Source organism: Citrus clementina, unplaced genomic scaffold, assembly GCF_000493195.1.
Source record: "Citrus clementina cultivar Clemenules unplaced genomic scaffold, Citrus_clementina_v1.0 scaffold_5, whole genome shotgun sequence".
Classification (NCBI taxonomy): Eukaryota; Viridiplantae; Streptophyta; class Magnoliopsida; order Sapindales; family Rutaceae; genus Citrus; species Citrus x clementina.
Window position 1 is genome coordinate 40,111,741 of NW_006262201.1, and position 122,503 is coordinate 40,234,243.

The window sequence follows — 122,503 nt, forward strand, 5'->3', positions numbered from 1 at the left end:
ACATTAACGCAGTTGATCATTTGTTCTTTGAAAAATAACAAAAGAATTGTAGTTACAGTTCTGAAATAATAATCAAGTAATAATTACCTGCTTTTCAGACTGATAATTTAGAGAACCAGATGGATAGATAACATCTTAGAAAGCATGGCAGGTGAAGCAACCACTCAAGGAACCCATCTGGCGGGTTCTACGGAATGATACAGCCTTGTGTGAAGTCCTAGCAACTTGATGGTCTTGGTTGGCGGCAACCACCGAGCTTCTCATTTCTTGAGCTCTCTTTTGAGCTGATCTTAGCTTGTTCATAATCTTATCCATAGATGATGACCGCTTTTTTTCCAGCTTCATCTGAGATCATATGTTAGTCAACCACAGCAACAGCACAAAGGCCGATGTCATGCAAAACCCAGGTTTGTGGAACATAGGGCCAAAAATGCATGCCTTGTCATTTTTTTAAAAAATTTAAAGCACCAATCTGTAATCCAGATGTCACCATGAAATGTCTTCTATTTCTTAAAAAAAAAAAGGTAATTGCGGACATAAAAGATTAAGAATTCAGAGAACATCAAATAGATCAAGATCAGTGTAGATCATTCAAAGGAAGAAAATAAAGGAAACAAAAATTTTATATCGAAAATCCACATAATTTTAAACGTTTCCTTTCTTGTTAGTTTTTCTCTGTTTTTACTTGTTTTTCATAGAATTCTTCATAGACGCCCTCAATCATTTGGTACATCATTTTTCCAATATACAATATTAAGCACTGAAACTGCAGGATGGCAAGATTGGGATCAAGAGATCATCACAAATGCTCTGTCAAATCCAATTGCCTGCTATTTATCTGAAGGAGGACTATTCTTCCAAATATAAATTCCAAACAAAATCCTAAGAAGGCTATAAGATAACACCTTGTTTTAAGAATGTGTTTAACACAAATTTTTTAGCAAGTTTTATTAATAAACATTAAAAGAAACAGGATTCATGCTTAGCAGTAAATGTCAAGTGCATTCCAAGAGTAACAAACAAATAGAAGGCAGAAAAAAGAGTGAAGAACCTCCAGTTTTCGAATTGCTGCCTCAGCTTTTGCTTTCTGCAGGTTTTCCCATGCTGTGATTCTGAGTTCCTCTCTTTTGATCCTATCAAAAGCCGAAAAACATAATCTGACAGTGGTCTTCCTGGGGACTGGATTGAGTTTGAAAAAAATAATGCAGACATTTTTATTAATAATTCAGGAATTCTGTGTTTTCTGGCTTAAGTGCCGATAGTGCTTGACGAGGTGAGGATTCCGTCTTCCTTATCTACATGATTTCAATTACTGATTTTCTAGGTCTTTAATCACTTCCAGATCAGTCATCCTCATTAACTAACTTAAAAATGCAAAGGGACAATAAGTATTTCTTCGATTAAGAAAACATACTTTGAAATGGTCTTCGTCGATTCTGTAATATCCCAAGCTGAAGTTTGAGCATCCGCGGCTTTCTTTCTCCAGTCATCAACAATTTCTGAGCTCTTCCCAGAGGTTCGAGTTCGATGTTTCTTGGACCATCTAGTCACAGTAACCTTTTCATCTACCTGGACATCCCTCACATCTGATTTAGAGGAACGAACGCTCTGGATTTCCGCAATAGGTAAGGCAGACAGAGTGGAGGCAGAGAGCAACATCCTTTTGGGAGATGAGTAAGAGCCACTCTCAGGGCTCATCTGAGTCGCCATTTCCCTTCTTGAAATAGTATGAGAAACATCAGTGGCAGCATCCTTGAGCCCATTAATCTTTTCATCTGTGAGTTAGATTAAACACCGAGATTCCAATATCAGATATTTGAAACTCCAACAGGTATAAAACAGAAATGCCAATGATCAGTAAATTCTCCAACTTCCCAAGATAATATGTAAGAGCCCAGACAAGGTATTTTGTCCATATCAATATTAAGGACTAATGGTTCAGCTGTTGACAGAGTATATGGCTGGTTCCAAAATTCAATTTAACCAGTACAACCAACAAACATTGTAACGTGAAATACCAATTGTCTCTTGTCTGGACATAAAAAGGTTCTTCATGCAATTACCATACAGAAAGGCATGTTAATAGCAGTTCCTAAATTATTATGACAACCTAAATTGATAAAAAATCCAATAACTTTGTAACAATCACAATTACTCCATAAGTTACTGCTAATGGTGAAAAAATTAACCAATAGAACTCCATAATGTCAAATTAGAGGACGCTGAAGCTCAAATCATTAAGTCTAAGATCATATACCTTGTGGGGGCAATGATGGTGGATTCAGAGTCTCCGTGCAGCCGTGAACACTGGCCGAGCGCGCCATGCAAGGCTCCATACTCACAGGAAAATTTCCGGCATGAGCGCCAGGTTGAATTGCCAATCGATCAGCTGCTATTACACCAGCCGAGAATGGAGAACCCGCCATGAAGTTGACAAAATTGCCCCCATCAAACATCGGCATTGCAGGCGAATATAATGAATAATATGCAAGCCCAGGAGGACCAAGGGGGCCGCTCTTAGATTTTGGCCTCCTCTGAGGAGCTACATAAGATTGTCTTGCAACACCGTCACCAGCAACAGGGCTGAGTATCCACCTCTCAGCATCTTCCCATTTCGAAGGCAACGTCCTTCCGTTATTAAAAGGCAAGAGTGCAGCACCCACTTGCCTCCTATTCCCAGTTGTCTGCAAAGGTACTCTCTCCGAACTCCAACCCTTGTGCATCCCAACACTTGCGTTCCTGTAATTCGGTGTTCCTGGACTGGGAAATGTACCCGTCTTGCGCGACAAATTAGAGCTTTTCTTCATAGCCCCCAAGCGTGGAGAAGAAATGAAAGTAGCATTGTTCAGATCTAGAGAAGCAGGTCTTCTCCTCGAAAGAGCTTCGGCTCTCAATCTCCTCTCCTGGCACTCTACACAAACAAACAAGTAGATTATCATCTCATTAGCCATAAGTAAAAATGTCAATATTTTAATTTAAAATACAGAGGAATTCGTTTCGATCGGGGTTACCTTTGAGAGATTGAGAAAATGAATTTCTGGCTGAATCTAAGGTTCTATTATCGTCTTCTGCAGTAGCAACGCTGTCTTCTTTTTGAGCACGAGATGCTAGTTATAATTATAATTGAAGGAAAACAGTGAGACGAAAGGAGGCGGGCCTGGTGAGTCCTGACTTTCTTTTGTTTTTGTGTCATTAGCTTTAAATTTAAAATGAAAAAAAGAAAAGGATCCGAGTACCTGTACCTTTCACCTGTTCGGCTTTTTTAGAGAGACGACGAATGTGCTTATTGCGTTGTTGCGTTGTTGTGACTACTTTGTTCGGATCTGGATCTCGATCTGGACCACCACTTCCACTTAAACTCTCCTGCCGCTCACGTTCTCCCAAATGCTGCACTCATCCGAAGTAAAAGGTGCAGCAAAACCAAATTAACAACTGGAAAAGGTAGCGAGCTTCAAAGCCAGCCAGCAGCCAGCCGGGCCACATGCTATATAATGGTATGGCTTTATAACTACGAGAGACAGATCTCAGAGACAATGCAGAGTGATCTGTATGTATGTTACCACTTACCAGAGATATTTCAGAAGCGAGAGAGTCCTGATCGTGAGCATCGGAAGCAAAAGAGCAGCGATCAACACTCGCCGAAGCGGAAGAAAATAGACTGAAGTTGGATTCAAGGGTGAATATGACAGAGTCTGGGCTGGAGTCACGTGCTCTGTACGCCGACCTCTGCTCCTGAAATCCTAGCTCCGGCATTCTGAAACTCTAGTTCACATTCACCCCTAACCTGTAACCTCACTCCAGCCACCAGAAGAGTAGCGACTGAGATTCTCTTTTTAGCTTATAAAATCTATTTTTCTGAAGGAGTATGAAAATATGGCGGGTATATAAAAGAAGGAAACTCCTTACTCCCCCCGTGCCTCGCTCACTTTTTTTAATATATATTTAAGTAGTAATAATAATAATAAATAAATAAATAAATAAAAACGGAGAAAATGACAATATGATTCGGCTTTTGTTTTCTTTCGTTTAAAATAAAAAGTATTATCAAGGAATTTTCAAAGAAAAATTAAGGACAATGACCGGCGAGGTTTGTTTGTTTAATTGCTTCTGTTAACGGAGTGGAGCGAATGAGTGAGTGGTAAGTGGGGGTTGCTGCTTTTAATGTTTTGGTCGCTCCATCATTGCCTTGACTGTCATATGTAAACGAGTGTGGGACCCTTGGATTCTATTTCAGATTATTTCCTTTTTCAAATATTGAATCAATTTCAATTTGATTATGGATGGCCAGAAAAAATGCTCATCTTTTTGAAAGGGCGGGCGGTAATTGTGTCTCTGTTCTTTTTTTCTTTTTAAAAAAGGGGTAATAATTTGAACAATCAAAGACAAAAAGCGTCGTTTCTGGAAATGACGTGTATGTGATGTAATTTTACCGTTATCAGAATTTTTTTTTTAGAAATGGATTTGATATTTTGATCGCGCCGCTACATCCATCAAATCAAGCAATTTTTTGAGTCAAAATATTATTTTAAAACAATTATTCTGCCTGGGCTCAGAAAAATAAAATAATATTATGAGTTTATGAGAAAGCGTAACTATTTTGTGTACTCCCGTGTACTCGTAAAAAAATTATAAAAGAAAATAAGAGTTTATTTAATAATCATGAGTGTTTATTTAATTTTATAATTTTATTGTTGTTGTGAAACAGACCAAATTCGTAACCCAGCTGAAACAATTAACCAATTTTGCAAACAAGCAAGAACCCAGAAAACGAACCAGAGGATACAGTCAAGTAATCAAGAACAAGAAAGCAAACTTAAACAAGAGACACAAAACAGAGGTTAACGTGGTTCAGTACTATGAGTACTTACATCCACGATCAGGAACAGTAGAGCCAAAGCTTTATTAGGAGATATCACGATTACAATGGAATCCACTCAGAGCAAGAAACTAAACTCACACAGAGAATCTTTCTCAACTCACAAACTACCTCGCTAACTGATCAGCTCTCTCTCTCTCACTGAAGCTTATAAAGCTAGCAGTTTACAGCTGGTTATAATGACTAACTAAAACCACCTGGGGACCCACCCATGCTGACTCAGCTTTCCAGCTCAGCTAATATATAACCGAATGTAACTAACTTGATTCCACAAATCTCCACCTTAGTTAACTCGGTTATGGCTTTACTCATCACTGCTCCATCACCAGTTAACTTGTCTCACAAGTTAATAATCCCAATCAAGTCCAAAGAGTTCCTGAACTTAACTGTTGGCAAAGGTTTTGTTAGCATGTCTGCTGGATTTACTTCAGTAGGAATTTTAATGACATTGATCACACCATTTCGAATTTCTTCCCTGATAAAGTGCATCCTCACATCCACATGTTTTGTTCTTTCATGGTACTTGGGGTTTTTGCTCAACTGTATAGCACTTGAGCTATCACAATTAACAGTGACTGATTCTTGTTCCAAACCTAGTTCTGTAACTAACCCCTTTAACCATAATGCTTCTTTCACCGCCTCTGTTAAAGCAATATACTCAGCCTCTGTTGTTGAGAGAGCAACTACTGATTGTAATGTTGACTTCCAGCTCACAGCTCCACCACAGAGAGTAAATACAAGACCAGTAACTGACCTTCTCTTATCTAAATCTCCTGCAAAGTCAGAATCAACATATCCCACAACTTGGCTAGATGCACCACTGACTTGTCCAAACATTACTCCATACTCTTCAGTGCCTTTAAGATACCTCAGCAACCATTTAACAGCTTCCCAATGTTCCTTGCCTGGATTCCCCATGAACCTGCTGACAAGACCAATCCCATAGGCAACATCTGGTCTGGTGCAGACCATAGCATACATAATGCTGCCAACTGCACTGGAGTAGGGAATTCTCCTCATGTGATCAATGTCTGCTTCTTCTTCTGGTTCCTGCTGTTTTGAAAGCTTGAAATGTGCTGCTACTGGTGTAGTGACAAGCTTTGAGTTCACCATCCCAAATCTACTGACAACCCTTTTTAAATATCCAGATTGTGTGAGAAATAGAGTCTTGGCTTGTCTGTCCCTTTTAATTTGCATTCCCAGTATCTTAGCAGCAGGACCTAAATCCTTCATTTCAAACACTGCCATTAGCTCAGTCTTGAGCTTCTCAACTTCTGCTCTATGTTTACATGCTATAAGCATGTCATCAACATAGAGGAGTAGACTGATTTGATCACCTGAGTTCAGCTTCCTGAAGTAAACACAATTGTCATATTCACTTCTGCTGAAGTTGTGATTCAGCATAAACTCATCAAACTTTAAGTACCATTGCCGAGGAGACTGTTTCAACCCATACAAGCTTTTCTTGAGCAAGCAAACCATGTCTTCAGTTCCTTCCTCAATAAAGCCCTCTGGCTGAGCCATCAGAATTTCTTCTTCTAAGTTTCCATGTAAGAAAGCAGTCTTCACATCCATCTGGTCCAATTCTAAGTCAAAGTAGGCTGTGATGGCTAATAGAACCCTTATAGAGGAGTGTTTCACAACAGGTGAGAAGACTTCATTGAAGTCTATCCCTTCCTTTTGTGTGAACCCCTTTGCCACAAGCCTGGCTTTATACCTCACTGTTTTACTTCCAGTAACTCCCTCCTTGAGTTTAAAAATCCATTTGCAGCCCACCAATCTTCTTCCAGTAGGCCTCTGAACTAGAACCCAAGTGTTATTGTCTTTAAGTGATGCCATTTCTTCTTCCATAGCACTCAGCCATTTTAGCTTATCTCTACTATTCATAGCCTGCTTGTAGCTATCAGGTTCTTCTCCAGTCACCTCATCAGCAACCATCAGTGCATAGGATATCAAGTCAGCAATTCCATATCTTTTGGGCAGTTTAACTACCCTCCTTTCTCTATCCCTTGCAAGCTGATAGTTATCAAGTTCTGATGTTTTAGTACTTTCTTGATGGTGCTCAGTCATCTCTTTACTTATTTCCAAATTGTCTCTGGACTCCACCTTCAACTTAGATCTCTTTTGAGGTTCAAATATTTCAACTTCTGTTCCAACCTTCTGCTGCAACATAGCTTCTTCATTAAACACTACATCTCTACTGATCAAGGTTCTGGATGGCTTGCCATCAATGCACCAAATTTTGTACCCCTTTATGCCTTCTGGATACCCTATAAAGTATCCTTTCACAGCCCTTGGTTCTAGCTTGCCCTGACTTATATGGGCATAAGCTGGACAGCCAAACACCTTGAGGTTAATAAGGTTTGGTGGCTTCCCTGACCATACTTCTTGAGGTGTTTTAAAATCTAAAGCTGATGAGGGGCTCCTATTTATTAGATATGCTGCTGTATTAACTGCCTCAGCCCAAAAATGCTTTGACAGATTTGCATTAAACAGCATGCATCTGACCTTTTCAATTAAGGTTCTATTCATCCTTTCAGCCAAGCCATTTTGCTGGGGAGTGTGTCTCACTGTTCTATGTCTTGCAATGCCCTTTGATTTACAAAAATTTTCAAAGTCACTGCTGCAGAATTCCAGACCATTATCAGTCCTTAGCCTTTTAAGCTTCTTTTCTGTTTGGGTTTCCATAAGTGCAGTCCACTCTTTAAACCTTTCAAATGCTTCACTCTTATGCTTTAGCACATAGACCCACACTCTTCTAGAGAAATCGTCTATGAATGAGATGAAGTACCTAGCTCCACCATGAGAGGGAACTTGGGATGGACCCCAAAGGTCTGAGTGAACATAGTCTAAGGTCTGTTTTGTTTCTTGTCTACCAGAGTTGAACTTTTGCCTTGTGGCTTTACCAAATACACATTTTTCACAAAATTGTAGTGAAGTGATTTGATCATTTCCTAGCAGCCCTTGCTTACTTAATTCTCTCAACCCCCTTTCACTCATGTGTGCTAGCCTCATGTGCCAAAGTTTGGTTTTATCACTGCTTACACTAGCTGTGATTGCTGGCATAGTTGTTGAGCCAGCAAGTACATATAAACCATTCCTCCTTATGCCTTTCATTATAACCTGGCCTTTATCTTCAATTTGAAGATTTCCATTCTCTGCTTTTATACTACAGCCCAACTGATCCATTACTCCTAAAGATATTAGATTTCTTTTTAATTCTGGAACATATCTAACCTGCTTTAGATCCCTTTCAATGCCATCAAACATCCTAATGCTAATGGTGCCAATTCCAGCCACTTTACAAGCAAGATTGTTCCCAAGTAAGACTTTCCCACCATCAATGTTTTCAAAAGTCTTAAAGAAATCTATATTTGGACACATATGGAAGGAGCATCCTGAGTCAAGAATCCACTCACCTGAAGATTGCTTTTCTGCAGCAATGAGGACATCAGCATCATCTGACATTCTTTCATCTTCAGAGGCTACAGCAGCCTTTCCATCAGATTCCTTTTTCAATTTCTCAAGCTTCTTCTTCTCAAAACAGTCCTTGATGTAATGACCTTCTTTTTGGCAAAAGTAACATTTTCTCTTCTTTTTCTTCTTGTCTGATTTATCTTTCTGGTTGCTGTTCTTCTTGTCTTTATAGAATTTCTTATCTGGTTTTACTTTTGCAACTAAGCTTTCTGCAGGGTTTTGATCCTTTCCATCTATTCTTCTCTTCAAGTCCTTTGATTCCAGGGCATTCTTTACATCCTTTAATGTAAGTGTTTGTCTTCCATAAAGCAATGTGTCAACAAAATGCTCGTAAGAGTCTGGGAGTGAGCTTAATAGGATTAGGGCTCTATCTTCATCCTCAAGAACTATATTCACATTTTCAAGGTCTAAGATCAGCTTATTAAATTCATCCACATGATCTTTCAAAGCTGTTCCATCCTTCATTGAAAACGTGTATAGCTTTCTCTTCATGTACAACCTTTTGGCTAGGGATTTCTTTAAAAATAATTCTTCTAGTTTCTCCCATAGACCAGAAGCAGTCTTTTCTTTAGACACCTCTCTTAGCACTTCATCCGAGAGATGAAGGATGATAGTGCTATGAGCTTTGTTGTTGATAGTCTTCATGTCTCTGCCAGAGCTGGATGATCCTTCTTCTTTCCCTTTCTTGGTCTTTGAGTCTTCATCATCTTCAAGAGCAGCATCCAATCCTTGTTGAATCAAGATTGCCCTCATTTTGAGACTCCACAAATAGAAGTCATTGTCCCCATTAAACTTCTCCAGATCAAATCTTGTAGATGCCATTGGAGGATTTCAAAGAGCTTGATAGATGACCAAGCTCTGATACCAGTTTGTTGTGAAACAGACCAAATTCGTAACCCAGCTGAAACAATTAACCAATTTTGCAAACAAGCAAGAACCCAGAAAACGAACCAGAGGATACAGTCAAGTAATCAAGAACAAGAAAGCAAACTTAAACAAGAGACACAAAACAGAGGTTAACGTGGTTCAGTACTATGAGTACTTACATCCACGATCAGGAACAGTAGAGCCAAAGCTTTATTAGGAGATATCACGATTACAATGGAATCCACTCAGAGCAAGAAACTAAACTCACACAGAGAATCTTTCTCAACTCACAAACTACCTCGCTAACTGATCAGCTCTCTCTCTCTCACTGAAGCTTATAAAGCTAGCAGTTTACAGCTGGTTATAATGACTAACTAAAACCACCTGGGGACCCACCCATGCTGACTCAGCTTTCCAGCTCAGCTAATATATAACCGAATGTAACTAACTTGATTCCACAATTGTTGTTTGGTAATTTTTTAAAATAAAATTTTTGAAGATTGAATAAGTTAGTAAAAGCTCAAAATTTAAATTTTAAGAGTAAAAATTAAAAAATTTTAAAATATTAAATACCTAAATTATCATTTGACAACTTTATTTTAATTCTTTCATAACATAATATTTAAAAAATTATTTATTAAAATAATTTTATAATTTTTAATAAAATTTATCATTGACAATCAAATAATTTATATTTTTTAGTAAAAGCTCAATTTACAAAATTTTTATTAACAAAAATTTCATTTAAATAACATATATTTAAAAAGTTATACGAAATAGAGTATAAAATTTTGAATACAATTACCCATGAGAGTAAAAAAAAAAGAATTGATTTACAAATCAACTATTAAATAAACATCTAACAAAAACTTTATAAGCTGAATAGGTTAGCTCCATTTGTGTATTATCGGGGCTAATATAATAATGACCATAATTGAGGCAAACTCGCGTTGAAATTAAAATTTAAAGACAAAGCAGATTTTGTTGTTCCGTAAATCCACGTTAGTCATAATTAATCATCCCCTTCAAATTGCCAAGGGTTAATGAATATAACAGGAAATCGGTGGTGAAGTGGCCCGTGTTTCCTCTAGAAACAGCAGCAAAGCCAAAGAGTCGACGAGTGGTTTACCATATCCATCTGTCCCCATAAAGCGTGCCGCGGCGGGTGCTCAGACTCAAAAAGCCATCCAATCTACTTACTATTTTTCTGCCACGCCTACCATCGCCGTGCAAAGGCATAATTATTTTCTTTTCTTTTTTTTTTAATAAAAGACAGTCGTCAGTACAAAACATGTAGAGGAATCCTGAAAATTTGATCACGAAAAGGAAAGGAGATAGGTAATGGCAAATCTTTCTTTTTGTCATAGTTGTTGTTGTTGTCAATTGACAAATCACGTATGGTCAGTAATAGCCCTCGACAAAGATGCCGCCAGCTGGACAGGGGACAGCCTGCCCTCCCGCCGGTCAAACCGGGTGATGCCGTAATAAACAATTAATAAAAAAAACTAGTCATATAAATTAAATAATGAAAATTATTTATGCACTATCACTGTTTTATCTTTTAAAAATTATAAAATTTATAAATGTAGTTAAAAGATCATTATTCATCATAAAAGTTAAAAGTCTGTTCAACGAATTTTTTTGTCTGTCTATAATTGTGCTTCTTTTATAATTTTAAATTTCGTTACTTTTGAATATATGATTATTTTTGCTTAGATTTTTAACGGATTCTAATAGTATTAGTAATAAAATTGTTGATTAATATAAATTTAAAAACATAGGTGATGTATAAAATATATCAATTTTTTTATAATTAATATACATATGACAAAATAAAAATGGTAAAAATATAATTTTTCAATTAATAATAATGTTAGTGTACACCTTCAACTGTTTTATTGTTTATACGCCAAACACCACCTCTTATCATTTTATTTTTCGTCTACTGTCGGTGAAATTGGTGATGAAATAAAATTAGTAACTATGAAATTGGTAAATAAATTGACAGAAAGCATGAATGCTTTGGTAAATTGAGTTAAGGGCCTTAAATATGTTAGTCAGATGAGGAGACGAGTGTCTTTTACTCCGCCATCACATGTGACCTGACTGAAACACAGTCGTCGTGCAGTTAATTTCAGATCTAATGTTAGGTTGGTTGTGTTTTTCTAGAGTAGATTGAGGACCCAACCCAACCGTGGGTTTTTATTTTCTTTAAGAGTTCTGACACTCGACGCGTTCAACAGAAATCTTCAATTATTTTTTTGAACCAAATATGGACCAGTTTCTTGTAGGGGTGGGTAAAAAAATCGTAGTGTTAAAAAAATCGAATCGAACCGACGGTTTTTTTTAATTCGGTTCGGTTTTTATTTTTTAAAAAAACCAAATACCGTTTGTAAAAAAATTCGAAATGTCAGTTCGTTATTCGGTTCACTTAGCTGAATTGAAAAACCGAATTATTTTTTGATTTTATTCAAATCAAACATGTGTTATTTCTCTTTATAATATTATGATTATGTTTATATAGATGGAGTATTGGAGTTTGGCTATGTATTTTGAAATTTTAATATTTCATATTTTGAGAGTATCTTATTAATAGTTAGTAAGATATTAGTGATAAAATGTGTTTTGAATACTTTGTATTTATTGTTAATATTTGTAATAAAATTAGGATAAATTAATTATTGAAAAAAATTATTACATTCATGAGGCTCAATAGGCTAAAAATTTAAAAATTCAAAATAGGCCCAATAGACCCAGAACTGAAAAAATCGAACCGAACCGAACCGATCCGAAAAGAACTGTTTGAGTTCGGTTCTTTTTATAAAATAACCGATTTAAATCGGTTCTACTTAATTTCGAATCGAATCGAACCGTGCCCACCCCTAGTTTCTTGTAGGAATGGATTGTCGAAGGTGGAATGTGAAACTACATAATTAATCTACATAATTTTCTGTTTCATAATACTCATGTAATTTAATTTCAAATGAAAAAAAAAAATCAATGCAATGTTATTGTACGATTAACCCTACAAATTAAGGGGCGCACTCATTTTCTATTTTACAAGAACAAGAAAATATTTAAAAAAAAAAAAGTGTTTGGTAAGCCTCATAAACGATGACCTTTTTTATTTTTAAGAAAATAAATCATACCCCTTTTACAATATTGACAAAACCAGGTTAGAAAACGTAGAATTTTTGTTCACTTCATTTATGGAAGCCATCACCACTTTTATATATAATTACATGCCGATTGTGTGTCCTGCTCTGCCAGTACTGCCCTTTTCCTCTCTTGTTCATTTTGTTTCTTGTATTGACGTAGAAATATAATTGCTAGTGGATCTATTAAATTATGTATCTATATATATATTCACTATATTTTAATGTTCCTATATTTTTAGAGAAACAACCTTTCATTTTTTCAATTTTCAAATACTAATCATATCTATATTATTAAATAAATACAAAAATATCAATTTAAAAAATACATTACCAAACACACCCTTCAGTATTTAAATAAATCCAACTTCCAAATTAGACTTGGAAGATAAAAAGTATAATTTTTCCCTACAAATTTGATTCAATGGTTCTACAAGATGATAAATGAACGTCACAGATCATCATCCCAAGAATGTGAGAGACCCTTTTGGTCATAAGTTGTTGTCAATCATATTTCATATTTGAACTCCCTAGTTCCACATCTCCTAACAAACTCCACATTTGTTTTATTTTTATTTTATTTTATTTTTATCAACAGTCAATGCTCACAAGATCAAAGACGAACTCCCTGTCTGAATGCAATGTTCAAACGTAAGATCTCTCCATAACTTACTATTTGTTCACATGAAATTCGTATGTTTGGATTGTAATCGCTAAAGTTGTTGACGAGAGCAGATGAGGCAGAGCGCTCACAATTGCATAACGTTGTCAATTTTTTTTTAAAAAAAAAAAATTGAAAAAATTACAGAGAGAAAGATAGGGTAGTGGTTGTATGACTACGGACCCAATTCGAGGTAGCTGGACTGACAACACATCTGAGTCCCAACCGGTGTTCAATTCCAGTTAAAGAACCTCTTTCAGTAGACTTGACGCACCGTCACTTTGACAGACTCGCGCTGGCTACCGTGTGGAAGCCCTTGCTAATTTTGTATACACACCGAGTAACTTGTGTCTGTTTATGTGACATCTGGTAACAAGATAAGAAAATGTTCCAAATAGGGGGGTAAAAGGAAAAAAAAAAGAAAAAAAAAAGAAAAAAAGACAGTTTGATTATGGTCATTTCAGTTATCATCTATATTCTCTCTTGGTACGAACACTATAGCATTTGCTCACACTCTGATGATACAACCAGCCAATCAATCATAAGACATATGAAATAGTAGGCTAAACTGTACACTAGATAACTCCATCGACAACAGCAACGGTCAACATTCACAAAATACTGATACCAGTTCCTCCATATGCTCTCTCTCACCCCCACGTGAACCCAGCTGTTCATTGCTCTCTAACTGCCGTTCTATTGAAGTAAGCAGTTATTGCCTTCAGCCTACCATTCAAAAAGTTCTTCTCAACCTGGTAAGGACATAGGAATACAATATGATTACCGAACAACATCAATGATATTTTAAATTTTGACTAAAGCAATGCATACTTTAAACCGCTCATTCATAAGTACACAAAAGAGTCTAATCTGAGGAATTGGTAGATTACACTTCAAGAATTTCCAGGGGAGGAGTATGTATCTCCATACAATGATGTTTAAGAAGTAAAAACTGCTGTCACTACTGTACTCAAAAAGTATCATAGCCTAAATGATTAAAACTTAAATAAAGCCTTAACTACCATTTTAGATGGGGCAATGCAAAGGGGCTGACGCCGCCACCTCTTACTAATCCAAAATATGATCCAACACTATTGTCTCATGGATAACTAAGCATCAAATTTTAGGTCACCGCACACTCCCAGCCCATCAATTACCCATCTGTTGATGAGGAATAGGATAACTACAGTCTGACTAGCCCCGTAAAAAATCATTCATACCTCCTTATGTTTTATTCATTTTTTTTTTATGATAATAGACTTTTTATTTTGTTTTTAAGTATGTACCTAATTCAAAATTGTATATATATATAGACACACAACCCCCCCCCCCCCCCCAACAAATGTATGCATATATATATATATATATATATTCAATTGAAGTGAGTGACTCATTTTATAAAATGATTAAATTATATATTTATTGAATAAATTAAAATCATTAGGCGACTAAAATGTTATTACTGCTTTAACTTATTATAAAAAAGTTCTAATTAAAAGTAAAGTATATGAATATCCTACAACATTATCACCAATATTATAGTAAAACTTTTTTATAGAGATACTCTATATAAGAATAACATTCATGTAATTATAAAAAATTACAGTCTTCATTTGGGCCAATAATAAATAGGAATAAATTTCGCATTATAATAATTTTCTAGATTCCCTCTTAAGAAATTGCCCTTCACTTAGTAATAATTATTTGTATGTTGTAAAAAATATATATGATTTATTATATTAAAAGTGTAAGATGGAATAAATATTTCTTCAAAAGTTGTTTGGGACAATGATTTATTATTGAGTCGTTACCAAATCCTTAGACAATATTTATAGAATTTACATTGAGAGAAAAATAGGAAAGATAATGCAAACATTTAAACTTTTAAAATAGCTTCGCATATTCCCAACACTACATAAATACAAATATTAATTTCTTAAAATTATGTCTATTTCTTTTTTCATTATCTATACATTGAATTTCATATCCTCAATTATTAATATAGTGCATACTTTATCTTTGTATCACGAGAACTACACAAGTCAAAAAAATAATTTTATAACTACACCTCTAATAAGTTATAACCTCCTCATAACAATTAAATTAGTTTAGTCCCAATATTATGACTATAGAGATATTTTAATATAAAAAGTTAAAAAAATAACATATAGTAGCAATTAACATTTTCATATTTTCATGGTTTATTTCCTTCACAATCATAATCACTCATTTTCTTTCCATTATATCAAATTATTTAAAGATTTCACATTCTCAATAATTTAAATTAAAAGGGATTTCAAAAATAATTTTTTCACGGTGCAATTTTAATAATATATATTATAAGCTTATTTATTTCATTGTTGTCAATCTTTTATTAGATATATATATTGTGCGAAGAGTTTTAATGTCGCATTTTTTTATTTGTGATTTCTTATTTCTTTATATGCACCCGCGTTCACATAAATATTGACAATAATTTTGTAAATTTGCCTAGAATAATAAAAAATTCTGGGTTATATATAGAACTGCGTGATGAATGTAATACTACCTCTAATGACCATGAAGGAACGGCAGATAAAGCCAATTCTGCCAATTGATTTAGATTGACGTTTCTTGGGAGAAACATGACAACTCTTGAGGCAATGCCCTTTGCACAGTCAAAGAGAGAATACCTGCACAAGTACATATCAGTGCGTTATGGACACAAGCTTTGTGAAAGGGGGCTAAATACGGAAACAAATAAAATGCATTGACACAAAATGTTTAGATAAAAAGGATATACCCATCACGAGGCTTAAGCATTGTCTGAATGTCATATGTCTTCACTTTAGCATAATCAGGACCACCCCAAGGAGGAGACAAAAAGACTGTATCAGCCTGCATCATTGAAAATTTAGATTCTGAAGAAATTAGATAAAAGAAATATTTTAGTGACCCTCATTTTTGATACACTGGTATCAAGTAGACCGATCCTTTTCTCCGGCCAAAAATATCATAATCATTTATAACCTTCCCTTTTCTAAGAATGATTCTAGATATGCTACTGATACTATGGAATTATATGAAAATTTAAAGTGGATTCTCAATCTCCATGGCACCATAAACATTTCTAAAAAACACTTGAAATTTAAGTTCACAAAAAACTGAACCAAAAACAAGACAGCAGATTGCAGATGAAGGGGAAAAGGATAAAAATATTAGCTCAAGGATTTTGTGGCACTCGACATACAAGAATAACAAAAACCAAAGAACACGGATAACAACACCATAAAAACTGTCAATGGTGACAATCGACATACAAGAATAACAAAAACCAAAGAACACTGATAACAACACCATAAAAACTGTCAATGGTGTTGATAAAGCTTTGATACCTTCAATGTTGGAGCTAAGGTGAAAAAGTTCCCCAGAACGAAATCTATCTCGTCAAGGACTCCATAGATGGTTGCGTTATGACATGCATAATCAATTTTCTTCAGATCAATATCAATTGCAACAACATGTTTGCTCCTGAGATAGAAAATAAAGCAAACATCAAGAGCAGACATTTGGTCGATGCAGCAAAAGCACTATGTCCACAGTTAAACATCCTTGAAATGAAAATAAAACAGGTTTCCCTTTCACATATGAATAAGCTGAATATTCTTCATAAACTGCACCCTTACAAGTGACATTAAAATTGTTTCGACTGTTGCCAGGTTACTGCTAGACCATCAGACAAGTTCATATATGACTGATCAAGCAGTTGAAGTGAAAGAAACAGTCAGAATAGAGTATCCAACGAAATAAAGCATGGTAGATTTATGCAGTGAATATTCCTGGATGCAACATAAATTTTGGGGAGGGTGATAATAGGCATAAACATCCAGAAGACCAGATATGTTAAAAACTACTACAATCATACAGTCTTATTCAAGATACAGAGTGGTTTAAGTAACATTAGAGAGTGTAAGTAACATACCTCCGAGCAAATTGTATGGCATTCCCACCAACTCCAGTAAAACAATCGACTATGATTCCACAACCACAACGGACCGCATGATGCCGAGCTATGGGCTCGGGTGTGACAGAAAACCATCCTTCCTCGTCCATTCTTATACCATCATCAAATCTAGAAAATAATAAGTATCTCTGACACCAGTATTTGCTGATGTTGGAAGGAAACTCTTCAATCAACCCTTGAAGTTGAAGCTCTGCAAAAGCAGTACAAAGTCATGTTTAAATTTTCGGTTTGCAATATACCAGACAAGTAAGCAACTCACTGCTGCTTATATTTAGTACTTCATGTCTATATACAGATGAGAGCAGAGGAAAATTGAGGACACGAACCTTCATTTGCATTAGTCAATTTCCTTAGTGCACGTCTTCGTCTCGCTTTCTTTTTTCGTTTGGTTGTGGAAGGGTCAAGTTGGACATCCAATTTATCCATTACAGAATCCATTGATCCTAGCTGTATAGCGTCACCATCGGAAACTGCTTCAGTGAGTGCACTGGTCAAGCTGCAATAAGAATCGGATGTCAATAGCTAGAACAATGAAGCTTTATTTGGGTGGTCTAACTGAGAATCTGAAATGGGGAAGCCAAGATCATGCTTCTTTTTTCTACCTTTTATCATCTGATACCTGAAAGGTTGCATCATGACTGCATTGCATATGGCTACTGAGTTCATCAAGACCAAGCTTCACTTTGTTCTCCTGGCTGTGAAGAAATTAAAAAGAACTAAAAAATCATTTTGAGGAAAAGAGGAGAGAGAGAATGAAGTAAGCATAAGGAAGACAAGTTACCTGTGGCCATGCTCCTGAGCATCTGACAACAAGCATATGGGATCACTTGAGCTTTCAGTGACCACATGAATTCCATCAGGGTGATCTGAAGAGTGGCTTATCATTGGTACAGTTATGTTTGACATTAAGTCATTAGCTGCTTGTACACATTGCACTGGTGGCTTCTCTAGTGGTTGATCTACTAGTCCATCACCATTGAAGGATGCCTCAAAGGACTTCACATTATTATCTGAAACACATAAATCTGCTGATTCAGAGCAGACACAAGAAATGGAAGGCCTAACAATCATTGCAGTCACCTCACCTGTCATGTCACTAGAGTTATCTGGATTGTCAATAAATGCAAGATGTTCCGCACCTGGGGGTGGGTTCCAAGTAGATACAAGAGTTTTAGTGTTGTAGAAGTAGTTCCTCATGTAGAAAGAGTCCCAATACACATTCCAATCCCCAAAAGCATCAGTGCAATCATAACTGCCAACTTCATCATAGTTGGTCAATTCGTAGCTCGAGGAATCCAAAACTGAGTCAGCTACCAGTGGCTGCTCAGCACTGTTACTTTTGCACAAACCCTCACATTCTTTATCACAATCTGCCAGTAATGACACTTCTCGGCAGTCGCAGTCCATAAAATGTCCACCATTCTCTTTATCACCATTATAAGTATATACAGTTTCCAAATCGCATCCTGGAGCTACAGCTGTTAATGTAGTTGAACTCGCCATGTCTTTGGACATATCATCGCCATCGTGTACAATGTCGCAGTACCGATCATCATTTGACACAAGATCAGATATCCCATCACCAATTTTTTTCTTGAGAGTACTACCAGAAATCCAACCAGGACATTCCAAATCTTCTCCTTCACCTAAGGGGCGTTTGGATTCACTGACATCCACTGCAACATCATAGGGAGATAATTCATTTTGGCCCAGTATTGACATGCAACATAAAGAACTTCTTGTTCTATCATTGAAAACAGTAGGAAATACTGTCTCCACCTCGCTCACTTTGGACAATTCTTCCGCTTCATCCTTAGTTTCATTACAACAGAAAGAACTATTCATGTGTGTAGCCTTCCCATTTTTTCTGGTCATGCCATTCCTCTTCTGAAAAATTGTCAATGGGAGAGAAAAAAGGTCAAAGACTGGAATAATTGGACAATGACAAAATATTTCAACTCAATAAATAGAAGTCCTTTTTTACTTTTTTTTTTTCTCTTTTTTCTCTCATTGCCATCATCTAGAGATATATCCCTTATGCAGTTATACTCTTACATCACCAACTTCTATGTCTCTTCTATAAAGAGAAGAAAGAAAACAAGGGTAAGTGCACTCAAATGTCAACATTCTAATATCCTTAACCTCAAACTTTAAGCCCTACAAAGATGCTCTGATCTCGCACATAAAACAATAGCTCTCAGTTTGATGATAACTGTATTATCAGCAATCATAAATGGAACAATCTACTATTAGCTACATAGACAGCCCCCTTGTTCATGACCGAATTCACAACTATTTCATACACTACCTAGCAGACCATTTCACAGACACAGCCAATCATTTTTCCAAGAAGGAGAAGGGGAAAGAGAGAGAGAGAGAGAGAGAGAGAGAGGCTTCTACAAAATGAAACAAACATAGATGTGTCAATCACAACAGAGCAAGTGCAATCCATGAGAAAACCTCAAACCCAAACCCTTACAAATATGTTGCTTCAAGCAGAATAAAGAAAGTAAGATATCCGGTTACCTCCTTGTTAGTTTGGAAGGAAAGGGGAAGACCCAATTCATTCATCTGTACAAACAATTCTACATCCTCAGGTAAATAATTAGAATCTGCAAATATAAAGGGACAATGACTTTTAAGTTATTAAGACATGAGATCAAGGACAAAATGTAATGGAGGACTAGTGAAACACTCGCCAAAAGCAGTAGAAACAATGTTTGAGCTGGCATCATCAACATCTTCACAAAATTTCTGTGTACAAAACCAAAAATAGTTTCAAATTATTACCAAGTTAAAAGGGCTTTTAATCAGTTAAATGCATGCTACTTTATAGCAGGGATGCTTACGGTTACAGAGGGTTCTGGTTCTGGAGTCTTCGGCCAACCGTCGTCCCTTTGGAGCGAAGAAACAAATAAATGCACAATTGGTTAAAGAGCGTAATGAAATCGAAATACAGTCTTCATGAAGCTTGTTAAAGAGCAAAAGAGAAAGAGACACACCATAAATAAACTTCGGTGAGCTTGAAGAGAGAACCGAGAGTTTTAATAGCGGAAGCTTCAGTTTCGTGTTCTACACTGTCCATTTGGTGAAGCCGCGAAAGCCAAATCCTTCTTTGGGCAGACTCGGTAAAAACAACGGGACTTCTCCTCAATCCCGCTTTCGCACGCTTTTTCTCAGTTTTCTGCACCGCCAAACGACCCCGTTTTATTGATAAGTTTTTCCACCAAAAAAGGTGACAAAAATATCACCAAAAATAGCAGTTTTTTTTCTTAATATTGATGATATTGATACGTGTATTTTATTTTTTTTAAAAAAAGGTATTGATATTTTTTTCTTAATAAATTATTGTTAGCAAACCCAATTCAATCTTTGTCCAATTAGCAATTTTCTATTATTAGGTACGTAATTTATATAATTATTTATGAGTGCTGTGATATATGATTTTTATTTTTCTATAGATATTGTCACTGTAACGAATAATAATAATAATAATAATAATCGCTCAACAATTAAACAAAAAACTCAATGTTAAATAAAAATGCCGGTTACTAGCGGCAGGCAATTAGGCAAGGCTACTAAAAACCAGCAGTCAGGGTTCATGGAGCACTGACACTAACAGTAAGCCGGATTCGTTTGGAGGGAAAGTAAAAACTGAAGAGAATGGAAGACGGCGAGATAGAAGAGGAAGGAATGGTGGTAGATGTTGACGGAGGAGGAGACGCACCGTTAACAAACTCGCCGAGCAAGACACAGATATCGGCTTACGAAATGCTGAGAGACACCAAATCGTCGATTGAAGAAATCGTATCGGAGATGATAACAATCAAAAGCGAAAGCAAACCAAAATCTCAACTAAGAGAACTCGTCACTCAAATGTTTATCAATTTCGTCACTCTCCGCCAGGTCATCTACCCCTAGGGTTTTGCTCTTTCATTGACTAAAAAAGAAAATTAAGCTTAATTTATTTGATTTTATTCATGTTTTTTAGGTGAACCGTACGCTATTAGTAGAAGAAGACCGGGTGAAAGCCGAGACGGAACGGGCGAAGGCGCCGGTGGATTCCACGACTCTGCAGCTGCATAATTTGATGTATGAAAAGAGTCATTATGTTAAAGCAATTAAAGCGTGCAAGGACTTCAGGTCTAAATATCCTGACATTGATCTCGTGCCCGAAGAAGAATTTCATCGTGACGCACCAGAGAAGATTAAAGGCTCCAAATTGTCTAATGACATCTCACATGATCTCATGCTCAAGAGGCTCAATTATGAATTGCACCAGGTAACTCATAGCCCTAGAATTTGGCACCTTTAAAAAAAAATTAGAAGTACTTATCACTGATGTATTGTGCAATATCAGCGGAAAGAACTGTGCAAGCTTCATGAGAAGCTAGAACAACATAAGAAAAGTTTACAGGAGATGATTGCAAATCGGAAAAAGTTCTTGTCGAGTCTTCCTTCACATCTTAAGTCTCTGAAGAAAGCATCGTTGCCAATACAGAGCCAATTAGGGGTTTTGCACACGAAGAAAATAAAGCAACTCAACTCAGCTGAGTTACTTCCACCACCTCTCTATGTGATTTACTCACAGTTTACAGCACAGAAGGAAGCATTTGGTGATAATATAGATCTAGAGATAGTTGGAAGTTTGAAAGATGCTCAAGCTTTTGCCCGCCAACAAGCAATTAAGGACACTGGTAATCAATAGTTCTACTCTTCAGCTGTTAATAGCTGGAAAATTTCCTGGCAATTTTTTAATGAAATTAACCTATATTCCAAATTGTAGTTATAAAACCTTGAAATGATGCCATTTAATGCCTTAGTTTAAGCCTACAAAAAAAATAAATGCTGTATTAACTGTAGAAGTTTTGAAGAAACCCAACACGCAGTGGCTGGCTTGGAAAGCTTTTATCATCATAAAGTTTAATTCCTTTCTTGGCCTTTTTGATTTTTCTTTCAACCTTAGTGTCTGGGATAGTTTTACATTTCATACATGTTTTGACTGTGACTTCTCTATTCTTTTTCATTAGCAATAAAATTGAATAGCATTAGTTATAATGATCCAGGTATATCTACTAATGTTGAGAGCTCCAAGTTAGAAGATGATGCACCAGATGAGGAGGATGATGGCCAGAGAAGAAGAAAGCGGCCAAAGAGAGTTCCAAGCAAAGAGAGTCTTGACCAGGCAGGAGTACATCAAGTTCATCCACTTAGAATAATCCTTCATATATATGATGATGAGGCCTCCGATCCCAAATCTGCAAAACTCATCACCTTGAAGTTTGAGTACTTGTTCAAATTGAATGTTGTATGTGTTGGAATTGAAGCGTCACATGAAGAAACTGAGAAAGATATCTTGTGCAATTTATTTCCTGATGACACTGGTCTTGAGCTTCCTCACCAGGTATGAGGGTTTCTTTTGCTTGCCTTGGAAGTCTTGATCATTTATCGATGAGCTAACTTTCGACTCATGCTTCGTAACATTTTCCCTTAGTAAGATATTATTTTTTTCTGGATGATGATGCAGTCAGCCAAGCTCTCTGTTGGTAATACCCTGGTATTTGATGAAAAGAGAACTTCGCGTCCATACAAGTGGGCCCAGCATTTGGCAGGAATTGATTTCTTACCGGAAGTCTCACCATTGCTTGCTAGTCGTGAAACTTCTAATAGTGAGACTGTTAAAAGTGATGCAGTTGTATCTGGCCTAGCACTATATCGCCAACAGAATAGGGTACAGACAGTTGTGCAACGAATTCGCTCTCGGAAAAAAGCTGAGCTGGCTCTTGTGTGAGTCACTGTTCTGTAAAATTGGAGTTCTGTATCATGAAGGGAAGACCAGAAAATCAATAGGAAACAATTTAACATCTTGTGTTCAAATCTGAGCAGTAGCTCTCAAGTTTTGTTTACTTGGCTAGGACTGCTATTCGAATTTTTAAATAATGAAAAGTGTCTAGTACTTTAATTATATCATTTTTTGGAACACCTATCTTCTATGCCTGTTTATTGCATGTGTGCTTATTGTCGCTTGGAGAACCTTTTCCCTTTTTTTGGTAGCTCTCTTGTCTTGTTTGTTTTGTCCTTGTGGTAAGGTAAGCTTTATGTTGAAAATTTTGGTATTCTTTTATGGTTTACAGGGAACAGCTTGATTCACTTATGAAGCGTAAATGGCCTACTTTGAATTGTGAACGAGTTCCATGGGCTTTGCATACCCCACTATGCAATTTGTATAGCTGGTCTATTGTAGGCCCTCCACCTGAACAAACTTCCTCTTTGCCCACCATTGATACAGAGCCAGCTCAGGAATATCTAGACGTTAATATGGATGGAAGATCTGGTACTTCTAAAGAAGACCTAGAGAGTGCAAGGGAAGATGGGGAGCTTCCTTCTCTGTTTCAAGCTGCATCTGTTGGAAATGATGTTAAACTAACACATTCAAAAGGGTCTAATTTAGACCATTCCAGGCAGCTTGCTTTAATTTCTAAGAGCATTATTTCTCCTGCTGCTAAGGCAAGGTCTCAAAGTTTCAAAAAACATGATGATGATTCAGATCTCTTGCTTGACATTGATAGTGAACTGGATGAACCTGCACAAATTCAGACAGAAGTAGTCAATGCTGCTTCCATTCATCACTCTGAGACAAATGAAAAGTCATGGGTGGATTGTGGGGTTAAGGAATTCACTCTTGTTTTAAACCGAACAATGGATGCAAATAAGAAGAGTGTAAATTTAGAAGCTAAGGTTTGTAGATTCTCTTTTTTCTTGCATTTTGCTCATTCTTTTGGCATTTAAAAAAAATAATTAAAGATGCTTTTCTGCTAAATGGCAGATCAAGATCAGTACTGAGTATCCTCTTAGGCCTCCGCTTTTTGCTGTGAGTCTTGAGAACGCTGCTGGAGTACATGAGCATGGGGATGATTATTCTGAGTGGTTCAATGAGCTTCGTGCCATGGAAGGAGAGGTTAGTGATTGATTAGATGGGAAAAGCTGTCAACAGTAAATTTAAGACATGATAGGTTGTGGGAATTTTTTCATTGAATGGTATTAAAACTAATTGCAGTTAATCAACAGTAAATTTCAGACAAGTGATGAATCAGAGTATTAGACCATAATATTCTTGTTTTTAACCATTTAATTGAGGGTAGCTTTTGGTGAAAACACTTATATCCAGTAGTTTATGATGGGTTCTGTGATGTCTCTGTACTATAAGTTGGTTTACTCCGATGTCATAGCTTTTTGTCAATAATTTTTTCAACTGAGAAGATGATCCCTTTTCAATGGAATTCTATCATTGTTATCCGTTTCCTTGCTTGCACCTACTTATATTTATGTTCTTAAACAGCCCATGCAAAATTTTCTGCTATATTTTCACATTTTAATCTTGTATCATGTAGGTCAATCTTCACATGGTAAAGATGGTACCTCCTGATCAACAAAATTACATCTTAGCTCATCAAGTCCGTTGTCTTGCAATGTTGTTTGACTATTGCGTAGATGCGGCGTCCCCGTCTTCCCAAAAGAGGAAAAGTACTTATGTGCTTGATGTTGGTTTATGTAAGCCTGTTAGTGGTAGGCTTCTCGCCAGATCATTTAGAGGAAGGGACAGGAGGAAGATGATATCCTGGAAGGATATGGAGTGCACTCCTGGCTATCCGTACTAGTAGTTGAGTTTTGGAACCGAAGACGACAGTGCCTACGGTACTCCCACTAATGTTACATTAGGTTTAGAAGAACTTTCTAAGGTACTCTTGCCGTCGTTATGTTGAGCAATGACATTGTGCAACAGAATATTTGAGTCGTTCTCCTCCCCCCCCCCCCCCCCCCCCCCCCTCCCCGCTATTTTAGTAGTGAATCTACAACTTGACCTGTCCCACTTGATGTTATTTATCAAGACTAAAACCGTTGATTTGCTTGCATGTTGTTGAACTTTCAGGTCTGAATCAGATAAACTACATATTTAAGTGTTTGCCGAGGTCTCATCAGTCGTAAAGCATATGTATAATACTCATGGACATGCACAATTGGTACTTTGGCAACAAAAGGATGCTGTATCACTATATGGTTGAGAGGATATGGTTAACATCCCACGTAAGAAAGCAAAAGGTTTTCATATCATCCGAAATCTTGGAGAGATTGGTGGAGTTTTTCAATTTGTCAGCTTGAAGCAAATTATGTACCAGTATCATTAGTCAACCAATATTGCTAAGGATCTAACTTCTATTGCCTGTGATTTATGCTCCTCATCTATTCTTTCTTCGATAGTAAAGGCACAGGATTCTTGAGCAACTTTAATGGGTCTTGTGGATCTCTCATTCCTCCGTCGATCAAGTTAGAAATAACTAGTTCGAATCCCACCAAATTGCACTTTCCGATTAAGTCATGAAATTGTATAATCTGCTAGAACTGTAGCATGACCGAAGCCTACTTTGAATAAAATGCTCCAAGCCCACTTTACACTAGAATGTAGTGTTAATGCAAATTTGTACTCTTAATTAGAGCTGGTAAAAGGGGTCATCAGGTCGTGTTCGTGTCGTGTCAAATTTAGGTCGACTTAAATCCGACCTATTTAATAATCGTATCAAAATATTAAGACCCAAACCCGATACGGAAAAATAATCGGATTACCCAATAACCCGTTTAATATTTATATATTGAATAAAAGTTACATTAAATATTTACATATTATCATACATACGTATGTACATACATATATATATAATTTATCGATATTATAAAATATACATATCTACTAATATATTACACATTTATACTGTTGAAGTTTTAATTATATATATATAATATTATATATCAATATTATAAAATATACATGTCTATCAATTTTGACACATTTACACTATTGAAGCTCTAAATGTATTTAAAATTTTATAAATAAAACATTATTTATATTCACCCTTTTAAAGAATAAAAAAAAAATCATCTCTAATATTTGAGTTTTAATGATAAGAATATGTAAATTATTTTTAAATAGAAAATATAATCGGGTCATTAATCGATAAATGGGTCAAGAATTTTAACCCAAACCCGATACGAAAAAAAATCGTGTTAACACAAACCCGACCTATTTAATCATCGTGTTAAATTTAACGACCCATACCCATTTATTTATGTCGTATTCGTATTGGATAATCGGATCGTGTCAAATTTTACCAACTTTACTCTTAATAATGCGAGTAGAAAGGTCGCCCACCCCGACCACAACGGACGCCAAGTTTCCGGGTTAGACCTTCAATTTGAAAGAATTTCGGAAAAACAATAAAATAAGCAAACTTCTCCTGATGTACCGCTTCACATCCACCTGTCGGACAGCATATGTCGGTGAAAAGAAATCGCAAACATTCCTAGACACAGTAAACAAGAAGCTGCAATACAGAAAAATGTTTCGAGAAACGATAAGTTAACGATCTGGACAAGCTCTGAAATATATGTCAAACGACAGATAACTAAGGGCCAAATATTTTGCTTCTCTTCTCCTAGCCAATCATGATGCTCGGAAGAGAGGCTAATATTGGAAGATAAAAAAACTACAGCACACTACAATATTATTCTCTTTAATCTACAACTGAACCAAGTGTCTGCCTCAAAATATGTACAGCCAACCACTAGCATACATTATCTTCAAGCACAAAATCACAAGCCCGCCCTTTCCACTTTACCATGGACCAGTCTGTGTCCGTCTCAAGCACCGTCTCTTGCCTCCCTGTTGCATATTCATCATCTCCAAGACCTGCCATTGAATGAATACAGACTTTTAGAGTCACTCAACTTCAAATCCGTAAATTCATTAAAGAATACCAAGAAACTGCATTGTTGTCATATCTGAGAAAGAGAGAAACAAAGACAAAAGGTTTGTGTTTGTGTGTTTACAAGAGAGATTTTTCGGATAAATGGAAAAAGAACAAGGAAAATAACTTTTTTTACCTGATTTTTCTGCATTTCCATCATTTCATCCTGCAGTAATGAAAGTACAGTAAATGAGAATTAGCAGACAACTTACCACAGCCATTAATTCCAAGTGCACGCGTGTATGCACATTGTGTACACATGAAAATGAAACCTACCTGTTTCTTCCGTAATTCTTCGTTCTCTTCTTTTAACTTTGCAACTTCTGCTTCCAATTCCATAGTATAAGCCTAGCACAAAAACAAAAAAGAAAATAAGACAAGCATTCATCACACATCCTGAGACAACAAAAGAACACAAATAATTTCATCATTGAATAGAGTAATTTCTGTTGCCTCTCTATTTTGCTTTATCCAAAGGAGCAATCAGCTAAAATGTTAAAAAGTTAATCATCCTCTTAATTGATGTCGACACAATACAACTATTGCCGGATTTTATGTTCCTCAAACAATGTTCCATTACCTTGCAACAACCTGGATCCTTAAAACTTCTCATGACCTTGACTTCTCATAATCTTTCATCTCTGATCATGTCAGGTTGCTAGCACATTATCATTCTGCTGCATAATCTTTCATGAAGTTTAGGATGCAGCATGTCCATAGATGATAAAAGCAGAAGGTTAATGGCTAGCAAAATTTATGGAGCGGCAAGAAGAGGAAACTTGTCAATCACTTTTTATGCTCTTGGTGTCATTTATTTGTGTTTCTTTCGTTCTTCAATAATTATTTAATCCTGACCTCAAAGTAAATCTTTAAAGAAAGACAAGTTTCTCAACTGTTATAAACCTAAAGTTAATAAAGTTAGGCTGTTAGGCAGTACGAGTTTATCAAAAATGAATTTAAACAGACACCAACTATTTTTTCAGCAACAACTCCTAGTGCATATGATGGATATTTCAGCAATCGCATGACCATGAGAACATCAAGTAAGTCAAAACTCATGGGATTGTTCAAACAAACCGATAAGTAATCATTTCACATGTTCATTTAATTTAATCATGCATCATGGACTATCCAAATGCTCTATTAAGTTAACAGACAGCACTACCAGCATAAAAAGGTACAGCAGCAAACACCGAATCACTCAGATTTAAAGCCATAGGCATAAACAAATAGTAGATTATAAATATATCAAACAAAATTTTACCTGCTTACGAGCCCGAGACCTTGCAGCTGACTCTCTGTTCTTTATCATTCTCCTCTGCCTCCTCTCAACAACCTTCTCCACATTCCCATTGAATCTCCTCCCCCTTAAACTTCCATTGAACATGTAAGGAACCGGCGACACTGAAGAAGTATCCCCATTACTCTTCCCAATCCCATCTGATGACAACTGGTTTGCAGGAGACCCCGAAGAAACACCTACAGGAGGAGCTCCCAAACCAACCATTCCCATCCCTCCACCCTGAAGTGCACCACCATGAATCAAATTACCATTCATTGCCTGATCACCTACTCCCACAATTCCGCTCTTAATTCCTGGACTACTCTGTAAAGGCATCTGAGTAGCATACGCCATAGCAGGCTGCTTGGGAAATATTTGTGGCTGTTGTGGCTGTTGCTGTGTCTGCTGGTTATGCTGCTGCCGAGCCAGGGGATGTTGATTCATTCTAGCCCCATTAACATTCAAAGGCAAATTCGAAGACTGAATATTAATCTGATTACCAGTCTCCAAGTTACGATTTCCCATCAGACTTGCACCCTTACCCATCTGCTGAAACCCAATTCCCATTCCAGTATTATTAGCTGACCGTGATAAATCACCAAAAAGCCCACTATTACCATTAACCTTGCCACCAACACCACCACCAAACTGCAAATCCTCCCTAACAACGCCAGCTCTCACCAAAAACTCCTCCAACGTCATTTCCCCCAAAGTCTGCTGCCTCTGTGCCTGCGGCATATTATTCGGTCCTTGACCACCAACACCACTGCCACCAGCTATCCCATCCTTCAAACTATACTCCTTAGAAATATCTTTCCACACTTCATCCACAGTCTTCTGACTCAAAGTTCTTGGCAAGGTTAATGAACCTTGTCTTTGCAAACCATTAGTACAATCCGGTTGGTTTCCACTAGAAGAGGCTACCATATTCTGTGTTTCTTCAGCACTCCATATATTCTTTAACAACTCATCCATATTCATTGACCCAAAATCTTTACCCATCCCACCTACAGTATTTTGGAACTCCTCAAATGTTAACGAATACACCGATGATTGCCTTGTTAACGGAATATTCCCCGGCGGTTTACCGACGTCATTTGGTGGTTCGTTACTGAAGTTCTTGAAGTTGATGTTACTCCCCATTAGATGGGTATCTGAAGCAAACATTGATTAAAAGCTAAGAATCTTATACCCCAATGAAAATGAATCTGATGCACTTCACACTTCTAGTCCTCTTTTCAACTAAATTTCAGAATTCAAAAGCATAAACAATTAATATATCAAAACGCAGTTCAAAACCCTAACTGGATTACATAACAAATCGAGCAAAATTTGACAAAGAACGGATTATAGGAGATCAAACTATGCAGCATATTAAGAAGAGCAAACCTATAGCTGATTAATCAAACGAACTGCTTAATAACATTCTTATTTCAAAACTAAACAAGTAAACATACAATATAAAGAAGAGAGAGGAGTTCAATTACCTTCTGGATTTTTGCGCTTTTTTTCTCAGTGATTTTAATTTAATTAATGAAACTTTTTTGTCCCTTTTTTCCTCTCTTTTTATTTTTCGCAGGGGTAAATCCAGTGGCTTCTTTGGCTGCGTCTTGCTTCCTCCTTCTTCGCGTGTTAGGGCTTGCTCTAAGCGCCAAGTGTCGATTATCTCTACCTATTTTTTTGCTTTTAAGACATGCAGATTGGATTTTTAATCATTTTATATTTGCTTATGTTTATAATTACATTTGTAGTGGGCCAGCTGGCGTTTGCGACGTGGACCAATGAGGATGGGGTAGGAGGTACCGATTTGACGTTGCAGCCAATAATATTTTGCTACATGGGAGAATCTGAACGGCCCGCGTAGCGAGAAATGAGCAGTTGGATCCTGCGCTTTGCATGACTTTGTACTGTAGTGGTTGTTGGTTTGATAGTGCACTGACTGGAGCTGAGGAGCAAAATGCGCACTCGGGGTCAGAGGCGAGTCAGGGGCATTTTCGTCTGAATGGCGAACATTTTGTGAGCCCAATTAATCTATTACCTATCCGAATCGTGCGCGTGAAAACCGTGGAGACGACGCGACAAAAATCTTGAGATATTATCACTGGCGTCCGATTGGGCAAAAAGAATAAGAGCCATCGTTATTGGTCGAAAGTATCCCTATTTTTTAGGTCCATTTTATTGGATTTCACGTTTTTCCTCTTTTGGAACATTTACCGGCCGCCCTTACTATGTTCGCTAGTTTTACTGTTATTTAACACGAGGAACATCATATCTCCGGAAAAGTCTTCTGGCCTGCCTTTTTTAAAAGAATAATGATGACAACTTGAGTAATTAATAATAATTGTATTAATTTTATGAAGAAAACGCGAAAATGAAATATCCAAAAGAAAATATAAAGTTGAAAACAAAAACAATTTATGCAAACACTAACTCTTATCGTCAACTATGTTTATAATTGAAGTGACTTTCACATTTGTACATGATCCCTCAACGTTATATTTTTCATTGAGTTAATAGCAATTAAATTGGAAATCGGGTCTTTCAGTTCAATCATGGTACATGTCCACATGTAGGGGTAGGATTGTGTTGGGTTGGATTAGATTCATGAAACTTAACCCAACCCACTATTGATTAAGTTGAGAAAAAATCAACTTAACCCAATTAAAAAAATATATTCAACCCAAAACCAATCAAACTCTTAAATCATCAGATTGAGTTGGGTTGGGTTGAATTGATCAGGTTATTGAAATTAAAAATTAAAAAAATCAAAACATAGAAAAAGATTAAAAAAATTATTTGGTACTTAAAATTAATTCAAATAGTAAAAAAAAAGATAAAGTAATTCTCTATTATGATATTAAATGTTGTTCGTTGTACCTAAAAATTCACCAATAAACAAAGCGACAAAAATAAGGATTTTCTATTAACAAAAAAAAAACTATATGATATAATGTTTAAAAATTTGTCAACTTACTTTTAGTAAAAATTCAATTTGATTTCTACATTTTTGGATCAAGAGAATTCAATCAATGTCAAGTTTAACAAAGATAAATTAAAAATAGTCTTTTTTATAAAAGAATAAAAAGGGAGGTTGACAGTTGGCATTAATTTTACTATTATTTTCATTATTATTAGGTTGTGTTGGGTCATATGAGTTCATTAACAATTTAACATGAAATCAACTCAATCAAATTATTAATTAGCTTGAAAAAAATCAATGCAATCAACCCATCCAAATTTAGTTGCACGAGTTTGATTGGGTTGAATCTATTAGATGGGATTGGGTTTACCCACTCCTATCCACATGTGAGTTTTTAAATTTTGAGCAATTGATTTAAAAGTATAGATAGGGTGATTAGATAATTGAACACCAATGAATTGAAAAGATAATTTTCTTTAAACTTTAATAACGTTAGATATTTTAGCGCTTATTCTTATTTAGAGATTTTTCCGCTGATTGACATTAGTAAGTAAAGAAATTGTTATTGTTTATGTTTTGAAAGCCAAAATTTGGTGGTATTAAATTGATTTTGATCAAATTTTATGATGGTGGAACTTTGGAAGAAATCGATGGTGAATGTTGGTGGCGTGATGGTGAGAGCCGGGATACATATCAAGAGAAGCAGAAGGGTGGGGGGGGGGGGGGGGGAGGATGAAAAAAAGAATGCAAATAAAGAGAAACCGGTGATGTAATTATAATCTCAAATCTTTTTTTTTACACGTGGCCAACTATTTTTACCACCCATCCCATTACAGCCGTTGGATTTTTCTTCCATTCTATCTAACGGTAAAAACAAAATAGGGGTATGTTGCAACGGTTGCAACACGCCCCAAGTGAGTGTCCACAATTCCACGGACTAAAATTGCATAGTGCCCCAAAAAAACAATACCCACCAGTTATAACTATTTATCGTTAAATTAGGTGATTAGGATCCTTATCCATTTATATTGAAATGGTATAGACCCGTGAGAACATCAAACATCGATTATTGGATAATATCGTAGACAAAACATTACCTAAAATAGAACGGCTAAGGATTTTTAATTCTCCATTTTCTTCAGCTATCAACGACCACTGCACGCGATTGAAACAAAAATTTAAAAATAAAAAGAAGAGAAAAGTGTAAGCATAAATTTCCTACTTTGCCCATTAAACATTAGCGTTTCATTGATACCCCATAATGCCGGGACTCACGTGAAAAAAAATACAAAACTGTACTACAATTTGTAATAATTTTAAACACCAGGCAACCCAATGCTATTTATTACCCAGTGCCCCTTTCCTCATTGGGTACGGGAACAGTGGTTACGCGTTCTCAATAATAGATCTGCTTGCGGTCGTGGCGGTCACTTTCTGTAATTTTAATGAGGCCGTGTGGTACACGCAATTGAATAATGAGTGGGAGGAAGATGAGTGTTGGAATTTGCTTGATTGGACAGCATGCATGACTATGAGCGATGATGATGATGATGATGATGATGATGATCCAAAGTCCAAGACCAAGGCATATCTAATGTCTCACCTAATTTCCACCGACGAAGAGGATTAGATTTTCCGATGTCTAGTCAAAGCCCTTACAATATATTTTGTGACATTATTGTCCTTGATATTTAATTCATTCCGGCAAATGTGGGAATTCAGAAGCTGATCGTACATGCTATTTAACAAAGTCTAATTATTAATTATAAATTAATAAAAGACGGTGCAGTACGATGGACATGCGGTTGTAATTGTATGGCCTTCAGTTTTCGAGCGATTAAGTCAATATTACAAAATTGGAGTGATCGATAATTTATGTTAGAGAAAACGCAAAATATCCAATTAATTGAAGTTTGGTAATCTTTTTCACCCAAAGCCAACAGCCCAAAAAGACCAAAACGGGAAAAAAGTTGCTATTCTGGCCTTTATCACCTAATCCAAAATAGATTATTTAAAATGAAGGTAAAGATGTGGGGTTGGTTGTTTGAAGATTTAAGCCATCTTTTACACAAATACAAACTGTTTTATTATCACGCCCATTAAGTGAGTGCAGTAAACTTTTTAATTTCTTTTTTGAGAATTAAGACTGCAAATAATTGTAAATGAAATGAAGCAGTTAGATGCCTGGCGAGCTCTCATTGAATGTTGTGAGCCCACAACAAAATTCTGCCAACGAGATTGCTCACTAGGCGCACTGCACATAATTTACCATTACTAAATGAATGAAAGTCCTTGCCACCTAAAATGTCTGTGAAAGGTACGGTCAGATAATTCAAAAGAATTATATAAAATAACACCATGTAACAGCAAGATAAAAGCCTGAAGTAACATCCCCACTTACCCAAATTTGATTAATCATTTGTTCACATGGACGTCAAAATCGATTACATTTCGTCATATACGATCAAAATTTGTTCTAGAAAATTGGGAGCTTTAGCCCTTCGTTAATAGGTTAGTGGGTTGACGTCCAGGAAAATGTGAGGATCACGTGTCGAGTTATTATGCCATAGAAAGCAAATAAATGGACCTTGTGCGCTCCACATTAACTCAACAGCCGTCCAACCAATGCCTGCGTTGTCGCTTCCTACACGTGGTGCGTTTTTGGATCCTCAGCATCCTAAGCCGGTAACCGCAGCATCTGTTTTCACAAAGGGAGCCTCTCAATTTTCCAACGCGGAGAGCCAACAAGAATATGAAAGTTAGCCCACGTGTAAATGCTAGAACTGACAATAGATCGTATTTAAGTAGTTTCGTATTATATTTTTTATTATATTGTATTAAATTACACATATTTGAACCCGCCTATTAATTTATTAGGTCAAAAAAAAAAAATTCCAACCCAATTGATATTATTATCGTATTACTCAAATCAGCTCATTTAACTCCCTAATTTTAAATATTATATGTCTAGTTTAAAACAAAAATAGATATTTGTAAAACAAAGTTCTTTAAGAATATAATACTAAATAAAAGAAAATATTAATGTTCTTCATGTTTAACATCATCAAATAATATAAAAAATGTCAACTATTTAGTTCTAGGCATTGATGTGATTGATTAAAATCTTAAGAGAAAAAAATTATAGAAGGAGAATTACTTTACATGAAAGATGTAAATATACAACAGTGACTTCAAATTTTACAATAAACACATAGAAATTTGAAGGTTTGTTGTGACTTTACTTAAGTAGTCAATTTATTTATTGTTCGAAAATGTAAAATTATAAAATTTATTAAATATTATTTGAGCTTCAACTTAAATCCGACCCTTATCAAATAAGTTTTAATGGGCTGACCTATTCACAAACCGACTGACCTGGTGATCTGACAATTATTTTTACAGCGTGGATTCGCGCTTTGTCAATGAATCACATCAACTTTTACCCGGCCTAGCAATTGCTTTATTAAACATTAATTCATTGCTTCGTTTAACAACTCTAAACTGGCCCTATCAAAAAAACAACTCTAAACTGGCATACGTTTAACCTTAGCCAACAAGAATACGAAGCTTAGCCCACCTGCAAACAGTGGAATTCAAATACATAGCCCACCAGCAAATAGTGGAATTCAAATACATACTCTCTGCGCGCATAGGTGTTTTGGATTCCAGTCGAAACAAATCAAATCAACTGATCTAATTTGACTGACTTTCTGTCACTTGATAGTATTGAATTGAATCCTTTACATTAAAAGTCCTATCACACTGGATCGATTTGTAATTTGTGAATATCTTTTTCAATCCAATACCACTAATTTTCTAAAGGGCAAACAAATATGCTAACAATTACACTGACAAGTCACAATAATCCTCCTGAAAGAACCAAACCTATTTTGTTTTCTAACAGTTTACCTTTTTACCAGCTCTCAAATCCTTAATTTCATCAAAATTTTGTTAAACTTAATCAAAGGAAATTCTTTAAATTTAATTACCTCTGCTTGATGAAACCCAAACAGCTTTAAAAAAATGTCTTAGCAACACATGCACTCCTGGGAAGAGAAGCAGTGGCCAAAGAAGCCCAAAAGTAATAACCTCCCTTCTCTAGAGATCTGTAACAGCGTTTGCATTTTAACAACTCTGAATTTAAATCTAGCTAATTGCTAATAACTAGGGTTGGGTTAGTTGGAATCACAATTGCAAAGAAACCATGCTTATGGCTAGGTGTGGTACTAGGTAGGTTCATCAGTTGCAGACAAACTTAGGCAACTGAATTCTGCATGCAGAGGATTGCCAAGTGGACATAGTTTTCAAACTTCTTATATGAAGAATATTGTAGCGCATCTAAACATGTAGAATCATAAACTTATAGCCTTAGTTCAGTTTTTATTTTTTATTTTGATTTTTCCTTGCAGTTGACAATAGAACAATTCTTTTTGTAAATGTTAACTCTACGTCTCAAGGCCGGGCACTCTCTTTTGTAGGTATCTTAAGCATCATTATATCATACGCCAAAAAATAATAATTCAGTCCAGTTTGGCCAAATCTAAGAGAGAGAGAGGGAGTGCTCATTCCAAACAATTGAAAATCCAGAATATGAATTGTGCCCAGCACAATATACTATGGATTAAGAGCATATAAACATTTAGTGTGAAAGAAATAGACCAATTTCCAATCAAGTTATTCTGCAGTATTCACTTCCACCCTCTGGACATAGATACCTAAAAACTTCCTCCAGAAATACTATTTGAGCTCATAGACATTACATAATTCAAAAATAAGAAAAATTGATTGGAGGTGGTACAAGTTTAGACTAATACCGTCGCCCACCCTGCCTATGCCGCCATCTGAAATGTCTGAGAATAAAACTATCTGCATAAAGTGGGTAGTTCTTCCTGATCAAGCCCTTTATGCACTTCCAATACGAAAAATCAACCAATTCTCCATCTTTTCGAACTATGAACAAACATCTTGAGCTTTCAAAATCAGGATGATATCCAATCTGTCAACAGGAAATAGGAAACTTTAGAGATCCAACACAATTCCTTCAATTGCATTAAGTAGAAGAAGCTGACATTTTAACTCAGAATAAATTGTTACACATGAGAAAACAATTGCTGCAGCTGCAGAGGGCTCACAAGTTGTGATACCATGTTGTATGGATTGCGGGATCAAGTCTAAGCAAGACTGTTGCATCCCCAAACTCAATAAATAAGTTTCCTAGATACCATTTTTCAGGAAGCATGAGTGAATTCATTTTAACATTGAGAGAATAATTGCTTCCAGACTTTGTTAACTAACACTTCAATCTTCTCAAAACATTTGACAGCAAGCCAAAAACTTGGCCCAAATTTTCAACTACAGACACTTGACACTACCATTACCAACTTATCTGTATGTTGTTTCTGCACTAAAGAAAACTAACGAATGCTTTTACACAAGCAATACCGGAAATTTGAAGCCAAGGCATATAGTAACACACTTGATACCATACCATCATTGCCGATACTAGTAATACAAGGCATCCAGAAGACAATCATTCTGATGGGTAAGGCAGGATAAAGTAACGCAAGAAAAACAGCACTTTAGCCTATAAATAGAATGTGATCTTAGCAAGGAAACATACTGTAATGTAATCAATTCCACAGCCAATCTTTTTTTCGAACTCTGGATGATATGGAAGTAACCTCTCAAGTATTGTCCTTTCGTGCTCTGGACTCAATCTAACTCCACTTTCATATCTGCAACAAGAATATCCAAATTCAGCAACATAAACACAGATAATTAAACATTACTTCAAAAAATGGGAACCATTCAGTTTCAATTCAATAATGGCCATACTTATTAGTACTTACCTTCCAGAATGAAGAATCATCCTAACGAAGCCTACGAGTGGAACCGTGTCCTCCAAAATCTTATCCTCCCAGTCAATCCATCCCTCATCGTCTTCGCTCTCCCCTTCGTCTTTCTCCGAATTTCCATCCAAGTCCCTACTCGCTGGCGAAACTACCGGTTTCCTAAGCAAATTAAAGCCCTGCGATTCCTGGCTCCCAATTTTATCACCGTCCGATCTTAAGGCTGCAGAGACACGTAGGTGAAGAAACGAAGTCATCCGATAGAATGGAAAGGATAAGATAACGGGAGATAGAAAGAGCGAGGTCGAGGTAGGGTTTGAGTGGTTGTGGGAGCTACGGTGAACCAACGGCGTTGGTTTAACAAGGGAAGCCATGCTCATGCTAGTAACTTTATAGTATTTTGCAGCTCTGTCTGTTTCAATCGTTAGTTCTCACTCATTGTATCTAGGGTTTTGGTGAACCTTTTGGCAATGGAAGAAGAAGCAGTTAACGGTTACTCAAGTGAAGTGAATTAGTGCCATGGAAATGGACAAGGGAAAAGGAAAAACCAATCTGACAGGATAATTTTGCCTCTACGCTGCGTTTAGTGACTGAGCCACGGTTGTGATTGTGAGTTGTCCACCTCTTTGTTTTGCCGTTTGGGCCTTGGTCCATCCAATCCAGGCCCATTCGACCTTCACCCATCACTATTATTAACCGTGAATTTCGAATTTGCTTCTTTCTAACATCAATGAAATTTCTCAGCAAATGTTGTGTTGCAACTACTGGTTTGAAGTTTGAACTATTCTTCTTAGTCAGTTTGTCATTATTTTTAAATCTACGTAGTTATTACTTATTAACGGGTGAATATCTAAATAATACATTCCAGGTGCTATCTATTCTCGGGTGATTGCATCACAACTACCCAAAAAATATATATGTGTGTATGTTGTGTTGCGTTGAACTTAACTAACGAATTGAAAAATAATAATAATAACATTTTAATTGATCTATTTTTTAAATCTCAAATTATGTGTAATCCATCACTTAAATGGGTTATATATGTGATAAATTGTTGTGAACTTGTAACATCATTTACAATAAGAAAAAGAAAAAAACTAGAAATTATAAGGTTGCTTAATATGACAGTTGTTAGTTTGTTACTCTTAAAAGAATAAGCTAGAATTTTTGTTTGTGTTGTTTGATTTTTCAAAATTTACTTCATTTCACCTCTTTGAAGGTTAGAAGTGACTGGGAGGACTGTGCAACTTGCAACACATTTGCATAAGTTGAATAATATTTATTTCGATAGATCACAGAGTCAAGTCATTCAGGTGAATGTTTAATGGAGAGCAAAATGTTGTCTCATGTTCTTTCTTTCCTCTTGCTTCTGTTATTGTTCGTGGGATCCAAAGCCATGGCCAATGCCAGAGAGAATGAATGTCCAGTGACAATGACTCCAAAAATACTGGGGCATGCTCGATGGGGCAGGGGGCAGAAATCAGCCATGGAAATAGCTGTCCAAGATTTTCATCACTCAACCACCTGTTCTAAGCAGCTTGTTTTGCATTTCAAAGATTATGATTGGTAAAGTTTTATTCTTTCCTCAAACTGGCATATTATTCTAACCACGCTCATATGTTAGGGCCTTTTAACAGGTGATTCCTGAGCTTTATGACTGAAGAGGCTTATTAGTTAAAATATTGAAAATAAAGTCGATATAAGCATAAACTTGCGAATTTTGTTTTTCTTAATTTATTTAATTATTGACTCTATTACAAGACTTATGAATTCTATATAAATGGTTATAAACACGAGAGTTATGATCCTTTCTTCATTTATCTTCCTCCTTATCTTTCCTTACCTTCATAATTTAGTGAAAAAATTTACTTGATTGTCATCCAATACTGAATTTTAATCGTTCATCAAGTAAGGAGAGGATCCTTAGCCGTAAACACCATCTCATGTGCCAATTGTAGTAGTGGTAGATTATGGCCTTATGGGTGTGTGGTACATATTGTTAATTATTTCCAACAGATCTTAGAGACTTGAACTAGTTTTACAATTATCGATTCAGTAACAATGTAACCTGCATAAATAATTTACTGAATATACTTTCTGAAGATCATGCTATGTAATTTTGCCCTAAGCTTTTTTCACAATACAGGATGTTAATAAGGAGGCGAAAAGAGAGAGAGAGAGAGAAAAGAAAAGAAAAGAGGGTATGAAAAATCTTGCTCACATTTTGGATTTTTTCAGGCTAAGAGGGCATGACAGCAGTGTATGACAACAGTAATGATTTTTCAACTGATCCATGGTAGATATTAAGACACATCAGAGAAAAAATTACAGCAATGATGGCGAAAAGTTACGGCAAGTCTCACCTCAATGTTGACTGTCTCACGCCTCCAACCATCCACAGTAGATATTAAGACACTTCAGAGGAGAAATGCAGCCGTTGGATGCAATGGGAATTCGTTTATTATACGGTATTTGATAAATGTTTTAAACTTCAAGCCAGGGAGTAATAAGAAGATTAACGCAAAAAATGGGTACTCTGTGACTGTACACACACACACACACATATATATATATATATGTGTGTGTGTGTGTAGTCACTTACACCACACCACGTGTCCAACAAACATTATAAATATGAATTCCGAATTAGAAATTAGTAACTTATACAAATCGTCAAAAGATGATTAATGATCAAATCAGAAACTTAAAATTCAAGCTAGTGTATTAACTTCTTAAAATTCAAGCCAATGTATTAACTTAAGAGTACCTTGGATGTGTTAAAAAAAAATAATCACTTACACCACATCACGTGTCCAATAAATATTATAAATATATATATTGAATTAGAGATTAATAACTTGTACAAAAAGTCTGGAGATAATCAACGATCAAACTTGAAGATCTAAACAATAAGATGTTACACCAATAGTGTATCTATCTATATAAATAGAGCAAAAAGAATCAAGAAATGATTTTTCTGAATAGTTCTAATTTAAGTAAAGGGAAACTCAAAATCTAGATCCATAAATTCTCTAAACATAAATACAGACAAAAGCATCCAAGTACCTTTTGTAGGTACATGAAGATTCTCACGAATAAAGGATTGATATTCAAGCTAGTTGATTGAACAGGTATAATTCTATCACTTCATACCCAATGGCCTTTGAGAGTGGTGATATTGCTGCAGCTTTCTTGGTTCTTCCTAGTTAAGTTCTGCAAATGCTACATTGGAGCAGGGAGAACCCAAAAGCTTGGAGGATTTTGATTTGTAAGTTCTTGTTCTCTCCTCATTTGCATTTTCACTACATCTATGTCCATTTTTTGATCTAATTGAGGATCTTATTTGAGCATTAATTTTCGGTCTTAGGTGTTCCCAAGAGGTTCTCCTTTGGCACTTGACATTTCAGAAGCAATCCTTAAAGTAACCGAGAGCATTAATTTTCGGTCTTAGCTCTTCTCGTTTAAATGTTCCTCTTCAACCGACATGAGTGATTGGCCTGGCATTAGGAGGTTATCATTTTGCGTCTGGCAGAAAGGGATAGAGAAATGCAAATTCTTGACTTCCTAGACGGTGCATTGCTGCCTAAAAGTTGCATCTCAGTGTTTGATAGTTTAATTTTGACGCTACCTCATATGGCAAAAGTAAGACAACTGTTGAACTTTTCAAATCTGCCCACATTCAAATTCAAGCGTGGTAGTGGTTCTGCTGCATGACTAAGACTAATGCTTCCCTTGTCTACCATATTGTAAATACCTTCACTTGTATGTGTTAATTCAGATGCACCCTCTTGGATCGTTGAAGCATGTAGTAATATGTTTCCATACATGATAAAACAACCATAACAAAGGCATTATCTACTTATAATAATGGAACAGGTTGGATTAGCACTCTCTGGCGTCGTACAAGTTATAAAGTTGAAGTGGGTTAGGCTTCAACTGATAATTACACTTCGATGCAATTAAAATCATCATTAAATGTATTGGCAATAATTGCTTTTTCGAAGAGTACTGATGGTGTAGGAGTTCCCAAATCAAATTGAATCTTTGATAGCAGACATGAGATAAAAAAAGAAAAAGAAAAAGGGTTAATCTACGTCACCGTGATTGGAAGTAATCAAGCAATGGATCGTGTTCTAGATGAAATACCGTATCTCGCAATAGCTGTCCCATTTAAGACGATTATTGAATGTGTTTTACAGCTTAGCACATGGATCACATAATTACTCCATAGAATATGAAATCAATGGACCTTTTTCTAGAACCCACGTGGCATGCCCTTGCTGCCTCCAATCCAAGCCGGCGGCCTTGCTGAATGAAGTACCAACATCTTTCGCAGCGTGATTCACGAACCACTTACTACTCCACGATTTCAGTGTCCACTTCCTGATCCCTGGACCACGCAAAATTTCATGAGTCAATTAATCAAATCTTGCTTCGCAGAACACCTTTGACACTGACTAGACTGCTGGAAATGCCACGTGGAACCGTACTATGCTGCGCGCGTGATTCGATCGTGCGGAAAGCCAGCTCAGACTTATTTATAATTTTCTATAGATCTCCGCCGACACTGACCGAGAAACAAGCCACTCAGCCGATTGTAATTTCGTTTAAAAGTCAGAAATAAGTAAATGAATTTTTATTTTTTTTTAATTTTCAAATTGTGCTCCGGAGATTCCAGTTCATGCGAGAAAACGAAAGTCTGAAAATCGCTGGCGTTGATCGCACTCAATTCCCTATAAATTAAAAGAAAAGAAAAGAAATGACAAATTAAAATCTTAACAAAAAGGAAAACAGATAGCAGATAAGACAGCCCTGCGTGCCATATAAATTATCAACAAATGAAGTTACATGCCAGTTCATTTCTCTCTTTCTTTCAGTCATTTTCACAAACACAGACTGACACTGACTCCTAAGATCTCTCCTCGAAACTCTTCGCTTCCTCCTAAGCTTTGCAGCAGATGTATCTCTGATTTAGGATAATTGCAAAAACTGATCTGATTTCGGCGAAAATGGACGGTCGTGATGATACGGTTAGATTAGGTGCTCTAAACTTGAAGCCGGCTGCTCGTGAATTCGATTTGGATCCAGACGTGTCCGTTTCATCGCCGGTGACGAGACAGAAAGCCGCTGCCGCAAAGCAGTTCATTGAGAATCATTACAAGAACTACTTGCAAGGATTGCAAGATCGTAAAGAGAGGTTCAGTTCTTTAAACTTTTTTTTTTTGTTTCTATTGGAATTTGACGTGTGTCGTCTAGAATCATGTAAGGCCGGAGAACTAGAATTCAGTGCTTGCGGTTTTGTTACTTATTATGCTAATGTGAGCTGCATTTATTTTATAGATTGATTTCCCATATTGAGAGTAGAATGTAGATGCAGTTCTTCATATATTGATGTTAAATTCGTAACTGGTTTGATTGATCACTTGACACTTAATTAAGGCTAGAATGTTAATTAATTGTTTATCTAGTGATAATTTAAGAGTAGCGATGCGTATCTTTGCCTTCATATGAGATAGAGAAAAGGCAAATTGAATTTATTTGATCTAATTCTGAAATAAATAATAATAAAGCTTTATCAATCTGAGCATATTTTAGGCGTAGAGCCCTTCAAATGAGAGCACAACAAGCTGCGGTCTCAAATGAGGAACAAGAGGAGATGCTGAGGAATTTAGAGCGCAGAGAAACTGAATATATGAGGCTGCAGAGGCGTAAAATTGGGATTGATGACTTTGAGCAATTAACTTTAATTGGAAAAGGTGCATTTGGTGAGGTATGTTTTATTGAACATACCATTAGTAACCATGTGCATAGACAGAGCACGGTAATATCAAATTCTGTTAACATCACACTTGTCCAAAATTGTGTTTATCAACACAGGTCAGGTTATGTCGTGCTAAAACTACTGGAGAGATCTTTGCCATGAAGAAATTGAAGAAATCGGAGATGCTTAAACGGGGACAGGTGAAACCACCGGAGTAGAATTGCTATTTACATGCTATGATCATTACCCTCAATGGATATTAGGCTGATAAACTAGAATTAATCAGAAGACTTGGATAAAGTGTTGTAACTGTAAAGTTTGAAATCAATGAATTTCTTAACTTTTCAAATCAATGGATTTGCTGTTGAGAAATAATATTTATGTATAATTCATTTTGAAAATCAGATTAACTTTTATACTTTTTTTGTACCCCTTAATATTCATTAATTTTCTTCTTTATTCTGTTTCTGTATACCAGGTTGAGCATGTTCGATCAGAGAGGAACTTACTTGCAGAGGTTGATAGTCGGTGCATAGTACAGCTTTTCTACTCTTTTCAAGATTCTGATTTCTTATATCTCATCATGGAGTATTTACCTGGTGGTGACATTATGACATTACTAATGAGAGAAGATATTCTTTCCGAGGATGTTGCACGTTTTTACATAGCAGAAAGCGTTCTGGCTATTCATTCAATTCACCAACATAACTATGTTCATAGGTATGACAGTTATATGGTAGCTTAAATTATTGACAGTATAAAGATTTATGCATATGTTTTTGCTATAGAAAAATTGGTGGGTGGGAGGATGTCACTAATTTTTTTAAGGATTCAATAGACTTTTCATCCACTGAAAGTGAAAGAGGTGTTTGGATATTGTGGCAACTTTTAGCAAGCTTCTGTGATCTGCTTAGTCATCCTGCTGTATACCATGGTTGGTTCAAATTTCAGGCCCAAGTAGTGCTGTGTGAAAGTTCTTTCCTTTCCTTTCCTTTCCTTTCCCTTTTTCTTTTACTGAGTCTTGCTAGGCTGAAGTTCGTAGGCATAATTTATTTTTGTGGTGAAAACTCTTTGCCACAGCGCAAGTTCATTGCAGAGCCTGACTATTTGGTCAGGATAGACCAAAAAATATACAAGTTTTTCAAAATTTATTCTTGACCCAAGCAGCTGGATTAGAGATGTTGCTTAATTAAAAGGCTCTGACATTTTTTTCCCCCTACATTCTGCTTCCGACCATTAATTGAACAGCAATGAATGACATTCAGCTTTTCCGGATCTTTGGCCCTGAGGTTGTTCTGCTTTGCAGGGATATAAAACCAGATAACCTGATACTAGACAAAAATGGCCATTTGAAGCTTTCAGACTTTGGTTTGTGCAAGCCCCTAGAGGACAAATATTCATCAATTCTATTGGAAGATGAAGACATTATAAACCAGGAAACTGTAAGCGAAGCTGAAGGACAGTGGATGATGCCAAAAGAGCGTTTGCAGCAGTGGAAACGTAATCGCCGTGCATTGGTATTTTCATTAATCTCGTTTTCTAAACCTCATGTTATATATTAGGTGTAGTTTGACTTATCGTGCAATGGCTTTCTTTTGTACGGAAACTTGTTGCAGTTCCTATATCTTTCTCCTGTCATTCTTCTCTAGTGGTCATGTTTATCTGTTGAAAGTTATCAAGCATGTTGTATCTATGTTCTATAGGCTTATTCAACTGTTGGAACTCTTGATTATATGGCACCTGAAGTTTTGCTTAAGAAGGGATATGGAATGGAGTGTGATTGGTGGTCCCTGGGTGCAATCATGTATGAGATGCTGATAGGCTATCCTCCCTTCTGTTCTGATGATCCAAGGATCACATGCCGCAAGGTAATATCTAGTTCAGGATTGTAGTTACACCCTCAACATCCTTCAAATGTGCTAAATATTCTTTCTGTCTTGTTCAGATAGTCAATTGGAAAACATGCCTGAAATTCCCTGAAGAACCAAAAATATCAGATGAGGCTAGGGATCTGATTTGTCACTTGCTCTGTGATGTTGAGACAAGGCTTGGAACCAGAGGAGTTGAAGAATTGAAGGTAATCATCTTTACAATATGTAACAGTGTCCCCATTAAACTTTATTTATTGAACTTTGGAAACTTTTGCTTTTAGTTTACCTTGTTGATACTATGACACCATTCATCAGCTAATAGTAGATGTATATCTCTTTAATTCCAGTAATAAGAATATGTAGGCCAAATACTTATGCTTGGTGGATTGATTTGTGCTACTCATATTTGTGATTTTAAGTCATCAAATGTTTTTTAGGAACATCCATGGTTCAGAGGAATCCAATGGGACAAGTTGTATGAAATGGAAGCTGCATATAAGCCTACAGTCAATGGGGAGCTGGATACTCAGAATTTTGAGAAGTTTCCAGAAGTAAGTAGATTAGAACTTTTAGGTTTAATTGTTTAGAGTAATAAGAGAATGACATATTTGCAGTTTTGAAGCTCATTCTACTGTTGAAACATTTCTTGCAAGTCAAGAATCGTCAACACATATTCTAATCACTCAAATCTCCTTATGCAATGCCACATTTTTACATTTTTTTTTCTGTTTTATATCTTGTAAAATTAATTCTATTCTGAGCCTCCACATTTTCTACAGGTAGACGGCCCACCATCGGAGATACCAAGTGTGGGACCTTGGAGAAAGGTAACGACTCTCATTTCCTCTGATATTCTTCCTATGTTATTATGATCACAAAGAAGGCTAACTTAATTTGCGGGCATACATTCATAAAAGGAATTGCTAGCACAAAACATTTGAAGTTTCAGACTGTACGATGCAGTGGTTCTTTGATTAGAAGCATGCTTGTTACTTTGAAGCATGTTCATTGTTTCTTTCCCTGTCTTTTCTATAAGTTGTGATGGAATTAGGGTGGTGGTGTTTTGATCAATAATGAGTTCCATATTATTCTGATTATTAGCTTACGTGATGAAACAAGCTGAATAGCTTGTTAAATCTGGCTGCAGTTATGTTTCACACAGTTAAGTCGTAAGAAGTTCAAATATCCTTGAACATCTCTGACTGAAATCTTGAAATTGTATTAGTTAAAAACCTGGTGTACCAAATGCTTTCTCTTGGTTTAGTGCTTCCTGGTGTTAAACTGTGGGGATAATTTTTATTCTATAACCTGATAAGTGTTAAATTAACTAGCATGATTGTTTTACATTAGATACAATACTAAATTTCTAGTTCATTTTCCATTTGATTTGCAGATGCTGACATCAAAAGATACCAATTTTATCGGATATACATTTAAGAAATCTGACGTCCTTAAATCACTTGAAAATTCAGGTAGACCGCTTCTGCTGTTTAATAGCTTTTTGGAGACCATTTTCATGTCTTGTTCTAGTTTAGTAAACCATATTAGTAGACAAACCTAGTTTTGACTGAATGATGAACCATGTGGCTCCTCTCTCTTTTTTTCTCTCTTTTTTTTTCCATATTTTTTGGGGTGGTGGGGGAGGAAGTCACCTGCACAATATGAAATCATGCTGATGATGGTATATAATGTTTATGTTTTATCTTGCATTATTTAAGATACAGCACTATATTTATTAATTTAAATGTGGTTTTGCAGGTACGGACATGAGGTCGAATGGATCATCAAAAGTTCCCTCTTTGATTTCTTTGTTAGGTATGATATACTATATCTTTTACTATAACGCTTTTTGATATTGGGTACGGTTGTACTACTATCTTGGCTGTGACAGGAGATGCTGTACCTTTTTTTTCATGACAAATTATCTAGTAATCAGAGCAGAGGAATCTAGTTCCCTAGATTTACTATGTGTCCACAGCTGATTATGGAACTATTTATCATAATAGCATACATGCGTTGCACTTTGAGAGGAGAATCATGAAACCATTTTGTTTTTGTTTTTGTTTTTTTTTTTTTGAGACTGATTAATCATCAGATTACTGCATTACACAGATATTTACAACAACTGCTTATTGTAGCAGAGGTATTACACTGATATTTACAATCAGATATACATGATTGGGACTTACATTATTACAATGAATTCTATGAAGTACATGCCCAATACAAATAACCCCTCACAGGAGAGGATGTCCATACTCCACTTGCATTTCGCAAGGGAGAAGGATATAAAGAACATTTAGCCCCCACAATGCTTTTGTGGGGGCTAGAACCGCTGCCCTCACAATGCTTGTGAGGGCAGCAGCCCACCACTTCGGCCAAGGCCGAAGTGGCGAAACCATTTTGTTAAATTAATGAACAGTTGCTATTTAAAAAATAATAATGATAATACAGTTCCCTGTTAAGCAGGAATTAACTAACAACTAAAACATGTACATTGAATTTTTCCTATAACTATTTTATTGGAATATATGCACCATAAATTTCAGAACTGCATTCCAAATGTGCATGTTCTTTTTTTATTTCAGGCCTTGTAAACATGTTTCTTCAAATGCTTCACATAGGAGTTATATAGTTTATAGCTTAGTTCAAGCATCTTTGGACTTTTTATCTGCTCGACATGGCGTCTTTTGAATGAAGCGGTTCCACTAGGGAACTCCTTTTTCTATGTTTGAAGAAAATATTCTCCTGTATGACTTTTTCTTTAACTTTCTTCGTGGGGAACGGTTCTGGAAAGTTGAGTGCCTTGAATCTTGCGCAACTGACAAACTTAAAGAGTTGACGATTTCAAGCTAGGTCCATCTTGATATAGTCCAAGCGGAACCCTGGCGACTACCCATTTTTTATTTTTTTATTTTTTTCTGGCTGATGCAGGTAGGATTGACGTGCAGGAAACTGCCATTTCAGAGTGTGATCAGCAGAAGCAGGAAACCTGAGTGGATCATTCTGTTTTACTTATTCGGGAGTTCCGTTCCTATTTTTATTCCATTGCGTGTATAACCTTCAAAAGCAGGTTTTGTATAAAAACCGATTATGGCAAAGAACTGTGGGGAGTAACGACCCGAGAATAAGGAGGTCAGCCTAAAAGTCGATGTGATCTCAAGCGTAATTCTTTTTTTTCGTACTGCAAATGTCATCTATCAGAGTTACTGTGAAGCCCCAAATATGTTCAATTCTTTCTTATACTGATATAATAAATAAGAGCTAATGTAAAGCCTGGATTAAGCTCAATTCCTTGTCAATGCCAATTTTGCTAAAAAAATCACATTTGAAATAGAGTTCATATAGTTTTATTAATGTCCTGTAATAGAATTTTTAGCTGGCTACACCTACATTGACGCGCTGGGCTCATTTTGTTTTGTTTGATCACTACAGTGAGTCTGAGATCCCCCCATTTGTTAAGTATCCAATAGCATTTGTAAGTGGAAGCTATGACTCTATGAACATGAGTGGCCATTTTAATTTTCAACGCCTATTAGAGAGTGTATGTATGCACGTGTTTGCTGATGATTTTGATACGGGAAACAGAACGGCACGTTATTAAGTGCAGAACCCATTTGTCTTGTTTATGCTATCAACTAGGTGTGGCAGGACAAACTTGTCCAGTTTTCTTCGCCTGCCCCTTTCTTGGAAATAATGTGCTGATCTTTTTGTTGCGGAGATATTTTCCTTTTGGATTACTTGCGTTTTCAACCAACTATTAATTATATTGATGGGGTCCTGTTGTTTCTGTTCCACTTCCATTTCAGTGGAAATGAAATTCCTATGTTTTTAAATAAAATCGTTGGCAAAGGAGCGGGACACAAGCAGGTAAGAGATTAAAAGAAGAGCGAGTAGGAGTAACGGCGTTAGACGTTAGTAATGAACAGTCGCTGTTAAAGTACATAATCTCGCAATGAAATAAGGTGTATTAGCCACGAGTTTCTTTAATTTAAATATACCCTATTTATCCCAAAATGTTAAATTTACTCCCTGTTACATAGATATGTCAAGAAAAAGAAGAAGAAAAAGTTAAAATAGGCCCAAAAAAGTATCTATCCAATAACAAGTTAATTAAGTCGAGTATCTAGTTAAGTAAAAAGTGAAGTGAGTGAGTTCAGTAAATCGAGTATATAGTCGAACTAGAAGTGAGTCAAGTAAGTCAAGTAGTTAAGAAATAAGTAAAGTGAGTCCAGTATGAAGTCGAGTAAGAGTTGAGTAAGGGTAATTGTAAGTTGATTAAGTCTAATAGTAAATCGAGTAGCATAAGAAGACTCAAATAATTAGTTGAGTAAGTTTTTTGAACAAGTGGAGCATGAGTCGAATAAACATCTTGAAAAAGTGAAGGGTCAAGTAAGAACAAGTCGAGTAGGAGTAGGGTAAATTCTTGAACAAGTTGAATATAAGTCGAGTAAGTCTTTTAAATAAGTTAAATAAGAACAAGTTAATTAGAATTCAAGTAAGTTTTGAATAAGTGAGTAAGAGTTGAGTAAGAGTCGATAGGAGTCAATTAAGTTTTTTAATAAGTGGAGTAAGGGTCATGTAAGTCTTTTGAATAAGTCAAGTAATAATATGTCGAGTAAGAGTCATGTAAGTTATTTTAATATGTCGAGTAAGAGTCATGTAAGTTTTTTTAATAAGTCAAATAATTTTTTTTGTACAAGTCAGATGGAGTCGGGTAAGTTTTTGAACAAGTCGAATAGGGGTTGAGTAAGTCTTTTAAATAAGCCGAGTAGAAATCTAATAACCTTTTGAGCAAGCCAAGGAGAAGTTGAATAAGTTTTTGAACATGTCCAGTAGGAGTATAGTAAGTTTTTCGCTTGACTTTAAGATATTTTATCTAATTTTGTGAAGATTTAATTGAGGGTATTTTTATATTTTTTGTAGGTTTTTTGAGATATACATGCACAATATTAAAGGGTCAAAATAGTCAATGCATATTTCGTGTATTTTAAGCTAATTGGAGTATATTCCACGCAATTCCTTCATTTGACACACTATTGTAATATTGAAGGGTCAAACTATTCAATGCATATTTTGTGTATTTTGAGCTGTTGGAGTATATACTACACAATTCCTTTGTTTAACATGCTACAGTAGGGTTGGTAAAACTTGGGTTCGGGTCCTAGTATCGCAATGCCCGGATTAGGACCGAATGTACATTTTTAGATGCTTAAGCCAAGCTTAAAAAACCAGCATCGGGCTGGGTTTTAATTTGAATACCCGAATTTTATACTTTTTTTTAATATTATATAAGTATAATTTTTATTTTTTTTTTTGTAATTTTAAATTTTTTAAATTTATTTCAATGAAATTAGACATGAAAATATAAGATTTAAATGTTTAAAACTTTACATATATATAATAGATGAATTAAACAAATATAAAAACTTAAAATAATATATATATTTTATAATATTTTTTAATAAAATATGGGTTCTAGGCTGAGTCCTGGATTTATTAAGTGATGTTCAGGAACGACCCAAACCGAGTATTACTCGACCCACATCGCCCAAGCTCAATCCGAGTCCAGAATAGATGGATATTTTTACCACCCTTAACACTACATTACAATTTACATGAGATTATAATGCAATACAATTTCATGTTTGGTAAATTATTAATAATGCATCATAGTGCATTATAATATACCATAACAGCACACTGTTCACATTAAACAAAGCCAGAGGAGTTTTTTGTAATGTAGGTACTATTCACATTAGGTTTTTTTTTTTTTGGGTTTTAAAATTCTTTTATTAAAATAATAAAAAAATTCAGAAATAATGCCGCGGTATTTCTTAACTATCAAGTCAAGGAGTTGAAAGGAAGCGCAAGAGATATTTTCGACATTCCCAAAAATATCTGCTTACGATCCAGTTCTAATAAGCGCGGGCGTTGACGTGGCAACATGATGGCCCATGACACGTGTAAAAGCGGTGACAACTGTAACGTTCTTTGATCTCACCCAAGGCCACCTCCTCTACTTTCCCCCTTCTTCTTCTTCTTCTCTTTTTCTCACTCTGTTTGTCAAATTGTTTGTTCTCTAAAACAGAATTAGAAAAAATAAAATAAAAGAAGGAAAGAACACTCTTTTTATCTTCTGAATAAAGGGCGGGCTTTTAAAATTGTGTGTTTGCATGGATGGTTTAGGGAGCAATGAAAATCAGACGACTCCTCGTGCATCTGATCAATTGGGTCCTGACAAATCAGGCGATAAAGAGCCTTGGAGCCTGGTATGGTATCATATATCTCTTCTTCCTTTGATGTCCTTTACAAGCGCTAATAAAATCATGAATCCTGACCAAGCTTTTATGCATAATATTAAGAAAGACCAACAATTTTGAATATTTTGTCAACTTTCCTTCGTGATATATTTGGTTTCTTTGATGAACTAATCGTGATTGAATTGGGGTTACCTGAAGGAATAGGTAAAGTTGCTTGGTTTATTTTCATAAGGGTTATCAGATTAGGTCAATGACAGTAGTTTGATTACGTCACCATGTTAAGGTCCCAAGGCCAGTTTAGTATTGAGGTCTGTCGTGGGAAAAAAGAAAAGAAAAGAAAAAAGTTGTAGTTTTTAAATGAAAATCGGCAATGTAGGGTAAATGTAATTTTTAAATAATAATTGCGATAAAAATAATAATATAGGCTTTTCATTATGCTTAGTGTGGAAAAATTTAACTTTAACTTTCAAATTACAGGAAAAATTTAACTTAACTTTCAAATTACAATACGTGTTTACCAAATATTTTAAAATTACGGCTTCTCAACGACACGTTTGAATGGCTTTAAGCTTTGTTTAGAAGAAAGTAGATAAATAAAAATGCAATTAAGTGCCAAAATCGATTTATGATGTTAAACCTTTACATGTATTTCTTAAAAGTGCTTCTTGCTCCCATGTTCTCAGTTGAAATCTACCTTGTTTGTTTAAGGGTTTCTGATCACAATGTTAATTGCATATCAGGATTCACGAGTAACAGAATGGACAGATGAGAAGCATAGTTTGTACCTTAAATCCATGGAAGCATCATTTGTTAACCAGTTATATAGTGCTGCGGATATTCCTGCTCGGAGCGATGTTACATCATCTAGGAAAATGCATTGTGCTACTTCTGGCCAGGTTTGTTTGAACACGACTCTTGTTTGAAGGACTGTCGACTCTGTTGCTTTTGTACATGTTCTGTGCTTACAAAAGTGTGGTCTTTGTTATTTTTATTGTTTCTTTCTATCTTTATTCTAGTTTAAGATTCTTCGACGTGGTTGCTGGCAGAAGCTCTACTTAGAGAGACCTGAATTTCAACCAAATAGGACATGCAATTCTCATGGTCTTTCGGCAAATCCGTGGATCCGGCATTTTAAATCTGAATGCAAGCCAAAAACATTTGCGTCTCCATATCCTCCAGGTATTGCTGGATCAAAAATAGTAATCAATATTAGTGGGAAGAAGGCAGTGTCCTATGAAGCAGCTACTAGATCTGAACACCTTGATGCGTCTCATTTGTGTCGTCATGATTTGTCTGGCAGTAGTGCAGGTGCTGACAGCTATACTTTAATCTAAGGGCAAATATTTGTTACTTTACATCCATTGCTTCACACCTCCTTTTTCCTGTATCTTGCTTGTTTAATGTCATCACATGAGTGAAGTAAAATTTATCACCGGTTCCACAATGTGAAATTATCGGTTAATCACATTAAATGATCCGCATCTTTGATTTATTCTATAGTTTATTTTGGGTTCTGTTCTCTTCTAATTCGTCAATCATAAAAGTTCTTAGGAGGCTGAAGGTGGCAATATGCATTGATAAATATGGGTGTACAAGAGTTCAGTAATAGATATATCTGGTATATACTTGAAAGAATAAGATAAAGATTTAGTCATGGGGGATTAAAAATTTTCATGAAGCCAACCTCATCTAGTCCAGGGTAAAGTGTGATCGAGTTGAGTACAGAGTTAGAGGAAGAAGAGCAAGAAATGATTTCATGAGAAATTTTATTTTCTACAATAAGATTCGTGTTGCTGTTACAAATTAGAAGGTTCTTTAATTCATTGGCAGAGAGGTTATGGGCTATGTTGCATATAGCTTACCAACTCTCTGAGACTCTGACGATGCTTTGATTTCTTGCAGAGGTGTCGGATCAGAACTTCATTGATGAAGAGAGTAAAGGTGAGAAAGCAAGCTGTACATGTAGCTCAAAAAAGATGAAAACTGAGAAACCTGATGCTTCAAGCCATGATGATCAGGTAACATGTACACTTAATTCATAAGCAGCTTTTGTGAGAGCTAAGAAGTAAGATTATGATATTGTCTGGGCGATCTTAGTTTAACATTGTCCATCTTGGTCATGCTCTTTTAGGTTGTCCCACGCCAGCAAAGCAAGCGTACCATGACAGAAAACTGTCCTGAGAAGTGTGTTTTTCCAGCCAGATGAGATGAAGAACAAGAATGCAAATGGCTTGCTTATCTACTCCTCTTCTAACAAAAGGAGTGCTTGCGGGGGACTCTGTGCAGATCGATTATGCTGACTTAACCCAAGATTATAGGAGCATTTATGCATTGCTGGGGAGAAATGACTTGCTATTTCCATCTACTGTACTCTCTGCATCTAAGCCTAAAGCCCACTATCATGTTGTTGTTGGTGGTTTTTTTTGTTTTTTTTGGCTTTTTTATACTATTCGTCATTATGTTTGCTGAAATATCAGATTTTCTTTTTGTTTTCATTTCTTTTAAAATGTTAAGGTAAATGGGAAATGCTAGAGATCGCATCGAGTCTATTTTCACTTACATTCTATGTTTCATTTTTGCGAATGGGCATATCATTTTGAAAATTATTTGGTTGCATCAGTTTAGCATTACAGATTCTTCCGAAAAATCAATGCGTATAAATGAAGCCATCCATCGGCGCCAAATGAAGGACATTCATACATGGAAATAATAAGTCAATGATCTGAGAAAGAAAAGTTAGCATGAATATTTCCGTGAAGTTAAAATTTTGAATAATTGTAATTGAACATTTTTAAATTCCGTTTTATTAGGTTAAGATCATATTGCTGGCAATTCTAGAAAAATTGAATATTCCTTTACCAGTCTCTCGATTCGGTATTTTTGTACTTTATATATATATATATAAACGATACAAAAAAGAATACTAAATATTATTTCGTATTTTAATAGAGCGAGAGTCATTTAAAAAAAAAAAGAAACAATAATAAAATACACGTCTGAGTAAAGGAACCGGAACAGCCGTACAGCTGTTATCTCGGCGGCGACACCAAAATCATGGCAAGAAAATTAAAGGCGACGTGTAACAGTCTTAATATTTATAATTATTAGTACAAGAATTTTTCTTTTTAAAAAAAAAAATTATTTTCTTTTTCTTTCTTTACAACTTTCTAATTTTTAAAGAAAGACGACACGCATCTCCTCAGATTCCTCTCATTGTCCAATTTATTTCATTCCTCAGAAAGTCGCCTCGCTGGTTTTGAAAGGTAGGCGATGCTCCTCGCTTTCCTTGATTATCTCGACTCGATCTCCAGGGTTTCGATTTTTCCCTTTTTATATTTGTTCGATTTCCTAACTAATTGATATTTTTTTTTTCAATAGTTATAGCTTGCTTTGGTTTCCGGGATTTGTGGAATCCCGGCTCTGTCCATAATTATAACCAATTGTTGGAGTAGGGCTTAGAAATTGTGAGATATTACAATGCCGCCATTCATGCCGGTCTCAAAAGCCTTGGGTTCCTTAGTTTCACGTACAACGGGCAGTAGACATTTGATTAGTTCTGCCAAAAGCGATGGGCAGCTACGTAAGCTCAATCAGTTTCGACGATTGTGTGGAATAACAGGGATCGAAACATCTTCAGTCCATAAATTGATTGGTACTCACCAAAATATTAGTTCTTCATTAGCTAATTTTTGCCAAAATAATGGTAATGTTCTGCAAAGGAGGCGGTTTCTTGGTGTCGGAGACGGGGAAGAGGGTGATGTCTTATCCAAAGTTTATGAAGAGCGACGTGTTTTAGGGTAATTTTGCTTGAAACTCTTTTGTTTTTGTTTCTGGTAATCCACTTGAATTTCCTTGTTCATTATTCATTTCCTAAGTTTAATTCTTCAGTATGCATGATTGTGGAAGAAAATTCTTGAATTTACTTCCTCATGGTTGCAGCATATATATTTTCTGCCCCTTAATGATTTTTTGTATTGGATTTTCATTAGCTGATATATCTTTTCAATTCCAGCTACTCTCCGGAGCAGTTATTTGATGTAGTTGCTGCTGTTGATTTGTATCACGGGTTTGTCCCCTGGTGTCAGCGGTCAGAGATACTGAAACACAACCCAGATGGATCTTTTGATGCCGAGTTGGAGATTGGGTTTAAATTTCTTGTTGAAAGTTATGTTTCCCACGTGGAGTTAAACAGACCAAAGTTCGTTAAGGTAACAAGATGTGAAACTGTTTATTGGGTTTTCCTTTTTCTTGGACTCCATTTTTGTGATGCACAGAGCATTCATTCTCGTCTTTAAAGAAAATTTGCCATTTTGAGACAAGCAGGACATGCATTTCGGGGCTGTGAACATGTTGTTCAAATGATTGCTTCTTGCATAGCTACTGCTTAAGTCCAAACTTCTCATTAATTTAACTTTGGTCCTAGTAGATTGTTGTACTATAATACACTGATCGTTCATTCTTGTATTTATATAAATGCTCTACTTCATACCAACAGGATATGCAGTTAAGAGTTGTAAACACGGTGTATCAATTGGAGTTCTTCTTGTGTACCTACTGCTTTAGTTCAAACTTCTTGTTAACTGTGCAATTCTTGCTCTATACCTTTTTGAATTGAGATCGAGATGAAAGTCTTAAATGTAGGATATTGCTGCTAGCTTTACCATGAAATGGAATAAAAGATGAAATATGACCACCTACTCCGAGCCAGTATGTGCAATGGTGGAGTCATTTGTTGGTCATTTCATTTTTGCGATATCTTAGAACTCTAAGACGGTCCTTACTGTAGGTGATTTTGATTTCCAAATGTTTTCTCCTTTTGGCTGTTGAATTTTTATGGTCTTAAATTTTTGTTCTGCTTTATTTTACAGACAACCGCATCAGACAGTTCCCTTTTTGACCATCTAATAAATATTTGGGAATTCAATCCTGGACCTTCTCCTGGAACTTGCAACCTGTACTTTTTGGTGGATTTTAAGTTTCACTCACCACTTTATCGACAGGTAATGGTCCTTCATTTGGTTTTTCATATCATGCTTTGCCAATATTGAGGAACAAAGTTGGAAGGCAATTCAGCAATTTAACTTCTAGAGGGATATGAATTACCAAAATTCCATAGGTTTTGCAAAAAATTGAAAGTAATTGTGGGCATGCTCTTTTAAAGTAGTTCATAGGATCAAGTTAGGAATAATCTCTCTCTCTCTCTCTATCTTTGTTTGGAATGAACTGAAACCGGAGGCAAACCAATTGCTCGGTAAAAAATGGAAACAAAATGTTAACCAATTTCTGGGGAAAAACCAAATGGAACTACCAGTTCAATTCAGTCCTGTCAGTTTAGTTTGGTTGTGTGTAAACTTTGTCCACCCCCTCTTGTAACTTGAAAGGATATTAGCATTGTTGAATCTTTTACTATACTTATGAAGAGAAGCATGAAGGATGCTAATTTTGCTGAGGGCTCTGCTTAACAGGCAGCGTCTATGTTCTTTAAGGAGGTGGTCTCTCGATTGGTTGGCTCGTTCAGTGAACGCTGCCGGTTGATTTATGGGCCAGAGGCCCCAATCCTTGAAAACACTTACGAACAGAGGGTATGAAGATTGGTTTTTCCATTCAATCAGGTTGCTGCTGATTGAATGTCATCCTCCAAAGAGCAGTCTGAATGCTGGTGAGATCAAACAAAAAATGATCTGACAATGTGAAACTGGCACTGGGTGGTTTTAGTTTTGTATCCTTCCCAGCTATAGATCTTTTATGATTGTAATCTATCCAGCTATTGATCTTTCAAATGGTCATAAATGGCTCTTAATCAGTCATTTCTATTTTTCCCTTGTCAATCCACCTTTTATTGATAACTTAGATGTGGCGTCTTCGATATGTGCGACGGTAAACCCTACTTGGTTTTTTTTTTTTTTTATCAATCAATATTGAAGTATTAATTGTCGCATAAATGAAGCTTTGATGTGAATCTTCTAATATAAGGCAAATACTAAGTTATATTTAATGTAACTTACACCACTCAAACATATTATGCAGGTTCCACACAGGTATTACTGTTCTTGTGAGTGGTGTAAGTGACATTAAATGTAACTTAAGGGCTCCCTTAATATAATATGCTTGTGAAATATTAACAGTAATTACATAACGTGGTGGATCATCCAATTGCTTCTTATTGAGACGCGATTTGCAGCTTGTGTCCAGAGGGATTGGGATTTGGCGGCGTTGGGCCGGAGTGGATGGCCCAATGACCGGTACCGATGCTTTCTGGAGTTCAGGCCTATGATGGTCACGTTGGCATGGACCAAAGCTTCTTCATAAGACGTTAAGAAGATCGAGGAGTAGTGTGATTATTTGACTCTTCCGAGTTCCGACATCCGTTATAAGTCTCACTTTTTAATAAATCTCATTTATTTTACAGTTACATAAGTCATGTGTCCTTTCTAAATTCAAACTTTTAATGTAAATGGAGGTAATTTTTTTTATTAGAGGGGTCAAATAAATATTTTTAGATTTATTTTTTAACAAATAATTTGCAAGATTTTCAAATACCTTGGAAGAAAATGATTTTTTGGTGGCTAATCTCAATTTTAAGAATAACTTGTAAGATTTTCAAGCATAAGATAGAGCAACAACAACATGCAATTTGTCAAAATGAGTTTATAATTATCAAATTAATTGTTGACAATTTTTTTTTTGGAGGGGGTTGTTTAACTAGAGATTAGTCCAGTTACGCAGTTTAATCAAACAAAATGATGGTTGATGATGAGTATCTAAGTGCGTCTTCTTGCTAATGCATGAAAGTAACACGGTTTAGTTAATTTCTCGAGGATGGAAGGAAAAGGAAAAAGAAAAAAAGAAAAAAAGGAGGGAGGTCGCGGCTGAAGATAATTTGGAAATAGTTGATGATGACCATTGACCAGGCCGAAAATAAAAGTGAAAAGGAGGAGCACAAAATCCTGCCATCACCATGCAACATTACCGTCACCAATGACGCTGTTCGAGATTCGCACTGATATCATGAACCTGTGGCTCTGCTAGCCAATTCATGACAGTGTGAACGCGTATGTCGATATACTTACCAGTTACCACGCACCCATAATTCCTGAAAACTATAGTAACTAAAGACAATAAATACCGGACATGATTACTCCGAGGGAAACAAATATATTCGCATAATAAAATAATTAAAAGATAATATAACAATGATTTGGGAGTATATGCATGAAGGATGAACCCTCACTGCAGAGACGTCAAGTGCGTACTTTACCTAGTAATCAATGATGGAATAAGTGGGTTGAAGACCTGTCGTGATCTTGTAAGATTCTTGTTAATTTGTTTTTGTTTATTACCTCGATCCTGTAGCCAATAATTGAAGCGCCTTTTGGAGAACCTCCAGCTGTGTTGATAGTTATGTTAACATCGACCCTTCGTCTCTCTCACTGCCCAATCTCACCCTCAACCACCAATTTCTTTTCTTTTTCTTTTCTTTTCTTTGTTAATTTGACTACATCTATGTGTATGTATCTATACCTGCAAATTAATGACGAACAGCTAGCTAGCTCCATAGAATCTATATCTCTCTTTTCCGCTAGTCAATCCAGTTGCGTCGTTATCTTCGCCTCTATATATGTAATTACAAAAGTAAAGTATGCAGTGGCCAGTGGCTTATCTTTCTTTCTTTCTTTCTTTTCTTATTTTTGCTTTATCTCCCCCTTTGTTTCCACTCATTTTCGCAATCATTTCATAGAAAAAAAAAAAAAAAATTGTTTAGCCTAATCTTAAATTCTCTATCGTTCATTTCATTTGTTAGCCCATGGAGCTCAATCGGCTAATTACCATTATGTATACATTACTTAATTTCTTCCTTTTTGATAATCACCTGCTGTGTTGCGGCCGTCACATAGGATATTCTTGAACAACAAGACAAAAGCTACAAATTTTGAGAAACTTGATGATGTGCTTGAGGATTGGGTTGTCGATCGATGAAAGAGATGGCAAAGCCTATCGGAACATAAAGAATGATATAATTGAGAAAAGAATTGAAGAAAAAAAAAAAATCTGTAGAACGTATATTCTTTTTCCAAACCTTTTTAATTAATTATTGGGATCCCTTTTGACTCTTCGGTACGTGAATCAATTTCAAAAACCATATTGGTAGGGGGGGGGGGGGGGGGGGGGGGGGGGGGGTGTCATTCACAGCTTGTCTTTGATTGTTCATTTTTATGCCAGGCTGTCATGCAAAAATTTGTCTTAAATCTTAATGCTCAAAATATGTGCTAGCTAATAAACTGATCAGAATCCTAAAGATTAACGTGTAGTCTAGAAGCTGACATTAGAAAAGAGCATCTTTTCAATTATCTACTCAATTAAAGCATCGTTTCAAATAAACCCGTATACGGCAGCGGACAGAGGGCATCATTAATTTCAGATTCCTTTTACTACGCTGAGGATATGGAATCTCGGAGATAATTTTGTTGCAAATAAAAAGTAGCCTTCAAAGGTGCATATACGAATACGACAGAAAAAGGAGGTGGCCCCAAAAGTCATACGTATTTTTTGGCTTTAACTACGCTTATGAGAGTTAGAACATGTTTGAAATAGTCGTACCTCTAACCCTACTTCGCAAACACAGCAATTCTTCCCTTTTTGTTTTTGTTTTTTTTTTTGTTTTTAATAATATTGCAACGTATGAACATCTAGCTAAAATGGGACAGACATATATATATATATATATATATTTAAATATTAAAATACAAATCTCTCACCTATAAGCACAAAAATTTTGGTTATAGAATAAAATCTATTTCCATATAATTGGAGAAAACAAGTCTCTCTCATCTATGACATTAGACTTGAACTCTTAGGGTTCATTTAGTGCTCCTCATAATATGAGACTGCATTGCATTATGCAATACAGTTCATTTGGACTTAGCTAATGCGGTAGTTTGCCGCATTCTTTTTTATTATTATAATAAATAAATAAATAAAATTTTATAATTTATTATCATAATATAACATAATACAATACAATATAGTATAATATTCTTTTTTTCTTTTATTTTTACATTATAACAATTAATATAAATTTTTTTAATTTATTATTAAATAATATTATCTAATAAAACAAATTTTTTATATTAATTATATTAAAAATATAATTAAATAATGTATAATTTGATTATATTATATCATAATAATTAATATATAAAAATAGACTATCATTTAATAAGTTAATATAACTAATAATAGATACTTAAAATAATATATAAAAAATATAATAAAATGTAACACTAGGGCCTGTGTTTTGCCCTTTTTCAATGTGAACTAAAATTATTTATGTCCCGTTTGGGATTGCTTTTCAGAGGTTCATTTTGAAAAGCTAATAGCTAATTTTGGTATTTGGTAATTTTTTTTTTTTACAGATCACTTTTGGCAAAATGATCCCATTTTACAATAGATTTTGAAAAAGGAGGGAAGGAGTAGCTTTTGAAAATCTGATTTTAATAATTAGTTTCATACTTAATACAATTTCATATATATTCTCATATAATTATGAAAATCCAAAATTATCCATATTAATTAAGAAATAAAATCATTAATTTAAATAGATTATTATTGCCAATTATATTAAGATAACATAATAAAAAATAAAATTAATAATGTAAAATTATTATAGTTATCAATTATTATATATACACCCAAAAAAATTTATATATATGTTTATAAATGTTTAAATAAATTTTATTCAACATTATGTCTAATTCAATTATTAATATTCTTACAATAGTTTAACCGTAAGATTTACCAAATATATATAAATGCTTTTGAACAGCACTTTTAAAAATAAATTTTATCAGACATTTAATTGATTCTCTTCATGGCTAATTATTTTAACAACACAATTAACAATAATTATTTTAAAACCTACTGCATTACCAAAATGACCCTTAATCAGTCATGCTGCATGCACTGCGCTAGGTATATTTACCACTATATTTCATTGCAATAGTATCTTGCTTGCTAGGCTTGTTAATGTAGAAATTGAAAAATTGCAGAGTTGTAGTAGAGATAATTTTATTCAGACGCAAGTGTGGTTTATGTTTGGTAAAGAATAAAGAGACTATGTAACGAAAATAAAAGGAAAAATAAAGCGTAGTATTCTCCTAAACTGATGTTCAGATGTGTACAGCGAAGATTGACTCAGTTATGGCAGTAAAATTTTTTTTGATTTATTCAAAAATTAATCTTCATGAATTTTCTGGGAGAGTCTCCTCGAGTAAAGGGTTCGATAGCACTGAAACTTGCAAGCTACTATAATTCATCAATTGATTTCCTGCAGTAGTAGAGCGGAATTCTAGATCCTATCCTATATCCTAAACGCACCACTATGATCTAAATTCTAAAGTTTGAGAAAAACTTGTGTACATCCGAAGTATGTACAACCTGCATGCAGCCAATAGAATTCATTCTTCGATATTTGGATAGAGTTGTCCTCACTTGACAGTGAGTGCAGTATCCTTAATCATCTCAAAAGCTAACTCAAGAATTAAGAGTGAAGAGTTGCCTCAAGCTTATATTTATTTTTAGTCTATGAGAATTTTCTCCCTAACGAAAATATGTAATTTTTTTATAGTATATTGCTCATCCGGAAAACAAAGATCGCAATAATATTTTGATGATCAATTTTTAGAGAGTACGTGGGCAATTAATATAACCATACAGCAGCGGAGACGAGCTACTTTTCTTTTCGCCCTTCACGAATGCACGTACCCTTACCGTATGCAAGGCTACGTGGACACTGCACCCACTCGACTTGAGGACAATTTAGGCCAAATATTGGATCATGCCTTTCGGACGTTGAATGGAGGATCAAATAGTGTAATTTTCATTATAAAAAAGAATGAAGCAGCTTTTCAAGACCGGGCTGTTCGAATCTGTGCTGTATTATTTACTGATGGAAGGAGCATCAACAGCATTGGAGAGCTTAAGCTAACTTCGTCTTCAAGCTGTCACGTAAATGTAATAGTGGGAACTTGGGGACCACTGAGTGCTCACCAAACACAATGCTGTTGCATGTTGGTTCTCTCGTACCCGTAAGCTCTAGTAAGCAGCGGACACCTGCCCATGCAATTAATAAATCTAGTATCTCGATCTAGATTTTCTTTCCACGTGGAGCCATCGAAATCAAATCAGCATTGAGCAGGTGTTGAATTAAAGTCTGAATGAGAAACACTCAGAAGTTCGACACGTCTCAGCTGGCCCCCTGTCGAAACACGTTCTAACTTCCTTTCATGCATGATTGCTTACTTTGAAAAGGATGCCACTTTCTAAATAAGGGCAAACCAAGTCATCATGCGTGTGTGTCGCTAACGACCTTTCACCGCATGTATATTGTTTAGCTTGTGATAGCGCACGTGACAATAATGGAGAGTGAGACTTACCAAAGAATATGACATTCTTATATATGCATATAGTAGTGAAATTTGGATAGTGCACAGTTGCACAAGAAATCAATTTATGATATATTTGCTTCCCGATTGGCATATCTTGGACAAATGCCTTTACACGTGGTTACCGTTTGCAGCATAGAACATTAAGCTACAATATATGACCATGGGATTGCTTATCAGATAAAGATGGATCAATTATGACCCATGGTATACATGTACAATCACTTTCAAGATACTTATCAATCCTTCTCAGAAACCACAGTTAGATGCGAGCTGTTATTTAGAAAAAAGGTAGCGGAGAAGCTAGGGTTGCTGCATTGCATTGAATCATCGCAGTACGTTCATATTTTTATTTATCGAAGATTATGAGGTGATTTTACATTCAAGGATTGCATGGTGTGTTGAAGGGAGAGAATCTGGTCAAAAGCAAATTTACGATCGAGCATCTGTCCAGATAATAATTGCTTACGGAGTCTGGAGCAGTACAATTGTTCTGGCCACAATTGATGATTATGGCTTGGGGTTTGTGGGGTGACAGGTCTTGACTCTTCAATGCCCATTTTCCACCTAATAATTCAAAATAAGGGAGACGTACTTATTCACGTGGATACAGCAAATCGTGCCACATTCCTATAGGTCTGCTTTACCTCTGAGGTTAAACTATTTATCTGCAAAATGTTATCGAAATAATGGATTCCCTCACAACAACATCGCCATTGGAACCCATTCCCGTAAATTTAATTATTTTCTAAAAATTGCTGATGATCATTAATTAAGAGTTTATGTGTGAAAGGAAAATTTATTTTGATCCTGAATCCTGATGTTTACAAAGGTAGGTTAGGTTTGTAAAAGTTTCATGAGCATGTATTGCTGTAGGAGTCATTTTCAACCTTATGGCTGTCAATTAAATTAAACTGCACACCCTGTTGTTCCTTTGGCTTTCAAAGATTCAGACTTCTGAAGGATACATTTTCAGGTGACTCATTTTTCCGTCATGATCAAAACGTTTTCTGTTGTTACGTACGGATAAATCCTGAAAAGGATGACGTGTCCCGTGACTCTTATAAAAAAATATATTTAGATTAAAGCTTTGATAAATTCTGGATAATGCACTCTCTTTTTCTCTCGTTCTTCCCCTTTTTTGGGAATAAAAAGTTTTTTAGCTTTGGGAATTTATGAAGTTTGTACGAATAGTCGAAACTAGCTACTTAAAACGTGTAACCAATAAGATTTCTCGATGACATTGAAGAAGCGGGTCGGGGCAGAAGGGGCCTTCTCGTGTCAGAAGGCTCTGGAAATGGACCATCGGGATTGAGAAAAGTCTCAAAATCTAGCTCGGCCATGATATTGACAGGTTGGTGATCATAATTTAATCCGATCCGTTTAATATGTCTTATTTGTATACATCTGACATATAGATTGTTGAATTGAATTATATTAAAAATTTAAAAATTTGTAGTCGGTGGATTAGATATGAATTTATTTATATAAATCCTTAAAAATCAGCGAATTCGTAAAATATATATATATATATAATTAATTAATTAATTAAAAAATAAAACTTATAAATGTGGCATTACTACTTACTAATAAATAAATAAATTAAAATATTGTTACATTAATATTATACATATCTTATCCGATAATAATATATAATAAATATCATTAAATAAATTGAATAATTAAATAAACAAATATAACTTTCTCAACAGTTAATTTTTATAATTTTAGTTAATTTTCATGTATCGATTTAAACAAATCGTTGTGTTATATTTTGAGACTTTGAATGTATTATTTTATTTTTATTTAAATCTTATTCAATTTTGAATTTGACCGGTAATAAAATTATTTTTGTATAAATTTTTTTTATTTAATTCGTTCGTAGAATGAATAGAATTAAAAAATTTTGATCCACAAAATGGTCAATTGGATATGGATTGGGTCAAATTCGTATATGATCTGCAGACATATAGATTGAATTCGCCAATCCGTCAATTATATTAGATTGAAAATTTATAATCTATAAAATCGTAGATCAGATATGAATTGATATTCAATCCATAAAATCCGATCTGCGAACACCCATATAACAAGCCTATTTTTTTTATGAGTGGAAGTGGAATTAGAAATTGTAGCTTAAACAAGGAGAAAGTGTACGATTTAGAGGAGATAATATAATTAATTATTGTATGAGTGAGATATGTAATTGAATTTAATATAATTACTATTTACATATTAGTATTTTAAAAAATAAATGATATATGTGATAATATCATTTATTTATTGTATGACTAACATGATACGTCTAATATATTCTAGATTCTTCTTTAAATAAGATATATCATAGAGCGCCTCTATTAAACTATGCCCACTTAATACATATACGACATACATATATAAATTAAATATGACTATTAATTATATGATGATTTTATATTTATGTCATATATGTATTAAATAAGTGCAGTACAATATAAGTACTCTAAAATTTCTCCCTAAATAACGTGGAATGTAATCACTAATGTGCTTTTATTTTTAGTTGATAAATTTTGTATGTTTTAAGTGAATTATTTATACTATTTGTGCTTGGGTTTTGTACAGGCACAAATAGTTGCGCATCTTATATTGTGCTACTGTGTGTATGTAAAGATTTTACGATAAAAAGCTGTAAGTCGTGGGACCCATTTCTCTCTTCCAAATCTTAATAGTGTGCAACTGTGCGCACAAAGCGATTCCTCATCTATTAATTACAAATGGTTCTTGGTGCATTGAAATATAATCGAGTTCCATGTTTGTTCGGGAGAGTTCCACGTTTGCACTAAACATGGCTCTCCGTATACAATTGACTTGGATGGGCCCGCAACGAAACCAATCAGGACCACTAATCTTGTCATCGGAGATCCTAAGAATTCTGAGCTGGATGTCACTCTTTACCACGTCGGCCCCGCCCCCAAAATTTCCTTTCACGCTCGCATATTTTTTCGTCCATCTTTTTTGTATCACTATTTTTTTCCCCCCAAAATTTACCTATCATCTACCTGGATAACTTCGAAGTCGAGCAGTTCAAATCTCCTCGTCTAATTATTATGAAATTTTATTATATTTTACTTCTTTAAAAAAAAAAAAAAATTATCCAACGGTTATTAAATCTCTTATCCACCCATGTGAACGGGATTCACACCACATAACTCTTATTTTTAACACAAAATATTGAATCATCTCAACTGCGTAACATACTCTTATATATATATTGGTAAATGGTTAACATACTATAATGTCAGTTTTTATTAAACAATTTATAGTAAATGCTCATTTGATTCCTATAGTTTAAACTAACTATTCTATTAGTGCTTGTATTTTCGCAAATAACCTAAAACACTCATGTAGATACTATTCTCGAAGCTGTTGGATCTACAGCTCAAACTAGCATTTTCTGCTTAAAACAACTTAAATTTTTAAATAAATCTGATATACAACAGGTAAAAAGTATATGATAAGTAAGTATATCTTAATGAAAACATATGTACAATATGGACTTTTCGGTAATTTTTTGAAAATTCAAGGTACTCCAGCAAGGTTATAAGTCAAATTGTTTTAACTAAGATATAATATGTAAGCTAAACGCAATTATTTTTCAAATCAACGTCAAATTTAATGGATGAAGTTTGAAGAAAATATTTGAAAATTTGAGTCAAAATTACGAACGTCATCTGACGTTGGTGACATTTTTTATGGTTGCTTCGTTAAGGAACGAAGATTCCAACAATACAAAATTGATTTACAAATGTTGATGGTTGGCGACAAATGACAAATAAGTGTGGTCGCGATGAGTAATACTAATCATAGATGAAGTTTTTGTTTTTAAACAAAGAATTAATGTAAATTGCACATTACAAAATATTAAGATATTAATTTACGTTGTAAAGACCTCATTCTACACCAACAATGATACACAACTCGGTTGCCCATAGGAGCACTATTCATACAATGCACCGAAGTTTCCTAATTTCTTTTTTTTTTACTACAAAAATATTTCTTCAAGTGAAAAAAAAAATAAATTACTACAGATGGCTTTTTATAGTTTATGATGAACAGATGAAGCGTGTCTTGATATTATGGTTGGGTCCACATCTATTACTTTATTATTACTATTATTTTTAATATTTTCGGTAGCATGGTAACTATCACATCAAGGACTCGTATTTAGTTCTTCCTTTACACTCTTGTTTATCGGCTTATTATTACATGCGGCGCAATAATCCATAGAATGCATGATACACGAGTTACCGTTAAATCTTGAATTTTCCCTCAATATCGGCCTAAGCCAACACCCTTTCACACATCATCATCTTTTGTATTCTTCTTTCCAATTTGAAGAGTTTAATTTGTTCTCATCTGTCCGTAATGTCTCCAGAGACCACCAGATATATGTATCCTGTGCTCCTCAATATATAACTGTGCAATTGCGTGTTTCTTGCATCAAATATGAACCGTTTCAAACAAATCTAATTAATCAGCAAGGTGAACTTAATTAATAATTTAATATTCGAAATGCGCCCATTTAGGAGAACTAATTAATATTTAGTGGTTCAAAATTCAAACTTTTGTTTTCCCGTCCGAGAAGTTATGGTAATTAGGCCAAGGTCAATTAAGAAACCGCTAGTTGTTTCTTGTGATTTATCGATTAAGTGAATGGTCGACGACTTTCAGCCTTATGTTAGATTACCTGTCTAGACTGCAAAATAAAACGGCTGATTACAGTATCCCATTTTGTCTTCAAAATGTTTAGAAAGTTTTATCTTTTGAAGCCTTAATTTCTTCCTGATTTGATGTGTATACATACTCCTTGAATTAACGAACATTCAGGGCCAGGATCCTTCACAATCTCAAGAGCAGATTTTTGTCGTCCTTGACTACATTTCTAGTAAAATCAAGAAAACATAACGGGGTAGTTAATTTGGTGGCAAATTAGATCACGTTTGTGTGTTCCAAATTCGAACCTCTGTTCCTCAAATGTAATTATGATCCGCAAGTCATTTTCTCTGGTCCAGGACGTATTTGTTTCACTAATTTTTTTTTTTATTAGAAAAAAGCCATGAGGAGTTTTGCATGGAAACCATTAATTCGGTACCAAAAACCCTGCCAGCTGCGGCTTAAGAGAATCTACGAAACAGGGGCTGTAGATTGTTTTAGTAAACAGCTGATAACAAAAAATCAGTTGAAAAAGAAAAATATGTGTTTAAAAAGGCTTTTTTTTTTCTTTCTAAAACTTGTCCGGACCATACTAATCAGTTTAAATTCAGTATATTACTGGAATATGATGTAAATGAACAATAAGATTTTGTTGCGCGACATATTGTATCCAAGCCGTAATTTCGGGAAATCTAAGTATAGATAGTGGGGACGATCATTTAAAGATTTGGATTTTATCATATCTGCTTAAATGGAAGAAAATACTACGTGTAATATTTATGTCCTGTTGGTTGGATTTGTATGAATTTACCGTATATACATAAATAAAGGGCCAAAATTTTCGGACTCACATTTATCTTTTGTCCTTATCCTCGCTCTATATTTCCTTTCTATATAAACCAACATTCGGCTTCTCGCTTCAGTGACTCAAAACACACCAAAGCGCAAATCCTTGGCCTGCATTTTAACTTGGATTCGTAAGCTAAATCGCCTACTGAAATAATAAGAAAGGAAGAGATATGGAGGGGATTCTTCTGTGTTTTTTCATCTTTCTGCTCGCTGCTCTACCTTTGTGTATGTTGTTTGCAAGAGACAAGACAGAACCTCGAAAAAAAGCTAAGCTTCCTCCAGGTTCGATGGGTTGGCCTCTCATAGGAGAAACTCTTCAACTCTACTCTCAAGACCCAAATGTTTTCTTTACCGCCAAACAAAAAAGGTTTCAATTCTCTCTTTCTCTATATGTAGTTTCCTTTTACTCCTTCGTATTGTTTACTCTCTCTCTCTCTCTCTATTTTTACAAATACAAATGTGATGATCGTGGTGGTTCAGGTATGGAGAAATTTTCAAGACTCATATTCTTGGGTGCCCCTGTGTCATGCTGGCTAGCTCTGAGGCTGCTAAGTTCGTTTTGGTTACACAAGCCCATTTGTTCAAGCCCACGTATCCGAAAAGCAAAGAACGTTTAATTGGTCCATCGGCGATCTTTTTTCACCAGGGAGACTACCATCTTCGTCTAAGGAAGATAGTTCAAGGCTCCTTGTCCCTCGAAGCAATTCGTGAGTTGGTAACCGACATCGAAGCCGCTGCAGTCGCTGCCTTGGACTCATGGCACGGGGGGCATATCATTAACACCTTTCAGGAAATGAAAAAGGTTTTGTTGGTTTCCATTGCACAGTTGAAAACATACAATTGAATTAAATTTCTTTTTTAAATAGTTCTTTTCTACTTTAGAAGAACGCCTGGTTAAAATTTAGGTATTTATGCTGCCCTTTTGTAGCTTTCTTGAAAGTTGTTCGTACTTGCATATCTAATAAGATTCTCATCACTGCCGTGTTTGTATTTTCTTTGATTTATTGCAGCTTTCTTTTGAAGTAGGCACACTGACGATTTTTGGGCACTTGAAAGACAATTATAAAGGCGAACTGAAGAAGAACTACTTGATAGTGGATAAGGGCTACAATTCCTTTTCTACAAACATACCCGGAACTCCATACAAAAAGGCCTTACAGGTAGGCAAATTAAGTTGTTATAGTATTAGCTATCCTCATTACGTTATAATATATCTTCTCATAATTAATTGGCCTTAAACTTTACAATTAATAGGCAAGAAAGAGGCTAAATGAAATTCTGAGTGATATTATTCGCGAAAGGAAGGAGAAGCGATTGCACGAGAAGGATCTGCTGGGCTGCCTTCTTAACTCAAAAGATGAAAATGGAGAAGTGTTAAGTGATGATAAAATCGCAGACAACATAATCGGTGTGCTTTTTGCTGCTCAAGATACAACAGCAAGTGTAATGACGTGGATTGTCAAGTACCTCCATGACAATCCGAAACTTCTAGAGGGAGTAAAGGTATTGTCTTGTCTATCTATAAGAAGCCAAATCATACGCGAGGTCTCTCTAGAACAAGTCTCGCTAGCCTTCTGTTCTTGTCTTTTGTCTTTGAATTTTATATGAATGTATTTAATTGTATTTGTTGGTACCGTCTTTTGTAGGCTGAACAGAAGGCCATCCGTAAATTAAATGAAGAAGGTAACCAACCGTTGAGCTGGACACAAACGAGAAATATGCCAGTAACATACAAGGTAACCAACTGTCTCACTCTCACCTCGGAGAAATCTGTTTTTATTGTTGCCATCTTTGGGTATTTTTCTTGCAACAATTGCTAAAATAGAAACACATGGCCTCTGTACTCAGGTCGTATTGGAGAGCTTGAGAATGGCAAGCATAATATCCTTCACCTTTAGAGAAGCAGTGGCTGATGTCGAATACAAAGGTAGGATTATCAAATCAAAGCATATCTATTTTTAATTCCTGAATCAGAGGTCATTTTCCCATAGCCAAATTGGATTAGGACCAAAAACCAAAAAAAAAAAAAAAAACGGCTCCTAAAATTAATTAGAGCAGCCAATTGTTTTATCTTGTAGAAAATGACATTTAAGGACCTGATTGATCACAGGTTACTTGATTCCAAAGGGGTGGAAGGTGCTGCCTCTCTTCAGGAACATTCATCACAATCCAGAATATTTTACTGATCCTCAGAAATTTGATCCTTCAAGATTTGAGGTAATAATGATCTACTAGTTGGCAAAGATGTGCATGTGTGTGTTTCTGTTTTCTTGTTCTGTTTGTGTACACGCGTAAAGCTAGTAGCACTAAGCAAGATTTTTGTAGTACATGCTTATGGCTAAGACTTTCCATTTTTTCTTCTTTTTTTTTTTTAATTTTTTTGGTTTTGGTTTTCATGGTTGTAATGCAGGTTGCGCCGAAACCCAATACATTTATGCCATTTGGCAGTGGGGTTCATTCCTGTCCCGGAAATGAACTTGCCAAGCTGGAGATGCTTGTAATGATCCACCATTTGGTCACCAAGTTCAGGTATTGTTGAAAGAAAATTGCTAAAATTACAAAAAAAAAAAAAAAGGAATTATAATACTGTATAATATTATAGGATTAATTAATTTTTTTATCTTTTTTTTTTCCAACCGTATGGTGTTGTAATTAATTTTATCTTCTTTCTATTTGATTTTTCTGTTTTAAATAACATTACTCCTATAGAAAATCTCGTTCCTATACAATAGTCGGAAACTTGAATCTATTTTCCAACAACGGTCCAGTTCAACTGCAGTAATAATATTCTACATAATGCTTTCGGACCAGACGTGACAAATTTTTTTCCTGTATGGAACTTTTAAATTAATTTTTTATGCAGAAAATGAACTTTCGGATGATGTAGCATTCATAAAATACAATGCTTAGATAAATAAAAGTCTCGATAGAGCGTCTTTGAAGACAAGCAAGATGGAAAATGAATAATCAGTGATAAGAATATTTTTGCTTTTTGTTGGTATTTGCAGGTGGGAAGTGATAGGATCCCAAAGCGGGATTCAGTATGGTCCATTTCCAATTCCCTATCAAGGATTTCCTGCCAGATTTTCGAAAGAAACCAAAAGCTAAAAGAGGCAGCATGGTGCTACTATAATTCTACAGTCGAGATGCCATTATTAGTCTCCACCATTTTCTATAATTTTATTATCATTGTATTTTTGGGTAAGCAATCTGTAATTTGATTGAAGAGACTATAACATCCCTTCCAAGCATCTAGGAATATAATATGATTTCTTTTCTGTTATATCTCTTCACACATTCTGTAATTTGTATTTTGCAATCTCTAATTAGCTAATATATGTAGTTTATTTCAATTGGAAGTATTCTAGGGGAACAGACTGAAATTGAAACATGTCTTGTTTTTCCCTTTTTTTTTAAAGAAAAAAAAAAGCCAAGAAGAAAAAGATTTGCTCACTCAATATTAATAAAAGGAAAATGCTAAGTATAAAAAAACGAAAGAAGGACGAGAGAATTAAGCATGTGGTGGGAGGAGAGAGAGAAAAAAAAAATTGACGAGAGAGAGAAGAGGTAATTCTCTCGTATTTTTCTCGTTGTTCTTGATATTTAGCAGCCCTCTTAATAAAATAGACACTTTAAAGGAACTAAAGGAACACAGAAAAATAAAAAATGTCTGCTTAGGTATGGAATGGAGATTGGATTGCTTCTACCCCACACTAATTTGAATCGGCTGATATTATGTTTTTTAAGCAATCCAATTCACCATGACGCCACGTCTCCGTCTTTGAATCGCCGCAGCGCGTGCTCCTTGCTCCCTACCACAGGCTGCAAAAGTAGCAGCCATGTGTCATTGAGCGACAGGCCAAAAAGAAATGGTGGTGTCTCCAGGCTCCGGCTGAAGGGTACCCTCCAAAATGACAAAATCTGCTAACTGCTGCTTTTGCAACCTTCCTCCCTAATGGACCCCACTAACTAGTAAACGTGGCTAATTGAGTTTGGTTGTCAAAACTATTCAAACTTTCTATATTTTACCTTTGTTTAAATTTTAAAATACCTCAGGTGTATTATATTTAATTGATGTATATATAACATATATAATTAAATTTAATATAATTATTATTTATATAAGGCTAATGTTAAGTTACATACATGTAACTTACAATCCTCTCACATAAATAGTAAATAGTGTGGGTCCACTCACTATTTATATGAGAGGGTTATAAGTTACATGCACGTAACTTAGGAGGATCCTTTATATAATGGTGGTTCAAAATATATACACGTATGTCATGATATCATTTACTTATTGTATAACTGATATAATATCTCAAATGTATTCTAAAATTTCTTCTTAGTGAGATATCTGCTTATGGGTTATTGCAATGGCCAGACGCACTCCAAATGCAGCATTTTATGATTTCGTAGTAGAGTATGATTTCAATTTCATAGCTCATCGATGTTAATTTCCAAATCAGCCTGCTTGTTCGGGCCGTCATTTCAGCGGCAGATGCTTCTCAAAGAGGCACAGCCTATTATCCAGTGACATCTTTGCACATTTACGTTAGGGTAAATTTTGAATTCTCTCATGAAATTGTCTTTAAATTATTCTTTTTCTTTTAAAAACTTCGACTTACCCTAATTTTGTTCAAAAAATAAGAAAAAATTTGAGGTGGATTGACGTATTTTCTTTTGTCTTCTAACAAAAAATGAGAGTTTAATTAAGATTTTCAAAAATATGAAAGTGATTTTAAGATAATCAATTCACAAGAGTAATAATCCGTAATTATCCCTCTGTTAATTTGATGTCAAGCTTGCAGTAACTTCCACATTCAAGTGAGCTCGAGAGAAACTGTGTTTGAATAACAACAGCAGCTGCTTTACATGAATGCACTACCGCAATGTTTATATTAAACGTGTAGCTCAATCAACGCACAGAAAAAAAAGAACAAGCATTGATATTAGTGATAATAGAGAAAATGAGAACAAGTATTGGGACACTCTAGTTTTTCACTCACAAATACAGACTTATAGATGTTGTATAATCAATGAAACTTAAGCTTAAGTTTCACACTCGCTATTGTAAACCAGAAGCAAAGTTGTGAAAACATAATCAGATTAACTCAATTGTCGTTAGAGGTTGTTGATGTGTATTTAAGAATTGCTGCATCAATTCTTTCTTTGTCTCGGGTTGGAAATGCTTCCACTAGAGCTCCATTTTTGTAGAAGTGGAAGAGAGGAACTGTCTGCATCATTTCAAGGTTATCTTATAGTCAGTGAAGGACAATCGAGTAAAAACAGAACTCAGAAATGCTTTGTAGACTACTTCAGCGTTCAGGCATATTTCTTTCAAACAATGTTGAGAAGAAAAAGAAAACTTATGAAAGCAAAGAAAAGAAATTTGTGCAATAACCACAAAAAAGTTATTGCACAAATTTCTTTTCTTTGCTTTCATAAGTTTTCTTCTCCTTCTCAACATTGTTTGAAAGAAATTTGCCTGAAAGCTAGTCTCTTTACTCCCCCCAGTTATCTTAGCAAGCTGCATTTTGTGATTAATCATCAGAATTGTGGAAAAATTTAACAAAATCTAGTGAAGGATTTCCTAGAAAAGAACCTGAATTAGCCGCAAATAAAAATTTCCGAAAGCACCCCAGTCAGTCAGTTGATCGAAATTTTAGAATCTTTACTTTTCATAAGTGATGTATATAACACTTGCCATCAAAATAAATTCATTGAAGGTAAGGAACAGTACGAAAGAAAAGTTTACCTTTATTTTAAGACGTTCAGCGACCTCAGATTGTTCATCATACTCATCAATCACCTGTAAGAAGACAGCATATTAGCAATTGTCTGTTCCAGAAAATATAGAAAGTTGCAATGAACTATAAAAAAACTAAAAAAGAAGGGACAAAAGCTACTGGGAACCCAAATTCTGTTGGCTATTTGTAAGAATACTCCATACTCAGCCTAATTACCAATCGACTAGCAAATTGAATTCTGAAAGACCCTATTAAACAAAAATCAACATTTTCAGCTCAAAACCTTTGATGCCAAGGTTATCTAAGGAAATCGAATAAAAGAAAACTAAAGTTAGTACAGATGATGAAAAATTAAACACAGATATGCGTAACTTGAATACAGTTTGGACAAGTCAAGCTTATAAAGTACTCACATTATGTTTTAAGAAAATTACTGGAGCTTCCTGATCACCGGATCCCTTGCATAATTTTGAAAACCCCTGCTCTATATACTTGCAGCTTCCACAAGAGGTGCGATAAAAATCTACCACAACTAAAGACCCAGTTTCTTTGGACTTTTCCAGTATTTTGAAGAACTCCGCATCAGTCTTAAATTCTCTAACACATTCAACAGGACAAAGATCATCATCTTCATCAGATTCCCCTTGAGTTGCATCAATGAGACCTTTGACTTTTCCATGTCTCAGGTTATGGTTACTTTTTAAAGAGGCTAAACCTGTACTTTTACTTTCAAATGGAATTCTGTTTCTGGTCCTCATGCAAAAAGATTTAGCACAAGTTCTATCACGATGCAAGCTGGTTACCATACAGGGAACTTTAGAACTGAATTTTCCATCTGCATTTCTCCCCCCAAACAGGGCGCCTTTGTAAAAAATATTCTGCTTTTGCATGAAAATATATACAGCAAGTTTCCACAACAACGGCCTATATAACACTTAAAACAAAAATTTATAATAAATTCTTGACATGTTCCTTAATACTTTGCAGGATAGAACAGCCACCTTCCAACTTGTTCCCAATTCTTCGTCTCATTCCATCAGCTGGGTTATATATAGCATGATAATCATCACTGTTACGAAGGGGAAAAGTAAAAGGAGAATCTCTATATAGTAGGCAAAGTATAGAGGATATTCACAAACCAAGCCGAAAAATTATTCATTTTAGACTAAAGCATTCAATGGTTCTGAAGAATCTGCATCAACAAAATATAAAATTAATGAGAAAAAAATAGTTTGATACCCATATAACATCATTTTTTCAAAGTCAAAATCTTTCACTCAAATGGCATCCCAGAATTATTGAAATATTGAAAGTTAATGTTAAATTTATTCGGCATTCTTTTAAAAGAATTTGACCGTAGAAGCTAATTTGAGATGTTGAATGGTTCGCTGAACTTGTAGTGCGGAGTATGCATTTACGCGGATGGCAAAATAAGATGACAGTATAGAGATTTGAGGTAATCAAATTGGCATTCATTATTCAATTCAAGGAAGCAGAAAACTTGAATGGCGCCGAAGGATATGAACAGAAACAAAACTATGCACACTAGAATAGAGTAGAAACAGTTAAAAAGAGATGAAGAAAAGACGGGCAGGCCAAGTTTCGGTTACTTGAAAGTTCAAAGAGTGATTCATCGGTCAGCGCTTACCTCGGGCAGTTAAGGCTGCCACTGCATTCGCTATATCATACCCCAGTCTCAGTTTCACGCTCAACTCTCAACTGGAGAAAGAAGAAAGAAAGCTTTGCTTTGCTTGGAATGAAATGACATTCACCGTAACCACTAACAATCAACCATATCCATCCAAACTCTAATCCCTCTATTCGAAAATATCGTTTTCCTTTGTTGTCATTCATCAACTTGTCCGGTTCACGAAATTGGGCCTGAAAGCCCGTTTTATGAGGCCCATTCTTATGAACTTATATGCTGGGCCAGGTATGCCAGGTCCATTTGCAACTAACGATGGGGTGTGTATTAGGGAGTTCATAATCTAATCCGATCCGTAGAAATCTGATCCGTGGATTGGTAGATTAGATATAAATTTACTTTTGTAAATCTGTAAAACACTGAGAATCCGTAAAAAAATAAAAAGTATTTATTTAATTAAAAAACTTGTAAATATGACATTATTACTTACTAATAAATAAATAAGTTAAAATATAATTACATTAACATTATATTATATCTTATCCGATGATAATAAAAAATAAAGAATAATTAAATAAACAAATATAGTTTCATAAATAGTTAATTTTCATGTACTGATCTAAACGAATGAGATTTTATTTCGTTTTGCTGTGTTATATTTTGAAACTTTAAATATATTTTTTAGGTTTATTTAAATAGTTGATTTATTTAAATATTATTTGATTTTAAATTTGATCGGTAATAAAATTATTTTAAATTTTTTTATTTGGTTAGGTCGGGGATTGGACATAATTAAAAGTTTTTTTCAATCCACAAACTAATCTGCAAAAGGGTGGTTGGATATGAATTGGGTCAAATCCGCATCTGATCCGCAAATGTATGGATTGAATTTCATCAATCCGTGGATCAGATTAGATTGAAAATTTATAATTCATAAAATCATGGATTGGATATGGATTGATGTCAAATTCGTAAAATCCGATCCGCAAACACCCCTAGTGTGTATGTGTGTGTGTATACGTATGCACGTACACACACAGAGACATTTCAGTTAGGCTCTAAGCACGCTTTGCTTGTGATAACAAAATACTCCTAAAATTTTAAAAAGACAATAATTGATATTCCTAAAATATGATATTGTTTTTTAGAATAATTGATAGTACTAATATGGATACTCCTGACATTTGCAATTAACATTAGGATAATTCCTATTGTTTTTTCATATAGTCTCAACCACTATATGACTAAAACGAATTTAGTTGTGTAATACTACGTATGTATGATAATTGATGTTTTAAAAAAAATTGTTTTTGATTATAACATGTCATGTAATATGCTATGGAAATAACCGGATTTGATTTTCAAGCTTTAAATTGCCCAGTTCATAAACTATTAAGTATATTGCTGCAGAATAACAAACATATTCCCTTATAGTGTAAGTGTAGGCAATTTTTATGTTATAAAAGCTTTTATAAAAAATAAATAAATTAATTAATTAAAATGTCGGCAAGAGTGGGGTGATTACAGAAAATGGACCTAGCTCATAAAGTACAAATACTTTACGAGATAGGCCCATAGGCCATTGACCCAAAAAGCCAACTCAACTCTATCTCAATTACTAACAGAAATTTTGGGAAGAGCGTCCGTTCACCAACGCCTCATCCGACTCCTGCAACTGCAAATTTAAATATTTACGACATAATCAGCACGTCACCCACCTACCTGTCACTCTCTCTTTCAACGATAAAAGGCCATATTTTTAATTAGCTTCTCGAATTGCGTTCGTTGTCTTTAGTTTTTATACAATATTTACCTTTTATTTCGTGTAAGCTGCAATTGCAAAGATCAAGAAGTCATTATTCATGGCTGACTCAACTCAACTCAAGTCGGATGCTCTGCTAGAACAGATGAAACAACACCTCAGCACCGATGCCGGTAAAGCCGTTGTCAAGAAATTGGGCCTTGTTTATCAGATCAATATTGCACCCAAGGTCACGCTCACCCCCTCCCATCCTCTCGCTCTTTTAATTTTTATTTCCAGCACTACCCGACCGTTGTAATATAATAACTTTTATGATTAATTTTTATTTTTTATTTTCTTCATAAATTGCAGAAAATGGGATTTGATGAGGTTACTTATACTGTTGATCTTAAGAAAGGAGAAGTCACCAAAGGTTTGGGCTTTGATTCTTCCTCTGCTTTTTGTTTTTTGGTTCTATTGATTCACGCTGTTTTGGGCACTTAATTTTAAACTCTGCTCTTGTGCTACATGGATATTGGATTCGCCTCTTAGGATTTTGCGAAAATTAGGAATGTAGTTATATCTAATGATTTTGGGCTTCTTGTGGCTGCTCGCTGAGCTCATTGGTTGTTCAAGTAATTTGTTCTAAAAATTTTAGGTTCTTATGAGGGAGGAAAGCCCGATGCTACGTTTACCTTCAAGGATGACGATTTTGTCAAGGTTGCCACTGGAAAGATGAATCCCCAGATTGCTTTCATGAGGTACACTCTCTTACGATTTCATCATATCATTCGTTCGAAGGGAGCTGATTGGTGGTCTCTTTTGTGATATTCTTTTCTGATGTTTGATGGTTGCAGGGGTCTAATGAAAGTTAAAGGCAGTCTTAGTGCGGCACAGAAGTTTACCCCTGATCTTTTCCCTAAGCCTTCAAAGATGTGAGCAGATACCTTAAAGAGGGTTACTTGCATTACAGTTCTATCATTTTGGCCTCTGAAGTGGTACATTTAGGCTATAGATTACAAGGATAGCAAATATCTCTGGAACTTGTCCATCAGAATGAAGAATCTGTCAGTTGATGATAAATCAATGGTACCTTATGTATTTGTTAATCAATGTTGCACTTGTTTATTGGATTAAAAATGATGTCATATGATGGACTTGTCTTATCATTGATTTATTTTCTTTAAAATAAAATTCCATTACGATTCTCAGATTTAATGTTTCCTCAACTATCTTTCTGTGGATTGTTTATTCTTCCCTGATTAGACTTATTTAAACTTATCATTGTTCACCATGCTTGATATTTATCTCGGTCCTATTGCATGCAAACCTTGCTTTGACGCCTCCTTTCAGGGGTAAAATCCCAAGCTTAGCATTTCAGCATTTACCATTGTCCATAAGCCAGTGCCTCAGACACCACTTTTGAACAAACATATCATCGTCATTCAGGTCCCCTCTTCCTATCTCTTGTTGAGTCTTTGTTGTTAACCAGGATAGCCATGAGTTTTCTCATTAGAATTATTTAGCTTATGCCTGATCGAATGATCTGGGGACTTTAAGTAAATTTTAATTGAAAGTTTATAATGGACAGTGGATAATTCATGAGCACATATTATATCTCTGCTAAGAGATCCGTCTCTCTTGGAGATCCAGCAAAACTGGAACTTGCTGGGCTATGATCTATAGACTTGGTAGATTATCAAGTTGATGACTTTGCTGAATCTGACATGCTATCAGTTCAGCTTTGAAATTATAAATTGATGCTATTGCAAAAGGCCCATGATTCTCTTCTAATCTGAGACCCAAACAACAAAATACAGATATTCAGCTCGAATAGCAAAGCGTGTCAAACGGTCGATCGCAAGAGTCAAATGTGAATAATCTTTTCCCCTCTACTAGTTTTCTCATTATCCTGTCTTGCATTATGTGTCATTATCCACATTTTTGTAGGATACGATAAGATATTAGATCATTGTGCCTTGCACGCCATCTCCTTCCTCAATTTTCTATTTCTTATCTTATTATCTGGTTTAACCAGTTGTATCACTATAATGTAGAATTACTAATGGTTTAACACTCGCAACTTAGCGTACGTTCAACTTCAGAGGCAGAAGTTATTTGCGTTATTCCATCTTCTACCACAATATCATGTATAAGTGGATGTGATGTAATTATCAACTTCTGGTGTTTCATTAAAGCGTGATGTTAGTTTTTGATGCACAATAAAAGCATGACAAAGAAGTTCTGACTCAAGTTAGTGTTGCACAAATAATATGAAATCAAATCTAGCTCTTTTCACATAGTACACAACGAATGAGATAGAATTGGGTGATTCATACTCCCAAATACTCTCTCAGTGAACGATAGGCAAAGTTAGAGATTAGGGGTACAAAATTGTTACTTTCAGTTGCCAATTTGAAATGATGTGACACTGTTGATGGAATTCTATGGTCTCAGATATTTAAACGAATATGGATGAAGGCAAAAGCTCTGCATCTATGTGAAAGTTTGACTTGCATTTCCAGATTAGCACAAGGGAAATGATTCTTTCCATATTCACAAAAAATGATTCTTGTCATGTTTGCATGTCATCCACTGTGTGAAGGGGAGAAATTTTTGTCAGCTCCATATCTATTGGGAAATTCCAAAAATGGGCCAATGATCTCTAATAAAAGACAACTGAAACAATCACCAAACGATAAAGATAGACAAAGAAAATGAGTACGCTAAAGTCATTCTGCTTCCTCTCTTTTCTTCTTGCTATCTTCCTCCCTTTCACATCTCCAGCCTTATTGTTCCAGGTAAGAATTTACTTTTTGAAAAAAAAAAAAAGGCACATGTATCGGTAGCGTACATACAACTTGCAATCTAATTTGTTGAAGAAATTGATGATGCGTAGGGATTTAACTGGGAATCAAGTAACAAGGCAGGAGGATGGTACAACTCTCTGAAGAACTCCATTCCTGATCTTTCTAATGCTGGAATTACTCACGTCTGGCTTCCTCCACCGTCTCAATCCGTTGCACCCCAAGGTACTTCTTGTACTTTCAGCATTTGCTTACTGAGTCTTCATAATCATAATCATGTTTATCCTTTGATCTCAATGTCTCTGACCCAAAACTTCTTCCAGGATACATGCCGGGGAGGCTATATGACCTTGACGCATCAAAATACGGATCTCAAGCTGATTTGAAGTCTTTAATTCAGGCTTTTCGTCAAAAGGGAATTAAATGCCTTGCTGATATGGTCATAAATCACCGAACTGCAGAGAGGAAAGATGGTAGAGGCATATATTGCATTTTCGAGGGTGGAACATCAGATGACCGTCTGGACTGGGGTCCGTCCTTCATTTGTCGTGGCGACAAGGAGTATTCTGACGGCCAAGGGAATGATGATACAGGAGAGGACTTCCAACCAGCTCCTGACATTGACCATCTCAACCCGAGGGTACAAAAAGAGTTATCCGACTGGATGAATTGGCTGAAGACTGAAATTGGATTTGATGGATGGCGATTCGATTTTGTTAAAGGATACGCCCCTAGTATCACCAAAGTTTATATGGAAAATACCTCCCCAGATTTTGCAGTCGGGGAGAAATGGGATTCCCTTTCTTATGGGCCTGATGGAAAGCCTGATGCTAATCAGGATGGACACAGGGGAGCACTCAAAGATTGGGTTCAAGCCGCTGGAGGGGCTGTCGCAGCTTTTGATTTCACCACGAAGGGTATCCTCCAAGCTGCTGTGCAAGGGGAGCTGTGGAGATTAAAAGACTCGAACGGCAAGCCGCCAGGATTCATAGGAATTTTACCACAAAATGCTGTGACTTTTATTGACAATCATGACACAGGGTCCACTCAACGTCTGTGGCCATTCCCATCGGATAAAGTCATGCTTGGATATGCTTACATCCTCACACATCCCGGCACCCCTTGCATAGTAATATCTGTTACTTTTCCTCTGTTTCATCCGTTAAATGTGTTGGAAATTTAGCTGCAGAATCTGTGTTTGTGCTAAAGTATATATGCATGGTCTTGTTGTGCAGTTTTATGATCACTTCTTTGACTGGGGTCTGAAGGAGGCGATTAGCAAATTGGCTGCTGTCAGAAATAGGAATGGGATCAATACAGCAAGCAGAGTTAATATTTTAGCCTCAGATGCCGATGTCTACATTGCTGCAATTGGTGATAGAGTCATTATGAAGATTGGACCAAAGATGGATATTGGAAATCTTATTCCTTCTGACTTCAAAGTGGCTGCCGATGGAACCGACTATGCTGTCTGGGAAAAAAACTGAACTCAATGAAGATTTTATTTTCAAGTTATTAGAATAATAATGTTCTGAAAGGCTATTGTTTAACACGTAAAAGAGCTCTTGTGCGAATAAAATGCAAATATTCTGTATTTATGTAAACATATCTCTCGCTAAAATAGTTATTTGAAAGAAGATAATTTTATGGGTATTGGAAGAAATGAGTGGGAAGCCGTTCAGATATCAGGATTAACATTTTTCCGATTGCGCACTTTGGTTAGAGATAATATTCCTCTAGTCATCCATTTGCAAGACTTGAGACTGCAACGACCTTGAACGGTTCCACAAAAGTTAAAAATGATTGAAGGTTGACTCGAAGATTGAAATTTGGAGGGCAAGAGTCATCACTTGTACAGGGCTACCACAATTAATTCTCTTTGAAGGTTTAAGGATGATGCCGACTGCTTGCAACTGTAACCATGATGTTTTGAAAGATTAATCTTGCATTTAGTCTGTTCAGTAACCTCATATTGGTCATCATACTCATCAATTAACTGCAAGTAGATCTCATGAAATAACAATTAATTTCATAAATAAATCAAGTGAGGGGAAGTCAAATTGCATGGCCTTTGATTCTGGGAAAAGAAAAAGAAGAAAACCCACTACAGGAATTAGCGAGGACCAAACCAAACATCTGATACTTATGACTGCGAACAAGAATTCCAATTTCCATCCTTCCTTTTTCTTACTTACATTAACGTGTGGAAAGGAGCACAAAATGGCCAATGATGCCTATAATATAAAAGACTCAGAATCCCCCACCCAACTGCACGAGACTAACCAGAAGAATGAGTCTACTCAATTTAATCTGTTTCCTCTCTGTCTTCCCGCCTTTCACGTCTCCGACCATGTTATTTCAATTAAGGCATTCAATTGTCAAACGAATGTATGTAATTGCCAATCGAGCAAAGGCTGAGTGGTGGACCGCTTGCTCTTCAAGGTTTTAAGACTCACTTTCTTTCAATTAAATATGATTGAGTGGAGTCAATTATTACGAAATGTAAAAAAAGTAAACAATTCTCGAATATTTGTGAGGAGTAGATAATTTGGGTAAGTTGAAATAGCAGTTGTAAATAATTGGATTATTAATATAAAAAGATGTGAGTGGAAAGAATAATTCGTTGAAATATTGTATAATAAGTATTAAAAAATAAAAGATTTGTTGAAGTTACTTGGGCGCTGAGTGGTTAGGGTTGCTGCTCTCTAACTTGGAAGGCAGTAGTTTGAACCCCTATAAGTGCAATGTGGGGGTATTTTCTTCCTTAATTATATTATATAATTGAGTGAAAATAATATTCTCCCTTACCCAAGAGTGAGTGGAGTAGACATTTCTCGAATATTAGTGAGGGTTAAAATCTAGGTAGAGCTCCATAAATATTGATGTAAGTTGGTCTCAGTAATAGTCAGATTTGTAATATGAGTTGTAATTTGAGCAATAATCTCATGTAATAAAAAAAAATGATTTGTTGAAAAAATTTAGTTAAATAAAGTGACAGGGTTTCAACATGTAACAAGAAAGGAGGATGGTACAATTTTCTGAAGAAAAGAATTCCTGATATTGCTAATGCTGGAACTACTCATGTCTGGCTTCCTCCACCTTCTCAGCATGCTGCTCCCCAAGGTTATTTTTATTCTATTATTAATCAAGCATACTCCCATGGAAGCTTTGTTCTTTCATATATGTTGCTCATGTTTCTACTGATGCTTGTTATGGCTTCAATTAATTATATATGACTATGCTACATGAGAAATCAGCGCCACCAATCCTCAGTTGACTAGCTAATAATACACCACTGATATCTGGAAAAGACTACGCTGTCTGACAGAAAAAGTGAAATCAAAGTTATTAAGTTATTAATTAATAAGCATCTACGAGAATGTAGTATTAATATTTGATATTTCGAAGACTATGCTAATGATAGAGTGAGTGCTTTTGTGTGCGCGTAAACATGAGTAAACCAAACAAAGTTATTATATAATAACTCAGTGAATTATACACGCGCGCGCACTCTTAAGAATGTATATTAATTTTTTCCCAAGTGAGCATCCCCCTAATCTGGGAGCTATACTTCAAACTGGATCCGGATCTCCAAATGGTACCGAATGCTGGGTAATAGGCGGAAACCGGTGGACTTCAATTAAAAAGTCAAAACCCTAAACAAGAAAAAAAGGAAAAAGCCAAAAACCGCAACGCTCCGATTTCAAATTTCGAACTTGGCGCCCTTCGCATCCCCAAATCAAATCTACTCTCATTGCATTTGCACCAACAGACACAGAAGGCAAAATCAACCGAGAAATTGAGAATGGGTGGGTCTCACAGTCGCGAAGATCTCGATATCTCAGACTCCGAAGATGAATATGAAACGGAACGTGAACATGAAGAAGAAGACAACTACGAGGACTGCAAAGATGAAACCCCGGATAGGTCCTCTTCTTCTTCTTCGAAACGCAGACCCAAAACGCCTTCGTCTCTGGACGAAGTGGAATCTAAGCTTAAAGCCTTGAAACTCAAGTACCCATCAGCTGCTCAAAACCCTAACGCCGTCAAGCTTTACCTTCACATCGGTGGCAACACACCAAAAGCCAAATGGGTCACTTCCGAGAAACTCACTTCTTATTCGTTCCTCAAAACGTCAAGAATCGACGGCCGTGGTGAAGAAGAAGAGGATGATGATGATGGAGAAGGCGAATGTGAAGACCCTTTTTGGGTATTGAAAGTTGGTTTTAAGATTCGAGTCAAAGTCTCCGCGGAGATGCAATTGAAGACCTTTAAAGATCAACGTCGTGTTGATTTCGTGGCACAAGGTGTGTGGGCTATGAAGTTTCTTAGTGACGACGATTACAAAATTTTTGTTACTAAGTTTCAAGATTGTTTATTTGAGAACACTTATGGGTATGAATCTAATGAAGCAAACAAGCTGAAGGTCTATGGCAAGGATTTTATTGGGTGGGCTAAGCCTGAAGCGGCTGATGATTCGATGTGGGAGGATGCAGATGATAGTCTCTTGAAAAGCCCTGGGTCAGCAACTCCATTAAGGGCTAATCAAGATTTGACAGAGGAGTTTGAAGAGGAGGCCAACGTAGGGATACAAAGTTTGGCGTTGGGTGCACTGGATAATAGTTTCTTGGTAAGTGATTCCGGTATCCAGGTTGTTAAGAACTATAGCGATGGCATTCATGGGAAAGGTGGTTTTGTGAATTTCAGTGGTGGCAATTATAGGAGCAGTTCCAATTTGGTCCATTCCACACCTAAAAAGGCACTTCTTATGAGAGCTGAGACTAGTATGTTATTCATGAGTCCAATGAGTGATGCAAAGCCTCATAATACTGGGTTACATCAGCTTGATATTGAGACAGGAAAGATTGTTACAGAATGGAAGTTTGAGAAAGATGGGACTGATATTACAATGAGAGATATCGCAAATGACAGTAAAGGGGCACAATTAGATCCTTCAGGTTCCACATTTTTAGGATTGGATGACAATAGGCTTTGCAGATGGGACATGCGTGATAAAAATGGCATTGTTCAAAATCTTGCAAATGCTGGCGCACCTGTGTTGAATTGGTCGCAGGGGCATCAATTTTCCAGGGGGACTAATTTTCAATGCTTTGCAAGTACTGGTGATGGCTCAATTGTTGTTGGGTCTCTTGATGGAAAGATTCGGTTGTACTCGAGCAATTCTATGAGACAGGCCAAAACAGCTTTTCCTGGCCTGGGGTCACCTATTAGGTACGTGGATGTTACCTATGATGGAAGGTGGATATTGGGGACTACTGACACCTACTTGATCCTTATCTGCACACTTTTTACTGACAAGAATGGTACAACAAAGACTGGTTTTAATGGTCGTATGGGAAATAAGATTGCTGCCCCGAGATTGCTGAAGCTGACTCCTCTGGATTCACATTTGGCTGGAGTTAATAATAAGTTTCATAAGGCTCAGTTTTCTTGGGTAAGCATACTTATTTCTTTATTGAGCTGTTTACATGTGGTTGTTTAGCCGTTGCACTACCAATGAATCTAGTATGATTTACATCTGTCATGCTATGCTCAAATGGTCATTGGATATGAATTGAGGAACTCTTTTCATATTTCTTCATCTGGGGTCTTGCACACTGCTACTGGATTTTTGTGGTGTTATTCTTGTTTTTCTTTTTCAGTGCTTTGAAGTTGTGCGTTTTTTCTGTTTAATGGTTCATGTGCCTGCCTTACTGTAGCGGCCAATGCTGTGTTTTGGTTGCTATAATTGTTTTGTAGATTAGTTGGTTTTAGTAGGCTGTTTCCTTCTCAGTTTGCTAAATGTATTATGTTATCAGATAAGGTTTGCAAAGTTTTATAGTTATGGATTTATTCAAACTAGGCAGACATGAGCCATGGTCTAAACTTTTAAGTGATATTTTGCATTATTGTTCAGTTACTTCACTGGAGAATTACTCAAGGGAGATGTGCTTTTCATGCTCAGAAATTTTGACCATTTGACCTGCCTCAAGTTGCATAAGTTTGTTGTCTCTTTAAACTATAATGGTTTTTATATGAATGTTTTACTGAGTTTTGGTTGCTTAATTGTTTTCTGGATTAGTTGGTTGTTAATGATGTTGTTTCCTTCCCTATTTGCTAAATCCCTTATTTTAAAATATAAGATTTGCATATGATATGTTGTTATGATGTTTCTCCAAGCTTTTAGCACTATGATTTTTGAGAGAAGAAAGAAAGAAGGCTAAAAGGTTGAGGAATGAAACAGTTGGCAAGTCAGAAAAGAATTTAGATTTTGTTTTTTTTTTAACTTCTGCAAAATAAGACCGGCATTAACTACAACGAGAATAAACAATTAGGTTAATTGTCAAAAATGAAGAGAAATTTTAGGAAGCCCAGAGCCCACCATGGCTCCGCCTATGCAAACATAATTTTATTAATATGGTGGAAGAGTCTCCTTTCCTACAACCTCACAGTAAACTTGGATGATCATGCCCTATACTTGCTGCTCATTCTTTTGTTAATTTTGTATAATGAACATGCTTTGGTCATTCAAAGTCCTATGGACATCTTAACTGTTTTGTGTCTCAAATTTACATAGGTCACTGAGAATGGCAAGCAGGAACGCCACCTGGTCGCAACTGTAGGCAAGTTCAGTGTGATATGGAACTTTCAACAGGTGAAGAATGGTTCTCATGAGTGCTACCAGAATCAGGAGGGCCTGAAGAGCTGTTACTGCTATAAAATAGTTCTCAAGGATGACTCCATTGTTGATAGTCGTTTCATGCATGACAAATTTGCAGTCAGTGATTTGCCCGAGGCACCCCTGGTCATAGCAACACCCATGAAAGTCAGTTCCTTCAGCATATCTAGCAGGCAGTGCTAAGCTTGTCTAGCGCCCCTTTTTTTTTTTGTCTACTTTATGTTTTTGACGAATTTTCAAGTGCTTGATGAAGAACTTATCTATTATATTTTAAGTTGTTAATTATCTAATGTTTTGACAATGATTCAGAGACTGATAATTTCTTATTGTACTCCTAGGCAGTTTTTAGATCACGATGCAACTTGCAAGTGAAAAAGCTCGCGACTTTATTGTTGTATAATTTGTTAACAAAGCAGATATTGCTTCCTTCATAGAAAAATGGGTCTTTTTTAATTTTAATTTTAGTTTTTTTTTTGTTTAATTGTTTGTTAATTGCTGGCTTCCATGAATAATTCCTCTTAAATCTGGTGTCAGAAATCATTGTGAACAGTGAAAAAATGCAGAACTCTGAATTTCAATTGGGCACGCAAAATTGGGGCAAACCTTAGGTGCAACTGTGACACCATGTTATAGTTGTATCTAACCGTTGGATGTCAGTAAATCTCACTAATCTAATTACATTCAACGGCTAGATGCAATTGTAGTACGGTGCCACAGTTGCATCGTAGCATGATCCACAAAATTGAGAGCATATTTAGAAATATTTAGGGTAAAGTAAATCACTTATCTATTTATACATGCAGATGCTTTGTAGAGATCGTTACCTCTGAAATCCGGCCACGTGGCTTTAGGTTAATTTGCAAAAAAGTTTAATATTTGTGTTTTTTAATGTATGAATTTGATAATTATTAAAATCCGCTACAGTAAGATTATTTTAAAAAGATAAAACTCAACCACAGGTTATGTACGGATTTATAATTTTTTTTTTTCAGCTGTGGGTATTGCTATCCGTGGTTAAGGCGATAAGTGGGGCCACGTTATCACGATTTTCAGTTAGAGACTTCATTTCTTTTCATTTTTCGGGTAGTTAGTTAAATCTTAAATGAATGCGTGGATGCATACCTGAATAAAAACTAGTTGATAGAGAGAGAAACAAAAATGGCAGTTGCAGTTGGAAGAGGCTTCCTCCTTCAGCCTTCCTCTTCATCGTCCTTCATTTGTAACGACGTAAATAAATCGTCAATAGGTATCACTAGCGCATTTCTGCCTGCCAAATCAGGAACCACTCGACGTTATTTGGCAACTGTGGTTCGAGCCCAGCAGCGACCAACATGGCTCCCTGGACTCGACCCTCCTCCCTACCTTGATGGAACGTGAGCCTTTTGTAGTACTATATAATATTTGGACATATCACTTCATATCTGTTTACTATGATTTGCTTGAATTTCAAATATTTTTTGGATTATTGAAGTTTGGCTGGAGATTTTGGATTTGATCCACTTGGGCTTGGAGAGGATCCGGAGAGCTTAAGGTGGTATGTGCAGGCAGAGTTGGTGCATGCCCGTTTTGCTATGGCTGGAGTTGCTGGAATTCTTTTCACAGATGTGAGTGAAATCAAACACACTCTTCCTGGCCAAACGAAGTTTCATTTGTTACTATCTCTTTATCCTAATATATCCACCTTATGGTTTTCTGATACTATTGAATTGTTGAACACTAACTCTTAAAAATCAAATATGTAAAATCAAGAGCCAATACGGAGCACAATAATCTAACAGAGCATGCAAGGAAAATGGCACACGCAATAGGAATTAGAATTTGTTCATCCCAGGAATAGATGAGTTCAACAACTATTTATAGAGTTTGAAGATTATCCATTGGTTTAATGGTATTTATGCTTGATTTAATGCTGTGACATTGAACTGCCCTGAGTCTTTAACCACAATGGCGCACTCATTTGATCAATGGAAAGGTAGAAGAAAATGTAATATTTATTGTTTTACAGTTTCCAGATTGCATTTTTGGTGAACTTACAGTAGTTTGTTACAGTTACTCCGCGTAACGGGGATCCGAGAGTTACCAGTCTGGTATGAAGCCGGTGCAGTTGAATTCAAGTTTGCCAGCACAAGAACTTTGTTCATCGTGCAACTACTATTGATGGGGTACCATGTTTACTAGCTTACCCACTTTCCACAAACGATCTGCTGTCATGCTGCTTTTTTTTTCCCTTTTCCTTTCCATCTTCCGTAGCAAATAAAATTCGAATTTGTTTTATGCACAGCTTCGCTGAAACCAAAAGGTATATGGATTACATTAGTCCCGGATCACAAACCAAAGAGGGATCCTTCTTTGGATTGGAAGCTGCGCTGGAAGGTTTAGAACCTGGGTAATTTTCTGTGACTCACATTACTTATAAGTTGCCAACTGCACTAAAACTGAATAAAGTTTTGAATTACTATTGTGACTTATGACAAACAGCTACCCTGGAGGTCCTCTGCTAAATCCTCTTGGCCTGGCTAAAGATATCAGAAATGCTCGCGAATGGAAGCTTAAAGAGATTAAGAATGGTTTGATTTGCTTAGTTCTCTGTTAATCACTACTAATTTCCCTTCTGAATGGTTATTATTTTGAAAGGGTTTTGATTTGCTTAGCGTTTTTGACAGGACGACTTGCAATGGTAGCTATGCTTGGTATCTTTGTGCAAGCTTCTGTGACTCATGTTGGTCCAATTGATAACATTTTGGAGCACCTCTCCGATCCATGGCACAAAACCATTATCCAGACCCTTGCTAACTCTGGCTCATAAATGTATTTTACAATGAAGTTGGAAAGTAATATAAATTGCGAGGCCATTTGCTATTCCTCCTCTGTTTATTTTTCTCATAGATCTTCACTTTAGGCTACGCTGACGTTCCTTTCATTCCATAGGAACTGGTCCCTCAGATTTCGAGGTAGAAGACCGAGACAAAGCCCCGCGGCTATTGGAGAAAGATCAATCGCCCTAGATAGACAATTAGATAGAGGATCTCTGCAAGCCTATATATTCTTTGATTTCGTTCCCCCGTAAGAGATATCACAACGAATGAGGCTCACTTGAATAAAATAGTTTGGGGTGCAAAGAATATTCCATTATCAAGCACAGCGGTAAGTGAAGCAGGATACTGGTATTTTCTAGGCATGGAACAGGAAAAAGTTATAATCCCCGTTGGAGGGAGTATAGAAACCATGTCATAAGATAAGATTTGAGAATGAACTTTCTACTCTTGAGTGACTTTCGTTACTTCTAATGAAGTTAATAATACCATGGCATACAAAACAAAAATAATAATGATTTTACTGCGAATTCCATAAGAAACAGAAGTCCCAAATCCTTTCACTAGCTCAAGCATATCTTCTCAGGAGCTTTGGTTCAAACATTCAATCCTATACATCATTGAACCATCTTACTCATTTTTCCTAACCCAATCAAACACATTACAGACTTATTACATTCTCCAGAATCCAACCACCATACAAATCATTTCTGTGAGGAAAAAAAAAGTATAATTCAATATCATACATACAACAATCACCAGCATTTACATCCGAGTAAAACTCTTCATATATCCAGCTCTCATGGTCACTGCAAGGAGAAATGTTCCCCAACGAAAAGAAAGGTAAAATCACAACAGAAAATAATTACATATATTTTTTTGTGAAGCTTTATGTTGATGATGACTTAGATGCATGTGATCTCCTTCGAGCCAAAAACATAAAAAGCCTTGGAAACAATGACTTCTTCTTTTTCTTTGGACCCTTGGCTTCTGGAGATGATTCAGTTTCAGTGTTACTTCCTTGCATAGATGCCTTTGGGCTTGTCATATTAGGAACAGCGGCAGCCGACGACATGCGGTCATACTTCTTTGAATCTTTCTTCTCCTCCAAACTTGGTGTCGGGATTTTTGTGGAGTTTACACCTTGACCAGATTCACCGGCTTTTCTTCGTTGCTCATGTTCTGCCCTCCACTTTCTCAACTCCTGTTCTATACCCAACTTGCCTTCCTTGGCCTTCTCAGCTTTCTCCATCGCAACTTTCAGCGCTTCTTTCCTTGTTGCTATCTCCTTATTGACTTCTTCCAACCTCTCCAAGCTTCTCAACTCAGATGCTTTTGCTACCTCAATTTGAGAGATGGCAGCAACCACCCTCATGTTGGCCTGTTCCTCTGCCTCATGGGCACGCTTGCTGAGCTCATAATACTCCTCTAAAGAAAGTGTTACACCAGTAGGAGAATCCACATCATCAGTCCTTTGAGCTGATTCACTCTCTTGCAATGCTTTGATAGCAGCTAAAGCTAACTTTTCGGATGCCCTGGCAGCCTCTATCTCCTTTCGTGCGGCAGTTAATCTACTCTCGATGGTACTTGCTCCAGCCTTTGCCTGCTCTGCTTCTTCCTTTGCCTTGTGAAGCTCTTCACCAGCGGCCTGAGCAAGTGACTTGGCCTGGTCAGCCTCTTGGGCTGCTACCTGTAGTTGCTTGGGTAGCTCTACTGTCTTCTCCCGAGCTTCTTTCTCTTTCATCTGAACAAGAGCTATTTCAGACCGAGTCCTGTCCAGCTCAGCTTCCAAAGAAGCAACTGCGACTGATGCCATTCCTTCTCTCTGCCTAATGGCAGCAAGGGCCGATTTTTCCCTTTCAAGCTCTGATTGTAAGGATGTGGCTGCCACCTTCAAGCAATTGACTTCAGCAGTAGCTTTCTCAATGTTTAGCTTCACTTCTTCCAGTTCCTTCTTTGCGGAAGCAACCGCTGCTTGTATATCAGTATGAGTTTTCCTCTCTGGTTCCTCCAATTCACCATTTGAATGTCCTTCTTCATTGGATTCTTCTTTCAGTTTGGATTCCATATAAGCTGATAATTCAGCTTTCAAATCAAGTAGCAAGGCTGAAGCAGTGTCTAGTTTTGATTTAAGGTCCTTTGCTGAAAGAATTTGCTGGGTAAGTTTCTGAAGTTCCTCTTCTGCCTGCTTCAATTCCTTCTCCCAAAGGTGAGAATCTTGATCTCTGGCCATTGCTGCCCCTATTCTTTGCTCTTCTGCCTCCAGATGAGCAGCATGTGCAGACTCTAAGGACTCCTTGGTAGCAATTAGCTCAATGGTCAGTTCCTCCACTGTTTTCTCAACTTCCTTGGATGCAGAAATAGCCTCTTCAGCCTTCTTTACAGCTATGTCTTTTTCAGTCACCAAAGAAGCATAATCCTTGCGCAATGATTCCACCTCGTCTTTAACAGATTTCAACTCAGAAACTGCGGCAACATGCCTGGCTTTGGCAACCTCAAGCTGTGCCCTGGCTGCAACACTGGCATCATCAGCAATGCCTTGCTCCATCTCCTCCACCCTGAGCTTGGCTAATTCAGAGTCTTGTTTTGCCTGATGTTCTTCGGTCTGTGCCCTCTCCAGATTAAGTTTTAGTTCCTCTACTAATCTCTTAGTTTGGTCCAGCTCCTTGAGTACTTGGTTTTTTGCCACTTCAGCGGCCTCAGACCTTTTCCTGTATTCAGGCATCTCCTCATGTGACCTTTCCAGTTCTTGCTCCACATATTTGCGCCTCTAAATGACCAGAGAAGGAATTTAATAAAAGTCAATTTTTGGAAGAAACAATTTTTTTGTAAATCACATTGCTATACAATGCAACTTTCAAAGTCAAGTCTTCACATTAGCATTCCTTGAAACATTTAAGAAGATGAAGAAGAACAAAATGGATAAAGAAAGTGGGGAAATAGCAAGATTCAAGAAATAAACTTTTGACAATAAGTCAAAAACTGAGTACTCTTCTCATTCTTAAAAATGGTAAAATAATATTAAATAAAACATCAGAAAGAAATCATTTTCCATAAGCAGAGAAACAGAATGCTTTCTTTCTGGTTGATATCAAGCATATGTTTAGCCCTTGTGTCATTCCAACCACCAAACATACCCAGCACTATAACCTCACAACTATAACAACTCCCACCTCAACAAGTGACAGAAGTGCTGCTGCAGACGATCACATAACCCTAATATGCAAAGAGTAATTTCCTTTAATTTGTATCACTGTAATAATAAAGCTGCCTTTAATGATACCGTATCTCTTAGGAAGATGGACTCAAAACAGAAACATATTATCTGTAGTCCTCACAAGGCACCTAAGTTCATTTCCATGATATCTCAGCAAGTAATCATTCATTAATTCCCCCGTGTCACAAATCTGTTAAGGTGGAATGCATCCTTACACCAACTTCAAAAATCCTAGCCAGTTTATTCAGTAAAATTAATAACAAAACACACACCTTAATTTTATTTTAATTGTGATGTTGAAAGCAGTAAAGACAAAGTGAAAATGATATTAAGTTGAGACTTCAGAAAAAGAAAACTTGAGATCAAGGACAATTAAACCAAAGAAATGAAAGGTCCATGAAATTTCAACAAGGGCATCTACAGGTATTCTGGCTTTGAGAAATCTTCTCTATCATCGCCACCTTCACAATGCCTAGCTCCTCACCACTAAGATACCAATATGGCCTCCTTTACCTTCTCTATAGCTAACACATCTCATAAATGCAACTAGCCAACAACTCATCACCATTTTATTCAGGTCATTGCCTTTACAACTGCCATCATTGCACCATACTTCACAATAGCTCACCAATTTAATGACACGCACTCCAATTATACATAATCACTTTGACAATTGCTGTATACGAAACAAACTTATTGTTTTAGCTTTGCAGCAAGGCGCAACAAAAATATCATGACCAAATATTAGCAAGCATTATTAGAGTGCATACAGTAGGTCAACCACGCAATGGTATAAAGGAATCATAATTAATACAATGCAGCAAAATAAGTCAATCTAATAACAAAGCCAAAAGACATATACCTCCACAGTTTGCATTCTATGGGCTTTCCAATCAACAATTCCACCAAACTTTGACACAACTTCCTTAACTGACTCAAAAGGTGCTGTTGTATCAATAAGACCTCTCTTCATTTCACCCTGCTTCGCAAGTTTAGGAGAACTGATACCATATCTAGGAGAACCAAATTGTTTAGGAGAACCAAAAACATGCTTGGGGGAATTGACGAGATGTTTAGGAGAATTCAAAACATATTTAGGAGAATCACCAGATTTAGGAGAATCCAAAACATGTTTAGGAGAATTCAAAACATATTTAGGAGAATCACCAGGTTTAGGAGAATCCAAAACATGTTTAGGAGAATCGACAGTTCCTGGTGCTCTCACAGCAATACTGGCCAGCTCTGTATGGGGCAGAGCAAGCTTATCTGATGGTTCAATGCGTTGGTCATCTCTAGAATCATGTACCTGAGGAGAGGAAACAGAGGGTATATCGCTGTTATCAGTATGAACACGGGAATCAATGACAGAACCATCATCTTGAGATTGCTTTCCATTAGGGTTATCTTGCGTGGCTTCAGTTTTAGAATCTTCCATCACAGTATCCCTATGGTCTGTCTCTGATTCATCAATTGCAACCGCTGAATTTGAAACTGAATTGTCTGCTGAAAGGACTTCATCCTGTCCCCCAACCGGGACATCAGCAGTATCTTCTACGGGTTTTGGTTTAGAAGTTTCCATATTTGACAACTCATTAGATACTTTTCTATTAGTAACTGGGTCTTCCGGAAGCTCACTGGAAGAACCATTATCAGCTTTGGGAGATAAAGTAGACTCTGGAGGAGGCATCTCTTCAGCGATTTTAACATCCTCCATTCCTTACGAATTATTAAGGAGTGCCCCGAAGATGCTGAAATTTAAATAATAAGGACTTAAATAATTAAATTATCAAATAAAAAATGAGCCAAAATCTCACATTAATCCCTCACAATATATGCAGTAAGAGAATTTACTGGTCATGCTCAGGTGCAAGCGTCCTCACGAAAAATTCATGTGGACGGAGCTAAAAGACAAAAAACACAAAGTCTAATGCAGTAAAAAAAAAATAGTGTGCTTGTCTTTTAGCTCCATCCGCATTTTATTTCGTATGGACATCCGCAAGTGAGCACCAATGGAGAATTTACTATTGTTTCGATTAAAAGCCCAAAATAATTAGCTAGAGCTTTCCACTAACAAGAATGATAGCTCCAGCAATAGTTAATTCAAAAGTTGAAATCCGAACATGAGATCTAATAGCCAAATGATAATCGGGGAAAGCAGAACCCATTAGATGCATTCATTAGTCAGCATCAGAAGCCCATAATTATGATCAATACAGTGAAATGCTTCAACCTAGCTTGTTACCAAATGCTCCTCTGTTAATTTGGGTCTTTTGTGATTAAGAGAAACACTTTTAACCTTCCAAGTATTCCAATCGAATTTAGAACGCAAGTTAAACAGTTTGGCAACCATATCCACCAATAATTAATTAAAGCACACATCTTTCTAACATCATTTATAGTTTGTTAATAACAAAATGGAGCCAGATTTAAGTTTTCAAAAATAATCTGCATTCATGAAAGTAGAAAATCATCCATGCATAAGCAGAAAATTAATAGCAATCCATCCATACAGGAAAGGAAAAAAGGCTAAAACATTTTGCCAATTGAAAAAACTATAACCAAAAAAAAAAAAAAAAAATTAATTCAAAATTTTAATGAATCAATTAATTGAGACTCACTTGTCGTTTCAATCCAGCAAATATATACGGGCTCGATTACGGCAGTCAACGTAGAATTATCCCGATACTGGATGTCAGGATTTAATAATTCAATTCAAGATTCAATCACGAAATTAAGCAACAATTAAACATATCAACTAATTAAAAGTGAAAGCAAGAGAACAAGGAACGTACCTGGATTCACAAGAAATGAACGATGGAAAAAGAGATGAGTCGAAACGAAAAGATAATGATGACCTCTGAAAATTCCATACAAAGAAAAAAAAAAGAAAAGAAAGAGTTATGGAAATTAAATTTAGCAAATTTAAAAAAGTGGAGGTCGAAATTATTACTGTTAAAAATAGGAACGAGAAATTAGCGGAAAGAGACGCTTCAGGCTTGGACAAGAGCGTGGGGGTGGAGCCGGCCTATAGTAGTTTGCATTACAGTCACAGACTAGATCCACCTGTACGCCCTCCCTTTCTCTCCTTCCAGATTTGTTTTGATCTATTTTTTATTTATATCAAGTATCCCATTTTCTTTTGTTAAAACTTAAAAATAATCATAATAATAATTATTTTTTCCCCTAAAGAATCTTAGAAGAGAAAATTGTGTTTGACTAAAAACAGGGTGGCTTTGGATTGGATTTGAAAGCTCAGCAGTCAGCTGAATTCAGCTAGGCTCTCCCACGACTCCGTCGCTAATTTGATCGTTTTTAGTTGAACCGAAAAAACAAATATATGAAAATCCACGTCAGAATATATATATATATATATATATATATATATATATATCAACATTTTAGAAACGAGGAGTTCTTTTTTTCCCCCCTCTGTTACTAAATCTTTAAAAATGCTAATAATAAAAAGTAAATTCATTATGATTAAATAAAATATAATAAATTAAAGCCACCGCCCATCACGAGTCACGAGTGAAATTTACACTCCACTCTCTTAGAGGAGAGTGGTTGAGCTTTCATCAGCGAGCACCGTTATATTCCTCCAACTATTCAAGTACTTATCAATTTACGTGAATTTGTTGTACAATGTATGGAAGCTGGTAAGGATAGTATTGTCATGAGAGATAAGTGACAGGCACTTTGAGCCATGTAATAGTCCTCGCAAACGGTCAAGATCGAAAATGACAAGACAACTTGATGGCCAAATTATTCATAATCACTGTGGAGGGAAAATAATCTGATGTCAGAGCGCCTACGTGGCGAGAAACAAGAGCCGTTGGATCAACGTTGAAAATTGAAAGTGTGCCTGAGGTCAGTGACCTGGGAGCTCGCTAGTTTTGGCTCTGGAGTTTCAAAGTGAACCCCAATAGCGTTTTTCTTTTCCGAAGCAAATGCAGAAATAGAAAGTTTGGAAATCGGAAGAAGGACGAATCTGGGGGGGTCTGGGACTAGCAGCAGATACGAAGCTTGGGAGGTGTGTAATTGCGTTTGTGGAGTGGTGGGCAATCTTGTTATTAACCAAAAAAAAAAGAAAAAAGAAAAAGAAAAAGCGTATGATACATTTGGATACCATGGCAGGTCTGATAAAACCACGTCATGCCGAACTCAGCTGAAAATCTTTCTGAAACTGACCCTTGCATTGAATAATGTGATGGGCAAGCATCATTGGACATTAGAGACTGCATATCAAAACGAAGGGTCCGTTTGGGACAACTGGTCTGGAAACTCTGATTCGCAAATCACATAATTCACAGATCACAATTTGATGGAAACTTATTAATGTGTACCACGCTAATGTTTAAAAATAATAACAATGAGGGAATTTTCCAACCATAATTATTTAATTAGTTAAAATAAAATAATATTAGCTGCTCATTTTTTAAGTCTAGATTAATACAAAGAGGCGATCTATGGAGATTTGCATTTTCTTTTTATTTTAAAGGTTCAGGTGGCGTTGCAAAATGCATGGGAAGAAAAATATATTCGATGTACATTATTCAACTCCAAACTCTTGAAGTCTTTATTTTAAATAATTTCATTTCTATGTTAAAAAAAACGATTTCATGTTCTAGTAAAATTGGTGATGTAATGGCTGAGTGGGACTCAGTTACAAATTTGCAAAATAGGGTCATGATATATAAAAAGTGAGATAAAATAAAGGAGTAAGGTCTAGTTTGGTAATACTGAGCTTTTTAAAATAATTGTTGCTAATTATGTTGTACAAATAACCAACTGTGAATATAATCATTTAAATATTTGATAAAATTTATTTTTAAGATTTTTGTGGGTTTTAAAAGTGATAGTATATATTTAGTAAGTCCTACTGTTAAACTGCTAAAAGATTATAAATTACGAAAATGAATATAATATTGAATAATTTTTTTTATAAACATGTATATAGACTTTTTTTTAAAAATAATTGTTGCAGTACTTTAGAAATAATCAAAGGTGAAGAGACTTAGTTAAATATTTAATAAAATTTATTTTTAAAAGTTTTGTAAGTTTTAAAAGCAGTAGTATGTATTTAGTAAATCTTGTTATTAAATTGCTAAAGAATATAAATTACTAAAATGAACATAATATTAAATAAAATTTATTTACACATTTACAAACATGCATATAGTTTTTTTTTTAAATTGTGTATGTGTAACAATTGATAACTAAAATAAATATATTAATTTTATTTTTTTATTTTGTTATCTCAATATAATTGACAATAATGATCTATTTAAATTTAATGCTTTTATATTAATAAGGATACTTTTGAATTTTGATAATATACATGAGGATATGTATGAAATTGTATTCAAGTATAAAACTTCTCAAAATTATACTTTGAAAAGATATTCTGTTTTTATTTTTCAAAATCTATTGTCATGGTGATTTTGCAAAGCGATTTAAAAAACTACCAAACACTAAAATTAATTTTTAACTTTTTAAAATCACTTTCTACCCACTCAACCGTTTGTTTTGTTGGAGAAAAAAAAATTGAAAGTCAGTAAGAGAATAAGAGAACAAGAACTAAAGAAGAAACAACAGATCGAGAGGTTCTCTATTCTAACAGCTTGAGGTAGGTGAGAAGACATTAACAAAAGAAAAAAGTGAATAAGAGAGAGTACGTCCATTTTGTATTGGAAATGATGTTTGCCTCGGGTCAAATCCCGAGTCAAACCCCGAAACGAGTCAAAACGGCGTTGTTTTAGCGCTTTTATTTTTTGTCCTGATTTATTGTGAAATGATGTCGTTTTGGCTTGCATAAAGTCAAAAAAAACATAACCATGCTTCTTCTTTCCTCTTCGTTCACTTTGCTGCAGAACCCTTAATCACGCAAACATCAGCGGCTTCAACTTGGACGAGTTTCGACATTGTCCTTGGAAGATTGATTTTCGGCATCGTCCCTAACAGAAGATTGATTCTTGCGTGTTGATAACATTGTTGAACGACTTGTTATAACTTAAAAAAACCAAAATCGATTGAAGCATTAATATATCTAAGAAAAAGGGGAAGTGGGGGAGGGGGTTAGATGTTTAATTATAGGCTTTTATATATACATATGCGTGTAGCAGCATACTTATAATTATTCCTAGAAATATGATTATTCCCACACTGGAGCTGATGTATATAATAACTTGTATATGTACAGAGTAAGAGACGACAAAAGATCAAATTATGTGCACCAACAATATTCTCTTAAAGCAAAATTTCTCAAGATTCTTTGCTGATAGTTGTAATAATTGACACAAACCACCCTTTCGAAGGAAACAAATGGGTGGCATCGTGGAGCAAAAAAAAAAAAAAATGCCTGCCAGTTTTACAAGGAAAGTGGACCAGATTCAAGGGCTTGGTAAATGGTAATGATGCAGAGACTGCTGCAACCAGAGTCTGAAGGAAGACAATCTGCAGTTGGGTTGTTGTTGCGCAGTTGAGTTGCGATTGTCTGGTGAAACATGGTTGTCTCATGAAATGAGGAGAACGAAGACAAAGAAGCAACTAAGTTTTGTTGATGCTTTTTTGATTTATCCAAGCCAAACGTCGTCGTTCATAGCAAATGAAAACAAAAAAAAAATTAATAGACAAAACGGCGTCGTTTCAGCCAATTTCAAGATTTGACCAGAGACAAATATCAGCGTTGTTTTGTATTTTGACTAGGGGCTAATGAGGAAACTCGTGGGGTAAGTAGCTCGCACGTTAGTGACTTGTGATGCCTTGGGTCCATTCACGAAGAACCAAAAACCATCACTAGATCCGGCCCAATATCAGCCAGCGAATCGAGTTGAACTGGATCCTCAATCTTCTAATATTGGATCGACCAATTCAACAAGAATTCCATTTGCAAAAGAAAATCAGATGATCCTTGAACTGATCCGTTTTAGTTTATATGACCGAGTAATCAGCTGTTATATATTTGTTCTGGTCTTCCCTCCCCAACCCCCCCCCCCCCCCCCCCCCAAAAAAAAAGAGCTCTTAATTTTGTTGTAAAATTTACAGTTATTATCCACGTGCAGTAATGTTTCGGATCCGTGCATATGTAAGGATTTGAATTATTTGTTATTCTTTTGATAAAACATTGGTTATCAACTAACCTAACTAATAACTACTACGTTGAAGATAATGTTTTCTTTGCCCAATTGTAGTTGAATTATTTATCTTTACATTTACTCTACAGAAAGCAGAGAATTTTGCCATATCGTTTTCTCTGGGCCACGAAAACTATATTTTTATATACGGATTTGGTTGGTGTGACCAAACTTTGATTTGACATTTCTTACACGATTCTTATTTAAATCGTGCCTTGCACCCAATCTTTTTTTTTTTTCTCTTTTTCTTTTAATAATTTCATTAGGTCTGGCGTTTTCCGAAGCATATCTCAGATGATAAAGTGACCAGCAAACAGAAAACTGATGATCAATCGGATGAAAATTTATTTTGCAGTAAACTAGATAATATATAATTTAATCATATTCTAATTTAAGCACCCTTTACTGAATTTTGACTAGCCTGGGTCACAGCAAATGTCCCTGTCACCGGAAAATTTAAAGTTTTGAACTAGTCAATGCTCATGCAAAGCAATTGAAAACAAATAGTTTCCCACAAGAAATAACCATATGTAGAGATGCATTTTTTTTTTTAAATCAAAAGAACATCTCTACACGTAGCATTACTATTTCCATAAATTCATGTGCATTTTTTGATAGCATCTCGTAAATATCTATAGATTCCATAAAACCACTTTATCCATTTCAATCAAATATCGCATCATCGACTTTCTTAAATGAGTAATGGCAATGCTTTTAACAGCATCGAAAACACTCCAAACCCACCCTTATGATAGAACAATCTCTCCATTGCAGTGTTAGGGCTGTTTAAATGTTAAAGTCCGAATTGGCATTGAAGAAATGAACAAGCAAACCAAACAGCATTACCCGGTTGCTATACTATCTTCCCTAATCTCTGGTATTATATGGAAACAAAACTCAGTCCTAGGCCATGGTCGAGTAATAATTTTTAAGAGCTTAAATTCTTGGGAGGTACGGGTCCAAACTAAGGTTGGCAATGGGACGGGATGGTACTTGGATTGTTAAATTCCATCCCGTATAAGTAAATGGGATGAAAAAACGTATCAATTCTGTCTTTATATTTTTTTTGGGGATAAAAATATATCCCAATCTCGTTCCAAAAGAAATGCGATCCTGCGGGATCTCATCCCAATTGAAAAAATTTTCATTCTTAATCGGTAATGAGACAGGATGGGATGGAATTTATCAATTCCACTCCCGTCCCGCATATGTAATTTGGGATAAAAAAAAATGTCACACTCTCGTCTCTAATTTTTTTTATGGGACAAAAATATATCTCAATCTCGTCTCAAATAAGATGAGATCCCGCAGAATCTCATCCCATCGGAAAAAATTGCCATCCCTAATCCAAACAAATAAAAAATGAAAATAAAAAATGAAAATAAAGCCAACAATCGGTATAAAATATGTGCTGCAAAAATACAAGCGAGGGAGGAGCAATTGCTCATGCAATCTGTCTATTCACACATAAATTATATGGAATAAAAACATCCCATGTATACACCGTTCTGAAAAAACAAAATTCGAAAGTAATTAAAAAAATGAAAAATGAAAAAGAAATAAAATAATCGACGCATAGTCTAATCAATCAAATGAGACTCTGACCTTCTAGGATCAGTAACATTTATTCTCCAATGTTGATCAGGTAATCCCGCTTCTCTAGCTTTCTTTCTATCCCAATCCAAATCAATTCTCCTCCGCTTTGTTAACCCACAAAACTTCTGTAACTTGTCATCCATTGAATCATGAAGCTTCCACCACCTCTCGTGTGCCACGTCACTGGCATAAACACGTTGATTCCCAATATCCCAGTTACAGTCGTAGTCTCTGTAACACGCCCAAGGCTTCAGTCCCAAGTAATGAATCGCATAAAGCTTCGGCGGGTCTGCCCCAAATAGATGATTTTTAACACTGGCCTCCAATGTTGTATTAGCCCAGAAATTCTTAAGAAAGTTGACTCTTCTTGGCAAGCGATGCCACCACACGTAAACTTCATTAAGGAAGCCTTGGTCGCCACCATTGTATGAGACTATTTCCTTACGTTTGCTCATTAGTATTCGAAATGTGCAATTTGATGGCTCAATGACCATGATACCAGAATTGAAGATCCATATGTCGTTACCTGTAGCTGACATTTGAGGGAAATGGAAAAGGAGATCGAGATTACGTAAAACAATTATGTCGGCGTCTATGAAGATGATCTTGTCATAGTCAGTGAGCTGCCAGAGCCTGAACTTGCTGTAATTGTACTCATTGTACGTCTTCTTCTCGGCTCTAGGGTTACGGATTCTTTTGATGATTCTGATCTTCCATCCGGCTGCAGTGAGAGCCTCGCGCTTGGGGATTGAGATTGAATTGTCTATGAGAAGAACAAGGTCGCGTTTTGTGCCGGTTTTGCGGAGGCTCTGGGCTAGGGTTATTGCTCCACAAACGTATGCTTCAGATGAATGGAGTACTGTGGCATAAGCCTCACGTTTGGCTATCTTTGTGGCACTTTTTATCCTGGAGAGATCGTACACTTCGTCCACACCTGAAATGATATCATATGCCGTCAATTTCTTCAAATTATACACAACAATCTTAATTGAACAATGTAGCACTTAGAGACATGCATTAATTACTTGAGACAAGAAGAGGAATATACAATTAAACTACCACAAATTAATTCATGACATATCTAGCCGATTGATAGCTGCTTTGCACTTGAAGATCAAATTAAATTTAGATGGCTAATGGCTACATTTTCAACCAAATATATAACATGAAGATTTGATCGAGTTAGTCTTATCTGATCAGGTTATCTCTATCATGTTAATGATGTGTAAAAATATCCAATTAAATTTTGCCACCTATTAACTTGCTTCAACATTTATTAATTGTGATAGTGATAGAATGAGTGCGGGAGATTTTTATTTTTATTTTTTTAAAAAAGTATCATAACACCTTTGACTGATCACAGATTCACATACAGAGATTTGCGGGTGAATAAAAACAAAACACTTTGTTTGTCCTCTATTTAATTCGTTGGTTGCTTCAGACAGTGAAGATTACAATTAGCACCTCCCACTTAAGAGTTGTCCTATTAGGGCTACAGACAATGAAGATAAAATTATCACCTACCCCTTAAGGGTTATTCTAAACTTTAATACTAAGCAAGCTTATATCAGACACCCACACCAATAAAAGCACTCAAATCATGCACCAAGAAAAACATAAGCAATTTGTCTCTACATTTTTTTTTTTTTTCCAACGTGAAAATAATAGATTGAGTCAGGTTCAAGGCTAGAACTAAACTGAAAAAATAAAAAAGGTTGCTTGTGAAAGTCAAAAGAGCGCTTGTAGCTCAGTGGATAGAGCGTCTGTTTCCTAAGCAGAAGGTCGAAGGTTCGACCCCTTCCTGGCGCGTTTAGCTTGTTTTGGCTAAAAGTCTGAGATTGTCTTTTATTATTATTATTTTTTTTCTCCTTCTGTTCTGTTTATAGTAGCAAAACTTGACAAACACAAATACTATGTATATTTTGTAACTTAGATGGGAGAAGTGAGATAGAAGGCATACCTTGTCCCCACAAAGGCAAAGCCAACTTACAAGATCCAACTGGCAATGAAACTTTTTGTTCCAACCTCGCAATCACCGGTTGATAGTACCACCAAAATTCACCTTCCTGTCTCACCAAATCATCACATCGAAACATTTCCAACATTGGCCTGCACTTACTCCAGAACACCACTTTTGTTCGCCACTTCCAATCTCTCTTCCCTTTCTTCACGGCCAAGTTTGCGACTATCAGATGAACTTGCAGCCTGAACACATCTCTCCCCCACCCTTCTTCCGGGTACCTGCATGGCAGCTTCGCCACTATCACGTCCATGTTGTCATATATTCTGAAATTTGGCATTGGTATTTCTGGACATGACGGAATATCACTTTCTTCTTCCTCATCAATCCATTCAGGAAACAAATCTTGCCATTTAAAATACTCTGAGACGGGTTCGAAATTTATAGGGATCGTTTCTCCACGTACTTTCCATTCGTCAGTATCAAATTCATCCATATTCACCATTCCAATCTTCACCCCTTTCCCCATTGCATTCATGAAACTCGGCACCTCTATCTTGCTCACGTTTAATCTTTTAGGCTTTGCTTTACTACTCTCTTCCAAGATTGCCTCCATCTTCATGCCCTTTTCTACCTATGCAAATTAATCAAGTGGGGGCAATTAATTCCCAGAGCAGAACATTCAATTTTAATTAATTACCACGGCAGATTAATTTGGCAGGCTCACCTTACCTTGTGATGGCACTCGCGCAGTGAGCACCGAACAAGTGATGCTGCATTCTCAAAATAGATAGAAGATGATGGCTGCAGGAAAAGACCTACATATATGATAAAAAAGAATGCAAGAAACACCAGGTTCATTCTGATAACCAAAGCCTTTGAAGCAGTGGCCTTCATCATCTTCTGCAGGCCAAGTCCCACACCCATCTCACCCAAAGTAATTGCTACACCAAGCCACAACAATTAATGTGGGCTCACTTATATAAATATGTATATATGTGTGTGTATATATCTAACAACCTTTGAATTTAAAGTATATAATAATGAAATGTACGTGTGTGTGTGTGATGATGATGGGCAATTTTTATGAAGGATTCGGCTGTAGTGGGTATAGCCTGCCTGAGAGGGCTTGCAGAGCGAAATTTGAGTAAAAATTAAAGGGCGTACCACCATTTAAAGAGCTCCACGTGTCATCTCACGTTGCATTTGGAATTTCGATTCCCTTCCCTTGATGACAAAAAGGTCGGGGCAAATAAAGCGTTGCTTCTTTCCCATTCTGTTGGCACGACTGTTTTCAATGAAAAGTCACAAATTTCCCAAAGTGCCCCACACTTTACTGACAAAACTGCTACTCCCGGAGGGGTCGAATTGTAAAGCTATAAGTGCCAGGTAGGAATCTAGAAGTGGGCGGGCTAAGCAGGCCCACCAACAACCATGCGGTTGCCCCGTCAACTTCGTACACCAGTGAGACGTCGTTTTTATTCGTTACGAAGTGTGAAGGCTACACCAATCTTCAATTTATTATCACTAGTTATGCTTTAAACCTGATTTGGCAAAATAATAAGGCTTTCAAGTTCGACATCAGCATGTAACAACTCAACAAAACTGATTTAACGTCACGTTTTTCATGATGAAATGCCAAAAGAGTGTGGTAAACTATCGCAATTTTCACCCAAATGTCAACTTTTTTCATGATTAGACCAACTGGGGTGGGTCTATTATTAGGCGAGTGGGCTATTAACATTACATTACCTCGTGTTTTTTTAAAAAGGATTGTGCTAAACATTAGGTTTAGGTTTCCTTTCAATGAAGGTCGTATGCACATTGAACCTACCATATTAGTTAATTTTTACAATAATCTAATAATGTCTAATCATGATCTATGAATGTATTAACGTAAAATAATAATAATAATAATAATAAATACACCTATCATATCATATATTTCTTTATTATTTCGTTTTTGAATTATTTAATGAATAAATACATATGTGTGTGGTGTTTATGATGGTGAAGTTATAAATTTTTTATACAAAAAAATGTGGCATAATAATATTAGTTAAATGAAAAATGCTACATGGCTCACGATTTTTTTTTTAATTATTTTATATTATAATCCCTTTTATGCTATTATGTCACATTAATTTTTGTAAAATATTTAACACATATAAAAGAGTCTATAGTTGTAGCTTTATTTTTTATTTTTTCACTCTCAACTAAAATATAAACAATATCTAAATAATGAAACCAAAATGGCATATATAGATTCTAAGTGGAGCTTAATTAAATCCAAAATTACATTGGTGAATTTGGTGATTACAGTCGTCTAAGTTCTTATATAGTATTATGGCTAGACAGATATACCTTAAAAACTATCGCATTTAAGTGTTTGGTAAATATTTATTATTGTGGTTTAGAAGTTAAGTTGATTTGTCTTATACTTGTATCATAAAAAATCTGTAATTTTTTTTAATATTTTTGTTATAATTGTTAGTTATAAATTAAATTTACCACGCACTATCAAATATATATTTTTTCATAACTACATTTTTTTTCTTTTTCACAACAAACCACTTATCTTAATACGAAATATGATTTAAATTATTCTTTTTCAACCCCATAAATACGAAAGTCTGATCTATAATCCGACTCAAGGCTGAACAGTAATACAAAAGTCCTGGCTTTTTGCCACGATCAATAACTAATTGTTGGGCAAAAGGTTTTGCAAATCAAATGCAACATTAAGTCACGAAAACTTATATGATCTGCAAACATTACGAAGATGCATCGGAGATTGACACAAAAAATAGAAAACCACCGATTAGCAAAGGTGAAGAATAAATCAATAATGAACATTCTATATTAGGCGAGTGCTATTACATTACACAGTACACACACTCGGTTTTGTTCTATTATCACAATGATGATGCAGGTTAAATAAGAGGGCGGCTCTAAATATATTAAAAAACAAAATGACAGAAAAATAAAATGGGAAATTCATAGGGTTGCACGAAATAAAGTGAGCCGGTTGACAAAAGCATTGGCTTGGTTTCAATTTCACATTTCAAAAAAATTTCGGTTTATATGAAATTCGAACGGGCAAAATCGAACCAATCCTATAATTTTGTTATTTTTTTAATTTTTATGTTTGTAGGTTCATTTTGTCTATCTAAAAAAAAAATAATAATAATTCCCATCGTCCCAAATTCGCCTGTCCTAAGTTGTACCATTGAACTTAGGTCACGGTAGGTTCGAGCCGACGATCCTCAACTGGGTTGGTTCTTTTACTTTATTTACAATTGCAAATCGATCCATGTTCGCAACTCCGGTCGAACCTTATCCAAAACGAACTTGTCAGCCCTATCCAACTTTAACCGAAACCCGAGAACTTTTTCATCTTCCGCGCCGCCGCCTCACCAGGCACAGCTGCCGACCGCCAGCCGTCCAGTTCGCGTCGCGCCGTGCAATTTATTTGGTCGATCGCCGGTGACGGTGAGTCTCTCTGTTCGGTTTCATTGTTCTTTCTTTATTTTGTATTTTTTTTTACCTCACGACCTTCCGCCCCTTTCTTCAGCCTTCGCCGCCGCCGCCGCCGTCACGCCGCTCCGTCGACGTTGATTCTGGTAAGTGGCGACTCCCTTTTACATTAAGTTAATTTAAATTAAACTAAATGCTACATATTTTAATGACATTAAGTTAAATTAAAACATCACTTCAATCCTGATATATTTATGTGTATATGGATCTTTGAATCAAAAATCGAATTGAATATCTAAGCATGTAGTATTGTATTCTAAAGAGAGAGAAGAGAGAGCGAGTTTTGAAGGCCGAAGATGCTTGGAGAATGTGGAAGGAAATCGGAGGCAGAGAAGCGGGTCAAATCCGCCCAAATTCTTTCGCGAATCGGGTTAAATCCCATCGACTCTCCACTCTACAACTCTCCAATTACAAAGAGATAGTTTCTCCTCATAAAGGCTCTATCAATTCTCTCCAGGTACTGTTTTATTTCTCTTTATCAATACATTCCACTTGTTTATTTAATTTCCTCCAAAACCATTACATTTTTCTTTGGCAGTTAGGCATTTGAATAAAATTAATCGACTTATTTATCATCTGTTGTAGTACGCATGGTAAGCATGCCTTTTGTATAGAATTTTCAGAGGCCTACCTGTTTTGACCATGAAATCAGGTTGATTTGACAGAGGAACGGTATTTGTTGTCCGGTGCATCAGATTCATCCGTAGCTGTTTATGATGTTCAACGGGCCACTGATTATGAAGGTGGTGGCCATATTGCTAAGCACAGGAGTGTGTTTGTGGTTGACAAGCAGCATGAACATGGTCACAAGTATGCCATATCCTCAGCCATTTGGTATCCTGTTGACACGGGACTTTTTGTAACGGGATCATATGATCATTATGTAAAAGTTTGGGATACCAATTGCACTCGGGTATTAATTCTTAGTAATTTTTTCTCACTGTTTGGTATTCTTCCACATCATGCTAGGGCCATCAGCTGATTAAGTTGTTTTTCTAATTTCATTTCATAGGTAGTAATGAACTTCAAAATGCCTGGAAAGGTTTATAGAACTGCCATGTCTCCATTGGCAGCATCCCATATGCTAATTGCTGCTGGAACAGAAGACGTTCAAGTCCGCCTTTGTGATATTGCTTCTGGGGCAATCTCTCAGACACTATCTGGTCATCGTGGTATGCTGCTGATTTGGTGATATTACTCTGCTTTCCCCATGCTGTATTATTACTTATTTTATGAGACAAGAACATGGCAACTAGTTTAAAAGTAGGAGAAAATAATAAGTCTGCACGTTTTTGTTTTGATGGTGGCAGATGGCATAATGACGGTAGAATGGTCAACATCCAGTGAGTGGATTTTGGTAACTGGGGGCTGTGATGGTGCAATACGTTTCTGGGACATCAGACGTGCTGGATGTTTTCGCGTTTTGGATCAGTCCCAGAGTCAGCTTGGGAGACGACCACCTCTCCTAAAGCGTAAGGTACTCTTCTTGTAATCTTATCACATTCTGTGCATTAGAAGAAAAGTTAAGTGAGAACTGTTTCTACATTGGCAATTGATATCCTGTATGAAAATTAGTCTTAAATGATTCATGGATGTCTTTGTTCATTGTAAGCATGTATATGGTTGATAATGATTAACTAATGCAGTATAATTGAAATGCTCTAAGTCCCTCCTGATTGGTGTGCCAGAGACCTGGCTACAAGTTTGTTTGAAATAGGCCCTTGGTTGCTAGCATGATGGTTAGATAAACTGAAATGTGGTATGTTCATATAATGATGGGTATGGACAGTGACAGCCAGAAAAGGAAATTTTAGGAGAAAGCTTCCTGCACTGGTTCTCATAGCTGCTGGTTTTGACTTTTCCTGCATTGGTTCTGGATTTTTGCCATGTCTGCTGTTTTCGACTTTTTACTTTACATCTGTAGAATAGTTAACTGAAACTGCATTAAATTGTGCGGTCTGGCCATAAGATGCAGCCATTGAATATGGAATTTGCCTTGGTTCAATTTTTAAGACTAATCTTCGATTCTGAGTCAGGTTTCAATCTCGAAGTCCTTGTCTGCAGGGCAAAATTCGTCTGTAAAACCAAGGGCACCACAAAAAAAGTCTGCTAATGGAAATGGTGTGAGACAGTCATCTGTTGGTCGTATCCCTGCCAAGGGATCTGTGAGACAGAGATTGCACCCAGGGATGTTGTCCAGTCAGGATCGTGCCACTGCTCATTATGGTGCTGTTACTGGTTTGAAAGTAACAGAAAATGGAATGTATCTTCTAAGTGCAGGTTGGTTTTATCCATTTTCTCCACACAATTGAACCTACACAGTATATCATTGTTGACTCTGTATAATTTAATTTTTTATAAGCATTATTAATCATACTATATAGAGGTTTCTTGTACCTTCTGTGGTTAAACATACTCTTGGCTTTTTTTATTTAATTGAGTCTTAAGTACTCATCTTGACATCTTCATTTAATTTCTTCTAGCAAACCTGCACCGTAGAAGTGAACAATTTTCTTCTAATAACTGCTAGTCATAAAAAGCTGTCTCTCTCTCTCACTGCTTTTAAATATCAGGCTCGGATTCTAGAATAAGGCTGTGGGACATTGAATCTGGCCGCAATACACTTGTGAACTTTGAAACTGTTCGCCTGCAAACCAGTAAGCCAATTCAATTAGCAACAACACAAGATCCAGCTGTTGTTTTTGTTCCATGCATGACTGCCGTGAAAGTAAAACATCTTTCTCTGCATTGTTCTACTTTTAATCTATTTGTGATTTTGCTTTTGAATGAGACACATGTATTAGTATCTGGAAACCTTAAGTGTGTGTTGAATTCTTCAGGCATTTGATATCTGGTCAGGCAAGACATGCCTGACATTTCGTGGCCACTACGAATACGTCAATTGTTGTTGTTTTAGCTCACAGGATCAGGTACAAACTTATTCCGAAATGTTTTCTTTTGCTTCAGTTAATCAGTTGCTACATAGTTAATAGCAGGAAATGAATTTGCCTTTTCACTCATCAAGTAATCCCATGTATTATGTGAAATTATAATTACGAATTTACAAAATCAAATATATGAAACTAATAATTATGACTAGAGCTGGCAAAACGGGTCATCGGGTAGTGTTCGTGTTGTGTCAACTCCGTGTCGTGTCAAATTTAGGTCGACCCAAACCCGACCCATTTAATAATCGTGTCAAATTATTGAGACTCAAACCCGACACGGAAAAATAATCGGGTAAACCAATAACCCGCTTAATATCTATATATTAAACAAAAGTTACATCAAATATTCACACTTTGTCATACATATGTATGCACATACATACATCCATCCATACATACATAATTTATCAATATTATAAAATTTATATATCTACTAAAATATTACACACACTATTGAGGTTTTAATTATATATATGTAAATAATATTATATATCAATATTATAAAATATACATGTCTACCAATATTTTATACATTTACACTACAAAAGCTCTAAATGTATTTAAAATTTTATAAATAAAATATTGTGTCTATATTCATCCTTTTAAAGAATAAAAAAATCATCTCTAATATTTGAGTTTTGATGACAAGAATCTACAAATTATTTTAAAATAAAAAATATAATCGGATAAATGGGTCAAGAATTTTAACCCTAACCCGACACAGAAAAAAATCGTGTTGATCCGGACCCGACTCATTTAATAATCGTGTTAAATTCGACGATCCATACCTATTTATTGGTGTTGTGTTCGTTTCGGGTAATCGGGTCGTGTCAAATTTTGTCAGTTTTATTTATGACAATGTTTTCACCCTTTTTTAATTTTTTAACATTTAATTAGGATTTTGGTGTTTCAGGGTGTAAAAAAGGGGAAAAGAAAGAAGATGTAAAATCTCTACATTAGGCACTGTACATTCATTTAATGATTTTATTTTTATAAAATCTCTACATTTGGCACCGGGCATTCATTCAATGATTTTATTTTTACTTCAGCTTTTTTCGAAGATTATCGATTTGACTGCTTTTTCCACTCTGGTGCAGGAACTATACACAGGTGGCAATGATCGACAAATTCTTGTCTGGTGTCCATCCAGGCATATTTCTGATGGAGTGGTAAACCAATGAACTCAGTTGCATTATATTTTTACATTTATTATCAAGTTCTATTCTCTTGTGCTAAATACTGGGTTGGACTTTCAGGATGCAGGACCCATGCAGGATCAGGACAACTGGAGTGATTGAGTTATGTTGTTGTATTTGGCGTTGCCAGTTGCAGGAGAAATTCTAGAATACATTTGTTGTATTACAACCAATTAATGCATGCATGACATGTGTAATTGAGTTTAATACAACCACCACTTGCATGATAGTTAACAAAATAAATGTACACATGTCATGATATTATTTGTTGTTTTATGACTGATATGGTACAACAAATGTATTCTAGAATTTCTCTAGTTGCATATATCAAGCTTGTATGGTTGACTTTCACACCTTCAACTTTTACACGCACAATAACTCAAGTATTCAAGTTACTGCAGTTGTGAATTATAATTACTTGCTTGTTTGGCATCTTCATTTTGGCCAATTCAAATGTCTTTGATTTGTGTACGTGTTATGACGGTTTGATCTATCAACTATTCCAAGTAGATATTATATCATTCTATTTACTTGAGGTAGTCAATTGAATTACATTATTCGATGTGACATGTATTAATTAATGGTAACTCTAGGCATTAATCATGTATAATGTCAGTATGGCACGATTACCACAAATTTAGTTACGGAAAATATTTTCATATAACTAACAGAGAATGTAACAGAATGACATAAGTTCTCCCATTTCAAAACTTTGAACTAGTAATTGGTACTTTTTATTTGTACTATTTGGTTTTGTAAGATTGGCTGAAGAACTCGTCCTTTGGATGAAAGCGGAAGGGATGGATATCTAAATTTGTATTAACAATTTTTGTCACCTAATAACCCGTTCAAAGAATATTTAAAACAATGGGGTTTATTTATTTCCATTTTTGCAAATTGTAATGGATCTGATCTAATATAATTCAATTCAATATAAATTTAATGGGTTTAGTGGGTTATTGTGGGTTGATTAGATAATTTTTTTCAAATCTAATTATTAATTGAGTTCGCTTAGATTAACTATGATGAATTCGTCTAACCCAATAGTAAATCTCTAGAGACCTAAACAATTTTACCTAATTTTTAATCTCTTTTTATTCTTTTATAAAAGATACTGTCTCATTCTCATATTTACTAGACCATACTCTAGTTTCAAAATTCAAATTGCTCTCTCAAATTTCAATTCTCAATTAAAGTTAAGATACTTCTTTCATTTATTCATTCTTTTTAATATTGAATTCGTTTATTTATTTTCACAAAACATATATATCTAGAAGTTCATTGTCGAAAGTTTATTTATTTTAAGATGGGTGGTTTTAGATTTCTTTATTGAGCACTAGATGGTGAATGAAATTTTCACGTTTTAATATATTTATAATTAATTTAATAAATTTCATTTTAAGTTTCATATTTTCGTTTATTTTTATTTTTAATTTTTAATTTTTAATTTTTAATTTTTATTTGACCTTCAACCCAATCAAACCAGATGATTTAAAAATTGAATTGAATTGAGTTGAACATAATTATCTAGTTGGGTTAGATTAATTTTATAAGTTAAACTATTGGCACCCCTTCAAAACTCTTACAAAACCCATCACACTCACATTTACAATTTTAACATTAATCAAATAAAGAGATATTAATTTCAATTTTTTTAATTTGTTGTTAATATCCTGATATGAGACTTTCATTTACAAATGAACATTAAGATTGACATCCAACTAATTCCATAAAAAAATGATTTGAATGAAATAAAAAAGACTAATATGATACAACTTGTTCTTGGCAACCTGGGTTTGGGTATTCAATGAAAACCGATTGTGGAAGAAGATGGATTTTTCAATTTTGTTGTTTCCTTATTATTATTATTTTTTAATTTTTACAAGCTATTTACGCATTGCTGATTGCAAGATAACCTCTCTCTCTCTTTTTAAAATGTCATATGAACTACTTATTAATAGAATAATGGTAAGCTAGTGTGTTTATTTATTGAGTCGTTTTTTAATAACAACAAAAATTCCAGTGCTACCAGCAGGTGAAAGAATAAGTTTAAATTAAATTTTAGTGCTACCAACGGTGAAAGAATAATTTTAAAAGTTTGATAGATAGAGAGAGATGATCAAATTTTTATTGTAGCGTACTGAGAGAGATGAGAGCAAAGTCATTTGCGGAATTAGAATTGGTGCTTTTAGAGTGAGAAATTGTTTAAACTAATTTTAGTGGGATCTTAAGAATAGAGGTTTTATGAGCATATTTAAGAGGTGCCAATAGCACCACTCTAATTTTATTTCAACTCATTCAACAGTGAATTGGATTCAATTTTCACAAACTCTATCACCCAATCCACTCCCACTCCTACTTAAAAGTAGACATTGAATATAAAAGAGTAATAACATAAAAAACAAGAGAACATGAATAACTTCATTTGAATTGTCCAAATTACATTATATGTAACTATACTGATTAACTTTAATTTTTCTCTCTTTTTCTCCCATGGATTTTGGAATGGAAGTAATAGAAAATTGAAATTCATCTACCATTCTCATATCGTGCTACTCACAAAAGCTTTTCTGCCTTAACATGAAAAATCCTGATCTTTGCCTCGATTACTTATCAATTTGTGAAATGAGAGATCAGAAATAGATTCCAAAAATCAAATGCCAGAATAAAAGCATTATGATGATGCATCTTAACTTCAAATCTACATAAATCCTCTCACTGGTGGTGTTGGTCAGCATCAATTGGTTAAGGTTAAGAATGAATTAATAATTACCCAACATTACCCTTGTCCAAATCTAAGAAGAACTAACTGCGTCGGAAAAATCATCCAACACTACAGATACAACCTACCAAGTTCACATAACTTAACAATGATTTCACTCTTTTGGCTGACTGAATGTTCTCGTCTTTCTTCTATCCTTCATATCCTGCTGCTACTCCAGACACTCTTATAAGAAATTATTTCTCCTCATAAAGGTTGGAGAGTCAAGATGAAATTTATCATAATAGATGATCTTCATGTGTATTATCCTGGATATAAGAATTCCATTTTTTTTTAATCCTTTTAAAACCTTTTTTTGACCTTTGGTCATGTCAGTTGGAGTCATCCAGCCAACACCTCATACTTTCGCCACCTCTTGAATGTGTTGAGAATGGCTCTTACCAGGTGGAATGAAAATCAGATCTTCCCAACCAGAGTTCTTCTCACTTGTCTGCATTAGACCAAAAGGACTTAGTACCACCACTTCAATTTTGTTTTCATTAGACAAAAACATTAAGACACGGTACCTCCATCTTCTTCAGAACGTCTTCCAAACTTCCTACCTGTTTGAACAAGTACATTCAAATAGTGAGTACAATTACAAATCCCTAAAGCATGAATGAGAAAATTTTATTGCATTGTCATTTTGCTGATTTTTTTTTTCTTCATTGGCATTGAATTGTCTAGATTTGTTATTTATCAACTGCATCAACTTCTAAATGTTTAGTGCTCGTCTTGCCCCACCATTATTCCAAGTATTCCTCAAATGAGCAAATGAAAGTGATAAGATGCTTTTCTACCATAATATGTTGAGAGACACCAGCTCCTCTTGATGCCCTAGAAACCTTTGAGAGTTCCTTTTCTATATCTTCCTGCACAGGGAATGGCAAGGGTTATTAGACATGAACTGGTAACTTCACATTGCAAAAATCAGTTCTGATAAGCACAACATCCACTAGGAGCTCCAGTAACAACAAACCTTTTGGAAATATACGGGGCAATAACGCTTGTTCTTCTTCTTCACTACCAGAAGTTCTGACTGCACACATAGCATTCATTAGAGATTTGATCTGGGACCAAAAAAAAAAAAATCACATGCGGAGATAACATATATACATGTAAATATCAAAGTTGGGTTGCCTAGCAAGCCCCCTGCAGTGACATCACAGGAAGTGTTCGGTGCCACAACGATATTGGTTGGGCATAGCTAGATGATTTCATTTTTTGTCAACAATTTGAAAGTTTCCTGAATTATCATTTTTCCTTATCTTCTAGTTTTAATATTTTTCCTATTTCCTAGAAAGATATATTTTATGTTTTTTGTTGCCATCACTTTATTGTAAACCTCTATTTAATGGATGCTAGTCCAATCAATAACTAAGAATTTTCTCTGCAAATATGGTCTCAGAGCAGTGAAATAACTAACTAGGTTACATTGTTCAAATATCCAATCCATGGGCAGCTTGTGAGAGTTCTGCCCATACAGGTACTGTAGGAGATGGACCTGCAGAAGTGATCCAGTGAATCCTCTCTGCAGACCTTTCCAAATATCAATTCGAGTATGAATGACACTCCTACTCTTCAAATAATCCAGCATAAGTTGAATGAGACCAATTTTCTAGAGTGGTCTCAATCTGTAATGCTTGTAATTCAAGGGAAAGGAAGGATTAATTATCTAACAGGAGCAACAACGGCTCTGAAGGAGAACCTGGCTTTCAGACTTGGGAATCTAAGAACTCCATGGTGATGGCGTGGCTGGTCAATTTCATGGATCCCAAGATTGACCAATTGGCTAAAAGTATTTGTTTTACAAGACAGCGAAACAGATATGGGACACTGTTAGAAAACTGTATTTCGACCTAGGAAATTCTTCTCAGATTTTTTAGATTCGTTCTGCCCTGACAGATAGGAAACAAGGCTACTTGTCAGCGACAGATGGTTACAATGATCTCTGTGGGCTTTGGCAGAAGCTTGATATTTTCCATGATGTTGATTGGCACTGCACTGAAAATCATAAAAAATATACCCAAATGCTCAAGGAGAGAGTGTTTGACTTTGTTCATGGGCTGAACAAAGAACTTGATAAGGTTCGCGGATGTGTCCTTGGAGTAAAGCCTTTTCCTAAGATAATGGAGACCTTTTCTGAGGAGTTGAAAATGAGTGATGCCTGGGGAATAGGGATCTAATTACAAACAATCAGTCTCAAAATTCAGCATTAGTTACCAAGAAAAATGAATCAGTCATGGTCGATCAATGGGGTACCAAGAAGGGTAATTGTGCTTGGTGTGATCACTGTCAACATTTTTTTGTTTGCGTTTTTTAAAGACTGTCAACATTATCATCTTCAAAAGATCTTCACCCAGTAAGTGAAACTGATTTGAAAATACTGAGTAGAGTTTTCGAACCCATCCGCAAGGCCTGTGGGCCAGGGGAACTCTCCTTTCTAGATTTATAGTGGCCTGAACACATATTGAAATGGTTTGGTAATTCACCATATACTGCTTCAAGAGACATGTCCAGAAAAAGAATTGACTTTGCCCATTGGCAGATCAAAAGATGCTCATAATAAATAACACTAGCATGCACAAGCTATTGGGATGTCACTTGAATTTATTGTGAAGATCAATCAGTTCGCCAAGACCCAATATGCACATACACATGCCCAATAGATGTGGAAGCAAACCATTAAACGAATTAAAAAGTCAGAGCTGCTCAATTTATACACCTAATAGCTGGTTTTAAAATGTTTCCATATTCGGGAACAACTGAAAAGTAACAAACATAAATATAGCATACCTGAAAAACAGGAACTCCATCAAAGCCAGTCCTGACATCTGCAGCTTTCATCTGATGATCATAAAATATTGTTAGTGTTAATTGAATACGGCTCATCTGAATGTAAACATGCCTTAGTAAGGTCAATTAAAATTTTTATTGACTTGCATAGGTGCTGATTGTACTCAAATCTGAACAGCCTTGGTAGCATTTGAGGGAAAATACAGTATAACCTACAAAGGTCACGTTGTCACTCTAATACTTAAACAATCAACTCTTCTCTCTCTGAAAAGTAAAAGTTCAACTATCCACTCATCTGATGAACGCACCTCTAATGCATTCCTTATTTGAGCTGGATCAGGCAAAAAGCGAAATGCAATACCTTCAACCTTCAGCATGTAAACCTGCAGGACATAGAAGCAACAATTCAAAAGATTTTATTATGTTTAAAGAAGTAGATTGATTTCAAGGGGAACAAACAAAACCCTTTAGAATTACACAAGCATGATGGATCACAAAAGAAGTTAACAATGTGTATGCTCCAGAAATATAAGTCACAAACTCATTGTCCTGAACCGATATCACATACCACATTTTAATTATTGGAACTGATTTTCAAGTACTAATTTATTTCTAGCTCAAAGAAACAAAAAGAAGCATCAGAATCTGACCTGGTCAAGAGTAATAGGAACAACCTTAGCCGCACTTCGAAGCTCTTTCCTCCGCAATCGAACCTGAAAATCACCAATAAGATTGTATTATTATTTTTTAAACCGAGAAAAGAAAAAGGAAAAAACAAAAAAGACGCAGCAGAAAATATAAAGAGTTTGAGAGATAAATCAAACCTGAGCGAGAAATGCCTCGGCATCTTCTTGTCGAAAGCAAAGCAGGCCAATGGACTTGGCTCCATTTGGATCCGAGATAAGCACAAACTCGTTGCTAGAATTGCTAACAGTATACACAGCGGTACCGGCGAGTGTTTTCGAGACAAAATCAGAGCTGAGAGTGGCGGCAAGCGCCTGCTTCGGCTGCGACAAAAAGGCAAACGGCGGCACAGACAGAGGGGGACGCTGAAGCCTGCGGCTTAGAGTCCGCTTGGTGTCATCGAGCCGGCTGGAGAGTTCGGAGCCCAGCCGGAGGCAGTTTTGGTGGATGAATGTGGAAAGGGATAAGAGAGGATTTGTGAGCACTTGGGACTTGGGGAACTCCATTACTGATTTTTTATTTCACTTAACAAATTGGATTTTCAATGCTTTTTTTTTTTATTTACACACTAGTCTTCTGGTCTCAATTAAGGAATAGGAAGGATACTGTGATTCGTTAAAAACACAGTCCGGTAGAGGAGCTATTCAATTTTTCCTCTTTCTAATTTGTTGTTTTTTAAAACTCAAAATTCGACCGTAATAGTGGGCCACCAGGCCCAACTCTTTTGGGCCTCTCTACAGCAGTGCCGCGCTCCAATATCAAAAGAAGCCGATTATTCTAATTAGGTGATATCATGGAATTAACAATGCAATTTTCATTTTATATACATAAATTTATTTAATCATGCTGATCGCAGGAAGCAAAACAAGAGTCGCCACTGGCTAATTAGCAGCTCGAAGGAACGCATGCATGCATGGGGAGACGTCTTCTACAATGATGTCTTGACCACCGTGTGCTTTACGTGCGAATTTGTTCTTCATTAGTTGAATGAACTTGAACATTTGAAATGTTCTTTCCAAAGAAAATTCAAATACCAGCAGCAAAAGTTAGTCTAATGTTAAAGGGTACGCAGCTAGCACTAGTCGGTGTTTATCCACCAAAGTTGATGCTTGAGAATTGAGAATCATATATTTTACTTCTTTCATTTTATGATACCACATCCCACAACTTTTTCCTAGTATAAATAGAATAACCTCTTTGCTGGTCTCTTGCTACACAGATAATTTTTTATTAATAAAATTAAAGAACCAGTAGTAGTATTAATTAATTAAGATGCCATTTTATGTTCCTAGAAATGGAAGTATTGCTCTATCAGAAGATCATATGAAGGTTCTTCTGAAGAGATATGATAAAGACGGGGATGGCCGGTTAAGCAAGAAAGAGCTTCAGGCTGCCTTCCGTAACTCGGGTTTACATTTCAGTGGCTTTAGAGCCAGGCGAGCTCTACATCATGCTGACTCCAACCACGACGGCTTCATTGGCAATGATGAGATGAAAGAACTCGTCATCTATGCGGCCAGATGGGGATTTACAGTAAAGTAGCAAGCTACGACGCTAATCTATGGAGGTCATAGTTAAGCTTGTAACTAAGAAAATTAAGATTTTGAAATTTAATTTGTCTGCTTATTTTGTGTAAGATTCTGTCTTATATTTGTGTCATTAATTAACTGATCTAAAATAAATAAATAAATAAAAAATAAGTTCAACAGGAATCGTCATTTTGTATGTTGTTATCAATTTTATAAGTTTGAAGATAAGAAGATTTGCCCAGTCATGCGAAGTTTCTATGAATCTGTTTGGGATTGTTGATGGGAGTCTCAAAAGTGATTAGTTTTGATAAGTTAAAGCTTAATCTTAACGTCTTATTATTTAGTAAAAGAAATGACATCAATGAAGTATAAATATAATTTTGTTTCAGTCGCCAGTTATTTCATATACACAATAAAGAAATTGTACACACGTGTTTATATATAGTTGTGCAAGTAATTTTGTTGAATTTTTTTTTTATATGTAATTTCGTTAAACATTAAGTTCATTTTATTTGTATTATTGAAACAAATTAATACTTTAACAAGAATAATAGTAATTTAACATCTTATTAGGAAGATTTACCAAATATATAAAATTTATTAAATATATTTAAAAATCACAATATTTTTAAAATAAAATTTATCAAACACTTGGATTGATTTTCTTTACGATTGATACAATGGCTGTGCCACGCTGAGAGCAGCTACTGACTGCCACACCAGCCACGTAGTATATTCTTTCGTAGTTCATTCATGGTAATTTTAATTTTCAAATGCAAATTTATAATGTTAAGTGGAGCTAGGTTTTTTTTTTTTCTGTTTTGTCCTGTTAAAATGTTGTTGTATCAATGTTGTGTTATTAACTCTGGGCGACAAACAGTCCAGTGGCTGATGCTTTTGGATGGAAAATAAAAGATAAGAACCTCATCAAAAACAAAAAAAAAAAATTGTATTGTCGGCCCAAATACAACTTTAAATGCTGTTGTTGTCTGGTTAGAAATGTTCTATTTTCAGTATTTGTAACAAGAGTATGGTTGGTATGATTGGATGATGCTAATGGTCAATTCGAAGTTCGAACTAAAACTGGAATTTTAATTAACAGAACCAGAGTATGATGCAAGTTACTTTTTGAATTGATTTAGCTTTAAGCATGTTCTTTAAGTACATGTCGAATCCACTTGAACTCAAACCTACATGGACTATAAATTTGGACCGGCTCAGGTTCACAATTCAGACTGAGTTCGGCACCGTTTTTCTCTAATTAATCCGAGCGGGTTCGGGTACAATGACTCTCATCAGATCCCATAATTTTTTGAATTGATTTATCTTTAAGCACGTTCTTAGCACCCAAATTCAATAACCAGGCAGTAAAATGAGGAAAAGAAAAATAATCTAAAAGGCAATGCTCCACTCAGCAATTAGCTGAACACACCCACAGAAACTTCGAGACCACACTACAGATTCACTGTACTAGCCACGAGTATTGAGTTGTTTAGTCCAAGTGTGTTATATATATATATATATATATATATATATATTAGAGCTTGCCTATATATATATATATATATATATATATACTGATTCGGGAACGACGACAATAATATATAGATATCGTGTACGTTATGCTAACCCTCTTCCTTTTTAAACCATTGTAGCACTGCTGTTAGATTTTTATTTTATATATAGGACAAAAGGCATGTCAATATAGTTACAAAATACATTGTACGTTTCGGTTCAGAGAACCTCGCGGCTAGATTTTATTTCGTATTATATTTTAATGGTACTAAAGTTTCATCAAAAAGCTTTTCTGTGATATAACACGGCTAGTTTCATCAAAAAGTTTCATCAGAAAAGAGGAGACAATTAATTAGTTCGGCTGCACGCGCGATTAATTTTACGAACATGGGGATATATTAATTTCTTTCCATCAGCTTTAAGATTTCAGCTCGTTTTATATATTTTAAGAACACGTGTTGATTAATAATCCTTAAATAAACTAAAGTTGTCTTAGAAACTATAGAAACATCGGCGAGAAGGAAACTCTTCTTTTAAATTCTGTATGCCCATCAATTCAGTATTGCATATATAAGGAGCCTTTCAATTGTTGCAATTGCATCGCATTCAGCTAATCAACATATATATTAGCGAGAAACAGTAACTAATCAACAAGAGGAGGAGCAATGCCCTTGTGGGTACCAAAAGGTATGGGCTTAACGCCAGAGGAGGAGCAGGTCAAGCGTTATCTGAAGAGATATGCTACTGATGACAAAGACGGTAAGCTTAGGTGGAACGAGCTGAAGGTAGCCTTAAAAGACCTAGGACTGCACTTCAGCGGATTCAGAGCCAAACGTGCAGTCCACTACGCCGATGTAAATGGAGACGGATGCGTTGATGAGGAAGAGATGAATGACCTTGTCAAATATACTGTTAAATGGAGGTTGTCCAACAGTAAGTGTTTTCTACTTTCAGTTGAATTGATCTCTGAAATACTATCAAATATTTTCGTTTCGTGTATGTTTTGTTTCAATTGGTATACCATGCTACTATTTAGCGCATATATATATATAGGGGGTGTTTGTGTTTCTGCAAATCAACATGCATTTTGCTGATATAATAATTGGACTCTGCGGTTTTCTATTGATCAGGGATTGCTGGAGAAAAGAACTCTTCGAGATCGAGATAGAGAAGGCTAATGCTAACGTGCACATGCCGGGTGCTGTACTGCCTGTGTGTGGCCGATTATCGACTCTGGTTGTTGGATAGCATATGATATTATTATTTGTAGTCACTTTGCACTGCCACCCTCGCCATCTCAAATTAAATATATCCTCTTGGATTTAAACCCTCGACCTCAATTGGTATCTTCTTTAGGCCTTAGGGATCGATTTTGTGTTGATCAGTTGTTTAATTTTATCAGTACCACTGTGCGTAGGAACAATTCTTTGGAGCCCCGTTTCATAGGGTGTATGCATATATGGTGAAAACTCATTAAGAATAAATTAAGTTTACAATTAAAACAATTTTGCAGCAACGAAGTATTTTACAATTGACCTCGTATAGATCTTGTTAGCTTTTGTTTTTATTTAAGCAATGGTTTGCTCCAAGTTTCTGGGTTCTTTTGGCCATCCCTACGCTCATGTTTGATGCTCTAAGGCTTATTAGAAAAAAAAATTTAAAAAATAAAATCGATTTTTTGAAACGCATATACTATTTGATAATAATTAATGACGTTAATTTTTCAGATTGGTACTTTTAATTGGTACACATGTTCAATAGCAACTTGAAGAGAAATTAAGTCTTTGGTTTCACAATTTCAATCAAGAATAACAATAAAGTCATGAAAACTCTTTGTAGAAACTTGAGTGTATAAATTGATGTGGCATGATATTATAATAAAAAGCACTGTTACACATATATTTATAACTGAAATACAACCAGAACATTACTAATCATTCATTTATTGGTGCTGTGTGGGATTATCATGTTAATGATGAAAAATAAAATCAATAATAAATAAGACATGACAAATATGACTGTTAAAACATCATTTACTATACAAATATATATAGTATTGATGTTCAATATGGCGGTTTCAGAAGTTTCAAAATCTGTACCTCATTATCATAATTGCTATTATCTTATCACGAAAGGTTAATACCGAATAAGGTGTACGTGACTTGGTGATCATTAGAGCGATAATGATAATGCACAATTTTCATTTCACTCTTTTACTCTTCATATACAAAAACTTGCTGCTTCGTTTGAGATTATTTTTTTTGTGACAAATTTTGAAAAGGTTAGCATTGCTCATTAAAAGATTAAAAAAATCCTTCAATAGTTCGGTATACGATATAAATGAAGTAATGATATGAATTATACCCGATTGCTCTTTGTAAACGAAACAAATTTGACTCACGATGCCTATTTGCGAATGCACCTTG

General features: G+C 35.6%; 19 protein-coding genes and 1 non-coding gene across 40 annotated transcripts in view; 12 read left to right on the forward strand and 8 right to left on the reverse strand.

The window, feature by feature from the left end:
* Positions 1 to 3,855, reverse strand: part of LOC18042826 — a 4,185-nt gene extending 330 nt beyond the window's left edge. For 2 of the 3 annotated variants that reach the window (XM_024184310.1, XM_006434686.2), the window contains exons 1-7: positions 3,568 to 3,855; positions 3,237 to 3,387; positions 3,012 to 3,107; positions 2,258 to 2,911; positions 1,415 to 1,775; positions 1,052 to 1,133; positions 88 to 345 (exon numbers count right to left, since the gene is read on the reverse strand). In XM_024184310.1, coding sequence (XP_024040078.1) covers positions 136 to 345; positions 1,052 to 1,133; positions 1,415 to 1,775; positions 2,258 to 2,911; positions 3,012 to 3,107; positions 3,237 to 3,387; positions 3,568 to 3,753 — 1,740 coding nt within the window. In that variant the 5' untranslated portion in view covers positions 3,754 to 3,855 and the 3' untranslated portion in view covers positions 88 to 135. The remainder of the gene's footprint in view (positions 1 to 87; positions 346 to 1,051; positions 1,134 to 1,414; positions 1,776 to 2,257; positions 2,912 to 3,011; positions 3,108 to 3,236; positions 3,388 to 3,567) is intronic. The other variant, XM_006434687.2, reaches the window with a different exon arrangement.
* A 9,218-nt stretch (positions 3,856 to 13,073) lies between these two features.
* Positions 13,074 to 20,193, reverse strand: LOC18042827. 2 transcript variants are annotated; one of them, XM_024184935.1, is made up of 13 exons: positions 20,042 to 20,193; positions 19,889 to 19,934; positions 19,739 to 19,793; positions 19,566 to 19,651; positions 18,179 to 18,926; positions 17,821 to 18,049; positions 17,642 to 17,734; positions 17,366 to 17,535; positions 16,998 to 17,229; positions 16,411 to 16,546; positions 15,819 to 15,913; positions 15,585 to 15,708; positions 13,074 to 13,788 (listed from the first exon to the last, which is right to left on the reverse strand). In XM_024184935.1, the coding sequence occupies exons 1-13, from the start codon at positions 20,122 to 20,124 to the stop codon at positions 13,711 to 13,713; spliced, it is 2,175 nt and encodes a 724-aa protein (XP_024040703.1). In that variant the 5' UTR covers positions 20,125 to 20,193; the 3' UTR covers positions 13,074 to 13,710. The 2 variants fall into 2 exon arrangements, with proteins under 2 accessions (XP_024040703.1, XP_024040702.1); XM_024184934.1 differs by having other exon boundaries at positions 18,125 to 18,926.
* Positions 20,194 to 20,536: 343 nt separating this feature from the next.
* On the forward strand, positions 20,537 to 25,480 carry LOC18042861 (THO complex subunit 5A). 2 transcript variants are annotated; one of them, XR_002905340.1, is made up of 9 exons: positions 20,537 to 20,945; positions 21,031 to 21,321; positions 21,400 to 21,736; positions 22,106 to 22,443; positions 22,567 to 22,826; positions 23,174 to 23,777; positions 23,866 to 23,997; positions 24,431 to 24,778; positions 24,970 to 25,480. XR_002905340.1 is itself a non-coding variant. In XM_006434689.2 (8 exons), the coding sequence occupies exons 1-8, from the start codon at positions 20,703 to 20,705 to the stop codon at positions 24,695 to 24,697; spliced, it is 2,472 nt and encodes an 823-aa protein (XP_006434752.1). In that variant the 5' UTR covers positions 20,537 to 20,702; the 3' UTR covers positions 24,698 to 24,859. The 2 variants fall into 2 exon arrangements, 1 of the variants encoding a protein (XP_006434752.1); XM_006434689.2 differs by lacking the exon at positions 24,970 to 25,480 and having other exon boundaries at positions 24,431 to 24,859.
* Positions 25,481 to 26,417: 937 nt separating this feature from the next.
* LOC18041816 (ABSCISIC ACID-INSENSITIVE 5-like protein 5) lies at positions 26,418 to 30,089 on the reverse strand. 6 transcript variants are annotated; one of them, XM_006434693.2, is made up of 5 exons: positions 29,609 to 30,075; positions 28,104 to 29,275; positions 27,116 to 27,187; positions 26,976 to 27,005; positions 26,418 to 26,781 (listed from the first exon to the last, which is right to left on the reverse strand). In XM_006434693.2, exons 2-5 carry the CDS (start codon positions 29,262 to 29,264, stop codon positions 26,707 to 26,709), a joined length of 1,338 nt encoding a protein of 445 aa, XP_006434756.1. In that variant the 5' UTR covers positions 29,265 to 29,275; positions 29,609 to 30,075; the 3' UTR covers positions 26,418 to 26,706. The 6 variants fall into 6 exon arrangements, 3 of the variants coding, with proteins under 3 accessions (XP_006434756.1, XP_006434755.1, XP_024039741.1); XM_006434692.2 differs by lacking the exon at positions 26,418 to 26,781 and adding an exon at positions 26,788 to 26,873 and having other exon boundaries at positions 29,609 to 30,082; XR_002905338.1 differs by lacking the exons at positions 26,418 to 26,781; positions 26,976 to 27,005 and adding an exon at positions 27,420 to 27,516 and having other exon boundaries at positions 29,609 to 30,088.
* Positions 30,090 to 35,630: 5,541 nt separating this feature from the next.
* Positions 35,631 to 37,465, reverse strand: LOC18042462 (protein DCL homolog, chloroplastic). The gene is made up of 3 exons (XM_006434694.2): positions 36,891 to 37,465; positions 36,662 to 36,776; positions 35,631 to 36,037 (listed from the first exon to the last, which is right to left on the reverse strand). Exons 1-3 carry the CDS (start codon positions 37,268 to 37,270, stop codon positions 35,849 to 35,851), a joined length of 684 nt encoding a protein of 227 aa, XP_006434757.1. The 5' UTR covers positions 37,271 to 37,465; the 3' UTR covers positions 35,631 to 35,848.
* A 4,010-nt stretch (positions 37,466 to 41,475) lies between these two features.
* Positions 41,476 to 48,069, forward strand: LOC18042463 (serine/threonine-protein kinase tricorner). Its single transcript, XM_006434695.2, has 12 exons — positions 41,476 to 42,087; positions 42,486 to 42,660; positions 42,768 to 42,851; positions 43,130 to 43,371; positions 43,958 to 44,168; positions 44,355 to 44,519; positions 44,597 to 44,728; positions 44,960 to 45,073; positions 45,302 to 45,349; positions 45,916 to 45,994; positions 46,281 to 46,337; positions 47,457 to 48,069. Exons 1-12 carry the CDS (start codon positions 41,900 to 41,902, stop codon positions 47,516 to 47,518), a joined length of 1,557 nt encoding a protein of 518 aa, XP_006434758.1. The 5' UTR covers positions 41,476 to 41,899; the 3' UTR covers positions 47,519 to 48,069.
* Positions 48,070 to 50,491: 2,422 nt separating this feature from the next.
* On the forward strand, positions 50,492 to 53,344 carry LOC18041209. 3 transcript variants are annotated; one of them, XM_006434696.2, is made up of 5 exons: positions 50,492 to 50,794; positions 51,526 to 51,681; positions 51,832 to 52,093; positions 52,688 to 52,803; positions 52,917 to 53,344. In XM_006434696.2, the coding sequence occupies exons 1-5, from the start codon at positions 50,699 to 50,701 to the stop codon at positions 52,989 to 52,991; spliced, it is 705 nt and encodes a 234-aa protein (XP_006434759.2). In that variant the 5' UTR covers positions 50,492 to 50,698; the 3' UTR covers positions 52,992 to 53,344. The 3 variants fall into 3 exon arrangements, with proteins under 3 accessions (XP_006434759.2, XP_006434760.2, XP_006434762.1); XM_006434697.2 differs by having other exon boundaries at positions 50,526 to 50,794; positions 51,802 to 52,093; XM_006434699.2 differs by having other exon boundaries at positions 50,533 to 50,794; positions 51,802 to 51,964.
* A 579-nt stretch (positions 53,345 to 53,923) lies between these two features.
* LOC18041210 (coenzyme Q-binding protein COQ10 homolog, mitochondrial) lies at positions 53,924 to 56,672 on the forward strand. The gene is made up of 5 exons (XM_006434700.2): positions 53,924 to 54,048; positions 54,164 to 54,582; positions 54,798 to 54,993; positions 55,654 to 55,785; positions 56,251 to 56,672. The coding sequence occupies exons 2-5, from the start codon at positions 54,263 to 54,265 to the stop codon at positions 56,371 to 56,373; spliced, it is 771 nt and encodes a 256-aa protein (XP_006434763.1). The 5' UTR covers positions 53,924 to 54,048; positions 54,164 to 54,262; the 3' UTR covers positions 56,374 to 56,672.
* Positions 56,673 to 67,846: 11,174 nt separating this feature from the next.
* On the forward strand, positions 67,847 to 71,040 carry LOC18042041 (abscisic acid 8'-hydroxylase 4). Its single transcript, XM_006434702.2, has 9 exons — positions 67,847 to 68,134; positions 68,248 to 68,569; positions 68,778 to 68,927; positions 69,022 to 69,270; positions 69,414 to 69,503; positions 69,616 to 69,694; positions 69,878 to 69,984; positions 70,178 to 70,296; positions 70,776 to 71,040. The coding sequence occupies exons 1-9, from the start codon at positions 67,938 to 67,940 to the stop codon at positions 70,873 to 70,875; spliced, it is 1,413 nt and encodes a 470-aa protein (XP_006434765.1). The 5' UTR covers positions 67,847 to 67,937; the 3' UTR covers positions 70,876 to 71,040.
* Positions 71,041 to 72,702: 1,662 nt separating this feature from the next.
* On the reverse strand, positions 72,703 to 75,288 carry LOC18042042 (thioredoxin-like 4, chloroplastic). The gene is made up of 4 exons (XM_006434703.2): positions 75,169 to 75,288; positions 73,934 to 74,712; positions 73,529 to 73,582; positions 72,703 to 73,007 (listed from the first exon to the last, which is right to left on the reverse strand). Exons 2-4 carry the CDS (start codon positions 74,408 to 74,410, stop codon positions 72,885 to 72,887), a joined length of 654 nt encoding a protein of 217 aa, XP_006434766.1. The 5' UTR covers positions 74,411 to 74,712; positions 75,169 to 75,288; the 3' UTR covers positions 72,703 to 72,884.
* A 1,534-nt stretch (positions 75,289 to 76,822) lies between these two features.
* LOC18042043 (non-specific lipid-transfer protein-like 1) lies at positions 76,823 to 78,119 on the forward strand. The gene is made up of 4 exons (XM_006434710.2): positions 76,823 to 77,156; positions 77,279 to 77,339; positions 77,565 to 77,667; positions 77,764 to 78,119. The coding sequence occupies exons 1-4, from the start codon at positions 77,028 to 77,030 to the stop codon at positions 77,843 to 77,845; spliced, it is 375 nt and encodes a 124-aa protein (XP_006434773.1). The 5' UTR covers positions 76,823 to 77,027; the 3' UTR covers positions 77,846 to 78,119.
* Positions 78,120 to 78,951: 832 nt separating this feature from the next.
* Positions 78,952 to 81,455, forward strand: LOC18043125 (alpha-amylase). Its single transcript, XM_006434711.2, has 4 exons — positions 78,952 to 79,707; positions 79,806 to 79,938; positions 80,037 to 80,842; positions 80,949 to 81,455. Exons 1-4 carry the CDS (start codon positions 79,624 to 79,626, stop codon positions 81,198 to 81,200), a joined length of 1,275 nt encoding a protein of 424 aa, XP_006434774.1. The 5' UTR covers positions 78,952 to 79,623; the 3' UTR covers positions 81,201 to 81,455.
* A 1,793-nt stretch (positions 81,456 to 83,248) lies between these two features.
* On the forward strand, positions 83,249 to 86,851 carry LOC18043126 (protein CYPRO4). Its single transcript, XM_006434712.2, has 2 exons — positions 83,249 to 85,168; positions 86,291 to 86,851. Exons 1-2 carry the CDS (start codon positions 83,519 to 83,521, stop codon positions 86,573 to 86,575), a joined length of 1,935 nt encoding a protein of 644 aa, XP_006434775.1. The 5' UTR covers positions 83,249 to 83,518; the 3' UTR covers positions 86,576 to 86,851.
* Positions 86,852 to 87,508: 657 nt separating this feature from the next.
* LOC18041202 (photosystem I chlorophyll a/b-binding protein 5, chloroplastic) lies at positions 87,509 to 89,616 on the forward strand. 3 transcript variants are annotated; one of them, XM_006434716.2, is made up of 7 exons: positions 87,509 to 87,765; positions 87,864 to 87,996; positions 88,442 to 88,554; positions 88,674 to 88,778; positions 88,871 to 88,959; positions 89,056 to 89,223; positions 89,321 to 89,616. In XM_006434716.2, exons 1-6 carry the CDS (start codon positions 87,551 to 87,553, stop codon positions 89,196 to 89,198), a joined length of 798 nt encoding a protein of 265 aa, XP_006434779.1. In that variant the 5' UTR covers positions 87,509 to 87,550; the 3' UTR covers positions 89,199 to 89,223; positions 89,321 to 89,616. The 3 variants fall into 3 exon arrangements, with proteins under 3 accessions (XP_006434779.1, XP_006434778.1, XP_006434780.1); XM_006434715.2 differs by having other exon boundaries at positions 89,056 to 89,200; XM_006434717.2 differs by having other exon boundaries at positions 89,056 to 89,616.
* Positions 89,617 to 89,701: 85 nt separating this feature from the next.
* LOC18041203 (protein WEAK CHLOROPLAST MOVEMENT UNDER BLUE LIGHT 1) lies at positions 89,702 to 95,589 on the reverse strand. Of its 5 annotated transcripts, XM_024183343.1 has the most exons (6): positions 95,373 to 95,589; positions 95,215 to 95,279; positions 95,041 to 95,107; positions 93,554 to 94,170; positions 93,285 to 93,493; positions 89,702 to 91,975 (listed from the first exon to the last, which is right to left on the reverse strand). In XM_024183343.1, exons 4-6 carry the CDS (start codon positions 94,134 to 94,136, stop codon positions 90,095 to 90,097), a joined length of 2,673 nt encoding a protein of 890 aa, XP_024039111.1. In that variant the 5' UTR covers positions 94,137 to 94,170; positions 95,041 to 95,107; positions 95,215 to 95,279; positions 95,373 to 95,589; the 3' UTR covers positions 89,702 to 90,094. The 5 variants fall into 5 exon arrangements, with proteins under 5 accessions (XP_024039111.1, XP_006434784.1, XP_006434783.1 ...); XM_006434721.2 differs by having other exon boundaries at positions 93,285 to 94,170; XM_006434720.2 differs by lacking the exon at positions 95,041 to 95,107 and having other exon boundaries at positions 93,285 to 94,170.
* A 5,534-nt stretch (positions 95,590 to 101,123) lies between these two features.
* On the reverse strand, positions 101,124 to 104,048 carry LOC18040604 (UDP-glucuronate:xylan alpha-glucuronosyltransferase 2). The gene is made up of 3 exons (XM_006434722.2): positions 103,844 to 104,048; positions 103,112 to 103,745; positions 101,124 to 102,085 (listed from the first exon to the last, which is right to left on the reverse strand). The coding sequence occupies exons 1-3, from the start codon at positions 104,036 to 104,038 to the stop codon at positions 101,136 to 101,138; spliced, it is 1,779 nt and encodes a 592-aa protein (XP_006434785.1). The 5' UTR covers positions 104,039 to 104,048; the 3' UTR covers positions 101,124 to 101,135.
* On the forward strand, positions 102,888 to 102,960 carry TRNAR-CCU. The gene has a single exon. It is a non-coding gene; the product is annotated as a tRNA-Arg (tRNA).
* A 2,029-nt stretch (positions 104,049 to 106,077) lies between the features above and the next one.
* Positions 106,078 to 111,187, forward strand: LOC18040605 (DNA excision repair protein ERCC-8). 3 transcript variants are annotated; one of them, XM_024184420.1, is made up of 11 exons: positions 106,078 to 106,603; positions 106,686 to 106,734; positions 106,889 to 107,105; positions 107,301 to 107,561; positions 107,661 to 107,820; positions 107,959 to 108,125; positions 108,685 to 108,928; positions 109,222 to 109,376; positions 109,489 to 109,578; positions 110,694 to 110,765; positions 110,853 to 111,187. In XM_024184420.1, the coding sequence occupies exons 3-11, from the start codon at positions 106,956 to 106,958 to the stop codon at positions 110,892 to 110,894; spliced, it is 1,341 nt and encodes a 446-aa protein (XP_024040188.1). In that variant the 5' UTR covers positions 106,078 to 106,603; positions 106,686 to 106,734; positions 106,889 to 106,955; the 3' UTR covers positions 110,895 to 111,187. The 3 variants fall into 3 exon arrangements, with proteins under 3 accessions (XP_024040188.1, XP_006434786.1, XP_024040189.1); XM_006434723.2 differs by having other exon boundaries at positions 106,911 to 107,105; XM_024184421.1 differs by having other exon boundaries at positions 106,911 to 107,105; positions 108,700 to 108,928.
* A 2,080-nt stretch (positions 111,188 to 113,267) lies between these two features.
* Positions 113,268 to 117,660, reverse strand: LOC18041934 (protein TIC 22, chloroplastic). 2 transcript variants are annotated; one of them, XM_006434725.2, is made up of 8 exons: positions 117,174 to 117,660; positions 117,000 to 117,062; positions 116,658 to 116,732; positions 116,350 to 116,400; positions 114,533 to 114,592; positions 114,354 to 114,425; positions 114,081 to 114,116; positions 113,268 to 114,004 (listed from the first exon to the last, which is right to left on the reverse strand). In XM_006434725.2, the coding sequence occupies exons 1-8, from the start codon at positions 117,537 to 117,539 to the stop codon at positions 113,912 to 113,914; spliced, it is 816 nt and encodes a 271-aa protein (XP_006434788.1). In that variant the 5' UTR covers positions 117,540 to 117,660; the 3' UTR covers positions 113,268 to 113,911. The 2 variants fall into 2 exon arrangements, with proteins under 2 accessions (XP_006434788.1, XP_024040644.1); XM_024184876.1 differs by lacking the exons at positions 113,268 to 114,004; positions 114,081 to 114,116; positions 114,354 to 114,425; positions 114,533 to 114,592 and adding an exon at positions 115,263 to 115,735.
* A 2,943-nt stretch (positions 117,661 to 120,603) lies between these two features.
* On the forward strand, positions 120,604 to 121,445 carry LOC112098520 (calmodulin-like protein 6). The gene is made up of 2 exons (XM_024185058.1): positions 120,604 to 121,010; positions 121,208 to 121,445. The coding sequence occupies exons 1-2, from the start codon at positions 120,743 to 120,745 to the stop codon at positions 121,243 to 121,245; spliced, it is 306 nt and encodes a 101-aa protein (XP_024040826.1). The 5' UTR covers positions 120,604 to 120,742; the 3' UTR covers positions 121,246 to 121,445.
* Positions 121,446 to 122,503: the final 1,058 nt, after the last annotated feature.

What these genes read in the sequence shown, in the direction of transcription:
- LOC18042827 (XM_024184934.1), bottom strand. Translation starts at nt 20,124, where the DNA reads ATGGACAGTGTAGAACACGAAACTGAAGCTTCCGCTATTAAAACTCTC. An exon ending in CAGGTATCAGATGATAAAAG is followed by an intron (nt 17,536 to 17,641) that starts GTAGAAAAAAGA and finishes TTCTTATTGCAG; the next exon opens with CTTGACCAGTGCACTCACTG. An exon ending in GCCATACAATTTGCTCGGAG is followed by an intron (nt 16,547 to 16,997) that starts GTATGTTACTTA and finishes TTTCTATCTCAG; the next exon opens with GAGCAAACATGTTGTTGCAA.
- LOC18042861 (XM_006434689.2), top strand. Translation starts at nt 20,703, where the DNA reads ATGGAAGACGGCGAGATAGAAGAGGAAGGAATGGTGGTAGATGTTGAC. An exon ending in TCAATTATGAATTGCACCAG is followed by an intron (nt 21,322 to 21,399) that starts GTAACTCATAGC and finishes GTGCAATATCAG; the next exon opens with CGGAAAGAACTGTGCAAGCT. An exon ending in AAAGCTGAGCTGGCTCTTGT is followed by an intron (nt 22,827 to 23,173) that starts GTGAGTCACTGT and finishes TATGGTTTACAG; the next exon opens with GGAACAGCTTGATTCACTTA.
- LOC18041816 (XM_006434693.2), bottom strand. Translation starts at nt 29,264, where the DNA reads ATGGGGAGTAACATCAACTTCAAGAACTTCAGTAACGAACCACCAAAT. An exon ending in GGTCTCGGGCTCGTAAGCAG is followed by an intron (nt 27,188 to 28,103) that starts GTAAAATTTTGT and finishes TTTTTGTGCTAG; the next exon opens with GCTTATACTATGGAATTGGA. An exon ending in AAGAATTACGGAAGAAACAG is followed by an intron (nt 27,006 to 27,115) that starts GTAGGTTTCATT and finishes TCATTACTGCAG; the next exon opens with GATGAAATGATGGAAATGCA.
- LOC18042462 (XM_006434694.2), bottom strand. Translation starts at nt 37,270, where the DNA reads ATGAGCATGGCTTCCCTTGTTAAACCAACGCCGTTGGTTCACCGTAGC. An exon ending in ATGATTCTTCATTCTGGAAG is followed by an intron (nt 36,777 to 36,890) that starts GTAAGTACTAAT and finishes TTCTTGTTGCAG; the next exon opens with ATATGAAAGTGGAGTTAGAT. An exon ending in GTGGAATTGATTACATTACA is followed by an intron (nt 36,038 to 36,661) that starts GTATGTTTCCTT and finishes TCCTGTTGACAG; the next exon opens with ATTGGATATCATCCTGATTT.
- LOC18042463 (XM_006434695.2), top strand. Translation starts at nt 41,900, where the DNA reads ATGGACGGTCGTGATGATACGGTTAGATTAGGTGCTCTAAACTTGAAG. An exon ending in TTGCAAGATCGTAAAGAGAG is followed by an intron (nt 42,088 to 42,485) that starts GTTCAGTTCTTT and finishes AGCATATTTTAG; the next exon opens with GCGTAGAGCCCTTCAAATGA. An exon ending in CAACATAACTATGTTCATAG is followed by an intron (nt 43,372 to 43,957) that starts GTATGACAGTTA and finishes TCTGCTTTGCAG; the next exon opens with GGATATAAAACCAGATAACC.
- LOC18041209 (XM_006434697.2), top strand. Translation starts at nt 50,699, where the DNA reads ATGGATGGTTTAGGGAGCAATGAAAATCAGACGACTCCTCGTGCATCT. An exon ending in ATAAAGAGCCTTGGAGCCTG is followed by an intron (nt 50,795 to 51,525) that starts GTATGGTATCAT and finishes ATTGCATATCAG; the next exon opens with GATTCACGAGTAACAGAATG. An exon ending in CTTCAAGCCATGATGATCAG is followed by an intron (nt 52,804 to 52,916) that starts GTAACATGTACA and finishes ATGCTCTTTTAG; the next exon opens with GTTGTCCCACGCCAGCAAAG.
- LOC18041210 (XM_006434700.2), top strand. Translation starts at nt 54,263, where the DNA reads ATGCCGCCATTCATGCCGGTCTCAAAAGCCTTGGGTTCCTTAGTTTCA. An exon ending in GAAGAGCGACGTGTTTTAGG is followed by an intron (nt 54,583 to 54,797) that starts GTAATTTTGCTT and finishes TTTCAATTCCAG; the next exon opens with CTACTCTCCGGAGCAGTTAT. An exon ending in ACTCACCACTTTATCGACAG is followed by an intron (nt 55,786 to 56,250) that starts GTAATGGTCCTT and finishes TCTGCTTAACAG; the next exon opens with GCAGCGTCTATGTTCTTTAA.
- LOC18042041 (XM_006434702.2), top strand. Translation starts at nt 67,938, where the DNA reads ATGGAGGGGATTCTTCTGTGTTTTTTCATCTTTCTGCTCGCTGCTCTA. An exon ending in CCTTTCAGGAAATGAAAAAG is followed by an intron (nt 68,570 to 68,777) that starts GTTTTGTTGGTT and finishes GATTTATTGCAG; the next exon opens with CTTTCTTTTGAAGTAGGCAC. An exon ending in GGCTGATGTCGAATACAAAG is followed by an intron (nt 69,695 to 69,877) that starts GTAGGATTATCA and finishes GATTGATCACAG; the next exon opens with GTTACTTGATTCCAAAGGGG.
- LOC18042042 (XM_006434703.2), bottom strand. Translation starts at nt 74,410, where the DNA reads ATGCAAAAGCAGAATATTTTTTACAAAGGCGCCCTGTTTGGGGGGAGA. An exon ending in TAATTTTCTTAAAACATAAT is followed by an intron (nt 73,583 to 73,933) that starts GTGAGTACTTTA and finishes GTCTTCTTACAG; the next exon opens with GTGATTGATGAGTATGATGA. An exon ending in CTGAACGTCTTAAAATAAAG is followed by an intron (nt 73,008 to 73,528) that starts GTAAACTTTTCT and finishes GAAATGATGCAG; the next exon opens with ACAGTTCCTCTCTTCCACTT.
- LOC18042043 (XM_006434710.2), top strand. Translation starts at nt 77,028, where the DNA reads ATGGCTGACTCAACTCAACTCAAGTCGGATGCTCTGCTAGAACAGATG. An exon ending in AGATCAATATTGCACCCAAG is followed by an intron (nt 77,157 to 77,278) that starts GTCACGCTCACC and finishes CATAAATTGCAG; the next exon opens with AAAATGGGATTTGATGAGGT. An exon ending in CCCCAGATTGCTTTCATGAG is followed by an intron (nt 77,668 to 77,763) that starts GTACACTCTCTT and finishes TGATGGTTGCAG; the next exon opens with GGGTCTAATGAAAGTTAAAG.
- LOC18043125 (XM_006434711.2), top strand. Translation starts at nt 79,624, where the DNA reads ATGAGTACGCTAAAGTCATTCTGCTTCCTCTCTTTTCTTCTTGCTATC. An exon ending in TCAATCCGTTGCACCCCAAG is followed by an intron (nt 79,939 to 80,036) that starts GTACTTCTTGTA and finishes AACTTCTTCCAG; the next exon opens with GATACATGCCGGGGAGGCTA. An exon ending in ATCCCGGCACCCCTTGCATA is followed by an intron (nt 80,843 to 80,948) that starts GTAATATCTGTT and finishes CTTGTTGTGCAG; the next exon opens with TTTTATGATCACTTCTTTGA.
- LOC18043126 (XM_006434712.2), top strand. Translation starts at nt 83,519, where the DNA reads ATGGGTGGGTCTCACAGTCGCGAAGATCTCGATATCTCAGACTCCGAA. An exon ending in ATAAGGCTCAGTTTTCTTGG is followed by an intron (nt 85,169 to 86,290) that starts GTAAGCATACTT and finishes AAATTTACATAG; the next exon opens with GTCACTGAGAATGGCAAGCA.
- LOC18041202 (XM_006434717.2), top strand. Translation starts at nt 87,551, where the DNA reads ATGGCAGTTGCAGTTGGAAGAGGCTTCCTCCTTCAGCCTTCCTCTTCA. An exon ending in GTGCAACTACTATTGATGGG is followed by an intron (nt 88,555 to 88,673) that starts GTACCATGTTTA and finishes TTTTATGCACAG; the next exon opens with CTTCGCTGAAACCAAAAGGT. An exon ending in GCTTAAAGAGATTAAGAATG is followed by an intron (nt 88,960 to 89,055) that starts GTTTGATTTGCT and finishes CGTTTTTGACAG; the next exon opens with GACGACTTGCAATGGTAGCT.
- LOC18041203 (XM_006434720.2), bottom strand. Translation starts at nt 94,136, where the DNA reads ATGGAGGATGTTAAAATCGCTGAAGAGATGCCTCCTCCAGAGTCTACT. An exon ending in ATAGAATGCAAACTGTGGAG is followed by an intron (nt 91,976 to 93,284) that starts GTATATGTCTTT and finishes CTGGTCATTTAG; the next exon opens with AGGCGCAAATATGTGGAGCA.
- LOC18040604 (XM_006434722.2), bottom strand. Translation starts at nt 104,038, where the DNA reads ATGGGTGTGGGACTTGGCCTGCAGAAGATGATGAAGGCCACTGCTTCA. An exon ending in TGCGCGAGTGCCATCACAAG is followed by an intron (nt 103,746 to 103,843) that starts GTAAGGTGAGCC and finishes TAATTTGCATAG; the next exon opens with GTAGAAAAGGGCATGAAGAT. An exon ending in TTTGCCTTTGTGGGGACAAG is followed by an intron (nt 102,086 to 103,111) that starts GTATGCCTTCTA and finishes ATATCATTTCAG; the next exon opens with GTGTGGACGAAGTGTACGAT.
- LOC18040605 (XM_024184420.1), top strand. Translation starts at nt 106,956, where the DNA reads ATGTGGAAGGAAATCGGAGGCAGAGAAGCGGGTCAAATCCGCCCAAAT. An exon ending in GACACTATCTGGTCATCGTG is followed by an intron (nt 107,821 to 107,958) that starts GTATGCTGCTGA and finishes TGATGGTGGCAG; the next exon opens with ATGGCATAATGACGGTAGAA. An exon ending in CACCTCTCCTAAAGCGTAAG is followed by an intron (nt 108,126 to 108,684) that starts GTACTCTTCTTG and finishes ATTCTGAGTCAG; the next exon opens with GTTTCAATCTCGAAGTCCTT.
- LOC18041934 (XM_006434725.2), bottom strand. Translation starts at nt 117,539, where the DNA reads ATGGAGTTCCCCAAGTCCCAAGTGCTCACAAATCCTCTCTTATCCCTT. An exon ending in AAATAAGGAATGCATTAGAG is followed by an intron (nt 116,401 to 116,657) that starts GTGCGTTCATCA and finishes TATGATCATCAG; the next exon opens with ATGAAAGCTGCAGATGTCAG. An exon ending in GTGTCTCTCAACATATTATG is followed by an intron (nt 114,117 to 114,353) that starts GTAGAAAAGCAT and finishes TTGTTCAAACAG; the next exon opens with GTAGGAAGTTTGGAAGACGT.
- LOC112098520 (XM_024185058.1), top strand. Translation starts at nt 120,743, where the DNA reads ATGCCCTTGTGGGTACCAAAAGGTATGGGCTTAACGCCAGAGGAGGAG. An exon ending in TAAATGGAGGTTGTCCAACA is followed by an intron (nt 121,011 to 121,207) that starts GTAAGTGTTTTC and finishes TCTATTGATCAG; the next exon opens with GGATTGCTGGAGAAAAGAAC.